The 119,686-nt window shown below is 39.7% G+C and overlaps 6 protein-coding genes and 1 non-coding gene across 8 annotated transcripts; 5 read left to right on the plus strand and 2 right to left on the minus strand.

Annotated features, from left to right (window-relative positions):
• Positions 1-15,240: 15,240 nt before the first annotated feature.
• Positions 15,241-20,226, minus strand: twnk (twinkle mtDNA helicase). Its single transcript, XM_072373808.1, has 7 exons — positions 20,170-20,226; positions 19,416-20,068; positions 17,882-18,584; positions 17,421-17,661; positions 16,335-16,442; positions 16,086-16,227; positions 15,241-15,927 (listed from the first exon to the last, which is right to left on the minus strand). Exons 2-7 carry the CDS (start codon positions 20,049-20,051, stop codon positions 15,577-15,579), a joined length of 2,181 nt encoding a protein of 726 aa, XP_072229909.1. The 5' UTR covers positions 20,052-20,068; positions 20,170-20,226; the 3' UTR covers positions 15,241-15,576.
• Positions 20,227-20,446: 220 nt separating this feature from the next.
• mrpl43 (mitochondrial ribosomal protein L43) lies at positions 20,447-24,000 on the plus strand. Its single transcript, XM_072373247.1, has 3 exons — positions 20,447-20,716; positions 22,574-22,680; positions 23,390-24,000. Exons 1-3 carry the CDS (start codon positions 20,586-20,588, stop codon positions 23,605-23,607), a joined length of 456 nt encoding a protein of 151 aa, XP_072229348.1. The 5' UTR covers positions 20,447-20,585; the 3' UTR covers positions 23,608-24,000.
• Positions 24,001-24,109: 109 nt separating this feature from the next.
• sema4gb (sema domain, immunoglobulin domain (Ig), transmembrane domain (TM) and short cytoplasmic domain, (semaphorin) 4Gb) lies at positions 24,110-68,488 on the minus strand. Of its 2 annotated transcripts, XM_072373233.1 has the most exons (16): positions 68,402-68,488; positions 68,154-68,250; positions 59,905-60,152; positions 46,607-46,755; positions 46,135-46,197; positions 45,692-45,790; positions 45,512-45,605; positions 42,617-42,730; positions 42,181-42,335; positions 39,049-39,224; positions 34,900-35,038; positions 34,578-34,800; positions 34,339-34,454; positions 33,650-33,804; positions 31,060-31,121; positions 24,110-30,495 (listed from the first exon to the last, which is right to left on the minus strand). In XM_072373233.1, exons 3-16 carry the CDS (start codon positions 60,047-60,049, stop codon positions 29,531-29,533), a joined length of 2,655 nt encoding a protein of 884 aa, XP_072229334.1. In that variant the 5' UTR covers positions 60,050-60,152; positions 68,154-68,250; positions 68,402-68,488; the 3' UTR covers positions 24,110-29,530. The 2 variants fall into 2 exon arrangements, with proteins under 2 accessions (XP_072229334.1, XP_072229333.1); XM_072373232.1 differs by lacking the exon at positions 68,154-68,250.
• Positions 68,489-71,438: 2,950 nt separating this feature from the next.
• Positions 71,439-78,719, plus strand: mfsd13a (major facilitator superfamily domain containing 13A). Its single transcript, XM_072373240.1, has 9 exons — positions 71,439-71,574; positions 73,482-73,739; positions 73,894-73,973; positions 74,645-75,094; positions 75,177-75,297; positions 75,531-75,627; positions 76,280-76,451; positions 76,973-77,166; positions 78,060-78,719. Exons 2-9 carry the CDS (start codon positions 73,572-73,574, stop codon positions 78,305-78,307), a joined length of 1,530 nt encoding a protein of 509 aa, XP_072229341.1. The 5' UTR covers positions 71,439-71,574; positions 73,482-73,571; the 3' UTR covers positions 78,308-78,719.
• Positions 78,720-80,444: 1,725 nt separating this feature from the next.
• Positions 80,445-80,559, plus strand: LOC140279086 (U5 spliceosomal RNA). The gene has a single exon (XR_011909284.1). It is a non-coding gene; the product is annotated as a U5 spliceosomal RNA (small nuclear RNA).
• A 3,495-nt stretch (positions 80,560-84,054) lies between these two features.
• arhgap27 (Rho GTPase activating protein 27) lies at positions 84,055-111,500 on the plus strand. The gene is made up of 17 exons (XM_072373231.1): positions 84,055-84,867; positions 97,660-98,133; positions 98,957-99,196; positions 100,674-100,754; positions 100,924-101,046; positions 101,735-101,821; positions 104,381-104,448; positions 104,561-104,648; positions 105,110-105,211; positions 105,435-105,533; positions 106,188-106,293; positions 106,455-106,589; positions 108,063-108,161; positions 108,251-108,328; positions 108,480-108,611; positions 108,745-108,850; positions 110,263-111,500. The coding sequence occupies exons 1-17, from the start codon at positions 84,088-84,090 to the stop codon at positions 110,438-110,440; spliced, it is 2,976 nt and encodes a 991-aa protein (XP_072229332.1). The 5' UTR covers positions 84,055-84,087; the 3' UTR covers positions 110,441-111,500.
• Positions 111,501-112,043: 543 nt separating this feature from the next.
• Positions 112,044-119,477, plus strand: vps25 (vacuolar protein sorting 25 homolog). Its single transcript, XM_072373347.1, has 6 exons — positions 112,044-112,148; positions 113,874-114,019; positions 114,388-114,441; positions 114,521-114,609; positions 117,477-117,552; positions 118,632-119,477. Exons 1-6 carry the CDS (start codon positions 112,102-112,104, stop codon positions 118,742-118,744), a joined length of 525 nt encoding a protein of 174 aa, XP_072229448.1. The 5' UTR covers positions 112,044-112,101; the 3' UTR covers positions 118,745-119,477.
• Positions 119,478-119,686: the final 209 nt, after the last annotated feature.

Genomic DNA, 119,686 nt, shown 5'->3' on the forward strand with positions numbered 1-119,686 from the left:
GTTACTGTTAAATCCTTTCCGTTTTCCTTCATTTTAGTATTCATAGCCTGATTTATACAAAATTTTCTTCATAGAAACACAGCAAAAATGCATTTTTCTGACAGTTTAAACATTTTCATCAATGGGGTAAAACTTGAAACTTGGTAAAATGTATTTTTCTAATCTTCTTTGTTAATAAAATGAGACAAAGTTGCACCTATATTCGTGCACTGCAAAATGACGGCCATATGCAAATCAACCGGTCAGTTTTCACTCCATCTATCTGTTATCTTTTTAAGCCTGTTCATCAAAAGTGGGTCCTCCTTTGTATTATTTTCAGCCTGGCTACACAAGGTTTTCTATTACTTCACCTATAAAAATTGATTTTAAACTAATCAACATACCATTATGTAACAGAAATGCATGTTGTTCCAGAGATTTCTCCCACATAATCCAGTCACTGGTCAATATAGCAGCTGCTTATTTACCAAGGATACAGAAAGATAATGTTCTCAGAGGTTGTTGTGATATTAAGTCATTTTCCATTTGTTTTTGTGAGAAAAAGTGAACATAAATTGGCAACTTGCAACTGACTAACCAGTTAAGACTTAGTAAACATGCAACATAAAACTGAGTATACAGTGTATGATTGTCATATATTAGGTACACCTCACTAAAATTGATGTATTTTAAAAGAAAACTTTAAAGACATTTATAGTGTTTGATATTTGCTGAAACTGATTAAGATGGAAGCTGCTGCAACTTTATGGTCATTTTTACAGATAAAGAAAAGACCGTTCTGCTGAACCGTACAAACTTGATATCATTTTATCATATTGTATTTGTTTTTATCCAGGTGAGCCTTTGGAACTGCAAATCTCAGTTGGTAAATGTTTCAAATTTACAGTTTACCTTCAATGCAAACTTTATTTTGAAGTAGATTTACCAACTTCCGGGATTTTTATATTCGTTAGATACTCTGTGCACCTGAGCTGCACACTCTCCTCTCTCTCTCTCTCACACACACACACACACACGCACACGCACACACACACGCACACACGCACACACACACACAGACAGACACACAGACCTTTCACACTCTCAATAAGGGCTTTTAAAAAAAAAAAAGCAAAATGCATTACTTACCTTAACCATCGAAATAAAATTAAAAAACAGACCCCAACATAAACTTTAGAACCCCAGTTTTAAACCTGATAAAAACATCTCTTCCCAGGAGAACTTCTGTTTTTGTTTCTATGGAGGCACAAATTCCCCTGGTGTTGTGTGCAGTCTGGTTTGAAACCCCAGTGCCTGTGCTCACAATCTGTCCTCAAGTCAGAACAACCAAATCTGTAAGATCTAGAATAGGTCGATTCAAATGCAACAAAACTGAATACATTTATTTGAAAACTGCCCACCACATACAATATCTGCAGGAAAAATGGCAGGGGGATACAACTGACATTATAATAGTATCATGTCATTTTCACAGCTCCTTAGAAATATGATATGAGAACAGTGTCTCATAGAGGCCCCAAAAGATCACAGAACCTATGTTTTTGGGTGGCATGGTGATTCCAGAGACCTACAGTGGTTTGTTTAAAGAATACCTTTAATTCAAACCCTGCACCAAACATACCTAAACGGTTCTTTGCTCTAAATTCTAAATATGTAGAATGAGGTCATACCTGAATAACCTCAACACTCCCAGACAAGCCTCTCTCCTCCAGAGGAATAAAACAAGACTGTATATATAGACCCAGTTCTTTTTTCTGTAATTTCTCTTCTTCTTGGACAGCGTATATGCGGTGACATATATAAGAAAGCTAAAAAAAAATGTTGACATCTCATCAGACATCTACTGGATGTTCCAGAGCCAGCCGCTTCCACCTGTCAGTGGTACGGCACATTTTGCATGCTGCCCATGTTTAATACATATTGTATTGTTATTTGCATGTTTTATTCTGACCCTAATCTTTTTGCATTTTACTTAATGGAATAAAGATGAACCACGGAAAAGTGGAAAGTTTGATAATTGCTGCCCTTGGCATTGCTAAATGCAAATGGAAACATGGCTGCACTGACTGATTATGATTATTTTCAGATTTTGCAGGCCTTCTCTTAAATTGAGTTAATTTGGTACATTAGTATGTTAAAATCCACTAAATACTACTAAATGTGAGATATCTACAGCTGAGGCAAATGAGACTGCTATGCGCTGCCCAAAGTTATCCCAATACTTCCTCTGGTGAAGATTAATGCACATAATTTCATGATAATCTAGTCCTTGAGACTCAATCTGGGCTAAAGTTATGACCTGACCAATCATTGTTAGACATTCCATGGCTTATGGCATAATAACGTAGCTAACAAAGTCAGCACACCTCATTCAAGTGCAAGTACTCACACACTACTATGCGTTTGTGTGTGCTGGTTTGTTTACTTTGTGCATGTGCTGCACATTTCCTGAATTTCTCTTCATTTTCAAACCCCATTTGTCCAAAAACTGGACTCGTTGAGCTTTTTGAAGCTGAAGCTCCAGAAATCAGGAATGGGAAAAAAAGGTCTACCACCATCTGACCACAAGAGAGTCTGAGAAGAGTTGTTACAGTAATTGATAATTGTGCGTGGGCGAAATGCATGCCTGTTCACTCCCAGAATCAAGCCTCTGTGTCTGCTCTTTGCCACTCTAGCGTGAGGAGATAATGTTCCTGCCGGTCTCTGCTCCCAGCTGGGCCGGGATCGACATGGTCAAGATACCTATCTTTGCCCAAATCAGTCAGCCTGTCTGCAATTATGTTGTGTCGGCTGATAATGAGCCCCCTGCATCCACATTAGGCTCATTTTACTCATAAACATACCAGATAGAGATAAGTGGCGAGGAGCAAAGTGGTCAGCTATGCTGCAGCTCATTTCACTGAGACATGGCTCTTAGATTTCTGCTGTTTGTGAGTCAATTTCCTGAATGTGAAAATGCAGTGCTTTCCCTTATGATGCACAGGCATGTGCTGAAGTTTTTCCCAGGTGCCCTATAAGGCATCTAAATGCTTATTTATGTGCCCCATGCATTGTATTTATGTATTCGATTCACAGTCCTGCAGCTGGCTCGTGTTTGTTTTCTTTATGTCTCTGTATTTAAAAGATATGATAAAAATATAAAAGTCAGATTAACAGTGACATCACAAAATCTCCAGCAGCGACTTGGGTACAAAATAACTAATTGCAAAGAACTTTGGTCTTTCAACATCTACAGAGCATAATATCATGAAAAGACTAAGGGAATCTAAGGAGATCCCAGTACATAAAGGCCAAGGCCAGAAACCAGGCCTTGTATGGATGCTCGAGCCTTCAGGCAGCTCTGCAAAAGAAGATTATTCCAGCATGATCGATAAAGCCACATGGGCTTGGGAGTGCTTCGGAAACCCATTATCATTCAACACAGTTCACCACTGCATTTTATTACTCAAGGAGGAAGCTGTGTATCAACTCTGTACAGAAACGCTGAATAGATCTCTGGACTCGCCAGTGTTTCATCTCAGATGGACAGAAAAACAGTAGACTGTGTTCTGTGGTCAGATGAGTCAACGTTTCAGATGCTTTTGGAAAAAATTGATGTTGAGTTCAGCTTGCCAAAGGAAGACCTTCCAGGCTGTAATCAATAAAAGCTGAAGACGAAGCCTTTGGTTGATGCTCCGTCTGTGACAATATGGGGGTGCATCAGTGTCCACTGCACGAGTGACTAATATATTTGTGATGTTGTCATTGATGCAGAGACTTTTATTGCAATTTTGGAGACACACATGCTTCCATCAAGGCAACTTGTTTATTCTACTGGGAAGTCTGTATTTATTTCAGTAGGACAAGGCCAGCCAGACCTCATTCTGCACAACAGACACAGAGCGTGTGTGCTTGACTGGCCTGCTTGTAGTCCACATCTGTCTCTAACTGAAAAAGTATGGCACATTATGAAGAGAAGAATCAACAACAACAACCACGGACTGCTGAAGAGCTAAAATCTTGGATTCAGCAAGAATGTACAGAGATTCCACTGAAAAACTGCAACAAGTGGTATCCACAGTTCCCAGTTTTTTCAGTATGTCGCTCGGCTGGCATTAAACTTAACAGATTTGTTTGTATTTTCTAAACACAAAGGAGGTGGTCAGTTAAGACACTGAATATCATTTCTTTTTTCTTTTTAAATTAAGATTAAATTACATGAACAGATTTAAGTTTTTGCTTTTAGAAAGCTTCCCAACTTTTCTTGAAATGGGGTGTATTTTCAAGGTGAAGACAACTAAAATCTGTTGTTATCTCTTATTGCACTTGGTAATCAGCACAAAGGTGGTAGATCAAGTGCTTGGACACTGGTCTGCGATAAGTGTTTGCAGTAAATATGGTAATCACTTTACCATTTTTTTCTTTCAAATTAGTTGGATAACCTCAGTTTGTCTGACTGCTTCAGCCGTTCTTTAGCTTTCTTTGTGAATTCATTTGGTGAGTACAGTGTTGTTATTGCACACAGATTAATGGTTTAGAGAGTGTAGAAAGAGATTATCAGTTTAACAGCGTTTAAACTGGGTCAGAAGGTCACAAACTCAAGCTGTATTCAGCAACAAGTTTCTCTTCAAATTATTGTATGTTTATCTTGTTAAAATGAAAAGAATCTGTAAAATGCTGAATCTTGCATTCATTTTTGGGAATGAAGGGTATCTTCATATTTGAAAACACAATGTAACATTCGAGCAAACAAACAGAACTGATAAAGAAGAGAAACCTGATAAGCAGGCTGTAAAGTTCTGCACTATAACCCAGTGCTGCTTTTGTGCCACTTCTCTTGTGATTGGAAAGAATCTGACAATACGTGCATTGTTCTCTCTAGGCATACTTGGAGAGCAGAAGGATAATCTATTTGAATTTACCATGTGCAACCCTTTTATAAAGCGAATACAAGCAGAATGCAATGATTTGTAAATCATTTGAACCATATGTTTCACTGAAAGTAGTACAAAGGCAACATAACAAAACTAAATCTTTGCTGCCAGGCTATGTACCTCAGACTTTCAAGGCTGTGGGGAAAATATGCTAATTATTGATTTTATGCCATCAACACGGGAGATTTGCACTGTGATGCATTGATAAGATATCAGCTGTTCAACAGTACTGTGCCTCCTCTTCTGTATGTTTTATGAACAGTTTAGCTCAATGTATGAATCCATTTCTGATTTTTCCTTGCATGGCAGAATTTTAACCTGCATTTGTGGATGCAAAGATGAATTATGATCACTGACTATGATTTTCAGACGTGTTCCTGAGGCTAAGCAGTGACTTCCTCTGCCGAATCATATTTGGACACACCTGTCAACGTTAATTTTCAGCTTTCGTGTACAAATATCTGTGGATTCTTAGAATGTTATAAAGTACTATAGAGGATGAAATTCTCAAATTTTTCAGTATTTTTAAGATGTTTTTTTTATGTTGATGTTCCATGTAGTTAAGAGTTGTAAACCTTCCCCATCTTTGATTCAGGAGGACGCACTCTCTCTAGAACGCTCTTCTTATACTAAACCTTGTGACCCATCTGTTGCCAATTTAGCAAATTTGTTATGAGATGTTCCACAGCAAGCTATTTACAACTCTTCCAGTATTACTGAGTACTACAATAATGTCTAAACTATTTGCATAATCAGTGTATTCTGTTTTGGTTTACATTTTGCCTAAAAAAATCTCATGTCCGACAGTGTAAAAACGCGAGTCTAAAAACTGAACTGAAAAAGAAAGAATGACGACGCAGCGTATGAAAGAGATCAACAATGCCTGCTGAATGGCAGATGGAGTCAAGCTTTAAACTTTATCTGTTTCTCTGGAAGCTGCAGAGTTTATACCTCGGCTGAAAAGAGCATCTGGTTTTGAGGCTTCTGCTAATCAAGGACGAGTTATTATCAATCCTGTTTCCACATATGTTATAATAATGCAGTCATTAACGGCCTACACATGTGTCCTTTCTTGCCTTCACTAATCTCCAGGACGCAGATGTTGCAAATGAGCAATCTGCGCTGCATTTCTGCTGTTTAGAATTAGTCTGAATTGTATAGTCAGACCCTATCGCTTTATATCAATATCATGATTTTTGTCGTGGCTCTGCATGATCACTTTTTGTGGGAATTCTGCTGCTTTTGTCATTGTTAGCTGGAGCAGTGAGGTGCCAAACATGACCTCAGCCATCTAATCTAAGTATGAGTGCACCAGCCAAGGATGGGAGTTGCTTTTATTGAAATGCACACTTCTTTTGATCATCATTATCAATGTCCTTTTGTAATTGAGGCACTTCATTAAAATATACTATATTTATTGCAAACTTTTACTCAATAGATATGAAAATATATTTTGATCTGTATATTCTGCACAAGTTTGAACAATTCTAATAGGCTGTACTCATATGAAACGTGGGCTTGGCCTTATGTGGCTTGATGGAGGATAGTGCACTCACTGATAATCAGCTTAACTAACCATGCTTATGCCGATAATGCTTCAATTAACCGCCGTGTTTTCTAGCATTCAGGCGCTCACGAAGCAGACAGTCAGTGTGTGTACACAGAGAGGGGCCTCCTTTGAAGGTGACCATGCAAACGGCTAATTTGAGAATGAATAGCCATTTTCTTTGGCCTGGCTGTCGAGAATGCCTGGTTGGCTGAGGGTAGAGCTGTCCCCATCTTGCTTTTTTTTCTCGCCTTCAGAGTGAATTAAAAGAACGTCTGGTGTGAGGTGCTGGAGCCCTGCCAGGAGCCCAGCCTGTCTCAAAAGTGTACGACGCTAATTCTGACCACTTGCTTAAGAGGAATGAGGCCCACCACTCAAATGCCACTTTCCTCACCACGGTCTTTTTTCCTATGCCTCTGATTAAGTGCTTATTGTCATCCCACCTGCCCTCTCATTTAACCTCTGAAGTTTTCCAACACATAAAAAAGCTAGAGCTGCTATGTAAGACCCTCTCTAGTCGCCTCAGGGCTCTTGAACAGCTTCCACACCCCTGGTGCCAGAACAGATTAAGCCCCTCAGCTCTCTCTATGGCCAGATTTTTGTGCTATATAAACCCGGGCCATGATGGTGTCTCTCAAAAGCTTTTCCTGTCGTGTTAAAACGACAGGATGTGGGAAGTCGAGCAAACTGAGACGACAGGTGTTTACAGTACAGCTGCGTCACCGGGGTGGACTGTCAGCTAAAGGTCTGTTGCTAATGCGTCATGGCAGTTTAGCATATGAGACATAAGCACATGGCGTCCTCAGTGTGGCTGTAGGGACTGGGGAGGACAAGGAACTGAACTGAACTGGTGTGAGAGAGAGTATAACTCAATGCAAGTGTACTCAAAAGCAAAACATGCTGGTTGAAGTTTGGATCTTTCTGGTGAACCTCTCTCATAACCTGTACATTATGACCAAACATCTACACTTTGGTCTCATCTGTCCAAAGGACATCATTCTAGAAGTGTTGTGAATTGTTCAGATTCTCTTTTTAGAGAGAAGAGGCTTTCTCCTGCAACCCTTCCAAACAAGTCATACTTGTTTCAGTCTTTTTCTAATTGTGCTGTCATGAACTTTAACATTTAACATGCCAATTGAGGCCTGTTGAGTCTGAGATGTAGCTCTTGGATTTTTGTTACAGTTTCTCTGAGCATCACACAGTCTGCAACAATTGCCTCTCATTGCTGATCTCTTTCCTCCTTGGCATTATGGGGTCACACACGCCTGAATGTTTCAGACCAGCAAACTGACAAAACCTCCAGCTTGATAGAGGTGCTCACACCTGCTAATGATTAATTAATCAAGTGCATTTGATTAGCAGCACCTGGCTGACACAATCATTTCAGTGGAAGCAGTAGAAGTGTAAGATAAGGACTAAATCCGTGCATTTTTTTTTAATCATGTCCTGATATGTAAATGATCAGAATTTATAGATGTGTGCTTCTTTTTTTCACATGAATGTAGGTTTACACAGCCAGTAAAATGCCTTTAGGATTATTGGGTTTTATTCCACGGAGATAGACTAAATGATCCACACATTGTTCTTTTTTGCTCCTCCTATTGGATCTTTAGAAAAATAAGATAGATGCAAACAAACATAACGTTTCACTTTCACATAATAAGCTGCAACCTGAGCCTTGTCCTGGTCTGAGAGCACACAGAGGAGGATGTGGTTATTAATACACACAGCAGCAGGCATAATGTGGGTCAAACGTGCTGAGTGCCACGTGAGTGAGGCAGAGCAAACCCCACCACCCTCTTGTCCTGACATTAAGGGGGTGGTAGAGCATCTTGAATCAGCTTTGAGTCTAAAAGGGCCTGAGGTATGTCTCCAGGCGATGTGACTCCCCAGTATGATCAAGCTGCAAAGCCACACAGAAATTAAGCATGCACTTAATGGAGCCATGATGGGAATGATGCTGTCTTTGAGCGTTTTAGAGTTACAGCTAGTATAATTGTTATATCCAATGCAAGGACAGGAATGCAAGGATTGCAGGCTGGATCCCAGTTTGAGTGATAAGGAAAGTTGCTGTCCTTGTTTAAAAGAAATGTTTGTGCTGCTGAACTCCAGTGCCCCTGCATGAACTCGATCTTGTTTTTATTTTAGTCTCAGTCTGCCACTAAGAATATTTTCTGTGTGCTTAAATTTGGGTTTAGAGAACAAAAAACAAGCACTTGAATATTTCTATGACTCTCAAAAGCACGTTTCAATGCAGAAACATGCAGAGAGACTACTTTGGAAACTTCTCAGGTCATTTCCTTGAATGTTATTAAATATAAAATATCAATGCCCACTTACTTTCTTGTTTGATTGAATTGCCCAAAATGATTTGAGTACTAAGAATTTTCATAAATGTGAACCTTTTCCTTTACATTTTTCCAGAAATAAAGATGCTCCGTGTTGTCATTTTTCTGATGTTGTCTCTGATAAATACAGTTGTGTTAACATAGCGTAGGAGCTGAAATTGCTCTGAATTTTGATCCCATCTTCAACTTTGCCTAAAGTCTATTTGTGGCAGCAAAAGCCCCCAGCTGATTGACTGATTGGAGATCCTGAAATTACCTCCAGACTCGGTCAAATAGTTTTAGTGAAGGGCAGCTAATGAAGCAGAGAGCTATGCATGCCATGTATCCATGCGTCCCATCATTAGCCTTCAGCGACTCTTACAATCCCTCAGCTTTATGTTGCTTGTGATCAGTAATAGCCGTTATTATGGCAGCTGATCAGGATGTTTTCATTTGATTTTAGCTGGTAAGAGCGTTCTTTACCAACAGCTGAAACATCTTTTCTCAGCTTATTTCCCTTACATCTTCATGTGTTTTGATGAAGTGGAATTCTTTTGGTCTCTGCACTCTTTGTTTCCGTCGTGATTAAGAGCTGCATTACTCAAGTTGTTTCATCTCTTCCCCTTCTCCAGATGGCAGCTATTTGAATAGTCATGCAAAGCTCTGATCGGTACAAACCAGTCAAAACAAAGGAGAATACGCTATATGTAGTACTTTACTCTGACATACAAAGAGATTTTGGTGGTACATCTTTGGATATCATCTTAAAACATTACTTGGATGAACCTAAGCGAATGAACCATGAATGACTATTAGCTTCTTACTGTTGATAACTGAAAAAATTCAGTGAAACTTTGTACAAGCCTGGATGCATTTAACTCATTTGTTCCATGTTTTTGCGTGTTTTTGCCTCTTGAGGAGTTGGCAGGCGACAGAGCCGCCATCGTCTCAGTGCGGTAATGCCTGAAAACACAAAGAGCCCCATTCAGAGACTTCTGAAGCCATATCCAACACCCACTCAGGCAAGAGGACACCCAGACCCATCCAGCACACAGCCTGGAGTCATTATAGAAAGCAGTGTGTACTTACGCCGCAATAAAACATTCACAGAAAAACACTGAATATTAAAGGAAGGTTCAGAAAGGAAGAATAGACCAAAAAAATCTGAGAATCATCACAAAGTGCGGGATCTCGCTCCTGTTTCCCACAGCTTAGAACATTATTTTTTAAGTTTCAGCTATCCAAGGAGTTCAGGGTTTCACATACCATGTGTCAGCTGAGTCTGGTGCCAGGGGCTTCCCTGGACCAGTCTGTCAAAGATGGAGCCAGTAAAGAAATCAAAGGCAGACAGAGAGGCCCCAACGCCTGTGAAGTCCACACTGAGTAAGAAACACCGCTGCAATATTAAAGGGGATACACAAAACTTTTTTCGTTTGAGCCAAACAAAACAGAGATGCTTATTATCAAGGATTCAAGGAGTTTTATTTGTCATTTCAGCACAAAAAAATTTTACCTGATCCCGGAGCAGCCCAAATGTACAAAAGTATAGAATAAAATAGAACTAGAAAACTAAGTATACATACAAATAAAAGACAATTACACAAGATAAAGAATGCAAATTTAACAAGTATATGATCAAAGATAAATATAAAAATAAAAACAGGAGTTTTTTAAAACTGCCTGAGCACCACCATAATTCAGTGCAGCCCCTCTCTGGGCACTTATCCCAAATATTGTTTACTGTAAACTAAGCTTCAGACAAAATACAAGAAAACTGCTTCTTTCGTGTCAGAGCATACTTGTCTTTTTGCACCACAGAGAGAAATTACTGATACATGGACTAATGTCTCATCGTGTTGGAGCTGCGACAGAGCTGCGAGAGAGCGGCGAGAGAGCTGCGAGAGAGCAGCGCGAGAGCTGCTTCAGACCTGCGACAGAGCAGCAGCACGCCCGGCTAGCGGTAGCGGGAGACCAAGCGTCTGTATAATTCTCCTCCAATCGCGTTGCCCCATTTCCATTTTTGGTCCATCTTTGGTGATAGCCAATCACGATGGCACTTCTCCATAATTCAGCCCAACAGCCAATCACGTTGCCTTGTTTCCATTTTTGCTGATAGCCAATCACGATGGCACTTCTCCATAATTCAGCCCAACAGCCAATCGCGTTGCTCCATTTCCATTTTTGTTGATAGCCAATCACGATGGCACTTCTCCATAATTCAGCCCAACAGCCAATCGCGTTGCTCCATTTCCATTTTTGCTGATAGCCAATCACGATGGCACTTCTCCATAATTCTGCCCGCAGGACTTCAGGTGACTTTAACTACAGAAGGTAAATATATCGTTTTTTCTACGTGGCGATTTTTTTGTCAAACATGCTAATGCTATTGTACTGCTCTATATTGTACTGCTAATCAGTACGACATATTAACTTCTGTTGTCACAAAAGTCTTAAATATGCATTTCTGCTACTAGTATTAGCTGATAACAAGCTAGGGTATGAATGAAATCTATGTAGTATTCACTTCTGTTGTAATATATGTGTAATATGTAGGCTACTGCTATTAGTTAATAATTAGCTGTGTGTTTGTGTGATTGTATGCAAGTAAGAACTTATGTGTGTGCATGAATATATATATTTTAATAAGTTAAAAATAGTGCACATTGGTCATATTTCTGTGATGTACAAATATTAGCTGTTTGGTATAGATATTCTTTCTCTGTTAATGGCAGATGGCTTCCAAACAAAAAAAAAAAAACACAGGGCCATGGGAGAGGAGGAGTGGATATCCCGCCTGCGAAAATTTGCTGCCTCGGGTGTTTGGCCCTCTGAGGCAGGAAACAGACCAGCACCTCGGCAGAAAAAGTGGCATGATCTGTATCTGAAAGGTAAACCTGCACAGAGTGATATGTGTATCATATTAAATGTAAAGCTGTGACATATTTAAAGGGAACACCTTCGTATTTGCTGTCAAACATTAATACAGATTGAGAAATGCCCAATGCAGATGAGGGGACAAATGTCACTGTTTGGAGGTGCACAGAGCTGTACCTGTGGTTTCCATGCAAAGAAGGTATCAGAAGGCTCTCATACATTTATGACGTGCTGGTGGCAGAGCAGCCAGGGCCCTCACCTGCAGATTCACCACCACCAAAGGACGTCTCCTTAGCTCCTTGTGACTTTGGTATCAGTAAGTAATGAGGATTTACTTATGCTGATATTTATATTAATATTATTAATATACTCAACTGTATAAAATGTACAAAGCCCCAGTTAAGGTTATGTTTTTCTTTTTGTCAGTTTACAAAGCCACGGTTTGGTGGCTGTCATGGTGCCATGCTGAAGCCAAACTTAAGTTTGGCTGGGAAGCATTCATCTAAGGTAATGTAAAGAGAATGATACATAGGTTGACTTTGATTTTAAAAAATGTACATTGTTATTGTTTTCATGTAGCAGTAACTATAGTGGCACTTTCATGCATTTCATTCATTTCATGTTGAAATGATCTGGTTTTATTGACTGCTATACCCATAATGATAGATAGATTAATTCACTATCATCTATGGTTATCCTATATTGTGAACTGTGCCTTTATTCCCTCAGACGTCTGATTTATCCAACCGCATCACAAGCCCCACCAAAAGAAAAGTATCACCACCTGGCTGCAGTCCCAAGAAGTTTCTGCAGATCGTTTCTCCTCTGTCTCTTCCTCCATCTCCATCTCCTGTACTTTTAAACCCCAGTCCATTCATTGAGCCAGTTGTGTTTGTCATCCCAAATGGAAACAAACAGATTGTGCCATCTGATTCCCTGCCCTCACCTCCACTAACCCGGAGAGCTTACGCCCGCACGGTGGAAAAAAACAAATGCTGTCAGTGTCACCTGCCGTGCATAAAAGAAAATGGTAGTATTATGGGAAGATATACTGTCCCATTTATTTTTTTCTATTTTTAATTGTTTAATTTATTCCTGTTTTTATTACTTCAGGTTTAATTTCACACATGTTTCTGAGTGTTTGTGTGTGTGAAATTAGTAATAAATTTGTTACATTTCAGTGAGTGTCTTCAGTTTTTTCTGCAAACATGCAAACTCATTCAGAGAAGAAGATTACATTGTTGCAGCACTTAATTCAGAAATTTAAAAATGACCATAAAAGTACATTTGATAACACTTGCTAAACGTTTGTGTCATCTTCCAATGGTGGAATCGAACCGGTGACCTTTGGATTAAGAGCCTCCTATACTATTCCACAGCAAAGTGTCATGTTCGCGTAGATTTCTCAAATGAATACACCAGAATGTGTGCTTTTACTTGAAATGGACAGCAGAAACACAAATAACTACAAGTTCATTCCATTTTTTCCCCTCATATTCTCAAAAACTCCTCTTTTCCTTCATTTTTCCCCTTCCCCCTTCTTCCCCCTTTTCCCCCTTCTTCCCCCCCTCATACAGACTATTGTTCCCCAGCTTTAGCGGAGTCGGTAGAGCATGAGACTCTTAATCTCAGGGTCGTGGGTTCGAGCCCCACGTTTGGCGCTTACTTTAGCTATCCGGCACTCCACTTTATGGCGTCTGTCTCTATAAGTGTGTGCATGTGTGTCAACAGGTGCCAACATGACAATAAATCTGATCTTAATAGCCTCAGATTATGAGGAACTCTGAATCCAGACATTTGATTAAATCTATTTTACAAGAGTGTGATCTCAGTATCACACCAGTTTAGCCCTCTTGAATTGGTTACAGATTCCTATTATAACCAAATTTAGAAAATGATGAGATGATAAGGTTTTACTTAACATGATGTGAGTTTGGGAAGTTTTTACCTCAAAAGGTCCTTAACTTTCCGAAGGCACCCAGAACTGTTGGGTGAGACTGCTAGCTGATCCAGAGTCAAGTTTAAGGTCAAAGAGTCATTGAACGCTGTTGTACAGGCACCTGATCTTTGAAATGATACTCCGTTTTACTCCTGTCAGATCAGGTTTTCCTTCTCCCTTTTCAGCTAGTCTAATTTTTCTAATTTCTATGATATAGAAAGAGGTGAGCAAGCGAGACCTTTACATTCTGCTCCTCAGACATCCTCGAGGCTCAGCTATAGCACATTAACAATCTGAACTCTCAGAAGTGATTTACACTCCCAAATAGCAGAAAAATGTCAGCCTAATCTGAGTCAGTTTAGGTAGTTATGGTTCAGCCATGGCAATGGCCATGAGTATGTGGGCCAGATGTGGCCCAAGGATTACGAGACAGGCTTAACTTGGGTTATGCACAGCGTTAAATGGCCAACATGTGGGCAAAACTTGTGATTTGTGGCCTAGTTTAAGTGGTCACACTCACCACAAGTCAGCAGTCACTCAAGGCCAAATGTGAACAAACAAAACTGCAGATGTGGGCCATATTTGGGCCAAACAGTATTTGCTTTCAGGGCTGTAGGTAATGAAGATGTCAGTCTTTGAAAGCTGTGAGGACATGAGTGGAATTAAAAAAACAGTTATGTATATATATTCCAGCCCTGTTTGACATGTCATGCTTCACAATTCTGGTGTGATGAGTTCTACACTGTCCTAATCAGATTTTCAAAGTCTTGTGCTCTCATACTTTATAGAGTGTAATTTCCAGAGTGATATAGATTTATTCAGCATGGATGCCAAGATCACAAATCATTAAAGAACCTGCTGTAAAACATGCAGGTACTTTGTCTCTATATCATTTATATTTAGGCTTGCCCTGACTGTGATGAAGTATGACACCATCAATACATCCTGCAGCAGCGCACCAAACGCAGCCTGTCTCACCTCTGAAAGGTGCTGATTCTATCTGTAACCCCACACCAGAGCAGCCAAGGCAGCAAGGCAAGGGCGACTGATTTTACCCATGAAATATTCATGCGAAGATGTTTTGAAACACTTTGCATTTATTAACAGTCACTCACTTTAAATAATGGATTGCTTAATGTGTCACAGGAGATGGCTCATTTGCACAACGAAAGGAAGGTCCTGGGGAAGGTGTGCTTAAACCTATACATCATCTTATGCCTTATATAATGTGTAATTTGATCTAACTTAACAATAATGCAGTAAGTCACAGCAGGAGGGTAAAAGGATGCAAACACACTGATGTTCCTGCAAATTCTCACTGAAAGATTAATGACATGCTGTCACTCAAGGGGAAGGCATTGCATTCTGTTTTACAGAGCAGTGCAGGAATGACCGTTTCCTTACTGATGCGTGCAGTTGTGCTCTGTCATGCTTGTAGTTATTCTGGGACAGATTCTGTCTGCAATGTAACAATCACTCCTCGAATCATCCACATGTTAGAAGCTGTGAATGCTATTTGTTAATAAGAGTAGGGGCATGTTTTGTGTAAGTTTATTATTTTCTGTAGAATGTTGTCTGTTAGCCTACACTGCCCCCTGTTGGCCACAGATGAAAACATAATCAAAACCTGCACAAGAGGCCTTTTATTAAGAAAAACATAGATCATATAAGAAAGCATGATATTACAAAAAAGTCAGCAGGGAACACTTTGTGGTAATATGCAAACACAGCAGCTGTTGGTGTCACAGTATTGTTAGAAACTGAAGAACAGCACACATTCAGAAGTATTTGCATACAAAAGCTTTAAACAGTGTAGAAGTTTAGCATGTAACCAACATAAGTTCACCTTCTGGTTTCACATTTCATACTTGTCTTGGTTTGTATTTATATTTCTATACTCAGCTTATTTGACACAAACGTTCGAATGTGGTAATGTTTAGACAGACCTCTGATCTACAGAGAAAATGGTCAGTCATTTTACTTTTGGACCGCTTCACTTCCATTCGCTGGACTCTTTCCAGTTCGTGCTGCCTTTGTTGTTTTTGTCACTTTCGCGACCTTCTCTTTTCTACCGTCTTCCTTATTCTTCGGCACAGCATTTCCCAGAATTTGCTCCTCCTCATTTTCTGACTTAGAAGGGACCTTCCTCAGCTTGTGTTTGCCCTTGATGGGAGCTGAAAACGTGAGTGAGGACTTGATAAATTCCAGAGGGAAAATGCCGACATCTCCATCAAAGCGGTTCTTGGTGATCTGCAGGGATCTGCGGCCCGGACACGTCACCAGCTTCTTCTCCTGCAGGATGAGCACATTGTCGGCCTCTTGGCTGGCCTGGGAGGGGTTAAAGGTCAAGATGTGTGTTAGATACACCAGACACTGTACAGTTCAGAATCAATTAAATAATTCTAACAAAGGTGAGACGTTGAGACTTCTTTAATTGCTCTAGTTTGACTAAAATGTGCAGCAAAAGTTATGGGTTCCCAACATACTTTAGCAGAGCCAAAGATGGATGCTGTTTGCAGTTCTCGGTCATCCTCCTCTTTCCTCGGGTGAATGATCAGAGTGACGTGGCAGCTACTGTTGGTGGCAAACTTCCTGAAAACCCCAATTATGTAGTCCTGCACTGCAAATCTGGATTAGAGGAAAAAATACAATTATTTCCACGTGACACTTCAAAAACATAAATAACTTTGTTATAAGTCTAATCTTTTGTCATAACTGTCTCTCTCTTTACTTACTTGTCTACTGAGAGGTTTTCTTGTCCCATCATGAACTGCAGGTTATCAATGATGACATGGTTGATATCGTAGAGGTAGACAGCATGCTGCATAGTGTCCAGCACTGTCCTGGAGACAAGGTTGCAGAAGGGTCAGGAGGTCTGATTCACACTTGGATGTTCTAGATATGGGCGTTATATTGACATTTTCATGAATATTTTTTTTTTTTTCGAACAGGGTATGAAATGAAACACTACCATTAATACTGATATAATCTAACGCTATCTGTGTCTCCTATAAAGCCGTGTTTGTGCATTTCTCCAGCAGTGCCACCCCACTTCACTGTTCTCTCTCCATTTATCAGCAACAAGCTGAGCTGCACTTGCTTAAAACTTCTTCCTCATTGTTGCCTACTTAAATCAACCATCCTCATATGCAGGGACATCCTGGACAAAGCATGACTAAATTCCATAAGGACGTGTAGCCAGATCAGCTCCAGCAGTGAGCGCTAAAGCGCTAAAGCAGCCCAGCAACGCTGCAGCTCTCTGTAAAGTGACATTTAGTCTTTTTTACGTTACATACTCCTGACTGATCAAATCAAGGCTTCATGAAAAGATGATTTTAGCTGAAGTGTGTAAAATCAGAGTCCGCTGGTTAACGTATGGTCGTACTTCAATATGCAGTCGTACATTTTCAAACAGGAAAGACCAGTTAAATTCATTTCTTTACGTTCTGCACTGTCCTGTAGGAACTGAAATGCACCTATTTGTATTTAATACGGGCTATTTATTCTACAGTCGTCGTTTAAAAATCCATCCATCTATCCATCTTCGTCTGCGTTTCAACTGTTTAAAAATCCTGCTTTTCATTTCCATGTCATTGCATGCTATGCAGCTGAATATGTTCAAACTGGAAAAGGCTGTTATTCTTATTGTGTATATTTTCATTTGTTGAGCTGGAGAGGAAACCCTGGAAAGGTTTTATTTATGTTAAAGTCTTTAAACTTTAATCTAAAGTGCTTGTGACATCATATGTGTGACACAGAGTTAAAACTAAACATTTAGGCAAGTTTGTTTATCATAAATCTGCAATAGCGATCAAACTCACTTGATGTTCTGCTGCCCGTGGAAAGTCATGAAGTACAGTGGCAGCTCTTCAAACTTGTCTGCCCAGAAGTCGTACTGCTCCAGGTTCTCCTCCAGCCTCTGCATTGCAAACTGCGTCAGCATGATCTTAGCCAGACGCACATTGTTGATCTCAAAGCTGCCCCACAACGTGTTGACGCCCTGCATGCAAAGGTCCAGGGCCAACTCACTGATGAAGGTGGTCTTTCCACTTCCAGTGGGACCTGGAGGAGAAGCATAATAACATGATGATAGAACAGATGTTTCCACTCATAGTCAAACTCTGGTACATGCTCCAGCTTTCTTGGCTAACGTTTTTCTTTGAGATAGTTTGATTTGATTGAAACTTTGACAACAAGTCAGGTAGCGCATCTCCTCTTTAGCCCAGACGACAGTGGTTTTCAAAAGTGTTTGTGATTGGATGACTGCATGACTAATTGGTACCTGTGAAAACTGTGAGCTCCCCCTTTCGATGCCCCTTCAAGATCTTGGTGAGCTCTGGAAACCTCTTCCATTTAACTCCAGCCACCTGGTCTGTGTTGACCAGCTCGCCATAAACATCTTCTCTGAGCTGCTTGAAGGAAACAATGGACTTGTGAGCCGCTGGGATGGAGGCTTTGATGATGCGACCTAAATTCTTGCCTTGGGCCAGCGCTTGGACGGGAGACGGCTGGTACTCCCCAGGTCGCACCAGCGCGCACCTCCTCAGACCTAGTTTTCGCGAAAAGATCTTTGACGCTTCCCAGGAGCGAATGTCTCCTCCCAGCCACAACGTCACCCGCTTGAACTGTTCCAGGTAAGGCAGCAGGACCGGAGGAAGACAACTGACCCCACGAGGAAGAGCCACGCTGGGTAGTCCTGTGGCCTGGCTCACGGCCAAAGCGTCCAACTCGTGACCAGTCAGCACCACCTCCGAGTCCATGCGGCTTACAAGAGGGAGGCCAAACAAGTTGTAATAGGAGGTACACTTAGGGACTGTTGCTTCATTATAAGCGACTGTGTCGTTGTCTGTCCTTTGGGCGGAGAGGAGCTTGATCCCTTTTAAGGAGCAGTCAGGTCCACCAAACCAGGGGAAAACCAGACTCTTGGTAGGCCTGAAGAGCCTCACACCAAATTTCTTGAGAGTTGCATTAGAGATCTTTGTGACCTGAAACAAAAGTTAAATTAAATTATTATCATCTTTAGAGGTGAATACTGGAGTAATGTTATAAACTTTTGCTGTTGTTTTATTTTCATAAACATTCTGTAGTAAAGGAACCACAGGGCGAAGTAACCCCTTTGTAATTGTTAAAGATCCTCACTGTGATCATTACTGCATACGAGCCCTGCACTCATACTAAATTCCAAGGAAATGCTTTGATTAACTTTTAATTTCAGCAGATGGATGATGCCCTAATCAGGCAATCAAGCCGACCGTTCAGGGCAGATTGTGCCGGCTGCAGGGGGCGCTGGTCCTGCTTCTGTTTCATAGAAAAAATGTTAACAAGTATGTGGAAGCAAAGTAGCAAATAGAAATGAATGTGTTCTATGCCGGGACCACCGATGCGGTCACATGTCGATGTCAGTGAATTTAAGTTCCTGCTGTGCAGTTTAGACCAAACGTCCATGTTGAGTCTTCCAAGTAGTTAAAAGGCCTTCCAAAGAATAAATGATAACTCCAGAAAATGCTTAGCTTGGCTTCACCCGAATAGAAATATCCACGAGACCCTTGTTGAGCTGTAAACGCGGTTTTCCTTTTATTCTTGGCTATTTGGATTGATAAGCTGCCGGTGTGATGTGATACCAGTGGTTTTCTAGGGTTGTACATTGGACATGTAACATCTTTATCTCCAAAAATTCTACCAAAATTGACAGACATTCTCTGAATTGTGACTCTCACATGATAGACGGGAGTCATGTCCAACAATGAGCTCATGGAGACATCCACTATCTGACTGCAGTCCTGATATATGCCAAACACAACACAACATCATGTTACCTGGAACATGGTTTTAATCAGCTGAACTTCATCCTCATGGAGATCCGTAAAGGGAAGAGAGCTGGACCAGATCTCCTGCACCTCCCTCAGGTCCCTCTCCATCTGCTCCTGCTCCTCCACACTCTCCGGATACCCCAGCAGCACATGAGGGCTGAGGAAGTCCTGCCCGTCCTTCTGCATCACCTCCAGGCAGTCCTGAAGGTCCTCCCAGCTCCCCTCCACCAGCGTTTCTTTACACAGAAACTGTCCTGTGGTTTTGTCGATGAACAAAGAAAAGCTGTCCTTCTTTGGGGATGAATCGATGAAGATGCTCGGGATGTGGAGGCAGCTGTAGCCATCATGGAAGGGAATTTCTTTGGAGCGTAGATACTGTTTGATGTCAGTCACTGTGATGGGACTCAAAGGGAACTCTATAGTAGACTGGGTGTCCTTTTTGTAATCCCTCACACCCTTATATGACAGGAAGAAGTCTGCACCCTGATGTCTTGGAACACATGGAGCCCCAAGGGGCCTGTGGAGGAGCCCCTGAGTGAGGAGTCTCAAACAGGAGGACGAAAAGTGCCTTTGGTGGAGAGACCTCAGGGCTGCCACCTGCAACAAACAGGTGGTGCCCTTCAGTAGCAGGCTTCGCCACATTGGCTATCCTCCTGAACCTGAAAAACAGGACAAATTCACAAGCAGAACTCTTGTGAGAATTTTTTTATTTCAAACGGACAGTTGGTGCAGGAAAATACACGAGAAGGCGCATCTTTACCTTCAGTCCGGTCTGACCTAGTTTTCTCACACGCTCCAATGGAACCCGGGCTTCAGGGTGCACTTTGAAAATAAGTCCGTGTGAAACATAGTTCAAACGACAACTAACTGTACATTAGTACATGTAACAAGTATACATACGTATTTACAAATCTTTAATTTCTTAAGTTAGATACTAATATTGTATTTACAATTAAATAATTTTAGGATAGCAATTTTATATATATATACATATTTCAATTTGAAATATAGTTTCAATGTTTCACCCCGGAGCCTGTTGGCGACGGACTGCACTGTATGCATGTCCGTCAAGTCGTCCTCTATTAACTTAGTAGTCATTTAAGGGATTTAGTGTAAAATAGGGCGGTTAACGGTCGCCCGTAGTTGTTAGTTAAACCGTTAGCTGCCGGTTGAACGATGACGTCCAGAGGGACACCGAGCCGCTTCCTGAAAAGCGTCCTTCAGAACGGCGTAGGCCGATACGTCTGTCAGCTGAAACGAGTCTCCATCATCTTCTCCAAGAAAGAACAGGGCTCGTTGGGAGTCAGGTAATAGGTGGTGTGGTTCTGTCAGTCATGTAGTCGTCAGGGCCTTTATTTTTTTAGATTAAATGCCAATATTTGAAATGAAGTTCTTATAAGCAGTGTTTTGCAGAAGTCTTCACCCATCTCTCATTTCTTTATGTTTTTTGCTTCCAAGCAGTCAGACTTTCTTGTGATATTTTAAAGTGGTCTTGAGCAATAGCTCTCCGGGCTTTCTGAGGATCTTTCAGAGTTGTTTTTTTATTATTATTCTTTCATTTTCAGCCCAGACATTGTACCTCATCATTTTCAAATGTTTAAAGACAAAATTCCTTTAAATTTCTTTAATTGTATCCATCCAATAGTATTTCTGCACCAGCAAGGTGATTCCCAAAGAGCTAATAGCTGAAAACGTGGCATATCTCAGCATGGTGTGCAGTGTGTCCTTAGATAATTGAGGACGCTGGACAAATGGAGGACAAAAGAAGAAGTGTCAGGCTTTAAAAAAACTATCCTCAGAAGAGGAGCCGTATCTAAAAGTAATAAGACCTGACACAGGACCTGAGAGATGCATCGGGACCTTCAGCTGATCCATCTACTGTTGGCCCAAGCCTCATCAGAAATGGTCTCCATGGAAGGGTGGCTGTCAAGAAGCCATTCTTAAGGAAGGGAAACAGGGAGAAAAGGCTGAGCTATGCCAAATGACACAAGAAGTGGACTGAACGGAACAAAAGTTTCTGTTTTATTCCTTATCTTAAAATTAACTCTGCCACCCCCCCTCTGCACTGGCGAGCCACCCCTCGTTGTGCAGGCGCAGATCGTTCGTCCTTGTACGTCTGTGTTCATGTGGAGTTTTGTTTCTTCAGACGCTGGTGACGTAAGAACCTACCTTTAGGTCACTCGAGCTTAGCTGTGAGCTGTGGCCTAACTGAACATGGGCAGTTCAGGCACAGAAAACAGCTCAGCCAACATCTCATCAGCCATCACCAGCTCATGTCAAATGATCAGTAACTGTTTCCCTTCTGATTCAGTTGTTAAATCTCATCCAGAGCACCCTAATTAGGCAGATTTAGCCATCCTATTTTTGCTGCCTCGCCTGGTTCCAGACTTTAGAATCAGTTCACTACATGAAGCACAAATAGTGTAAGTGTAACGAGCTTATGACTCTCATATTGAGCCATTTGCTTCCTCAGCAAGCTGCTTTACAATTCCATCTTTACACTAAGATTAGTGTGCTTAAAGTGATTATTTACGTTTTTAAAACAAAGTTGCATCCTCTAAAACCATCTGATCAAATGATTTGCCAGTAGTAGCGTGTTTTTCCTCAGTGCACTGAAACCTGCAACATATGCACACAACTGCAGTTGCATCCAGTAACTACCTCCCAGGAACACGCCTGTAACAACTACACCTCTTTAAACTTTGCATCTGTCTTTGAACCTGCTCTGTTCGGTCCTCTGGTTTAGTCCTGCTGAGGTCCCAGAAGAGGGCCATGCAGCCAAGTTCAAACCATTATATTGTTTTGCTGCTATCGCAGATAGTTCTATTTGTCTTTTTAATAAAAGTCGTCCAGAGCAAACCGTTAACTACATTTAGTCAGATAATGTAAGAATCAGTTTTATGGTTGGCTTTATAAATGTTCCCTTTTCGGCTGCCTTTGGAAGTCAAGCCTATAAGTTGCTTTTGGACACCTTAAACACCATTTTAGTTGATTTCACATCCTGCTGAGTTTCAATTGTAGAAAAGCTCGAATCAGTTCATGCTTTTGCCTCTGAATTGTGTAGTGAGCTTATTTACTGCAACCAGTTATATTTCTTAAAGAAAAGAGAGGGGAGAAAAATTTGACACCCATTGACACCTAACTTTTGTCTTCTTCTTTTGCAGGGATTTTATTGAGGAGGGAGTTGTGGATTATGCCAAAAAGAACCCTGGAACGGTGGTGTATGTTTCTCCTCAGCCCTGCAGGGTTCCTAAAATCGTCGCAGAATACCGTGAGTACCGACAGCCCTGTGTTTTCAATGAGCTGATTAGATGCGTTTGAGTTTCCTGTAAATAACCTGTAAGTTACCTGCTGATAGAGATGATTTAAGAGCTGAGTTTTTAAGTTGTTGTTGTTGTTGGAAATCTGTTCAAAACCAAAGAAAATATTAATCATCATCTTATAGTTTCACTTGTTTAAGTGGATAAATATTTTTGTCTGATTACCTTTTGAACACATTAATTGCGAGTGTACGAGTTGTAATTTTCATATAAAACCAAATTAGATGTAATTAAAAAGACATTTATAGAAGCACATTAACTTCTTTTCATAACTGTAAAATACCTCTTCTTAATACTTGAAAATAAAGTTGATCTATTGAATGATTCTGGTAGACTTTAAACTTTTGTTTTATCATTTGCATATATTGTAGCATGCAATTAGAGTAATGGCTTTATAGCTGTAGATTGGATAAAGGGTTATTATCAGTCTTTTTTGTGAAATATGTTGGTAATTAAACTAGTTTTTTAAATGAGTTTGTAAGAAACAGCAGAGGTGAACCACAGTAATGTGCTGCTCTTAAGATACTGTAGGGGGCAGTATGACGCTATTTTTATGAGACCAAAAGGAACCAAGTCTCACATGTTGGTCAGTCACATGTTCATGCTTGTCCTCTTCAAACTCTCTGTCACCGAGTGATTTTCTTTTTCCCCTTTTTGCAGTAAACGGCAATGTGAGGGAGGAATTCATCACAAGCAAAACGTCACAGCAGATTTCTGAGATTCTGACCAAGCTGACCAACCAGTCGGGCCTGGACATCATGCGCATCCGCAAGCCCTTCCACACAGACAGCCCCAGCATCCAGGGCCAGTGGCACCCGTTCACCAATCGCCCCCCGTCTATCGGCCCCATCAGACCACAGAAACAAAATGCAGAATAAGGACTAAGCCGAATTAAAGCCAGAATGTTTGGATGTTTCCAGAAAATGATCGATGAGGCTTTGTTCTCATTTCTTTTGCCCAAGTCTGTTGTGTAAATCTAGGTCTGGTGATTGCTGCAGTTTCTCTGTTACTAGCGGCTTAATCTGAGCATTTTTGGCCTTGTCCTTCTGTTTGCTGGCAGCAGAAAAGCCACATGCTGAAACATGCACGCAGCAATGAATATCACATTTGAATAGACCTTAAATGAATCCACCGGAGGTTCGTCAGCTCTCTGGCTAAGAGGCAGAGAGTTGTTTTAACCTTTAAGGTTATTTGAAGAGTTATGTGTTATAAGTTTAACACACTGCAGCAGATGCATTTTTTTAATGAAATAAAAAGAAAACTTGTGCAAATCCTTGTTTGTTAGTGTTTAGTTTTGTGTTCAGATGTGTCTCAGCAGCCTTTATCCCTGAGTTTGACCCGATTTAACTGCAGATAAAATACTTGAGACACTAAAAAATCTCAGATATTCACCTTTTTTTATTTGCATGGCACACGGAATGTACATGTTTCACAGTTCAATACTGATAAGGTTCGAGGGTGTCCTTGCTGCACATGCTTTAAGTGATCCAGAGCATAAATGAACATGACAGACTGTTGTGCGATGGCTCGAGGGACAATGATTTTTAACATCATTGTGAGTTGTCCTCTGTATGGGCTGCCAGAGGAGCAGAAAACCTGCACTGTTCCAGCAGGTGATTTGTTCAAATTCAAACAGGCAGATTCTGGCAAAACAACTGCTGCTTTCTCTGCAGTTCTCACTCTGAATTCATCATTTCTGACTGCAAAAGGCAAGCAGTGTTGTCCTCAGTGTTGTTCTCAACAAAAATACAGAAAATAAAGATGGAGGGAAGATTATGGGTGTCTGAGGACTGATTGATGGTCTGTTGGCAACGTGTTGTTAGGCTATCTGTTAAAATTTATGTAGAATAGAGGGGTGACATGACTGCACAAGATGGTGACAAAAGACATAAGCTGAGCACTGGGTGTAGATAGAACTGTTACACAGCAAACAAGTCAAATCAAACCTCATCCAGGAGGGATGGTGTAAATGCTTTAAAAACGTCCAGAACAGCTGAAGAACAGGCAAAAAACAGGTGAAAATCTATTCTTTCATTCCCACCTCCTCCATTTTAATTTATCTGTGGCACCAATTAAAGAGATGACATCCACTGTGCTCTCATCACACCAGCTTTCCCCAAGGGGAGCTAGCACAGCTTGACCCATGCAAGGACGTTAAAGGCTCTAAATAAAGGTGTGGTTGCTTAGTTACTGCCTTGAATGATGCTCTGAAAATGGTAATTTTACCCCCACTTCCTCCCCGAGCTTACGTTATACCCCTGCCCCATCACAGTTATGTATATATGTAAATGACTGGAATTGTGTGAGATCTATTCCCTGTGGAGGACAGAAAGAAAGCAAGAAAAGCAAGAAAACAATCAGGCATTAAGGTATCTTGAGAACAGGATTCAGTTTGAACATGTCTGACATGTTATATCACCCCCACCCCTTTTTGTTTAATTTTCACAAATGCAAGTTTAATGAGCTGAAATAAGACGTGAGGCTCAAAATAAATAAAAAAATCAGTCAAAATAAAAACGCTGAAGTGGTTTAACTCTTACTAAAAGCAAAGGTGTCAGTTTAGTCTGAGAGGAAATACAGATAAGCTACAGCAAAGTTAGTCACCAGCCAGTTAAAAAGTTTCACAATTAACAAAGGGGATACTACAAGACCTTTAACATACAGTGCTGTATTACATGGGGAAGAAAAATGAAGATTGTGCTTCAAACAAGTTTCTTTGGCCAACAAATAAAGGAGCAATGTGCATCTGAATAAAATACACACACAGAGCAGGAAGAAAATCTGGTTACTGAAGCAAAAAGAACAAACGCTTCATTGTGGGTTTGTTTAGTCCATACTATTTTACCTGAAGTCCAAGTACGCTACAGTGTCTTATGTAAATAGTCTTTGAGAGCAGCAGATTCAAAAGAAGCTTCCAGTATGTTCAGGAACGTGCATGACTTGATTATAAGGGAGGTTGATTACAGGAAACTGTATGCAACATATGGTTAAATACAGCATCACGTCAAACTCAACTGAAAACTTTTTACAATATTTGCCACAAAAAGCAAACCAACAACTTTTGACACAACTATGATTTAAATAAAATGGTCCCACAAATTGCACCTACAGTATAAATATATAGCATCAATGTACAAATATAAAAAATACCATTTGCTTTGTCCACAGCTTAGGAAGAAAAACTCACCTCTCTAATCCCTGCTTTTTGCAAAATCACAAGTCAGAGTGCTCCTTAAAAAATGTCTGTAATTGATAAGCAGCCATTTACAAACGTGACAGGGTCCTGAAGTGTGTGTGAATGTGAATGGAGGGACAGGACAGGTTGAATGGACAAGGCAAGCTCAGCTTCAGGAAAATCCTGACAACCTTCTATTTATTTGTACCAAAGTATTCTTTCAGGCAGCTGAGGGATGTAGCATGCATACACTTTGGGCTATAAAAAGAGCAACAATAGTGGAAGTCTAAAATTCCAAGAAAAGTCTCACATAGAGATGCTAGGAGGGTTGCCAGAAGGTCAAATGAATGTTGTTTTTGCTGATACTTGGGCTTTAATTAAATCCTAACAAATGAAGCAAACAGCCAACTGCTTCTACAAGATGTTAATGACCCTAAATGGACTTTAGAAATGCGCTGTATGCTACCTCAAGAGGAGCAGTCTGAGGGTTTTGGCATGATCGTCAGTCGCCTGACCTAATCGTCATTGAAAATCTGGACAGACCTCAAGAACAGCACATGAAAGATGCCCTAGAGTCTTACAGAACAACAGGCTTTTTTTGTGGGAGTCAAAATCCCATAAAGAGGAACTATCAGCTTCATGCCCTTCACGTCCTTTATTATGATATCACCGTAAAAGTTGGAGACAAAAAAGTGATCTTGCTTAAAATATTAAAGACATCAAGTAATTATGAGCAACTGAAATTTTGACCGCTGATGCCCAAACTTTTGCATGTCACTGCAAAAATATTTTTCAAATTTGTAGTAAGTAATGTAATGATGTAGTAATGATGGGCAGAGCAGACTTCAGGCAAAGAGTTGTCACTTTGACAATTAATTAGGGTGCTTGAAAAGCTTCTTACAAAAAACCTGCAAGTGCATCAAACTGCATCATCCTCCTCTTCCTGAGTGGTTAACCAGAACACACGGGTCAAATGTCTTGTGGCCGCTTCTGCCAGCAGAGGCAACAGAGGGCCACACAAACAGACAAGAAGCCCCTGAACTCTCTTCATAGAGGTGATCCAAACACTGCCGTTACTGTCAGCGAAGACCTGACAGATGCACGCCGCAAGTCACCAGAGAGGGCTGCGGATGTGCTACAAGAGCTGAGTCAACGCTTTTCTGGGAAGACGGATGCTCTTTCACCACTGACTGTGACACATTCACAAACTACTCAAAGATTAATTTCAGTCACTTCCCTGTGAGTTATACATGTGCTGTTTAATCATAGCGCTGCTCACCTTGCCAGGGAAATACTGTGAGCTCTGCAGTTCTGTTGTTTTGGCATTGCACTGATGTCAGGTAAACACTGAGGATACTTTCATGGGTTGCAGTGTGTGAAGGTCTCCTCCACTCTGATGTGGCAACTTGCCACCAGCAGCTTTTACACAGCAGGCAACGAACCTGTCTTGTTTTCAAAACCGAATAAAACTATTCCTTTTGTGTTTGGACAAAGTAGCATGAAATGATGGGATCAATGTTTTAAGAGAAAATAAAATTCTAGATATGCAACAAACAGTTATCCCAAAACAGGCCTTCAGTCAGACAAAATAGGATCAGTGTATAAACAGCAAATGAAAGCATGTTCTTTACAGCGTTTTTGGTGTGACTTGTGGTCTTCCGGAGCTCGAAAGCCTGTCTCCGGTCTTTCGATGTGAGCATCCACTGACTGCTCCTTCAATAGACCGCACACGTTCTCTTTCATACAGTTTTATCTCTTTTCTCACACAAATGCTAAAAACAGAAAGACTGTGAGGAAAAACAAGCCTGCTGCAGGTGTTTCCATTGGCATTGGTACAACACATTGCTACAACAGCTGCAACAGTGATGCAATTATTGCTATTTACATCAGGGAAATGGAAAAAAAGGTCATTTAAATAAAAGTACTGAGATGCAGCGCTCATGCACTTTATCAAAAATGGATTCCTAAAGTGATACTCCAACCAAAATCTGTATTTTGGTTATCACAATGATCGTGACTGGATGCTTAAAAGAGATCAGCAGAGGAAGCCACAAGCAAAACTATCAACAGACTGCAGATTCTGAAATGTTTTTTGACAATCATGTATTATTACTGAAGAAAAAGTGGTTCAAAGCGTGACTCAAAAACAATTCCTGCAGCGCAGTCCTTTTGTGTTTGACCTTAATCTTCAGTTCACATCATGGATTATTTTGATAACATCACACTTAACCTAACACACCATTCCAAATACTTACTCCATACATACTCCATACATCCATTTACAATTCCTCCAAAACCTTATTTATCTCTCAGTTTGGGCTGAGAACTGTCTTATATCCAGGATACTCTACAATTATCTCCAACTAAGTGCCTTTTACTGAATGTTTACAGTAATCAACTGTAAAACATTTTATTTTCCAACCTGAAAGATGAATATTCAAGCTTTATCTCCCCTAATAAAAAAAAAAATCTTGATTCTGTGCTGTATTAAGTTAATAATGATGGGATATTTCTGCTTCTCCTCATTCTCTCCATATTGTCTTCATCTGGAGTCTACAGGGCATCTCATCCATCTCAGAAACACCTACATCCAGACTCTGGAGGATCCTGAGCCTATTTCCTGTCTTCATGCAGTGCTTTGCTGCTCGTAGACCAGACTGAGGACACTGGGTGGATCTCAACAATGAGTAAAAGGATTTTAACATTTAAAATTTTAAAATGATCATATTTATTTCTGATGATCAAACAAATTATTTAAAAAAGGGTTTGGAACAACTGTTTTTGGAGCAGAACATCAGGATTTGAGATGAATTCCAACATTTTTTTCCTTTTAAATCCACCACTTGAACTGGGAGAGTTTCCCTTTGCAAAGGCAACACTTTTATGAAAATACTTGATTTCTAATCTAATTTCAAGGTTGTTTAAAACAATACTGTTATAAGTAATTCAGTTATTTGTTAGTTTGTTAGTGCATTTAGAGAAGAATTAATGCAGCTCTATTCAAGCATGACTTGTCTAACTTGTTGTTTTGGACTTTGGAACAGATTTTTAATCTGTAGTATCCATCAGTTTTCAAAACTTCTCAAATCAAGCCAGTCAAAAACTGCTGCTGTCACCATTAGCCCATTAGAAGTGTTGATTATCTACTTCTGTCCAGTCCACAAATGTACCAATGAGGGACAAATGGAAACATCCTCAATTTTCATTTCTAATTTTACATGGTTTTAAATTTCTTTACATCTTCACAGTTGCAAAAAATGCTTGATGACCTCTTGATCTGATTACATTTTCTACTCATGCTCTATTTTGCACCTTTTTGCCCCATCTGACCACCATCTTTCATCAAACGTCCGGAGAGTCTACACTCAGGTAGCATCATGAGGCCCCCAAGTGTTATCTTTTAGCGCAGCAAATTTTCACAGCTCCACCTTTAGGATTGCAGTCTCTGGTTAGTGTTGTCCATCATTAAAGTTAAATCATGGGCCACTTATCAGATCAAGTTAGCACATGACCTGCAGAAACTTAGAAACTGGGTAAAATTACAGCAGCAATTCCGTTCTTCCCACAACTATGGGTCACTGTTGGCTTACAAATAAATAACTGTGACAAAGCCTGAGAAGGTTGTCCTAGATGGAGCTCTCATCAGGTTGCACGTCTAGCTGTGTGTGTTTCCTCTTCTCCAGAATCCTGTTGAGCTCCTCTGTGAAAGAGTGGTAGAGTGGTGACATGCCCTCAGGGTCAGCCTGCGTCAGCAGCATGTAGCTGTTCCCGTTCATCTTCCTCAGCACACTGGGAAGAGTGGCTGACAGACCGTTGGCGTAGTCCATGTTTGGAAGCGGAGGCGGCATGGGAAGAGGAGGAGCCAGTGGAGGTGTTTTGGCGGGAGACATCTGTCCCTCTCCTGGAACTATCTGAAGGAAGCCACCAATGTCCCCGAAGGTTGGAACCGAGATAGACTGACGACACTGGCGCCCGTTGCAGTGGCTGGAGATGGTTTTAAGTTCGAAATGGGAGCTTCTTTTTCTCTCAGAACCCCCCAGAACCTGTAGACCTTGCTGGGAGAACTTCCGGCCGTGAGCAGCCCGTCTGGTGCAGAAACTCACATAAAGCAGCACCACAGTCAACACCAAGCAAAGCCCTCCGAGAACCGCCACCAACGAGATGTACACTGCTTCCATGTGTCTGTAGGTCTGGAACTCTGCTCCTGGAGGTAGCGGGGCGGGAGGTGAAGGCAAAGGCTGCTCTGTTGGGCTGCTGCTGGAGAAAACAGTCGGGCTGGAGACCGTAGTGGGGTTAGTTGTTGCTGTGGGTTCCACGGGGAAGTATGGATCAGTGTGCACCCTAACAGTGTAAAGATAAACCAAGATGGAGACAGAGTTCTCCACAGCAAAGCAGCGATACGAGCCGCTCTGTTGGGTGCGAGCTCCGATTATGAGAAGGCCATCTGTGCCGATGCGGTAACCCGAATTGAGACCGTATCCCTGGAGCTCCTTGCCGTTGAGAGTCCAGCGTGGGCTTGCTAGGTTTGAGCGTAGTTCGCATTGGAGTAACACATCATCCCCCGACATAACAGAGCGTCTCCGATGTACCACTGAGAAATAACACAAGAGGACAAGAGACATGAGAGGGAGCTTAAAAGGAGAGTGAGATGAGGAAACTGTTGGAATGTGAACAGATGGAGAATGTGAGAGCATGACAAAGATGCAGCAGGACAGAGAGATGAATATCCAACAAGATGTCAGGTCACCAAGGTTACAATTTAAAAGTACGCCTTCACAGCCTATGATGCTGCAGCATCACTTTCTATCACATCTCATAAGCCTCTTTAAATGTTGCGAGTCCTGCAGTGCAGCAGCAGGACCGCCTGACCTCCAGCAAGAGAGGAGCTGATTAAAATGTGTACACTGGGACATGGGGGATGGGTAAGGAACATACACTTAATGAAATCCCTTAATAGATGCCAAATGGCAGAGTTTTCAGGCAGAGAAAGAAATGCACAAGTTAAACTTTTTTAACCCTTTAATCTGAATGTGAGTCTTGAATACTCATCAAAAGGAGAGGTGAGATGTGAAAGTATGAAACTTTAGGAAATAAGGCAGATAATGTTCCGTAATGGATTCACAATAAGTGCATGTGTGTGCGCTGTAACACATACCGTTTCCTGAATTCTCCTTACATCCCCTGATTCCTCTCATGATGTCCTGGGTTAGGTTTGCCCTGAAATAATGATTTTTGAAAAATTTGCATTAAACCTTTACATCATGAAAGCCTTGATGAGATTAAAAATCTCTTCTTGAGGATGTCCTTGTGAAGATGAGCAGCAATAACAGTGAGTTATTGAACAATTATTTCATTTTAACTTAACCAAATTTTGCAACGTTGGAGCTTCCTGGCAGAGGGAAGAGGCACACTTGTATACTTTTCGACCCAGTTCACTGGAGTGGTGGTGAGTGAAATTCTTCCATCAACATATCTGTTCTCCAACTTTAGAGAACAGACTTTTTCCTCTCCTTTTCAAAAAAGTTAGTAATCAGTAAGGGAATCAGAGTGGGTATTGTAAACTATTGTTCCATCAATACTTAATTCTTCGTGGTGCATTTTTCTGAATGTGTGATGCTACTTCCATGGTGATAAAACAAATCCACCGATGTGTCTGCTGCAGTAATGGAGATTAAGATGTCTGCTGCTCACTCATGCAGAGTGAATGAAGAGAGACACAAACAGTCCCCACTGAGGGAGTGAGCCAAACTATGCCGGCCTGCGTGTACAGTATGTGTGTGTTTGCTTTGGAGCGTTTACAGTGTGTCATTCTTCCTCTGTGTGCTACCCATATCACCACCGAATCGTCTGACTCTCCAAACAGACTGGCCTCACTTCAAGATTCATTGTTCCACAACATCTATGTTCATTTAACTAGACTGTTGCTTTATGTTGTTTTGAATAATTTTAATTTCATTTGAATTAATTTCTTTCTTTTATATTCTTTTATATATTTTTAATGCTTCTTCCACTCCCCAGCAACTCAACAGAATTAGCTCAAACTCTGCCAGCTCTGATACACTGAAATTTTACTTTACATATTAAACATAATACAAATATAAAAAGAATTTAGGCCCTTGTGTGTACTTCCTCGCCAAATTAATGTATTTCTTATCTTTCAATGAACCATTTATATCTATTTATAAATCATTTATATCTGTTCTTCTTCATGGGTGAATCATCACATCACCCATAAATTGCTGTTGTGCATTTATCTTATGTACAGCCCTTTGGTCGTCTCTGGTTGTTTAAAAAGTGATTTATGCACAAAATTAATTAGTTTTGATTTGAAAAAGGACTCTTAGAAGACGATTACTGTTCAAAGGGTGACAAAGAAGAAGAAAGTGGAATAAGAGGAATAAGTAGTTGTTGATACTGGTCTACGAGATGTTTGAGGGAACACATCTGAAATGAGGGCTCATGTTTATAACATATTGGAGGAATAGGCAGCAGGGCATGAATAGACCTCATGAAATAGTTGAAAACATGAAATTTCCAGAAGAAACAGTTGATTATTTTCTACCTGACAAGTAACTCAAGGCTACCAGTTCAGGTACAATTTGTAGCTATGTAGTGGTTGAGAGATGGTTGCTATATCCAACTTGGCCACTAGATGTCAGTAGTTTTTACACACTGTTGAATAAAAAAAACCTAAACGCTGCACCGTTGAGTTTTAAGTAGTTCCTCATTACACATTTACTTCACGTCACTACACACGTGAAGATTCAGGCGATAATCATCTGATCATACCCTGTTAAAGATGAAAATCAGTCTATTTACATTGGATTTATTCTAAATTCAGAACACTGACCTGATCTGTTGTATTTTCATCTTGCGATATTACTACTTTTGCACAGGTAATAGATCTGAGAGCTTCCTCCATCACAGCAAGTAGGAAAACCATTTAAATAAAGACAGGTTTGCTTTTAATATTTTTTAGGAAGTCTCCTTGAACTAACTAACTAACTAATTAACTAACTTTAAATGAATATTTTATGATCTTTATACTGTATAATCATCAGGTTCACTATATTTTTTGCAAACTTACACTGATAATAAGTTTCATGTAAACTGTTGAAAGAGCTTTAGTACTACAGAGAGAAGAACATCACAGATTTTGCCTCTTCAGTTAACTTGCCGAGTCTCACTGAGTATGAATCATAGCCACATGCGTTCTTCTTGGGGAACAATTTAAAATTCAAACTTTCCCGTTCTAGCAGGAGCTCCTGCTGTGCTGAACAGCACTCATGAGAAAAATCCAGGTCAGCTACATTGTCTTAGACCCGCTTTCACAGAAATTGTGTTGGAGGGTATAAATAATTAACTACGTTCTGAGATTGCTGTTGGGCCAAAGTGATGAAATAAACGACAACCAAAAAGGTAATGTAAGGCATGTTCTGTGTAAAAACTGTCAATCTCTGTTTACAGGTTCGTTACATCTTATATTCTTACCCCAAATTTGTTTGTTTTTTTTCTTTGGCTTTTGGAGGAAAACAGAAAAGCAGTTTAAGGGAGGAGATAAAGTGAAGTAAAGAGGTGGAACTGTAGAGGAAGTGTATGGACATATAAGGAAATATCTATGCCAAGGCCATATTACTAAATGTCTCCCAAGAGAAAATCTCTGTGACCCCCTTTTTCTGAATTCATTATGTTTTTTTGCAAAACACAGTGTATCTGTCTGTACATTTGTCACCTTGTTCTCTCACCTCTGAGTACGTGATGATATTTCGACACACACTCTCCCATCCCAGCCACAGAAGGGATCTCTGGCAAATAGGCAGTCATAACAGGAAGTGTACCTCTGACAGGTTGACATCGGTACCTGCACAAGGCCAGAGTGGGAGCCAACATAGATACTCCTCTGTAACACAAAATTAAATAATCAGTATATTTCTATGGTAATTACATATTAAACTTGTTAAGTATTGTAATGTCCAGCAATCTAAGCAGTGTGTTTCCTAATCAACCATCATTTATTGATGCATTTGGGCAAAGAGGAGGAACACTACAAGTTTTTTCATTGAAACATTCTTTAAATCTTCCTGTGTATTGACTTAGATAGTAACAGGTGATTTTTCTTGTATTTGGTGTAGTCTAATCACGTTAAACAGCTAAATGTATCATTTGCTAAGTGTGTTTGGGATTAAAGGGGACTTATTATTGGGGAAAAAACAACTTTTCTGTGCTTCAGAGCATATATTTGTGATAATGTCACAAATAAACTCAGATAATGTCGGTTGGAGTGGAAATCAACTTGGTGTTTGTGCTTAAAAATGTAAGTTAAATCTGATAAAAAAGAATGAACATTTCTGACTTTGTGCAAATACACGGTTTGTCATGAAACTACACCCAGTTTTATGCATCTGCTGCCTGGACAGGACACATTGATAAATACCTGAACTGAAGATATGACCATGCTCTCAATTGGCTGCGGTTTGTCAAACATCTGCAGCTCCTCTATGATATGCATTTCTCCATCTATGTCCACAGCTCTGTGCAGCCATCCGTCATCTGCAAGAAAAGAGAAACACTGTCACGTTAAGCTAATATGTGGAACATGATAAACAGTTACATATTAGCATGTCATGCTATTGTTTTGTTAATTTCATGTGATTTTTTTGGACTAAAGCTCACCTGTTCCCAAAAACAAAACAGTGTAAATATTTCCATCCAGTGCTGGCTCCTTGTGCACTGCTATCTTGACATAATTGACACTCCGCTTGAACATGAGTGGGCGCATGCCCTTTGGGTGCACCTGGTTAGCCATAAGTGGGTGCCTTCTGGCAAATGTGAGGACATTGTCTGGGAGGTCTCGAGATGAGTTGATGCCCTGGGACCTGTGCAAATCTGTTATACACTGTAGACAAACACCACAACAGTGTTTGGTTACACGAAGGAAAAAGCAGAATACCAAAATAAATCTTCTATGGACTGAAGATTAAGAAAGGAAACTTACAGATCCAGGTCTTGGCTCTGGAACTTTCCCTGTGTATTCCCTCCACTTTGAATCCTGCACCTCCATGTACGGTCCCTCAAAAACCCTGTGTACATCTGAGAAGGAATACTGGCAGATAGCAGATGCTTTAATATTCTTCCTGAAAGATAATCCAAAACCACAAAGACATGTCCAGAGGACACACTAAGGATTAATTGTTCAGAGCTGAAAAAACGTCTGAGGAGTAACTGCCACCCAGATCCAATTTCAGACACATCACAGATCATCTCTGACAAGTGAAAGGGTAACAAGACTACTGAGGAGTCATCTTTGTTCTCTGAAAGTTGTCATAAAGGTAGTTTTGTTTACATTTCACATCTTCCTGTCCAATTCTTATCAATTTGTGTTTGAAAGGGAGGTGGGAGTGATGTCACTGACAGGTGTATAATTTCCCCCCTTTATCTCTAGTACTCCGATCTTCTACATCAGAGGAAAGTACATGTTTGCAGCACCAGATTCCCAGAACTAAATATTAACTCCCTGTGAGTCATAGTGGAAATGCCTCATCTGTGACTGTTATAGAGCACCTGTGAAAAGAAAGAGTAGGAGTTGATAGCCACAAACCAGGTGACCCTTAGTCCTACACCCTAAAGGTGAGATTAGTAATTGGGTGAAAAATGTCTGCCTCACATTCTTAAATCCATTGTGCGCCCACTTCAGTCTTCAAAAGCATTCAGATGAGAAAAATGAGAATGGAGTGAAACCAGAGTCACAGTCTTGTATGCTTGAGTCTAACACATATTGATGACCACTACTCACACAGGTGTAAGAGAGAAAGAAAGAACGTGATTGACAGGACAGACTGATTAAATATCACCAAAAAGAAGCGTGGTTGTATTAAAAAAAGGGAAAAGGCTGGAAAGAAATAGACAGCATTAATGCTGTGTTGAAATGCTATCCTCTCCATCAGAATCTAAACACCCCTGGGACAGTTTTATGCAGCATGACTCTGCATATCAGCATAAACACACTCCCACATCACTGCCAGATTTTCCACTGGCAGTTTCCATCTGGTTCTCTTTGGAGGAGAAGTGTTAATACTGATTTATTGTTTTTCATCATTAGTTAATCAGTTATTCATCATTATATTTTTTTCGATAAATAAAATGATCTCCAGGACACATTTTTCCTCTTTTGCTTTCCAGCTGCCGGTGGAAAAAACACCTTATTCTATTAGAATAGAATTAAGAAAAAAAGCAGTAGATTCCCATCATAAGAACAGTGATAACAGGGGAGCACATCGCTTAAAAATAATCCCTTTTTAGTACTTGAGAGCATATTTCTGGGTTCCTAAAGTCAGTACCAGCTCAGAAAAACTCCAACCCTGAAACTTTTGGGGCAACCTAGATTTAAAAATATGTCATTCGGTAAGCTGTTCAGATCATCTCAAATCATCCTTGAAAGTAAGAAGTCAAAACTCACTTGCTCTCGCTTTTTGCTGTACTTTTAGAAGCAAATTTTCATCTGCTGTCATATACATAATAAAAAAGAGCTATTGATGTTATAGCAGTAAGCTGTTTAGTGTTTTATATTCTAATTTAGAAGTCTAAGCTCTTCTTGGCATTATTACATTTTTCTTTCTCAGTCCGAAATGTCCCTTTTGTCACTGACTGTTCTGCCATTGCAAAAACAAACATTGGTTAGAATTTGCCCACATAAGCAACAGTTCTTAACATAAGCCTTTAAAAACCTAAAGAAAACATAGAGGAATGTACAAACATTAAAGCTCAGGGTTTATCGTGATAATATGCAATGAATCATGATGTAATTTGACGAGAGTATTAACCGGTTGGCTGGTCGTTACGTTCCTATATCTGTGATGCACCATTTTAACAACCCGGACAAGCTCAGCACATGGCTTGCGACAAGGCTCTGCCTAAAAGAGGTGTCAAATATCAACTGTCTGTGACACTTCGAACTTCAGACAAGGGAAATATGAGTATTTGAGAATAAAATTGGTAGACAAATATTTTCTTTGCTAATCTGAGTATGGTTTTCTGTGTGCTGGTGTGAGCTCTCAGGCTTCATACTGCAGAAAGGTACAGCCCGCAGAAAATAGGGAGGGAGAAGAGTTGAGTTGCTCCTAAAACCAGCAGCTATTAAAAGAGCTTTAAATTCATGTTTGAATACTGAGCTGTTGTACTGTCTTTCTGTGGTATTAAAAGATCAGACATTTTATTAAGACCTCAAGCTTGTGAAACATTTTGCTTTTAATGGCTTTCATGTAGCAACTGAAACTGTTTCTAAGCAAGAAACTTTTTGATCATTCTCTGAATAAAAGGGATCACAGATGTTCATGTTGTTATATTCTTCTGTGTGAATGTAATCTAAGTAAAGAACAGGGATCAAACGACATTAGTAACAGACTAATTAAAAGATTTCAGATAAATGTCATGTCATTTTTCCTTCACAGCAAAGCTAAAATACTATTTTTACAAGTTAAATGTGTGTGTGTGTGTGTGTGTGTGTGTGTGTGTGTGTGTGCTTCTCAGGAAAATCTTGATGCAACAACATGCAATACTATTTTAGTTTATAGTGCGCTGACTGTATAAATGATAAGTCTGAGTTTGAGGCTTAAATAGTTTTACCGCATCAAATGTTTCTATCTGGTTCAAAGGTTGGGAATAAAGGTTTTGATGATGAAAATAAAAGTGTGACTCTATAGAATTGAAAGTTCTTCCACGTGAGAGAAGGGGGGGACAGTGTAAAGAGTCATCGTGCCTCTGTTTTATGACAGACTTTTTTAGTTTTAGATGCTGCAGATTCAACTTTAAAACAACTTGATGCAGTTTATCACTGAGACATGGATTCAATTACAGGAGATAAATCTTTGTGAACTCTTTATCAGTAGGGGTCTGCTCAGTCTCTGTGATATATCATCGCATCGATATTTAGTTTTTAGGTAACTATTCATAGGCTTTCCAGAACATGGGTAGAATGAAATGCAAAGGATTATCTCATTTTTACTCTAAATTAACTTTAATTAGTTTAATTTCCAACATACAGTAAATGATAATTAACCAATAAATCCCCCGACATATTACTGACATGCATCACAGATATAGACTGGGTAGAATAATAAGACTATTAATAACAATGTTGGTTCATAGTGCAAAATGTTGCAATTTCACAGTAAAGAACATTATGTTAATTTTCCTCCGTGGGTTTGCACCAATATTGGAACAAACAGCTACAACAAGTGCAGAGAGTCTGCGTCAGCTTCTCAACATGTCAGGCACTAGACAGATATGGTAACTATTACATGTTATTTGGCGCAGGACGCTAGCCAGTCGCCTGCACTAGAGAAAAGAAGCAATTTAGAAATTTGATCAACATTATTCAGTACGGATAATACGGAAGTTTTCCGTAAGTATACGGAAGTAGTAGACAAGTCAGGAATTAACCGTAACTATGTATGAAAACCATGTGATTGATTTACAGCCCTATATAACCGTTAGAATGATGCCTGTCTAGCATTGGATATGTTCTCTTTCAAATGAATGTATGTGATGTATCCAACCCAAGCCCTTGAATAAAGCTCCATTCAAAGCTTCAACTGCGTGTCCTTGTGAAGAGAGAATAAGCTCAAAGAATTATCCTTTTAATTGTTTAATTTCCTTGGAGCAATAATGTTACGAATCAATGTTTTTAAGTCAATGGTTGAGATGTTACTTCATGGTAAAAGTATCAAAATTTGAAGAAGCAACTGTTAACTTACGCTCATCTTAGTGTGTCAGTGGATTAACACTGTCCTACTTCCATTCCATTCATTTTCATCCACAGATAGGCAGTAAAAGTAAATGGTTTGGTCTAAATGTAACACAGGGATAAAAAGTTAAATTTTTTTTACACATTTTCATATTTATGCTGAGAATTTTAATGTTGGCCATTTCATACATTAAGTATTTTCCTTTCTTTAACAGTTTTTAAGGTGAGCTAAGCTAATAGCAACTGTAGTTTCCGTTTTTAGGCGAGTGAACGTCTCCTTATCTAACCCCTGGCATTAAGTTTACTGCCGAGCTATTCTTTCTAGCTGACAAAGAAAAAAAGCTTCATGTCAAGAGGATTAATAAAGAGCATAAATTACATAAATAACACATCGCTTCTTACCATTCTAGACCAAAGACGCCATAGAAAATACTGCTCTGAGCGTCTCTCCCCTGCAGGACAAACACATCACGCAGGATATTGAGGTGAAGCTCATACTCTGGGACTGAACACATCATTCGGGCTTTGAGGAAAGTGGTCCACTTCCTTTGCAAAGTCCTCTGGCCACCCCAGTCAGTCTGCAGACATAGAAGACAATGGATGAATGAATGAAGAGATCAATAACCTGATGGAGTTGAGCAAACTGAACTGTCATACTCATGGACACGTTAGCTTTTATCAGTCTACAGTAAAACAAAGATAGAAATTATACATGTGTTTACAAAAAGACACAACTTCAAACTGTAATATGTACATGATTATGCACATATAAAACCAGTCTGAAATCTAGATGCTTACAAAAGTGGGGGTGAATGTTAGTGTTGAAGCTCAGACTGTGCCGACTTTAGTGCATTTCCTCTAATTACATTTCAGCAGCAGTAGGAGGCGAGGCAGCGAGGCACGTCTTTGTAAAAGACACACTTAGTGCACCTCATTTAGAAAAAAAGAAATAAAGAGATGGAGGCTTTCTTTCTCTTTATTTTTCTGAATCGCTGGGCTTCATCTCTCTTTGTTTATGTCTTTAGGGGCATCTGCCGTTCATCAAAAAGCTCTGCCTTCTTTAACCTCCCACACAAAATGGCAAAGCAGCTTAAATCAACACGGCACACACATAGATATTAAACATAAGGATAAGTCCATCAACACTGTGAAAATAAGCATTTTAAATAGAGTAGATTCTAGGTTATTATTATGTGTACAGCTTAGGGGTTGCACTGGCAAATTACAATTTATGTCAGTCAAAATACAGGAAGAGAATAAGAATCAAGAACTCAAGCATAACAATGCAAAGGTATGTCTGTGGGGAAATCAGTCTTAGTCAAGTTGATGCAGACAGTGCTGCAGTTTGCAGTCGCAGAGCAGAGTAAAGGATAAAACCTCTCTTATTTTGCCAGAGAGCCATGGAACAACAAAATGGCCAATGCTTCAAAATATCAGATGGCAGTGATTTCTGCTTCTGTGTCACGGAAAACTCCCCAATCATGTCATCTTTGTGAAAATAGGCCACGACTGGCAAGGAGCTTGGTGAAGAAGAGGACAAGAGGATAGGCAGCTCAAAATGGCAAGTCCTCAGTGGTTTCAAGCCAGAGGCTACAGCCAGAGCCTTCACTATCTGCAGATCTGCCTGCAACCAGTGCTGTGCCTGGCTGCCACGGGGCTGAGCTGGGGACCAGCTCGACATCTGCATGCGCTGCTGTGGCCTAGTTCAGGCTGAGTGATTACACCCTCGTTCTGACAACTCCACAAGCACTGATGAAGCGACAGGGAGAGGGGAGTCTCCATTTTTAGAAATGACTTCTCTACCAAATGTTGGCAGTTTAAAAAGAGTATGAAAGCTTATGAGCTGGTAACATTTAAGAAATCATGCCACTCCAAAAAACTTGTGTAGTCAGCTTCAAGGAAAAAAAATGTGAATTGGCTTTTTCTAAATATAAGAAAGGGGAGTTGCTGTATTTATTTTCCTTATTTTCAGCCTTTGGAAGATTAACACCAGAAAAGGAGCAACTAAGACATGGATACTGACTCCTTTGAGAGAAAATAAATCTGCATCAGAATCATTTAAACTGAATTCAAAACTATAGTTTTCTACGTGCGCTCTCATATTACAAAGTCAAAAACAGCTGTTGTGTCTGCCTCTGTTGTTGGTGTCATAAAACGGTTTGTTAGGCTTTGTGATTTCAAACTATAATTCATAAGATAGTGGATGTTAAAGGGGTGAACACTGTGTGAAATCATAGTTACATGAACAAAGTTTTGCAGCATTAGAAGTCTAACTCTAAGCACGTTCTGATCAGGCAGTGCATCCATTCAAATCTTAACTCTAAACACTGGGTAATAGACATGAATATGAACTGAAAACAAAAAAAATTTAAATCTGCTGCAGCACAAGGTCAATCAAGTCGATTAAGAACAATACAAAATACTGAGAATGCTGCAAATTCTCCTGAAACTAAAAGACATATTTTAAGAATTCTGTTTTTACAGAAAACAACTAATGAAACGATAAATAGTATTCAACAGGTCATTTGATGGGATATTGATGAGGAGTTGGAAATTCTCAAATTGACAGTGATACAATCGAATCTTTTAACATTAGGCTACATTGAAGGCTGAAAAACTGGCATGCCTACCACTTAAATACAAAGACTGCCAAGAAACTCAAACTTACCTCAAATAGTTTCTGACAGAAAATTGATTTTGCTTCTTTTTTCTTTTTGTTGGATTATGTTCAAGCTAAGAGAAAATCCAACTTTAGATTATTAGGTAGTCTATGTATCTAATATCAGTAGGACACAGGCTCAAATTCTGTATGGTGCTAACAGTCCTGCCCATCTCTTTGGCGCAATAAGAGTGCATTTGTTTTTGTTACAGCATTGAGTGGGTCTGTGCTTGAGCACAAATGTTGGTATGCTGTTGCAAAGCAGCCTCTCTCCAGAAGCTCCAGATGGTCTTTCAGTCACCTTCTGAACTCTGCAACTGTATTTCAATACAGCAGTACCCTGTGACAATTATTACGCCAGCATACATGGCTAAAATAAATGACAATGAAAAGAGACCTCTAGCAATGGATGCTAGGCATGCTGCCTAGACCAGGGATGCTGATTACAAGTGAAATGAGGTGAAAGGGGAAAAAGAGGAGGAGCGGAAGAGAGTGATGTGGTGATAAAAGAAGGGAGAGATTTGGCTATTGGATGTAGAAGTTTGTGGACTTCTTTTTTGCCTGGCAACAGTGGCACAGAAAGAGTCCCCGTCAGTGGGGAAACTGTGATTAGAGACGCCCAGCTGCTACTTCATTCAGCACTGAAATTACTGTACGAGGAGAGTGGCAGCTCATTTCACCCTGCATCACTGACATAAAGCATCAAATAATCCCACCATTTTTGGATGACTGGCAACTTTTCTCCTCTTTTGATTCAACCCTTTCTTTCCATGACCTTGCAAGTGCTGAAAACCTGTTTTTGCTGAATTAACGAGCTGGTAAAATCATTAATACCATTATGGTTATTAGTGTTTTGATTAGTTGCAGTCTCTGACCTTGCAGACTCGGGCAACTCTTGACACCTTGGTCTGGCTTGGGTAGGCAATCTGCTCCTGGCTTCTCTCAGTGAAGAAGAAGTAAATCTTGTCATCATCACCGATGGAGCTGTTGACGCTCTCCTTCAGCAGCACAGAGCCCACGAAATCTGCCTCTGCAAACACACACATCCACATGTCCAAACACGGACCTATTAGCAGCCTAGAAAGTGTCTCCTTGGAAACTGAAGATGGAGCTTTTAAGTATGATTGAATCACCACAACAAAACCAGTTAGAGCTACAGTGCAGAGCATATTTTATGCAATTTTCATTCTCCAAATATGCCTGTTTACTTTAAGTGGAAAAATGGTGTATAAATCAGTGTCAGTCTGCAGCTATTTTGCTCAGTACTCCCTTTACTTAGTGTACTTTTTAAAAATTATTTTTTATATTTACCCAAAAGCCAGCGGGTGGGCGCCTCCTCTGTCCTGAGAGTGGGGAAAGGGAAGTTTCTGCGGACATCTGGTGAACTGCGAAACTCATACTGAGAGGCTGTGAACATCTCACCATCTAATTAACCAATCAAGAAAAAAATGTGTTGGAGGAGGATGGATTGAGACACAAAACAAATTACGACATCAGAATTTAATGGCATGTAAATGAAAGCAGTGGGCATCCTGCAGAGGGAGGAGGCAAACAGTGACATGCCAGTCAGTGTGGCGATAATGTTTATAAGATCCCTGTGTGTTTGAGCTACTCAATGAAGAGATGTCTTAGATTTTACTCTGCTGCACATATTGATTCAGACATAATCAAACATCTTTTAACCTCTTTGATGTAGCTGTTCAGAGACTATTGTTGACTGAACACAGACAAACATGACATCCCCTAAACATCTGATTCTGAAAGTATTAACACTGTCGTTATTTGTCTAGTTATTTGATCTGTTGTATTTATTGTCTTGTCATTTAATTATGCAGAATTATAGAATCTTAAGTAATGATATTTTTCATTAAAAAACAAATGATGTGGAGGATTTTGTTTGTGAACAGGACATTGAGCCATAATAAGAGTCACTTATTCACACAAAAAGACTCAACAATCCCTTTTCTGTGTTGTAATTCTAACAGAATTAAATGTAATGTTATCTTTACTCCCATCCACCGCTGTCTCACACATATTAATAGTTGGCTCATCAAGACAGGGGGTCGAGCTAATTCTAGAGCCGATGCCACAAAATGTAATTAGCTCATTCAGACCTAGGGTCCTAGGGTCCGACCCCTCAGCGTTTTGTGTAAAACTTCAAATAGTCCATTAAAACTTTTTATTTCTCAGTCTCTAAGTAAAACTAAAAACATGAAATAAAAAATATCTGAGAGGATAAACCTTCAGGTATCATCTTAAGTTAGTGTGTGTGAGACATCATGTTTATTAATAGCTTTTCAAAATAATAACAGTTGGAGTGCCTTGAAAAAGATGCGGCGTATATGTCGCTCCAGGCTTGACAGGTAAAATGATGAATATGTAACTCCAGGACATAATGGGTTTAAAGAGCACTAGTAAAAACTTAAAAGACTTCTATCAAACCATGATGAGAGAAGGCCTTGCAACAGAAAGCACAATGTACGATGAAAATTAATGAAATAACTAATAGTTAAAGCTGTGCTTCTGACTTGTTCTAATGTGATTTCTCATCATCATTTACTCTCTGAACCTTTATGTATTGCACTTCGCTGCATTTACATTTAATCAATATGTCAATTCTTCCAGTATTTTCATATTTTTTCTAATTTCAAAAAGCTCTCATTTTGTAGAAGCTAAAAATGTACTTAAAAATTGCTCATCCAATGGCAATCAAGCAATGCATGAATATTTAATAATCCCTAACCTAAATATAAACTTAAGCTAAAAAAATTTAATTGAATTTTGTTTTGTTTTGATCATTTCTGGCAGAAATGTTGTTGTTTTTTATTTCAAGTGGCCAGGGAGCGTGCATCAACTGCATGCAAAAAAAGACGTATCGCTTGATTTTTATTAGATTTACAGAGAGGGACCCAAACGAGGTTGGCATTCATCAACGTTAAAGAACTGAGACCTCAAAAATCATAATAAGGAACTAGGAAAGTTCAGCTAAAAGTTCATGTAAATAGGAAGACACTAAAGTGCTGATTTAATTTAATTTAATTCTGAAAGATATAAAAACATTTTATCGTCATCCACTTTTTTTATCCTGCAGAAATGCATTACAGCATAGATTAAAATGACAGTTTTAAGTGCTGAAATTTTGCCTTTTACTGTACTAAACAGTTTCATGTCGATAAAGTGCAGTTTTAAAATTCATCCATGCATAATAACATGTAGTTTTTATTCAAACATTTGAAAGGATTAAGACTGTTGTAAAATCCTCCAAAATCAGAAACATGACAAGGAGCTGTGTTGGATTTAGTGATATCTGACAGTCAGCTTGCTGATAGCACCAAGTAGCAGAATTAAAATGGCAGACATGTAAAAATGTGAATTTCTTTTTAAAAGCTGTGTTGACCCAGTGGTCAGTTTGTCCGCTCTGGACTTCTCTGGAAACATAGAGATTGACAGGGCAGAATATATATGGTGCTATAGAGGGACAAAATTCAGAATACACAGACTATCTACTTGTAAGTACTGATTTAGTTGGTCAGAAGCTTCTACGGGGAACTGAGAAGCTGGTGGTGGGAAATGAGAGGGTGACCAGTTATCTGACCATGTGGTAATTCATGTGTATAACCCAACATTCCACCAAATTTGGAGCTCACTCATTTCCAAACAATTAGGTTAAGCAAGCGGGAATTATCTTGTGTTTTTCAAGGGCTTCCAAATCAAAGCATAAAATAAATTTGACATGAGTTTTCTCCTCCTTCAATAATGCAAGAACGCAAAGCTTCACTGAAGCTTATTCAGGTCTCCAGTCATTTAAGTTAGTTGAATAAAGCTGTAATTATCATGCTTATATGTAAAGTAAGTTCAGTTTCCCTTGCCCTTCTGGACACGCTGTGATCTAGATGATTAATCTTCACAGACACGAAGCACGATGACGTTGGCATTTATTCAAACCACTGGTTCGACTAATTATAACCTTAAAGTGCCGCCAGCACAACTCTATAGTCCTGTTTGATACCATGCTCTGAATGTCTTATGTATTAAGCATTTACCCTTTTTAAGGCTTCACTGGTAGATCCTCATGTCAGCGTGATATAACTAATATTGCCCCCTTTAGTCTAAGATTTAGATACTTCTTTTTCCTGTAAAAACTCGCAGTGCTTGGATTCTGTTAATCAAACCGCAGGGTTAATCGAGTAGAACTGGGAGACCTACCTATAAGGAGGCCTGTGTATCCCTTCGCTGGGTCATATGGACACCTGTCTCTGCCCTCCTCAAAACCAGAAGTGAAGCTGAACTTCTCTGCATCCTTATAGGAGATGAGACAGAAATCTTAAATCATTTGCTTTTGATTTGAGCCATAAATACACTGAATTAAACCACACAAGCTCTTACTATATAAGCACAGAGAGGTCTGAAGGCATTTGTTCCACACACATACAGGTGAGTTTCATTATAACGCTGCAGAAAGCGGATGTGGTTGTAACACTCTGTCTGCAGAGAACAGAGAAAAACAGGTTATTTCGGGCTCTAAAACAAACAATGGCTGGAGAGAGCATAGGCCACTTCATGCAGGCGGCTATTTCATGCAAATAATCACTCAATGAGTGTAATTTATTTCAAATGTTCAGTTTGTAGTTTAGTGTCTCTGGGTTTTATCGAGAGTAAATAATAAGGCAACTGAAAGGCTTGATCTCTTGTGGCTGTCATGTGCAATCTGTGCTTTACGAAGCACAATTGTTTCATTTTGTTCTCTTAAATAATAACTTATAGACAAATAAATGAAAACTTCTCTGTAAATAAAACAACAGGAGGAGAATAAGGCTGCAGCCTTGTACCTGATTGTTTCTGCCTTTGTTCAGACACTGCTTCTTCTGTTCAGGGGAAGCATCCCAATCAATCTGCAAACAATGGGGGTTAATAGCATGACTCAGTTAGCTCAATAAATAAAGAGAGAAAAATAGATAAATTCACTCTATAAATAGACAGCAAAGGGAGAGATAAATAGAGGAAAATAACCAAGTGTATGTCATAAACAGGAAAAGAGAAGGGCAGCACACTTAATTTTCTGGCTGCGTCACTAAATTCTGACTCTCTTTGGTAATCCTTGAATAAACGCCTGGTGCATTTAATCCGATATCCGTAAAAACTGGAGGAACACAATGGACTTTGCCCAATCTGCTTAAGGCTATTATTAGTTTCTCCTCTTTCAACACTTCCCTCAAAACTTAAGAAATCTGTTTGCTGTTTCTTTCTAAATAGTGGCAATCGCATGCCGATCTATGGCTCAAAGGGTCTTGGCACACTCACTGTGAGGTTTGCAGGTGTGGCGATGTTGGAGGTGTTGAGAGCATATAAAGCTCCTCTGCCTCCCACATACAGCAGCCCGGCCTCCTCTTCAAGTAGTAGGGTACTGTAGTTCTGGGAAGAGCCACGGAAACCAATGCTGCCCAACATACCTGTGAATATAAGACACAAGGCATGACAACAAGTTTTCTGCTTCTACAGTCCAAAACCATATGGGAGAAGACTTATAGAAAGGATACCATTCACCAATTGTTACAACTAACATATTAAAAAATACTTCTGAACAGATGCTTCAGGCAACAGGGTTGTTTCTACACTGGTGTTTAAATTCCTGGTGCTTCCACAAGTGGACCGTTCTTGCGCCTGATGAGCACCTTGCATGGCAGCTCCATCGCTACAGCTGTGAGTGTGTGTATGTGTGAATGGGGGGATGAGAAACGCACTGCAAAGTGCTTTTTGGCAGGCAAAAAGGAATTAGCAGTACAGACCATTTGAACACATAACACCTTGAAACTAGGGATCACACTGGGTGCCAAAGAACTGAATGCTGAGGTTAAAGGCTCAGCAACATTGGACAAAAGACGACTGGAAAACGTTAGTTGGTATTTTTTTCATTATAGAAAACCAGAGCAAACCCAGAATGCATTATTAGCGGTGTAATAGGGTGCTACATCAGGTGTTATCTTGCCTTGAACATTGACGGTTACTTACAATTACTAGAGGCAGTTCTCCCTCCTTGTTGTGTACACATCACACCAACTGTGGCTGATTTTACTTACTATGCCTAATCCACTGTATTATATTGGGTCTTTTTAGCTCCGGCTTCAGAGGGAGAACCAGCATGTGTGACAGGGATCAGGGCCAAGACATAAGTGCAGTAATTAGTTTAACATAGAAAAGCAACACAGAAGCCCTACTTTAAAAAAAAAGAAGAAAGCAAGCAAGAAAGAAAGAGTAAATGGTGGAGTTCTAACATGATTTTCACTTGTTTACAAAGACAGTGGTTGTCATACCACTATTCCTATGGGTGGTTGCAAATGCAATCAAAGAAAAATAGAACAAAATTCCCATTTCAGAGTCCCCATTCCTTCCCAGTCTCCTTTACCCTCAGAGAGATCTGTTTGGTTCATCACAGACTGATTTCTTGACCATGACGATGACTTCATTGGACTTAAATGGCCTCAAAAATCATTGGACCTTAATGGTTAAATAATAAAAAATTCATTATGAAGGTGTTTCCTACAAAGCTGCCATAATTGTGAGATACTATCATGTCAATGTGAATCTAGATCTCTGAGGAATGCTTCCAGCACTGAATTCATGTCAAGAAAAATTAGAGTATTCTTCAGGGCAAAACAAGGTCACACAAGGAAGTGTAAAGGCTTAAATAATAATGGGAACAATGAATTCTATCTGTATTAAGAACAGGAAGACAAAATATTCAGGCCTCAGTTTGATGGGTTTCGATTTCAAACTTATTTTGAAGACAATCATTCCAGTTATACACTTAACTGATACAACATTCTTCTCAGCATGAATGTGTTTATAAAGCACATATGTATATGATAATTTATTTAGCTGAATGAAAACCCAAAAGGTTTAAATTGCTCTTAGAAATAAGAAATGATACCACAGTTCAGATATTGTTTTTTACCCCTGCAGTTTTCACCACCCCGTGGTGATGGGGGGGCAGGGTGTCGCTGAAGTGACTGCTGGGAGAACCAGTGGAGAGACAGAATAAGGGGATGGGGGCACAGGGGAAGCAAACTTTGAGGGCATTCAGCAGGAATCGTGGCCCAGTACTGCCAAATCACATCAGTAGAACTGCCACAGCCTCATGACTGCTGTGCTTGTAGATGTGTGTGAATGAGGATGAAGGATGAAATTCATACAGTAAGTGGGGAAAATAAGGGTTACTGCACAGTATTTATAGTGTGATTTAATAAAGCTAAATATCTGGGTTTTTTTTGTTTTTGGCTTTCTTTAATTGATAAGATTATCCATCCATTGCAAAATAATTGGCCTGGTGCACTAAACTAAATATTTGAACGCTCCCCTAGTGTAGCACCTCAGAAATGGGGGCACGTTGTACTGCTGCTGTGAGACGGAGTAGAAAGGAGGGCATTGTTTTTTTACTCTGGGTACAGAAAATCTCCCTCAGTGCAGAAGTAGGTTTACAGAGCTTTGATTTGCACTCAGTTAGTGATTAATGTCTGACTAACTCATTCTGACATTCTGAAGAACAAAACCCCACATGCAGAAAGAACAGCTGTCATCAGAGAACAAGAGGTAAGTGGAGGTATCAATGGTGTCACACTGAGGAAAATGAGTCAGCAGAGTGCAGATGGGCATAATAAGCAACACAAGATTTGTCTGCCTCCTCCCCCTATTCGTTTTCTGTCGTGAACTGATAGAAGCATGTTCCAGCTCTTGGGAATAAGACAACCTATATAAGCCAATCGATTCCTTGTGGTGTGAGGGCCTGCACACCACAGTTTGTTGTACTTCTGATGGAGGAAGGAGGGCCCAGTACAGCTGAGAGGGTCACAGAATGGCAATGTAACTGCTGGAAGTAGATAATTGCCGCAATGCAAGCTAAAGTATTGTTTTATATGCTACAGTTTATACAGTTCAGATACTGAATTGGATCCAGGGCAGCAGTGGGAGGCTGGTAGTACCACTTCAACAACAAATAGGAGTCACACAAACCGCTGATACCCCACATAATTTTTACTATGGGTCATTGTGAATTCAGGGCAGGACCCAAAAATAAAAAAAAATAACTTTACGTAGAGCAAAATGTGAAACAAAAACAACAAAGCAAACACAGGTTTAAGAAAAGAACACAGCCAGGCTTTCCTTTTAAGTGGCTCAACAAAACTAAAACTTAAACTAGAACCTGTTTTCAAACAGTGATCATGTCTTATCAGCACATAAAAAGTTTTCATTATGCCACTGCTGTTCCCCTTTGATAATACACACAGAATGGTGTCTCAGTGCTGCATCAGGGTGTGCTTACTTGCAGCAACCCAGTAACTCATTTTGTTAGAGTGCTGTGTTCCATGATGTCAGATCTCCCTTACACCCAGAGACTATTTTGTCTTTCTTTTGATGCCTCCTTCGCACAAAATATGCAGATTACCTGTGACTTCGTTCATAAAGAGCTGTGTGCTTGAGTGGAGATTTGACACAGTTAACAGCATGTCCATAAATGTTTGACGGCACTTTACCTGCCATTATTTGGTGCTCGTTGTTATAGTTTACAATGAACCTCAAAAGTTTCCCTTTAAATCGGGAACTATCAAAACAAAACTAAGAGTCTAAAAAAGTACTGTGTGTTACTGAGTGACACCAAGGAGTGCTCGCTGGCTCTGTCCAGACAGAGAAATCTATAGTAATGATGAGTGAATAATCCACATATCACAATGCAGTTCCATCAGTGACCTGTCAAATAAGTAAATCATCATCCCAACTCTCTTAAACACACATAATCTTAAAGGCTTTTACTCACATCTACTATCTCAACTACGGCATGACTCATGTTTTTCCTGCTTTAATTAACAATAGCTGTGATGATAATGGACGTGACAGCAACTCTCCCAGCATGTTTGATCTTGCATGATGCGAAAGAATGAAAACTGTTTTGGGTTTCCACAGCATCACATGGAAGGAGCTTTCATCCCCACATGACTGTCAGCTTGTCTAACTATCACATGGCCATGCTGGGTGATGATTGTAGCTTAACTCCACACTCCAGAAGCCCAAAGATTGAGTCAGACTGCAGTCTTTCTGGCCTCTCACTCTACTTGCTGTCTGGCTTTTCTTACTAATGGCAGTCAGACAACCACAGGGTACCTCTCAGCGATCAATAATTGGGTTATTGTCATACTGGGCCCTGCATAACAGGGGGTGAACACCATGACAGAGCCCAGTATGCACATTTAGCTCTGTCTGTTAATACTTCAATAATTACCTTGACTAGTACAGTAATAACATACTGACCATGTGAGCTGTGAAAATAAGTTGTATCAAGCTGAAATGAACCTTGAAAATATCCAGATTACACAGGTTTTAAGTCACAGAACAACATCATTGTAATATTATCAATTTTGTGAAGTTAATTTTCTGAGAGCATTGCCATTTGCTTCCCACTAAAGGCTTCTTTAACTTTCCACAGAGAGGACTGTGTGACGTCATTTATTATTTCTCAGTGAGTCAGCCTCAGATTTAAAGGAGCTATGAGAAGCTTCTCCAACACAGTCAAAGGTCAGGACACGCTAGCAGGGGATTCGTCTGAAGTGTGGGTGGGGGAGGTCTTACGAGAAATGGGGCTGACAAGACAACAGACAAAAAGGTCGGTCCACTTCACAGGTATGTACACAATAGAAATGCTTAAGACATGTACTGTATATGAGGAGAGTGTGACAAGGAAAAATAATGCAGAAACATGCATACACATGTTATAATGCATAAACTAAACAACTGCATATTATCTGAGATCATGTGTGAAGTGAGTTGTGTCACCCATGGCAAAATAAAGAGTTTGCTACATATGCATCACTCATGAGTGAGCAAAAGCCTTGGTTTCTATCTTATAAAAATAGTGGTTGCATGACATAACAAGCAAAGCACTGACGAGGACTGCAGTGGCACAACATGACCCTGGCCTCAAGGCAGCTGAAGTAAGGTGACCTTGATGTCAGATCTGGCATGACCGTTTGTATTTTAATGTCTCTCGATTTTTAATGGAAAGACCCACATGTATGAAAAAGAACACTGATTTTCTGTTTAGTGGGTTGCAATTAGAGCTGTAAAAGTCTTCTTTTGACCTGAAAATACAAAACTTTTACAGAAAATAAAACAGAAAAGCACAAATACACAGACATGTGAAGCTTCAGAACATGACACACAAACGCTTTCTGATCTGACAACACTAGGACAAGACAACATTTCCGGATTATGAAAAATATTCTTCTGATTTTACAACCCAAAAAATTATTTGGTGTTTGGAAACATCACATATTGTTTATATCTGATGTTTTTTTTTTGCTACCATGAAAATATAGATTAGTGTGGCTCTAAAGATAGATGCAGGCAGCTCAAATAAAAACAGAAAGTTGAAACTCTTCTTTCATCAGCATGAAATGGGTATAAATATATCAAATTAACAAGAGACCCACACAGACATTGACCTACTGTTCCCTGAAGCAAACAATTTGTGTCCACAGCACACACTCATACACACAAACGCACTGTACCTTGCGCTTTGCTGCAGAATCAATGGGGAAAGTCAACAGAGTGCTGAGGTGTGCCAGAAGCCTTTTGGCCTACCGGCTGGTTTCTCTTTACTGTTGTCATCACGTATACATGTGCTCGTGTGTCTGTTAGCGCAGGCTGGTTTGTGTGAATGTGAGAGGTACATTGTTCAGTGAAGGGAAGATGTAAAGCCCACTGCCCCTCTTAAACACCTGCCAGGTTCTTTTCACACATACTTCACACTTCTTTCAACCATCTCCTGACAAAGAGTGAAGAAAGTTCTGTCACTGACTCTGAACATCTGAGGAGTGTGTGCTGCGTGTTTGCCAAAATGACTGTGTATCCACGCTGAGCCGTCACAGGTGGCGCAGACAGAATGTGCACACTCACACTCAGACATACTTGTAATCCCCCAAGTGGGGTCCTGGTTGATAGTAAATCCACTCCGTGGTTTGTGTGTGTGCCACCCTCATCAGAGTGTGTGACTTCCTGTGTGACTCACTGATCACTGGACTCACAGTGGTGAGCATGTGACTTGCACACGCACATGCAAACACCCACGTGCTTCAAGAAAGATTTGGGGACAAACGCTGTAAGGAAAGCCTGACTTGATTTCTGTGGACATCAGAACTGTCAGTTGTTGTCAAATCTATCCATATTAAGTAATGACGTCTTCGTTTCTTTACCGGGCTCAAGAGTAAGTAAACGTAACTGTGTGTTATGTAAGCAAATACATGGAACTGTCCTTGTATAAGAAAACAGGCAGAGACGAAAAACGTGAAGTGCGGCGGTGCGTCATCTGCTGAGTCCATTATTTTCAGTCACCACAATCAAACACAGACGCTGAGCTCAAAATAAATTCTGTTTTATCAGTTTGTTCACGGGTCCGCCTAGTTACACTAAAAGCAGTCAGCAAGTCCAGTTACTGTGGTTACCTGCAGTACAATGCAGTAGAGTGCACATGAAGCAGAGTAAAATAAGCCAGATAATCTAACTAAACCGTGATTTTGTTTTAATTCTTCATTCAGCCAAATATTCGTTACTAAGAGTGGGAGTTGCGTTTTTAATAGCCAATCTGTCCACGTCATTTTCAGTGAGTACAGAAGGTGGATTGACCTTTTTAAAAGTTGCTTGTCTCTCTTACTTGTTCCTGTCTCTATTTCTCATTACAGTAGCTGATTATGTTGGAAGATTATGCAGTAAGCCTTCTAAAATGCAACACATATCAGATTAGTCAATGGCGTTAAACTCCAAAAGTACCACTGCCTGTACATAAAAGATGGACACGGCAAGAGGGGACGTACAAGGAATGAATCTGAACACAAAAAACTTGAACAAACCTTTATAGAACTTTATGTTCTTCAAGGATCTACAATCAACAGATTGATTGGTGACAGGTGAGGGTGTCAGAATTAGGCGTACAAGGAGCATCCAACGAGGGTTTAGTCTTTCCATGCAATGATGGGTTGTGGCTCACCACTTTGTGCAGAATTCTACCAGAGAATCACTGATCAGCTCAACTTTGATCTTTCAACATCTACAGTGTATAATATAGTGAAATGATTCAAAGAGTCTGAGGAGTTCTCAGTGCATAAAGACCAAGGCTGGGAACCACTGTTGGATGCTCGAGACCTCCCAATCCGACAAAGATCTTTGACGTGTCAAAAATGAAAAACACTATCCAGGCTGTTATCAGCGAGAGGTGCAAACGTTAGCATCTGTGATAGTATGGTGATGCATCAGTGTCCATGGCATGAACATATATGGGAAGGTACCACTGATGTAAAGGCAAATATTTGAGTTTTGGACAGACATATGCTGCCATCAGTGTGATGTCTTATTTCATGGGTAGTTGGTGGATCTTCAAGACAGTGCCAGACCTCACTCTGCATGACTTCCAACAGGGTCGCTTCATAGACACAGAGTGTGTGCTGGGCTTGCCTGACTGCAGTCCAGATCTGTCTGTTATTGAAAAGGAGAATCAGACAACAACACCAACAGACTGTTGAGTAGCTGAAATCTTGTATTCGTCAGGAATGGACATGGATTTCTCTGAAAAACCTAAACATTTAGTATTCTCAGATTCCAAAAGATTCAAAAGTGGATTCAAAAGGGTTGTCGAACACAATAGTCATGTTTCCATCCAAAAGTGATTTGAATCACTGGGAAATGCACATTAAAAGAAATTCGAATCATGTGTATTTCAATCAAAAGTACAGACTTTGGTGAAACTATGAAACTAAAGTTTTCTAACTCGTGCGAGTTTTCCGCAGGTTGGCATGACAACCAGCCTGTAAACGTTTTACAGGCTTCCTGACCTGGAGTGTATCACCATGGAGACAGGACTTGACCCTTTATTAAGAGTCGGGCAAGTATTGGAGCTGTCAGCCCAGTTAGGGTAACACTGACCCTAACGCCACAACTTCTTCCTCTGTCCACACAAACCTTCCATTGTCCGCCACGTTTGTTGTCTTGTGAGTGACCCGCAAACACTGGAAGCAGTTGGGGTGAAAGTGCGCTACGTCAGACTTCATGCGAACACAGCTGTTTCAGCCAAAACCCGGCGCTAGCGAGCGTATTGTCATTTGTGCGAATCAGGGGATTTTAATTCGAATTATGGCGTTTCCATCATAATTTTCCGATGCGATACTTCTCGATGCGCATCTAAACAGGCTGATGGAAACACACCTAATGGTAAACACATTTGTACTGCAGCTCTTTTTTTAATGCGTTGCTGACATTATATTCTAGATTTGTTTCTTGTCCTCAAAAAAAGTGATGAGCAAAAATTCTGAAGAAATAAATGCGAGAAAAAACAGCTTCCTTTTAAACAACAGCGTCCTTGTTCGCTGGAAAGTCCACATTACTCACTGTCAGCAGATTTCTTTAGGATTAGATGGTAATTAGAAAGAAGATCAAAGAGAACCATACACAGATTTGTGATTCATCCAGATTTTTTTAAAACCAGATGAAGGGTGTGAACTGTGAAGTGAAAGAAGATCTCTTTGTATTGCTGTCCCACTACTTTCTGCCACAGATGGTATTTTCTTTTCATTCAGGTCAAATTACCCTGAAGTCTATTGAGACTGTCAGTGCTACCATCAGTATAAGGATAGTTTTTCTATACAAATCAAGAGCTCTAGTACAAATTAAACATAATTAACCATCATTGTTAATAATCATTGTTCAATTGCTTATTGTTGGAATTATTGGCAATAATCCCACTGTTGGCATGGATGGACACAAATAGGGCTCTATGAATTATGAAATTTGTGTGAATGAACGCTTTAGAGATTAATATTTGTATGAGTACAAATGTCGGCCACTTTCAGAGAGGCCACTTAGTGAATATCAATTCAATGTTTACCACGCTGTTAATGATGACACAAACACATCAGGTTTTTTTAGAGCTTGTGTCAAAGCCAAGACTTTCACAGTACTTTGTTCAGCCAGGGGACTGCAGAAGGAGATGAAAGACAGTCAAGACTTTCATCTCAGAAAAGAAAGCCAAACACAACTCCTTTATACAATATGCAGATAGGCCTGGTGTTTTTCCACGTTTTGCTAGATGTTCTCAGTGAATCATCAATAAGATCCTTCCAAACTCATACATTTACACAATCAGAGGGGAACGAAATCAAAGCATCACTGAAGTCTCTGTGGATCTCAGAGTTCAAAGTATGCGTTTCCACACAGAGAATAGCAAAATGGTGACAACACTAAGTGTTAAAATGGTGTTACATCGTCACAAACTTTCGCACCCTAGACCAAGTTCATGTGTTATCTGTGTTATATGTATTTAATACACAGAAAATGCAGCTGTTAAGGCTTTTTGTAAAGTCAAAAGACTTCCTGTGAAAATAAAAAAAAAAACATCAGCAGTATTTTTCCACAATATATAGGAAAACAAAAACTTCTCATGCACCAAATCATCAGATTACTGCCACCACAATAATAACAGGGCTAACCACACAGAAACTTACAACCAAGACCGCTTTTGCCTTCTAGTTTGTCATACATAGCAACAACAGACAGCTTACAGTGTATCAATATTTCACGACTGCATTACTTCAGGTCTGGTGGCAAAAGCAGGGGAAGCCAAAGCAAGCACCCCATAGGAAAATGGGTTCAGAACACGGCCAATGGTTAAACTGACCTCCAGTAGAAGACAGAAAATCCATTTTCTCTGAAACATGCAAATAAAATACGTAGTTGTCAAATTTTCTGAGAAGAGCTGTAACTGGAATCCTGTTTAGCAGCATAACCGTAACATATAGGGAGTACTTTGCCATCTTTAGTTGATCCAAAAATGGGCCAGTGGTATTTGCTCCTTGTCACATATTTTCTGCTGCTTGACATCAGGGAATATCTGAAAATTAGTGCCCTAAATTTAATGAATCTTACTAACCTATCCAATGAAGGCAAATAGTGCTAGCCAGTGCGAAGCAGAGGCAAGTAGGTCATGCCTTAACCTTCCTAGAAATAAATAAAAATTGATCTGCAGCACACAATGCGAATATGATGCATATAATAAAGGACATTTAAGTTAATACAATCAATGATAACTGGAAAAAAATAGGTATACTCATTTTGCTCACAAATACCCAGGACTACACCACTTGTCAAGGGGTCTGTACCCCAAAGCAAGTGTAACATTGTTGTTTTTATCAGTGTGCTCTTGCCTTCACTCCACCCATCTCCCTACTCTCCTTCTCCTATCACTTTTATCCAAAGCAACTTACACTCATATCCTAAATAGGAGGTAGTGCCTTCCATGCAAAGGGGTAGGGTTTCAAACCCAGGTCACCCACATGAAAGGAAGCAATCTTACCACTACACCTTCACTAAGTTGGCAAAGAAATGACCTGTTACAAACGTGGATCAACAGATACAGGGGATTTCAGGGCAACACAGTTGCTGCAGCCAGTGTGAATGCATAAGCTAACAGGCATATAAATATTACTTCCATATTACTCTGCCATCATTGAGGAAACAGATCATACTGACAGCGATAAATTCATGTGCTGATTAGATGTGTTCTTTGTATTCCAAAGGTACTTATCTCTGGTACAAATGCTCATTAGGCATAGCCAGGGGGTTTACCTACCAGGGCAGGTTAGGTGTGCATAAGTTTGTATGATGATGCACACAGATGAGAGGTAAACCACCACTGTAACCTTAAACAGCCATGGTTAAACCTAGAGATGCTCTAAAATAACTTTGTCAACATTTCAGGGGCCTGTACATGTTTTTTTAGTTTTCTTTGGTTGGTTTGTTTGTGTTTTTACTGAAGACGGATCCCTGCTGCAGCTCAAAATAAGGTTGATCAGAGTAATGGAATTGTACCAAAGCAATGGCTTTAATTACATAAAAATGCTTCAAAGGGCTAAAGGGAACTGATGAATCGCTGGTGAGTTTGCCACAAAAAATATCCCCTTATGATTATATTCTTAAAAGAAACTACATTTCAAACACTGCTTTTTGCATAGAAAGTCAATTCCACAAAAATTGCATTTAATAGTGTATTAGGTCTTGGTGCTTAAGTCTTATGTGACTTTATTATATGTCTGAGCTTCCACGGATACAGCATGTTCTTGTCCTCCCACATATACAGGCCATCCGTAAAGCATAAGGTAAATTAACGAGTGCCCCCTCATCCCAGCTCAGAAACACAAGTCCTCCCACAGAGTCTGCCATCAATATAGACACCCACATATCATCATTATGAGAGGAAACCTGCCTTAGTATCTTCCCTCCTGGCGTTTTCTTAGCAGGGAGGATGCACATGTGAGCAGATTTTTCTAAATACACGCCCAAACAGAATCACACATTTACTGCACAGTCAGATGGCATTCTGTGAGTCTGATGAAGTGCATGCTGACACATGTGCTCATCCTGCACTCTCACATGTCTCCCCTAATGATCAAAAAGTAGGTCAAGGACAACTTTCTACAAGGGTGACCCTACAGGGTCTACAAGGGTGAAGTAAAGTGAGAGAGGTGCAAATGAACAGCCAGAAATATGATAGTTGGGAGGATGCCATTGCATTGCACCAGATTACTCTGTAAACAATAGAGCAAGCCGTGTTCACTCCATCTATCCTCTAATAATACTCATCCCGAGAGGACTGACGTGAAGGAGAGTGGAGATGGGTGGAGTGGAGGTAAGAGCACAGCTATTCAGCTTGCCTGCACCGAAGTTCTCATGTCGCTGCAGCTGCATCAGTAGCCTCTGCCGCAGTGATGGGACGTGGGGAGAGAGGAGCAGGAAGGTGAAGTGATGGTAAGTGAGTGGAGTAAGGGAGAGGTGCTGATGATGTCTGTAAATACCCACGCTTTACCAAAATACACTTAATCAGCAGTTTTTTATGCACTAACTCTAATCAGGTCTGCAGAGCTCAGGTCCTCTTTTTATGGAGGCCTCTTGTCTATTGTTTCATTAGAAGTGTTTGCTGAGCCGTGTGATCTAGGACAGGGCATGAGAGAGGCGATTAATAACTCCGAGTATGAAGTAGCTCTTCAGGGCCAACTTCAAAAACTGTGCCACTTATTTAACAAGGAGGGGAGGAGGCAGTAGCCCGTAGCAGCAACAAATAAGGACGGTGACGTCCATGTGTTTGAATGGAAGGTTCTAAAGCTGGGTTTTATTTTGGATCACCCTAGACTAAAAACCTCCACTTTTTATTTTAACTTCAACACACATTGTCACTGCTACTTTTTTCTTTGTCTTCTTTCTATTTGGATGATTATCATATTCCTATGCTTTGCGAGAAGCCCATTGTTGTCTTGTTGTGGGTTTGTCTGAAAAGAAGAAAGCCAGGACTGCCACATTTGTGTTTGAGGCAGCATTTTCTATGGGACATACACATACTACGCCACTTAAAACTAATTTATGAATCATTTAAAAATAAAAAACGCACCTAACTCAAGGGATGAACCAAAGTTGTGTCAACACATAACAGACAACTTAGCAAAGCACCAAATTTAAATCGTATCTTTAGACTCTTTCTTACAAACAACCTGTCAAATTAAAATAGATAAATGAAAAAAAAACCATAATTTCATCCTATTTTCTGTAGCTGCATAATAACTAATAGTTCCTAAAGTGATTCCTAGAGCTATTAGCTAAAAACTTGGCACATCTCAGCATGGTGTGCAGTGTGTCCTTAAAGTGATGTCCTTAAGAAATGGGGAAAATACCTGACACAGGACCTGAGAGACGCATCTGGACCTTCAGCTGATCCATGGAAGGGTGGCTGTCAAGAAGCCATTCTTAAGGAAGGGAAACAGGGAGAAAAGGCTGAGCTATGCCAAATGACACAAGAAGTGGACTGAAAATCAGTGGCAACAGGTCTTATGGAGGGATGAATCCTCCCCAGAGCCCGGACCTCAACATTATTGAAGCAGTGTGGGATCATCTGACAGAGAACGGGACAAAAGGCAGCCGACATCCAAAGAAGAGCTTTGGGATGTCCTTCAAGAAGCCTGGAGAACTATTCCTGAAGACTACTTAAAGAAATGATAGAAAGATTGTCTCGGGCTGTGTTGGAGAATAAAGGAGCTCAGACCAGATACTGACATTCGAGCTTAATAGAATTTAACAAACTCTGTTTTTACCTTGTATACTGTATTTCCACATCTGTTTCCCATTTTCCTGGCAATATAAAAAGAAACTGGTGGGTGGCTCAAGACTTTTGCACAACGCTGTATCTATGGGCCTGTATGTACAGTCAGCAGTGACGTGAGATATCTGCCTAATGCAAGTCCTATTGAAAGAAAAACTTCTGTATTGCAAGTGTATTCAGATAAGATTAAGCAGGCTTTTTGTCCTACTTCCATTCTCTATGCGTTGCAGCTACTGCTGAGGGTAATCTTGCTGACCATGTTGAAAATCATTAGACCAAACTGTAATAACGCAACATTCGCATGTACTTCCCTCTTTTAGATCCCACAGTTCCTGTGCCTCCTCCCCTTGCATTTAACCTATCACGAAACCTTCATAAGATGTGCCTCATAATTTAAACTTTCAAACACAAGTCAACTCACCTTTGGAGAAGACAGTAGTCCTGGGCATGACATCCAAGTCCAGGGATGGACTGAAGGGAAAGGCCCACAGCTGTGACATCTTGCTGAGGAGCATCAGGAGTGGTAACATAACCAGGAGGGACTGAAACGATCTCTGGTCTCCCATCTGATCTGCCTCACTGGTACTCACAAAAAATAAAGTGTGTATCTTCAGGCCAAGCAGCAAGTAGATGTTCACTCTTTGATTATCCTCCAGCTGGGAACACAGTCTGTGGAAAGAAAGAAAGAAAGAAAGAAAGAAAGAAAGAAAGAAAGAAAGAAAGAAAGAAAGAAAGAAAGAAAGAAAGAAAGAAAGAAAGAAAGAAAGAAAGAAAGAAAGAAAGAAAGAAAGAAAGAAAGAAAGAAAGAAAGAAAGAAAGAAAGAAAGAAAGAAAGAAAGAAAGAAAGAAAGAAAAAAAAAAAATACAGAGTATAATTAAAACGGATATCATCCAGCATACCAAATCGGTTGCTGTTGTATGGAGGTGGAACTGGAGTTCAGTCATTTAAGAACAGAATTAACATTTGCCAAACAAATACTCCACTGCCTGAGGGTACATACTGGTTATATTCAAGCTCCCAGATTCTTTTGATAAGAAAAAGTATTATCAGCAACTCAAAATACCAAGCGTATAGATGCAGTGCATTAAAAAGTGTATATTTCTCTTGAAAAGTAGAAAAATTGAAGTAGAAAATATAGCTTGAAATAGTAGTTAAGTTGAGTGATTTTACTGACAGGTACAGACATATAGCCAACATGCAGACACTAATTATGCCCTAAGATTTAAAAAAACACATCAACAATGAACTCCAGTGAAGAGATGTCACGCACAAACTTTTTATACCAAAGTGACGGCATGAACAGAAAATTACCCGCTGACATGCTTCGTCGCTCTCTGATTACAAACAATTAACCACAGAGAACGACTGAGGTGAGTTACATAGAAGACCGTTTATATGAACTTTGGAGTTAAATAACGCACCCCTGTGGTGTGATATTGCAACATAAAACTTCACATCTTAATTAGTTGTGTGCACAGTGGAGCAGCATGATGGATAATCTAGAGATTAGGCCCTGAGCCATCAGCACTATCTCCGCCTGGCTGCCTTTTCTCTGGCTCTGTCACTGATCAAAGGGTCAACACTCTGAATCTTGCTCCGCCGCACAGTGACACTGGTGAATTTCCTGCTCGGTCCCTACCACTTCTGCTGCAAATCTCTCACAGCACGAAGCAGAATGAGCTGGGTGACCTCTTCGTTAGCAGCTTTGTTACTAAGACCTGAAACTAATTGGCGAAATGACAAGTGAGCGTTGATGTAATGAAAGAGTTCAGGTGCAGGGATACCCTTATTATGGGTTTAGCCAAGCCTACAGAGTGGTGACAAATTAAAGGAAAACCCAAAATGAAGTGCCGATGTGGGATTTGGGCAGCTTCTCTACACCTTGGCCTTGATTCTGCAAGTTTTTGGAACTCTACTGAGGGTCATAACTTGGTGTATTAACGATGGTAAAATTCAGACATGCAGGTCAAAAACCTCCCATTCAATTTGGGTTTGGTGTACTGACTGTGAAGGTGATTCACACCATTTTAACACTCATTAAACCATTCATTGACACTTTGTGCCCTGTTGGTGGGGGCACTGTCATCCTGAAATTTCACTCCCACCCAGGCAGAAATACTTCGGTGTGAAATAAAGGTGATCACTCAGAATCACTTGTATCAACTGGTAATGAACTATGAACTAAATAGAACCAAAATATGTCAGTAAAGTGGTACAACAAGCCAAGCCCTCACAGTAGGGGATCTGATGCTTAATTTGTCACCCATCTGCTTCCACTCAATGTGAAAGAGGTTCAATTGAGCTTAGGGTGACAACTCATACAGATGGAGAAAAGAACTGTCAGGAAACTTTGATATAAAGGCATTTTATTAATCTACATCCACAGATCAATACATTTGAATGGTGGAACCAGAAATGTGTTCATGAACACAAAAGAAAACAAGTCTATTTTTGTTGATTGTTTGGCATTTGAGTTTCAGTTTAAATGATGCTGCTTAATATTTCTGAATAATTGTGGTACATTTTCTGGCATCGCTTTGCTGGTGATGCTCTTGAACTGCTTCTACACTTTTGATAAAATGTACCTCCATGACAGAGAAGTACAGTGTACAATCTTACAGTCATCCTAATAATTATTGTCCCCCTGGAACTGCAAATCTTAGTGCCTTCACCGTGGTCTGTTTGCAGAACCTTTGACAGCAAGGACAGGCTCTAGTTTCAACCACTCCCTGATTGCTTTGCGTTCAAGCTTCTTACATTTTCATGGCCCCAACAACAGATTACAGTTAGCTCTGAAGGTTTTTCGGTTAGTTTTAGATGAAGCCTTACTGCTGGCCAGTTTAAAACGCTCAATTTTTTGTCTCTCTTTGTGCTCATTAAGACCTTCTCCTCAAATCTTGTTTTCTTTCACTGGGAAACACATTTCACTCTAAAATGTCACGATTTACGTTCTGTTTCATGTCTTGTCTCGTCATTTCCTGTTTTATTTTGAATCGTCTGATTTCAAAATGTCTGATTTGTCTGATTTGTCTGATTGTCTTCCCTGATTCCCAAGTGTTTCCTCCTATTCCCCTTGGCTCCTCGCGTGTTCAAATAGTCAGTGTTTCCCTTGTCTTGTGCCAGTATGTTGTCTCTTTCCATGAGCCTCATGACTAGCCTCTTGATCCGTAGTTTTCATAGATTTCGCAGCCATAGATTCCTCGAGCCTGCAGTGAGCCATCCTAATGCAGAGTTATCTTGTTTGTAATTTATTCCTAGCCATAGTTTATTTATCACAGTAAGTTTCACAGCCTTGTTTAGTTCCTCCGTTTTTTGAGTGTTTTCTGTTGTAACCTTTCATAGTCATCCCCGTTTGCGGCGCTTTTGCGTTCGTTTAAGGTTAATGTTCATAGTTCCTCCGCTAGTGGAGCCATTTTGTGTTTTGGTTCTTGAAAGACCTTTGTGCCGCCGTTAAAGGTGGGCTTCAAGTTAATTGTTTAAGTTTCATAGCGCCTCTGTTTTTTAAGAGGGTCTTTTGTTTAAATCCACCTCAATAGGAGAACGTGAGTTTATTTGGTCATCATTCATAGCTTTTCTGTTTCTCTCCTGAGTTTGAGAGATTTGTTTTGATCATTTTTCATAGCAGCAATCTCCCCAGCCATAATTACTGAGGAGAGCGCTTTAGGATTTTCACAGCCTGATCTTTTGCTCTGTGAGGAGATCCTGCCTTGCCTTGCTGTGCTTTGTTTATTTAATAAACATCCTTTGCATCTGAACCGACTCTGCATCTGTGTCCTGAGGCCGTGACATAAAATCACAGCAATATTCTTATTTCAGACTGTACTTCTCCCAAATACAGGTCCATGGGGCATTTGCTCATGCCAACCAAAACATACTATGATAATTAATATAGAAAAATACCTCTAGTGGTTATTAGAGCATCTACATGTGAACTCTAAAAAAAGTCTTCTTGTAAAAAGAATGTATTTTAATCCTAACCATGATCATTTTGTCTCCACAGCTGAGCAAGTTTGATTAGATTTGAATAACATCACACCGTAACCATGTGATGTTATTTCCTAAACCCAACCAGACAAACTTTTGTTATAGTTTATTGTGTTTACATGAAACCAAGGCAACCAGCAAAACAGCATCCATGAGGGTATAAGGTCACACTGTAAAAACAAAGTATTCTAGCCCAAACCATGCTTATCTTTAAACCCTAACCTAATAGTTTTTGTATCTAACACTAAACAAGTAATGATATTGTCTACTAACCAAGAAGTAACAAGTGTTGTAGGGTAGTTGTGTTATTACCAGAACATGAATTAGAATTAATAACAAAACAAACAAAGCTAAAAACCCATTATCGTGTGTTATTCAATCATCTTGAACAGGTGTATTATTCAAAGTGTTGTGCCACCTGACACTTTGAGGGGCGGTACCTTACAGGATGATGTCATGGGTTGTGTTTAAGGGTACGAACCAATTACCAATACCATCGTTTTGGTTGGAGAACATGTTGTCTAGTTTAGTTATTCCTTTGGTATATTCAGTGCTTCCAGGGCAAGAGGCAGCAAAGCCGCTCCTGCAACATCACGGTACCTTCGTAATGTTTTGTAAGGTGTTCTTTTCCCAAAGGGCTGAGTTGCATTTCCTAAAAAAAAAAAAACGACTGATGCACTACATTCCCAGAGAGGCTCTCTTTAGCTTTAACATCCCAGAAAAACAGTAGCTTTGACGAGTTGTACAAGTTTTTGCAAACATTAGGCTTTCCTTTCCATGCCTTTTTGTATTAGTGTTCTCCAACTTGATCTTTATTCATAGAGGCCTATTTAATTTGATTTGGTACGCAGAGCATGTTTTTTTCCACAATCCACACAACTTATTTAATCGTGTTAATCTTTCAAGTCACAAAACAAAGCAATAAATCAGAGAAATTAGAAATTATTGTTTCATAGTATTTACATTCTAAAGCACAAGTAAACATGACCACACACCAGCAAAACCCTGTGGAAGCTGCTGCGTCAATTTAAGTTTACATTCAGCAGATGGAGTGTGTATGATTGTCTGTGTGACAGTAATTTAAACTAAGCACTATGTTTTCATAGTTCTCACACCTGCATGTTGACATTGGCTGGTGTCTACACATCCTCCACCCCAAGACTGCAGCTAAAAAACAGGTCATTTAGACGCATAAGACATAACCGAGAGGGATTATTTAGTTATAAATCTATTTTCATCAGTATCACTGTTCATTTTGAGAAAGATTGCGCTGAATATGCCTCATATACAGTTTTACATGATGGTGGAACTTCTTAACAATGTTATAAATTGTAAAAACAGGGATTTCAAGATCTTTGAAGACTGTGTTGTTGCCTTTAGTCATTATTATTAGGGTCTGTTTTTTGTTTTTCTTGTTTCTTTAGTCAATCTGGACTTTGTTTTGGGGTTTGTGGGTTTCAGATGTTCAGTATTCTAGTTTTTGTCTTATGGTTACCATGTTTTTTGGAATTGCTTGAGTTTCGTTTTATTTTTACTTGTATCTCATGCACTCTTTTGAGGCCACTTTGCTTTCTGCCTTCTTTAACACCTGGTGCCTGCTGTCTATCATCACCTGTTATTCATTTTTCATTACCTCCCTCAGTATTCCACCTGGTTTCCATTCTTCTTTCCAAGATATCCTGAACCTGTGCTGTGCCACCTCTGCTTGTTTTTTTTATTTATACTTTTAGATTTTAACACTGCAATGTTTCAGTTTGTTCCCCCTTCAGTGAGTTTATTAAAGTTTCTTTGTTTTACATCTCTAAAAAAACCTTCTAACTGTCTACACGAGGGTCCTCCACCACTACAGAGTGTAGGATTCTGCTTTTTTTAATAACCTTTCTCCTAATCCCAGAAAAACTCTCTTCTCTTCAGTGTTGAACAATGACACATAATTAGCTTTTTTGTCATAATTTTATTAATTTGGGCTCACATTAGCATCTGCATAAATATAAACATTTATTTTAATCTCACTTGTTTTAGATTCTATTGGAGGATGTAATTATCAAGAGTGACCATAACTGTTTACTTTTTTTCAATATAATTTCCTTATATTGAAGTTTTTCTGTTCTTGTATAATTATGTAGCCCCAAGCAGATCTGAAGGATGGACATCTGAGGTCTGACAAACTCCCTTTTTTCTAACACCTTACTCCAAATCTCTTTGTATTTTCTAAACTCTTGGTCCTCACACCCAACCAGCACTGCCAACATTTCCTATCAGCCTTCACATAGCTCCCTCTAGAGCCAAGACAACTTTCTAATATATGCATTCAGCTCCCCAGGATCTGTAAACAAAGTTTGACTCTGTTACATAATTAAAGTTTGTTTCAGAACAGTTTCCTTTAAACATAACACATGCAGAGAAAGCAAGAGCGCAACATGACTCTTGTTTGATGACAGTTCTAAAGTTGTGAGCAACTCCAGAAAAAAATGGTCTGAAAAAAATTGGCAAAATAGTGGGCGGCAGATGAATGATGGTGGGGAGCCTCTTCTCGTGGTTTTGTCATCTGCTCCTCTCATGCAACACACAACAAACAGCAGTTTCCCAACACAACTGCACGAGTGCTGCGTGTGCTGTAGGCAGTGGTGTTGACAACACTGTTCTGCCACTCTTATGAAAGCATGACAACTCCAGAGGGGAAAGGAAAGGTAAACACATCTGCCCTGGCAGTGGCACGAACAAAACCACATGCATAATGTGAGACAAAGAATCGAACAAAACACTTTTTACTCAATTTTTCCTGACTATTGATCCACACAGCCAACAAATCTTCTGGGACATTTTGACCTCATTTCAGTAATGGTGTCTTTTTATGTTCATCAGACATTCTGAAATACATTCACTGCAGAATTTATGAAAGATTTGCAAAGACTGGTTAAACTATTTTCCAATAAGCACATCTGACTTGCAAATCAGCTGACATTTCCGCAGATAGATCAATAAGAAAGGTGAGCTTTCCTTGCATTCCTTCTCACCTAATGCCACTTAAAATGCCAAACACGCTGGCACGTGATGATTGTTGTGTTTCAATGGGTTACGTGCAACATGCTTGAATATGTCTGTACTTTTTAAATCCCATATTGGCGTAGAGCTGAAGCACAAACATGATTACTTTCACAATGAGAGTGTGGGTTCACCCGGTGGGCTACCTTCACTATAACGTGATTATGAATAGAAATAATATGCCTCAGTTAATGTTGAAAATATGGACAAGCTATGGAAGAGCTGTTTTCTGCAAGGGTCATGCACACATGCACACAACGGCTTCTCAGGGCTCATTTGGCTAAATAGAGTTAAAAAAAGCTTTTTCTCTGCCTGCTGTTTGCACTACTTTTTACATTATGCTTAAAAAGAGATATTTTCAATACTTGGCTATAAAGCACTTCTCAGAACCATTCATAGTTCAAAGCTGCAAGCATTTTGTTGAAATAACACTCATTATGATTTGCACACCAGATAAATAATCAAAGAGGGTTGATTTACGGCTCGTTACGGTACTAATGTTCACTCTGGTACTATAGTCGTTTTAATGAATAAAAAGATGATGAATTCCCGACCTTACGTGATCTAATTTACTTACACCTCTTAACACCTTCTTCGTTAAGAGCACAACACAATCTAATATGTTTATTTTTTCTTCTCATAAAACGATTTTTCTATAGACCCATTGAAAACCCTGTGGTCCTCTTTACACATATCTCGTGTGTTCATTTGAATAAGAGAGATGCTGTGCTTCACACATTGGCAGTAGAGCTTTATTAATGTTTAGCAAATTAATGACTTGTTCTGACTTTAGTGTGTTTATTTTTTGGGTTTGCCACGTTCTGGATTTTAGAATAATTCGTTAATTCTTACATTTTTAAATGACATTTTACATTTTTAAATGATTGCTCATTAGAACCATTTATCAAAATGATATTAACATTTTTTCAATTACTACACATGTATCACTAAGTTTCTCTGATGCCTGTCTGTACAGTTTATTGATAAACCCATTAACGAGTTATCAACAGCAGTAATGGAATAAAAAATTACATTTAATCATAAGAATTCTTTGCATTCAGAAGAGTTTTTCTTCAACTTTACACTTCCACTCCACCATACTTTGCAGAGAAATATAACAAATTTACCTTAAACATAGAGGCAAAATCATTCAAGTAATCAAGATCACATGCCACACAGATGATCAAATCATAAAGTATGCCGATACTGTGAAAATAATTGCATAAATGAGTGAAAATGAGCTCCAATCTTACAGTAAATCTGAAATTCTGTTATAGATTATACATGTTAATGCGTGTGCTATGCATACCTTTACAACTATAAATGCATTTAGTTAAGAAAATGAAGTCATTGTTGTTTGTCTTTGATGACAGTTTAGCCTACTTACAGTATAATATGAATTTATTCAATATCTAATTGCAGGGACATATCTGTGTGGGATTTAGAGTATCTGAGTGCTTCTCCTACCAAAGATAACAGGAAGCTACAGACTTATTAATTGGTTATAAACTATAGCCTAATTATTATTTGTACTGTTTTTTTTAATCAGTTTTCACTCAGTGACTTCCGGACAGCCAACACACACACGGCAACATGACTCATATTAATGTTTGTGTCTAAGTTTCATTAATTTGGCTTACTAACTGAATAGCGAAGTCTTCTTTGTAATCAGTCCGCGTGCGCTTTAAACGTGAGGACATCTACCTCATGTGCACCTGTCCGACCCGAGCTGCAGCACTGAGAGGGGAAAACAGCACCGCACACAGTTCAGTCACCTTCACCTGAGCTTATATTTATGCCTAAAGAGCAGAAAAAGTGGGAGAACCTGACGACGAGGCTCAAAGACGCGGCGTGGCGGGTTACATGAGAAGCACATACGCAGACTCACCTGCTTTTGTGTCTTTGTTGCTTTCTTCCAAAATTATCTGCCGTCCTCTCCGCGACGAAACCCTGAACTGCTCTGCTGCTGCTGCAGTTACCCAATGCTCAAACACCAAGTCCCCCACCCCCTCCCTCTGAAACACACATACTCTTCCACTTTTGCACACACACGGTTTTACAGCTCGTTTTCCAATATTTTCTCCATACATTGTTGTGCTGCTTTTCATACATTTACGTTGTGATTTGCACTTATTTCATCATTTCCATGATGGTATAACCTATTATAACCATAACCTTTACACACAATACAGTATAAAAGTCTTAATATCTTTTTTTATTGCCAGGGAAACAGGAAATATGTGCAGCAATTAATTGAAACGTGCAAACATAACTGGAAGCCCAGTATTTAAGTAAAATAATGTTTGTATGATAATAAGTTTGAAAATCAGTATTTGGTATTTAACACCTTTATTCTTCAACACAGTCTGAACCCTCTGAGACAAGCTTTCTGTCATTTCTTTAAGCAGTCTTCAGGAATAGTTCTCCAGGCTTCTTGAAGGACATCCCAAAGCTCTTCTTTGGATGTCGGCTGCCTTTTGTTCCGTTCTCTGTCAGATGATCCCACACTGCTTCAATAATGTTGAGGTCCGGGCTCTGGGGAGGATTCATCCCTCCATAAGACCTGTTGCCACAGATTTTCAGTCCACTTCTTGTGTCATTTGGCATAGCTCAGCCTTTTCTCCCTGTTTCCCTTCCTTAAGAATGGCTTCTTGACAGCCACCCTTCCATGGAGCCCATTTCTGATGAGGCTTGGGCCAACAGTAGATGGATCAGCTGAAGGTCCAGATGCATCTCTCAGGTCCTGTGTCAGGTCTTTGCTGGGTTTCTGGAGGATATTTAATGACACACTGCACACCATGCTGAGACATAACAAGCTTTCAGTGAGTACATCTATGGGAATCACCTGGTTGGTACAAGAATACTATTTTATCTTTCAAATGATCTTATCGTTGTCATTCTTAAGATGCTGCTAAAGAAATGGGAGCTTCTGTGTCTTTGTGACAGGCTGCTAGTTCCAAAGTTCCAAAAGATACTAAATAGGTTATTTGCTAAGTTGTCTGTTATGTGACGTAACACTGGATCATACCTTGAGTTAGTTGGGGTTTTTTGTGCTTGAATGATTCACAGGTCAGTGTTCAGTGTCATAACAAACACGCGCAAAACAAAAAAACTTAACATGCTACGAAAACAGTCACGGTACAAGGAAGGAAATGAGTGAAAAGGCAGCCAGTGTCCGGAGAAAAACTGTGAGTGAAAGCCTCGAGAATTACTGCTCAAGACCACTTTAAAAGATTACAAGAAAATCTGTCTGCTTGTCTGGTGGCTCAAGACTTCTGCACAGTGCTCTGTGTCCCTGTGATATATTGGGGCTGATAAGGATATTTCCCAGGAATAAGATCATCTTTTGGATCTTCTGCCTGGACACCTGTCACACACAATCTCTTTAAGGCTTTGGGTGGAACAGATGTTTAAAACTAGCCTACTATATATATATTGAATACGGTATTAAATCACCAAAAAATACAATTATCTTCTTCATTTCAATGCTTGTTCATATCTTTTTATCAGTAACAATGACTCTTTTTTTGCCTCGACACATCACTGTTTCTCATGTTAAACCCAGTTTCTGAATGACAAGCTTAAGTGATGTCTGATCATTTAGTGACCCCTGCTGGAAAAACCAAATGAAAAACTCAAAAACTGCAGGTTTTCTGTCTCACAGTCTCTGCTTAGTGCCAGTGGAGAAGATTTCAGATCATGTCTCCTGTAGTTTGAATGAGTTTATCTGATACATTTGTCATTAATAACCTTTGAAAATGTTCTCCTTTCTTGCTTTTAATTCCTTAATCCAACATATCACACTTTCCTTTGCACAAGAAATCCTACTTGAGATTATATGTTATCCATGCAAAACATTCTGAGACCCTTAGATACCTTTTAACACTTCTCTCCCTCCTTCTTTCTTTCTTTCTCACGTCAGACAATCCAATGTTTTTTCGTTTTGGATACCTCAAATTTTTCTTGGAACCTCCTTAGGACAGACACAAATACTTTGAAGTTGATTTAGGGTGCAAAAAGAACATTTAAATTCGTCAGAAAAGTCTTATGAATTAGTGTTTTATTCCTACATATCTGTACATCCCTTTACATACATTGTATATCAGATCAGATACAGTATTTATCTATTCATTCTTTTGTACAGCCTATTTATTGTGTTCAGGGATAAATTGGCTTTAAAAATGGGGCTGGAGACTGCCCCAGCAGCCACCATACAATAGGCTGGTTACACCCTGGACATGTTGCCAGTCCATCACAAGAATACCATGTTATTATTTAAAGTATCTGTTACTTTCATAAATTAATGGGTTTTATTTGTATATGGTGGTCAATCTCTACAGCATGTCAATATGAGACAAGAAGAATGGATAGATTTGCCTGTTTATTGGAGAAAACCACAGCTTTTAAAAAACGGATTAATTCAGCATTCTCGATCATTTACTTAACGGTGCACAGCATTTCTGCTTCTAGTAGAGAAGTTGCCTGTTCTGTAATCAAAGACAATAAAACATGCTTAAAGATAAGTCCAGTTCAGTGACACAGTTAAACAAAATTAATTCAAATCCAGATGGTTTCTATTCATATAATGTCGATTCATAAAAGGTTGTCTTTCTAATGAAATCAATGGATCGTATTGAATCTGTTTTTTGGATTCAGACCTCTATCTTGGCATAAACAAAGTGACAGTGGAGAAGAAACCTCCAGCAGAAGCAGTCTCAGGAAGGACAGCCTTTTGCCTTTACTTTTAATAACTGAAAGCTCTGAGAGAGAAGTGCTCTGTTGGTGCAAAGGAACCGAGAGTTCTTTCAAATCTGATGTATATCCATGTGAAGCTGTAGTTCCTCCATTTGACCGTGAGTGGCGCTGCATCTCTTATCTGTTTGTATTTAATGCTAGAAACCCTTTCACAAATCTACTCCAGTCGTCACCGGTGTGAGTAACCCAGTGTGGTTGTTATGACGTGGTCTGTCTGGGACTGAGACACAGCCGCCGAGACAACATTTTAGCTTCCCGGCGGTCCAAACGCGGTCTGTTCTTCAGGATAACTGCTGTTTTTGGCTGGTACGCAACACGTATTTGTTCCTCTGTCTGGAAACTTGAGGCTAGTGGTCAATTAGTTTATCTCCAGATAAGATTACGTTAACCAGTTAGCTAATGCTAGCATTTAGTATGGCAAGCTAGCGCTATCCATTAGCACTTACGACAAAACCAATAATCGATAGTCGTGTAAGATAACTTATCGATCAATGAGCTAACTTCACAACATGTGTGGAGCTAGTTTTCGCGAATGATAGTTGAGTATGGGGAAATGAAGTCAGCCGACAAGCTTGTTAGTGAACTAAGTAGCTCGTTTTGTTAATAAGTTAATTATAATTTATTTTCTCGCTTTCCAGGAAGCCATGTTTGTTCTCTGTCTCATTCTCCCACACTAAAAACCAAAAGTTCAGACAGAGGGATGATTAATAATGTTGTTCCTCTCTCTAGTTTTGGTTTCATAGCCTCAGTTTGTTTCACATGACTTCGTATTAATGCTCAGGTTTGCAGCTTGAAAGTTTGCAGCTGAGGATGTGCTTGTGTTGTCTTTCTGTAACAGTGGTCTCTTTTTTTCCTTACCCACACCTTTAGTCATATTTCTAACTCCAGCTTTAAGAGTTTATCATCACATTCGTAATAGTCCCGTATGCCACTAGTGATGCACGACGTAATAAATGTTTGTTTTACTGTTCTGACATCATGATTTTCTTAGTTTTGGCCTTCAGAGTAAACCTAGCAGGTACATCTTTGTGTCCCATCCAAGGAACAACTCCACAGGTGGAAACTGCTCTAAGTGTTGTGCCTGAGAGGACTTGAATTGAATGTTTGTAGACGGTGTCTCGCCTTGTTGCCTGACATCAAGGGGAAACTGATTTGGCAGGTGTTAGAGATGTGATATGGCACCGCCAGCTGAGCATCGAGCTTGGATCTGATAGGAAAAGCTTTTTGCTACAGTCCAAGGAGGTTCGCTTTGCCAAGCCTGTTATCTCGCTGTGATCAAGATGTGAAGCAGCAATTTTGCAGCTGTGCCTGACACTACACTGTGGTTAACTCTGACGAAACGTTTCACATCTCCCTTCGCTACAGTTGTTCTGAGCTGTTATAGGTTCTCACCACTGAGGATGTGTTTATAGATCATAGCACGTGTGAGCTTGTGGTAGTCGGGTAATGAAAGAATGTGAGGTAAGAAGATTTGGTGAACACCTCTCCCAAGTGAGAATACGCTTGGGATTTTCAAAAAGGGAAGTGAAACAACATCGGTGATAAACGAAACTGACAACCATTTGCATTCACAGTGGCGAACAATGTATCCCCAGTTTGACTGAGGGGGGGGGGGACAAACTGTAATTCACAGTGTGGCTTCTGGCTAGTCTTTGTCTTTGAAAGCAGATACTTAGGTTTATGTGGTGTTTCATACTGTGTCACTTTTTACTGCCAAAGTTCAGTGTTAAATGTGACACCTAAGTGTCGTAAGGCAGCAGAAATACGTGGTCCGGAAAAACAGTCGTGGGACTTTTCTTTTGTACATTCAGTGTGGAGTACGGGGAGTTTTCATTGTGACTGTTGGCGTGGTCATGAAAATGGTTAAGTGAAATGATAGTGTTTTACAGACGACTCAGCAGGATGTGGGTCAGTGGGAGGAGAAAGCAACAGTGGCCCACAGACTAAATAATTTTAATGAGCACTTGCTGTACCATTGCTTTGAAAGCAGCACTCCTTCGGCCTGCTTCAACTCCGTGATGAGACCGACGTGGGAAGATTAATGCTGTTGTGGCTTCCTTGTGCTGAGATCTAACCACTTGGAATATACATGAACTTCTCTTGAATCTCAAAAATATCAGACTGTCTTTGATGTTAAACAGTAGAGGAATACATTATCTTTTGACCTCTCACAGAGTTTACACTCTTGCTCTGTGATGTTTTTTCTTTTGCAGGCTATAATGCGGCGGTGACCCGAGAGAGGCCGAGAGATGATTGCAGCTTGGCGCAGAGAAAGGACGGAGCAGAGAGATTGAGAGAGAAGAATGGGCAGGAGTGTCTGGAGCTGCTGGCAAGGTGTCTTCTCCACTGCCGTGTTGTACGGCTCGTTGGCCCTGTTTACCTCCATCCTCCACAATGTATTCCTGCTTTATTATGTGGAGACTTTTGTGTCTGTCTACAAGATTGATAAAATCTCCTTCTGGGTGGGAGAGGTGAGCAAAGATTCTTTAACTGTGTTAATTAAACATTTACGAACGTGTTTAGGTATGCTAAGTCTTTATGTTCACAACATGTTACCAATGCGCCATTATCATGACTTATTTACTGATTTCTGTCTTTTAATCTCGCTTCTCTGCTGCTCCACAGGCGGTTTTCCTTATATGGAACAGTCTGAACGACCCTCTCTTCGGTTGGCTGAGCGACCGCTCCTTCCTCAGCTCCCCTCAGTAAGTGTCTGCATCTGCCCTTCATCTTAATTTTGGCTCAGAGGAAACACTGTTAGATAATCTTTTTAATGCATACACATAAAAAAGACAAGTTGTTCTTTTTGCATGTATTTGGACGTGACTTCACTACATAAAAACAAACATAAGAGGTCATTTATATAGTTCTGGGTGGATAATCTCTAATTATAGAAGAACACTTTCAGAAAATAAACTTCTCTTTAGTTTTTCAAACTCGGGTGCAGTTTCCTCCAGTACATTTCTTTTGCATATGTACTTTATGTGGAGCTTTCCAGTCCGTCTGCAGGTTTCTACCCACTGTTCCAGCATCTGACTTTGCATGCGCACCTATAAACATAATAAACTCTTTCATCAGCTGCAGTAATGTCAGCGAGATCAGTTAATGGTGTTATCGGTGTAAAGTGGCTCTGTGTCAGATGGTGATCACATTAGAAATAAGAAAATGAATATATTTGTTTTGTATTAGTGCGTCACATCTACGCTGTTTGACTCGATTGGCATTTACATTTTGTTCTGCATTGTTTGTTTTTGGTGATTCTGAGCGGGCAGGAATGTTGTTTCTGTTTGCCATCAAACATCAGTCTGTTTGCAGGGAGGAATTTGATGGATTACCACTGAACGTTTCTGACACGTGCTTTTGTTTTTCCACGCAGGTCAGGCTCTCTGGTCACAGCTCCAGAGGTGGTGCTGAAGCGCCTGAAGGCTCTCTCCACAAATGGCCCTCTCTTCGCTCTGTCATTCCTGGCGTTCTGGGTGGCTTGGGCCAGGCCAGGCCTGCAGTTCCTGCTGTGCTTGTGTCTGTATGACGGCTTTCTCACCATGGTGGACCTTCATCACAGCGCCCTGCTGGCTGACCTCGCCGTGTCCGCCGCTGATCGCACGCGCCTCAACTTTTACTGCTCTGTGTTCAGCGCTTTGGGCTCCTTTTCTGTTTTTCTGTCTTACTCTTTCTGGGACAAGGAGGATTTCTACTTCTTTCGCCTCTTCTGCGTCGTTCTGGCAGCTTTTTCCATCCTCGGCTTTTTCTTTGTGTCTCGGTTGCTGCAGCGCCGTTTTCAAAAGGAAATTCGTCCAAAACAAGATGAAGCGTCGGCACTAAAAGAGTAAGAATTTCAAAAGACAGCTTTTTTTTTTCCAAGACCATTTTTCTTTGTTACTACTCTCACTTTCTTTGTGCTGTCCCAGGCTGAGTGTTGGCCATGCTCCACTCACCCAGCCCGAGAAACCTGTCACTATTGGACAGTATCTCAAGCAGCTCACCAAACATAGGAACTTCATGTGGTTCGTGTCCATGAACCTTATTCAGGTAAGCTGATAAAAAGGCTGGATGATGGCAAACATTCATTTTATCACAGCCGTCAGTTGTCAACATATACTTTTACATATTCTAATAGATTAATTGTAATATACTCATTCTAGTTGGTCAAAACTCTACAGTCTGTACAACACAAAGCACTCATTCTCAGTCTTTCCATTTAAAAAAAGCACATTTTCCTCTTATTTTAATGTAATCTGTAACATTTTCTGTTTCCACTGCAGGTGTTTCACTGCCACTTCAACAGCAACTTCTTCCCTCTCTTCCTGGAACACCTCTTGTCTGACAGTATCTCTGCTTATACAGGTTCAGTCTTGCTTGGTAAGAGCCCGTTAAGGTGGTAAATAACAAATTTATTCTTGGCACTTCTTCTCATCATATGCTCCGTACAAAGTCATAAGTGCTGAAACACTTTTATGTGTTGTAAAGTGTAATAAAAGCATAAATCTACCACATGATGTGGCATTTTAAAATGAAAACACAGGCTTTATACAATAACACGCATCAAACTCACCTGAAACAATGCTGGATTCTGACTTTTTGCAAACACAGCTTTGTTTACGTTTTTCATCTCAGCGGCCTTCCTGTTTCCTTTGTTAAATGGAACTTAACATAGGGTTCGGTTGAATTGTCTCTCTCGGTTAGGAAGGTTCCCAGTTAAGTGAAATGACCCAGAAGTATCTCATGATTACTTTTAATTCTAAGGAAAGGAGCTTTGGTGACTGTCAGTGCTGCTGGTTTTTGACCTCAGTTTTGTGTCATCACCCTAATTTACTGTAATGCTGACAGATTTTTACTATTTTACCCTGGGCAGCAGATGTAATCATGGCCAAAATAAAATAGATTCCCATCTTTACACCTACTTGCACTCTCTCTGGCAACCCAATCCTCTTTTCTCAAACTGATTATTTTTCTGTCATTTTATTGTTTGCTCGTTTGTTTTTGATGCAGCTCTGCTTCTGCTCCCACACAGGGATCTCTTACATTGCCCCCCACCTGAACAACTTGTATTTCCTGACACTGTGCCAGCGTTATGGGGTATACCAGGTTATCCGCTGGCTGTTTGTACTCAAACTGGGACTTAGTGTGGTTATGCTGCTTGCAGGGGCTGACCACATTTATCTGCTGTGCATCTTCATCGCTAGGTATGGCCATCAGCACTCACATCAGGAATCGGATGTGTGATTGTTTGAGCTTTTGTTTGCTTTTTTTGTTTCAGATTTATCATTTTCAAAGCTGAACATGCAAACACAGAACAGCATATCAGTGGAATCGCACTCAACGTAACAAGCACAGGGACATTTAATGTTAACTTGTGTCCTTTCATGGAGAAACTACCTTGCACTAATTTGTGCTTCTTTCACTGAAAATGGGACAAAGTAAAGTGATTTATTATCAGTAGCCACATAGGTCACAGCGAAGGTTGTAAACCGTGTGAAGGCTTTTGGTTCTTTCTATCAGATCTTCAGGCTGTTGTGATACAACAGCACATGGAGCACAAGTAATAAAGCTGTTACTTAAATATACACATTGTAGCATGTACAGACACACCCAGACAACCCAGCGCATTCTATTCTGTACATAAACCGCCCTTAGTGGCTGCTGTTCACAAAAAGGTATTATGATCTATAAAACAGCTGACTGTCACCCTCTTTTTGTTTTTTAGTAACCGGGTGTTCACAGAGGGCACCTGCAAGCTGCTGAAACTGGTCGTTTCTGATCTGATCGACGAGGACTTTGTGGTAAACAGACGTCAGCAGGCCACCTCTGCTCTCCTCTTCGGGATGGTCGCCTTGTTGACCAAACCTGGCCAGACTTTTGCCCCTCTCATCGGCACCTGGCTGCTCTGTGTGTACACAGGTACAGACACTAATTCTAAGCCTTGATCTTCAGAAGCTGCAGAATACATTCTTTCCAAGGCAGCTGTAGCTTGCTGTCATCCTGTAAAAGACGGAGTTGGTCAAGCACATTGTTAGAGTTCCAGTCTGATCTCTAATCAGTGGGTACGTGTGTGAACGTATTACCTGTTGAACAACTTGATGTTTTGTGTTCCTGAACCATTTTTAGAAAAAGATCAAATGGGTGTGACTTGTACAAGCTGAACTGGACAAATGACCCGCCAACAAAAGAAGATGAACGTAAAGAATAATGTTCCATGATTTAACAGTCCAGCTTCACAATTCAGAACTTAATAATTCTCTTATATATAAGTCTAAGATTTCTTTTTTTTTTTTTTAAATGCTGTAGGAAAAAAAGCCAAACTGTTCCCACTTGGGACGATCAGGCTGTTTCTCTCTAGACTCCAAAATGACCCCAGAGGCCAGCGATGAACTAATTTCATTTCAATGATGGGAATAGTTCAGTGTTTTTTCAACATACTGTACATATTTCCTTTTTTGCCAACACTTACGAGCAAGCATCATATTTATCTCACTGATATGAGCGTGGATTTTGTGTCCTCACCTAACTCCAGATGAGAAAGATGCAAATGCAGACGTCTTCCTGGAAGTAAACAACTGTGTATCTCACTTTATGCCAATTATTTACTGCAACCTATACTTTTTCTGTGTCTCTTCTAAGTAGGTGAGCTTTTAATCCAGAATTACAGAGTATTCTAATGATGAAGCAAATCAAAGATGTGCACTCATGTCATAGTCTCCATTTTTACTCTACAAAAGCCTAAAGTTTGTGTTTTGTTTGCATTGAGACAGCAGTGCCTTTTTTTTTTCTCATCTTGGAATTTTCTTCCCAAGGTTACGATATTTTTGAGAGGGAGCCCGTGAAGGACTCTGTTTTGGCGCCTGACATCACCTCTAACTCAGGAACTCCGCCTCTACGCCTGGGCTGCTTCTACATGTTGGTGTTAGTGCCTATCACCTGTGCCCTGCTCCAGCTGGCCGCCTGGTCTCGCTTCACACTTCACGGCCGAAAGCTTCAGGGAATCAAGACCCTGAGGCAGGGGTCCCAGCATGGCCACTTTATCGATGTCAAGGCCATATGAATTGAAGAGAGCTGCAGAAAGCTGCACACAGACACTTTTGAATCATCCGTTTTAATAATGGTCTCTCTTTACTCTGCAGCATCTGTGCATGAATATGAACCGTGGGAAAAGGCACAGTGGGCTGACAAATCCCTCTTGGAAGGACATGAAACAGCATTTTTTAAAATTAAATTTGCCTTATTTTTATATTAAAATCCTGATTATATTTATATTTAAAACAGTGACCAAAAGCTAACATAAAACCAATCAATCCTTAGTATGCATCTGGACCGACCAAGGTAACAGCATTTCATGGTGCGGGCCGAATATGGAGAATCCAATTTAAAACTGTAGTAAAGTGTTATTGTGGTGTAGAGAACAGTTTGAATGTTCTTGCTGCTACGAAGCAGTAACATGACCTTACAAAGAAAAAGAGTGCTGGTTTACAACAGAACTTTGTGGTGTCTGTTATTGATGAGACTGAAGAAAATGTTCCACAGTTGTGTTCAGAGGGTGATTGATACTGCATAAAACCTGCACTTCAGAGCTGATCATGACATTGTTGATGATTACAGAACGACCTGCCATTTTGATGTTAACTGTGTTTTGAAATGTGTCCAGTGTTTGATATGCTTTTGCACAAAACTGCCATTTGTCCATCGTATACCTAACATTCCGGTTTTTGACACACTTTGCTATAATAATGAAAAATGAGAATAGGAAATGATAACCTATGTCAAATTTTCTGAATATTTCAAAAGAATGTGAGACATTGCCACAAATAGACTTTGTCTATGTTGAGTTTCAATAAAACTTTTCTGTACTGTGACACTTGATCAAAATGTAGAGTAACTCTTCTTCGCAAGAGATCATTAGGAAACAGCTTGTCGAAGTTGGGAATTACTGTTTTCTGACAATGAACCTGAGCTGTGGATTTGCCAGGCCGTCTACTTGTGCAATTTATGATGGCAGTATTAGTGCTGGAATGTGGAGGTATTCTTCACAACCACACTGCAGGCCTGTCATGAGGCAATAATCTCTAAACTTTAGACTAAAGTAAGGAGAGATGCCTGAAAGTGTTCCTTCATTTGGTGAGATAAAAAACTGACTGGTTTAGTTGCAGTTCCAGCTTTGTAAGACATCCAACAGTGTTTAACAGAACTGTAATAAATGAAGTGAAAATAACTGAATGCTCAATATGGTTAATATTTAAAGATATGTTAAAAGTTATTGCCAAAAGCTCAAAAAGCAAATGTGTAACAACAAGCCAAACTGCATTATTAAAAGAACACCTTTTCCAGGCAAGGCCTCTTTGGTTTAAGGTAAAGAAGCAAGTTAATTTGTAACTGCAGCTGCTTAAAGATTCCACTTTTTCCTGATTAGATTAATTTAACTTGAATTATTTCGTAAAATATTTAAATTTGGGTCGTGCAAAAATTATTTAAATTGATTCAAAGGTAATAGAAAAGATTATGATACCAAATTTATCGAAAAACGCACGTGGAGAGAAAACTCAGATTATAGTTTAGGTGACGGTCGTTTTACTGCTCAAAGTTGACTTGAAATTCTGTGAAACGCGTTTAGTTGAGTTCTGGTTGCCTTTTACCACTAAATGTCAAAACTAAAGCGGTTCGTGGGTGTTTTTATAACATTAAAACTTAACTTTAGGATAACTACCACACCATTCTTTGTACTGAAAACTTTCCATACAAACACAGGAGCAAGTGAAGTCTACAGCGCATGCGTTTTGTTTTTGTTGTTTTTTTCTTTTTCTCTAACCTTTAATATTGTACGTTTATTACACTATATTCCATGTTTAACTTCACCGTTTAGCCTGTCAACAAGTCTTAAAGCTTTTTAACTGATTTTTCATGGTTAAAAAGCTTGCAAAACGCACTAGTAACGCTGTGTTATCGGGATAACGACGAACCATTACCCATCATGCATCGCGTTTGATATTTGAAAGTTTAATTGAAGCAAACAATGTTTGTTTTCAAATATTTTATGAATAGCTTAACTATGTGTGATGTGATTTGATGACAAAAGTTCTCTATTGACGATGTCTATTTATTAATGTCGTTGTTGCTACATTGTGGCACCATGACTGTAGAGTGTATTACGGCAAATGGCTTTTCATGACTATCTTACAGTCGTCAGAACACTCATGTTTCTCTTCAGATCGTATAAATCTTTCGCCTTTTACTAAAGATTTCCGTGGAGAGGAACAATATGAGTTTTAACTAATTTTTTGATGCCCTGCGTCATGCGGGGCTTCCTTCCTTGTTCAAAAATCAAATCTTACTAACTTATTCTGACTGACAAGCTACGTGGCACAATAATCAAGAGAGCAAATTTGTGTAGCGCGAATTTATTCTAAATCTATCCTCTGAAAACAAAACTCGTTACGCCGATACGTCACTAAATGATATTCACCAGAAAATGTAGGTTTACATCCATCCATGTTAGCTCTATACATACAGTGACAGAGTCTATTGATAATTTACGGACCTAATCAAGAAGCGTCACGAGAAATCTCGATACCAAAGTCAATTAAAGCCATTTACATGACCACACTTCATTCCTAAGAGTCTCATTTTATGGGACGTTTCTGATACTTTATCAGCGTATTTCTATTGATTTACTCTTTGAAAATAAATACGTTGCATTTGACGTGAACTTCCAGCAGAGGGCGCCGCCATTCACCAACATACTGACGTAGAGTTCCCACGGCAGCATTGAAATCAATACAAAATACCGAGAAAACAGATGTGAATGGTTTTTTAAATTGATGTTGATTCTTAGATGTTACTGTACCTTTACAATGTTATCAATTTTATGTTCTTCAGTTGTAAATGTTCTCTAGGGACTTGCTATGCCATTATGATGTGCCTAAAGTAAACACATATTGTGTATTTCCCTGCTATAAAGACAACAGTAAGTTAACTTAGCCTCTTTCATTGTATTCTACATAGTTTACTCTGTTATTATGTCAGAATGAGTTACCAGCATGCAAATCTATCCCAGTCAGCGAGTTGCCGTAAAAACAAGGTAAAGAATATTCTGGGAGGTATGGTTTTAGTTAGACTTCCCATTTCTTGTGGCTTCAGAGCAGTAATGTGTCACTGTTTGCCTCTTTCGGTAAAGACACAGGCGCACAGAACAGGAAATAAGAGCGAGACAGTCGAGCAGAAGAAAATACATGTGAGCAGCAGGCTGAGCTCTCTGGCTGCAACTGGCTGCAACTCTGCTTCAGCGGCTGCTAGACAGACATCTAATGACGGGGGGAACGTTAGGAAACAAAATCAGGCAAGTAGAGGATTTATCATCCCACATTCAAGCCTTGGGGAGTGAAACTCCTGGATGAGTTTCATAACTTCTTAGTCTGTGGAATTTTTTTTTTTTACTTTTATTTTTTCATCGTGATATTACAAATAATTTGAGCTACGCCCAGTTTAACCTCTCCTTTGTAATATGATGCAAAAATTCTAGACTGGACATGATTACAAGAAAGGAATTTAACTTGAAAATGAACCAGAGTTCTCAGGAAAGTTATGTTACCCAACTTTTAATGTACACAATCTATATTGTTTTGCCCTTTTCTACCACAGTTACTCTGCACATGAATTAGTTTGTCACTAATGTAACTCTTTTACACCTTTTGTGTGCCATAGGAGGATACAAAACACCTGAAATGTTCAGAGTGCTTGATGAACAAAAGGTAAACTGAGATTGCTGGATGACGTTGAACTGAGGTTGGTGCAGTCTTCCTGTCTTGTGGCAAAGCAATTTTCAGTCTGCTGTTTGGTGTCTTAGTTCATTTAGCTTTAAGCAGTTTTGCAGCAACTGACGAGCAACTTCCTGTCTGGTTCTGAGCCTTTTGTTCGTACTTCTTAGCCTGTCATGTAAATCCGCATCCTTTCATAATGCCAAACACCAGCCTTGGATGGATTAGTGGAAAGGCCCATGAGGTGCAGGGACCCCTGTACCAGAGCTTCAGTTTCAATTGACTGTTAACAGGCAAAATACAGAAAACCTACAGTAGGTCTAAAATAACAACAAAGAGAACGAAAACAACCACAAAAAGGCATTAAAAAGATGCTAAAAAAATATCAACTTTATTTCCAGAAGAGTTGGTTAGTTTTCTTGAATGCAACGGGAAAAATTTGATCTGTCATTTGTTCATTTGTTTGACTTTTTATTTAACAGATACAAAAGCAAACTTTACTGTACTTAGAAAATATAAAGAAATCTAGGATTTGATGCCCACGGCACATTTTTACTGTCGTATTCCTCGTCTTTTCTTTTTAATGACACTTTTTGATCATTTGGAAACTGAAATTGTAGATGTTCTTGCTGAATACAAGATTTCAGCTGCTCGGCATTCCTTTGTTGTCTTGTCTTGTTCTCCTCCTCATGATGTTCTGTACATTTTCAGTTTCATTTGTCGAGCCGAGCACACACTCCCTTTCTATTCAGCTGTTGGAGGTCGTGCAGTGCGAGTGCTGACATTGTCCTGCTGGAATAACCCCAGCTCTCCCTGTGAAAGATGTTGGCCTTTACGCACTGAGATGTCCCCTTTTCACAATATTATGCTCTGTCGACGTTGGGAGAAAAAAATACAAGATTCTTCGCAATTAATTCACTCGTTAATGGTCACTTGATGGAGTTCTGCACAAAGTGAGAAGTTTTTGATGGCAAGCAAAGCAAAAGGCAAGCAAAAAACGTCTATTTTGCCAGGCATTCAAAGTAGAGACATTAGTGCGATGCCCCCGAGATGATTCTCTGAGGATTAAACCTCATTCTCCTATACCACAATCAAATGTTTATGTACCTGAAATATACAGAAAACCTTCAAGATCCGCTGACATATGCATCCTACACATACATCCTATCTTTCCGCTACTTGATGTGGAAAATAGAGTTTCAATACACAATAAGTGAGAAACCAGAAAAGTCTTGACGCCCCCCTACATGGGTGGTGAAGGAAAAGAATAATGATCTGTGGAAACAAAAGGGGACATTCCCAGAAGGCTTGTGGCTCATTCAGAAAGTCTCACCTAGAACAAACAACAACTTGTTACGGATGTCAATAAAGTCCCACTCACATCCTGCTGAGAACATCGTGGTGGGAACTAAATGCAAATGTCTTATGGACGTCCTGGAGATGTCCCGATATCCCTGGGAAAGCCTTTGCTCATCTTTTGAACAGCCCTGACACCCTCACCGGTCAACGATTACTCTGCTGACTGTGTGACATTTCAGAACCATCTGGATGTGCGTTCGGTCAACTTTTCCGCCTTCGTTTTGCTCCCAGCTTCTTTTTTCTTTGTTCATCTGTGCTGTCTGCTTCAAAATCTAGAATTGTTTGAAATAAGTTGGTCAGTGAAGACACTGGAAGATAATTTCTCTTGTACTTGTGTAGGTAAAAAAAAGAAACCTCAAAATAAATGAATAAATTAAAGATTGGAGATATTTAGCATTTTATAAAACCTACCAGTTCCTCTGAAAATGGAGGCTCGTACAACAAATTGACATAAACTACCAAAAATGTATAAATTTCAGTCTACTGTGTGGGTGGGGGGCACTTTGCATGTTGTACCCAGCGGTCTGTTATCCCCTCATCTTTCCAGGTAAGTTAGCTTTAAGGTGCAAACAGGTTACTCATTTCTGTAAGTGTGTGACACTGAACTGTGAGCCTCTGACTGGCATTTCTATCGAGCGCTTTTTGAAAGCCACACTGACAACATGTTTCCTCTATTTTCAGGTCCAAAATGTTAACTCTGAGTTCACATTAACAAAGCATGGAGCTTGTCTCAGTGAAGTATGAATTCGAGTATAAAGGAAAGGACGGTCGCCATGTGTCCATTAAGCCTAATGAGAGTTACATTCTAGTGTCCAAGACTAATGAGCACTGGTGGCATGTTCGCAAAGACCAGCACACCAGACCTTTTTATTTGCCTGCACAGTACGTAAAGGAGCTCTCAGCATCTCCTGGTCCTAATAAGTTGGACTCAGTTGAGTGTCAGACTAAAAGTAAACCAGTGGAAATGCCTCAGAAAACACCACATTACACGACAGCTGTGATTCGTGAATCAGCTCGGAATGCCTCAAAAGACAGATACCGCTTCTCCACGTTTGGTTTCTGTGACGACATGCCAGACGTGAAGCCACCTGAGCCCCTGAAAGATGTACCGACCACCAGCAGCTTTGCACAAACCGTGAACAATCCGGAGACGCACACCTCAACAGGAACCTTTTCAATGGCCTCAGCAGCTCTGAATACTGAGGGCCTGCAAGTGTATGCAAAACCTCAACCTGCTCCAAAGGCAAGGAATCAACAGCAGAGGCCAAAAAGCTCACAGCAAGATGACACAGCGGAGCAGCCACAGACTTTTGTGGATGATAAGGACGAGGAGTTCCCTCCACCTCCTTCTCCCATGTGTGACATGATTCCAGAGATTAACATCACTGAATTTGACACTTTTCCTGATGTGCCTGGTTTTGTTGCTCACCTGGACGAATCAGCATCGCTGCAGAGTTTAAACCAAACTGCAGAAGCAGCTTCCTCTACAGACGAGCAGGTAATTTTCCAAGGCAACATTACTTTGAATTATCTGTTGATTATCATTATTTTAGTCTTCAACATGAATTCACTCAAGAACGAGATCAACGTTTGTCATTTTATAACCACAAGGGGGCGCAATTCTAACATGTATTAGAGGTAGGCTGCTGCTTCAACAATGTGTCCATGCCTGAGGAGGTTCCCCTGCAGCACAGAATTATTCATCTGGACGCCAGACACATTTGGGCCTAATCTTTATTATTTAATAATATTTCATGGTCCTCATGGCTCAGTTACAGCACTGAGGTGTTATGTATGTCCAGATGTGCCCCACAGGTCGTGAATTGGGTTTAAATTGGGTTATTGCACGTGTTGTGTCGACCAGATGTTGCCTATATGTTATAAACTGGCTTTGAAATGGGTTAAAACAAGTGTTCTGAGGGCAAGGCGTGGCCTGTGAACCCATAGACAAGAGCAGATTTGGGCCTCGTTTGGTGGAAGACTTTAGGCAGCCACACTTACCCTCATTCACCGCTGTTATGCAAGGTCAAATGTGGGCCAAAGAAAACCAAAATGTGGGCCATGCTTGGGTCAAACATTCTGTTTGGGCAGTCCTAAAGTGAATTCTTATCCTTGTTCAACAAAAATACAGCACTCCTGCATGACGTGATCTAAAAGATTGAAACATTTAAAGTACACAAGCTAGTTAACAAGTCCTGTATTTAATTAAATGGATATAACACGTGCAGTGAGGTTATTCATTGGATTGTAGCAAATAAGCACAAATAAGCTTAGATGTAATTCTCTTACAGGGGTTACATACCAGTATTTTCCAAAAATATAACCACGAAATTATTAGAAAATAAGACTTAAGACAGATAACATGCTATGTGACAATTATATATGATTAGAAATAATCAGTTGATGTCATTTCAGAGGGGGAAATCTCTTTGATATATAGATAGGTTGCAAATAGACATTAACATTTAGTCCTTTAAGCAGATACTTTTAACCAAAGAAACTTGCAAGTGAGGACTAACATTAAAGTTTCAGTGTAGAAAGAATCCCTGGCCTGTCCATTAAGGGCTCCTTAAATCCATTTCAATCTATTTAAATGACAGAGTACAAGTGGAGAAGGTACAGAACTGGAAGGTAATTCCAGGCAAGGTGTCTTTGGCTGTTAGAAGGAGGTGAATCTTCAAGAGATTCCTGAGACAAGAAAGGCACGCCTCAGCCCTCACAGCACTTTAAAGGTTGTTTCAACGTCATGGAAATTCATAATAAGTACACTTTGGATGGAGACTGCCTTGCATAGCCGTACTGAATGGAGTTCCTGAGAGGAACAGTAGGTTGAGAAGGAGCATAAACCTGCAAGACCCCACAGGGTCTCATCCGGGCAGCCAGCGGAGTTCAGTGAGTAAAGGATTGAAGTGTTCCTTATGGTTGATTAAAGACCAGATGCACCGCTATGTTCTGGACCATTTGTAGAGGTTTCATGCTGGGAAACCTGTTTGGAAAGCTTACAGTAATCAGGGGGGGAGATAGTTATTGTTTGTTCCAAGAGTTGAGTGGCAAACCGAGTCAGATACGGCCTGATTTTTTTAATGTGGTAAAGTGCAAAGTGACATGATTGAGAGACGGATGCAGTATGATCAGAGGACAGCTGATCATCAGTCATGACGCCCAGGTTTCTTCCAATTTTTTATTTGGGGAATAGTTGAAGAGGAAGTTTTTAAGTTGACATCATGTTGGCTAAAATGATTGGCTGGGATGACCAATGCTTGTACAGAGGTTGAGCTGAAGTTGATATTCCTTCATCTCTGGGGAAATGTCAGAGACAAAAGCAGAAATTTGTGCTGAAAAGCCCTGAGGTCATCTGGGATCAATGACAAATACAACTGGTTATCATCTGCATAGCCATGTGAGCAAGTGACTGGACCAAAGGAGCTTTTGTATATTGCAGAAAAGACCCCAGAACTGAGCCTTGAGGCAACCCGATGGAAAAACAATGGGGCATTTGACCTTGCCATGACACGTTGAAATAATACCCAGTGAGGTATGATTCAAACCAGGGGTGTGCCATGCTTGAGAATACAAAAAGTAGAATATCATAATTTATTGTTTCAAAAGCTGCAGATGTCTATATGCTGCTGTCTATATGGTGATTGATTTAGATGATTTTACAGAGTCCGGCACAGCTAATTCACTGAAATGTTTTGTTATCCAAAGCCTTGTGAATTTAGAGAAGTGGAAAGAATACACAATGCCATCAAAAACTCAGTTTCATCATTCAAAACTGATGCAAGTTCACTACAATTACGCATCAGCAAGATGGCCAATGAAAGGGCAGATATGCCATTCAACTCAGAATAAAAGAGATGAAAAATGCTTCATTTGTGCATAAGAAGAAAAAAAGTTTGGCAACATTAGTTTGTGAGAGGGTTGCATGATGTCCAGAGGAGTGGATGCATCAGTAAAATATCAGTATCAATAAAAAATAAGCTTAAAGGGGAATGAAAAAAGCTTATTTTTCATCATTCATATTTGAAATCAACAATACTGAATCGTATAACAGGAAGACTCATTTAAGGGGAAAGGGAAGCATTACTGAATAAATATAGCCAACAAGTAACAAAAGTAAAAAAATGAATGTGAAAAAAGCTTCAACTAAAGGTGTTACACATGTTTTCACTAAAATGTATAATCATTACCAGATAAGTGCCACATCCAACAACTTTAGTATGGCTGGTAGCACAGATGTTGAACTTTTCTGTGTACTATATCTTTATCATAAAGACCAAAAGAAGCTGTTATGGAGAAAGGGAGAATATCTGTTCTATTATTTAATTATTTTCTGAACAACCAGCAACACTTACTTCTCTAAGATATGTTGCTGTTCTTATGAAATAGCAATTGCTTAATATTTGAAGCTTTGTACGAAACAGATAATTTTTGTATCATGTTTGATAAGTGAAACACTGGAATTGAAAGAGCGTGTATTTACTTTTTGTGCATGACTTTTAACACAACCATATAGGCTACAGTCTGTGGTCATTGAGGCTTACCTAAAAGTCCCTGCCTCAAGCTGCCTTGAGGACAGTTGTATGAGATCATTGCTTTCCAAGTCCACAACTTCACACATTTCTATTAAGACAAGAATAGTTTTGTCTCACACTGTATGCAGACTTTGATGTGTAAAGATAGAATAGTTTCCTTTAAGTTAAGTACTCTCTGTACATTTGTACTTGTTAGTGAGTTGGAGCATTTGATCTGATTAGATTTAAGACCGAACCACTTGCTGGTTCTGACACTTTTTGCAGCGAAGGTCTCTGCCGAGGTCAGTGTATCTGTGCCAGCTCATCAACATATGAATACCCCGGTCGTCCCCTTTTGTGCTCCCCCTCAGTGGGAAAAAAGAGGTGTTCGTTGAATGCTCCAGTAAGAGCAGCTGATTCCAGGTCTCAGTTTTTGCCAGCCAAAGTTTCCCTGGGTCCCGAATCGCCAGCATCGGGTGTGTATAGATCACATTTTGATTGAACTTAATATTTGTTGCGTGCTCGATCGTTTTTGGCAAACGTTTCCAATGAGTTTGAGGTTTTCAACGTGCGCTTCGCATTGGAACAGCGGGAGGGGTTATTATCAACTCCGCGGCTTGTAAATACACAGCGTACTGTAGATAAAACTTCAAAACAGGTTACAAACAGGTTGTGTGAGCTGGGTGGCCTCTCCTGAGGAAAGGAAGGAGTTAAATCCAAGAGCTGTCAGCCACTCCCAAACCTCCAGCTGCTACTGTACCTGGTTTCCCCAGCACCAGTAACGATCCTGGGAATTACGATTACCCGTGCCGCGGGGAAGCGATGAACCATTTACCAATACAAACCCCACTTACTTTTTCTCTGTTTTGGATGTAGCGTGGTGAATATAAACGCCAGAAACTTTTCTTTCAGGTAAGTTTCGCGACAGTCGCCCGTCTTTTTGCACCTGTTGCAAGAATACGTGACGTCAGACAGTTGGTGAGGGAGAAAGTGATCAAGTTTAAGCTCAGTTTCAACCAAATGTGGTTCGCATTTCAATCTTGTAATGGCTGAAGTTTCTCCTAGTTTACTCAGTGATTTTGTGCGCATCATTACACTGTAATTATCAGCATTTTTTTCATTGGAAGCACTGAAAACACGCAGAATTCATGCGTTTTAAACTAAAATGGTTTTAATCTGTGTGGTTCTTTTCTCCACTGTGGAAACATGAATGAACCCTCTCACTTGTAACTTGGACCATTTATGTGCCAGGACCCCTCAAGTGCATTAATTCTCACCCCACAATGGAGGGCCATCTCCATGGTGACCTGAGGGGGTCTGGCCTGACTCCCAGCAAGCAAGGCTTTTGAGCTGTTGGTGCCAGCTCTCCCATGCAGTTGTCGTGTGTGTGCACATGTAATCTGCAGGACTTGAAATTTTCTCAGATGTAGGTCGCTTAATATGGAGGGTGTGTATGCTGCTATGCTGTCTGAAATTAAGTGTGACAAGTGGATACAAGTGCACTTTTGGATTGGGAATCGGACGTTTCAGGTTGCAGAAGGCAAGACAGGAAGTTGTTTATGGTTAGTCAGTTATTCATTTTATTGTTATGCATATGTAGAGCTTTCACATTACGTTGGAGTCTTTATTGAAGCTGACAAGTCATTGAAAATGGTCCTTTTAAACCCATGAGGTTATTGAACATCCATCAAATGGTTCTTTATCTCTTAAAGTTTAGATAATTACCAATATGGGGTCCAATGTACAATTGATTTTTGGAAAATGACAGCAAGCATGTATGTGGTGCTCCTCAAAGCGCCACATAACCCTGATCATTTTATAATCTGGGAATACAAACCTAGATTGAGCCCAATTTTCCCAACAGGAAGTATGGGAACTATGGTTTCTTATTGAGTACATCAGCTAGAGCCAAGTGAAACGTCCTGTTTAGTGAAACAGACAAAATCAAATGCCAAAAAACTGCTCCAACTGGTAGTGTGAGTATGAAGTCAGACTTCACCGTACAGAACACACAATGTCCATCAAATGTCTAAGAACAGGTGCACATTGCTTCCTGGTAAAGGAGAGCCTGTAAATTTTCACCACCCTTTTGTCATAATGAATTAAATCACTTGCAAGACAGTCAGTATGTCTCAGCTCAATGGTTTCAATCAGCCTGTGCCGCACATAGGTTTGATCATACTTCATTTGGCTCATGTTATGTGAAAACAGAGAGTTAGGCAGGCCTACTGTAGCTCCAGGTCTCATCTTTCATGTACAGTGTGGCTATTACATATAAGTCACAGTCCATATTTCACTGCCATTCTGGTAGTGATTCTTGTCTCCACACTGCTGTAATTTCTCTTTAGTCCACTCTAAAGCACAAACAAAATACATTGTTTAGTTCTGTAAGAAACTCACCTTATGATCAGAATTTTCTTTAATCAATTATACATATTTAAAAATGATATTCCATCCAAACAAACCATTCAAAGCTCAGATATAAACCAAGGGGGCCATAAGGTTTTATCACTATAGTGCCAGTGTGACATCTCTTTTTTGAAGACACATCCATACATGTTGTAGATTGACATCAGGAATTGTTCAACTTGTGTGCCAGCCCAGTTTCACAAGAAAATGTGATATAGGTACATTTAACCACATGTCCCAAACATATTAATGTCACAGTCTGTGGTTGAAAATTGTGAGATGGCAATGTATCACTGGGCTGTTTTTGTTTTTTTAAATAGGGCAGCGTTAACGTTCTGTGACCGAAACATCGAGTATTGGAAGTATTAAAACACGCCTCCTCCTTATAAAGTGACATGCAACAGTCTGTCACATGTATACTCTGAGATGTGACAAGACATCCCAGGTAAATTATGCCATTACGCTGAGAATGTGGCTGTAAAACTTTATGACATAATGAGAACTTGGGGAGACGTAGAATGTAAAAAATGTAAGCTGTCTCTATATAGATGAATGGAAATTAGGAAAAATGTAGTCACCGGCCAGTTTTTCGAGCCTGATTTGTGAAACTGCAACATTTTGTGCTGTGGACCAATAAAGCTAACATACAATCGGCCATGATTTGAGATTGTGTGTACGGTTATACGTGTGTGTTTACAAAGAGTCTTGGACAAATCATGCAATGAGGACATTCATGTCACGCTGACCCATCCGAACTCTGGCAAACTCATGGACATGAAAAGTTTAGCACACTGGCTGAGTTGAGAATGTTTTGATCTCTAAATAAGCAAATTAGCTGATTGCTTGGCTTCAGCTGCTCACCCCATCCTCTAGTCAAGCTCTCTTGACCAAAGCCTTGTTAGCCTGGTCAAAAAATCTACCATTATCTGCTAACATCTGGCTTTTGAGTGCAATGAGAAAGTGTTAAATTAGCATTTAGTTCTGCATCAAATATTTCATGATAGTGCTACACTCAGGGCTACACGAATGGGCATAGCTCACTTTTTCTCTACAGAAACAGACATGTATCAGCACTAAAGTCTCACACGGAGGCTCAAACAAGACCACAACAACTTGAGGACTGAAAGAGATGAGATCGGTCAGTTTTACTTGCCAACATGACAGCTCACTCTCATAATAAGCTATCTCAGAAAGTGATTTTTATCAGAAACGGTGGTCTATTATAACCTGCAGGATACAGTGTAATGCCATACCTTCACATTGCCGTACTGTACTGTAGTAGTAGTACAGGAGGTAGTGATAGTTGCCAGACCAGTTTTGTTATTTCAGTACCAATGGTGGCTTAATATTACAATCAAGTTTTCACTTTAACGTGTTCAAAATGCTGTGATCAATTTGTGTCTAAAGCTAGTAGTTTGTTAGCTTGTCTTTATTTTATCCAAAACTTAAAACACTTACTGTAGACTCCATTGCAATGATAAGTGCCACAAAAAAATCTAAAGGAGAGATAGGAGTCTCAGAAACAAGTTTATGAATTATAGGAATATTGGCGATTAGATTGAAAATCCTTCTTCACACTCAAAACAGTCAAAAAATGTCTGCCTTTTTCTTGAATCTCGTTTAGCCTTGATGGTAGATACCATTACAAAGTGATCTAAAAATAATGTAAAAATACTCTTTTTACACGCTTTAACTCATCTTTGTCGTCATGTGTAGGATTAGGCTTGTGCTCAAGAATGTCATTACTATTTGTAAAATGTTCTTTTAAAGCTGTAATAATATGCTTGATTACAGTGATTCACTTGTTCAGTACATCATACTGTGAATACAAGGTATATTTTTTTACTATAATTAGCAGGTTCCTGGAAGCAAAAACCTCAGCTGATGTTTTGAATGTGCACACAAACTTTTTCCAGTCTGTTTGCACACTGTGACTCAACACCTAAATGTCTAAAAATATCAACATTTTAAGGTGGGATCTTTGCAAAAGAGTTACAAAAGAGAGCATTGCAACAACTGGTACTGAAATGTCTCCCCTCCCACACAGAAATCTGCCACTAACAGGCAATATCAGGAGGTTTTGCTTATCGGTATGGGGAACTAGCCTGGAGAGCAGAGATAAGAACATGATAAGCTGATGGAGTCCACGTTGGACATATTTGGAGTCATCCTGGATTCCACACCATGATGAGTGTGATGTAAGAGTGAGAGGAGCCAGTTTGATTCAATAGCTCAACTGTGTGCTTTGTGGCGTGATTTGGGCCCCAATTTGGTACTCCATTGTTTGATTGGATGAGTGCTAATGCGGTTAAGCAATCAAGCAAATTGCTGCTTCATGCATTGCTGAGGTCAGAGAGTTGACTGCCTATGCGCTGCAGTATTTTTTTTTACCTTGATTTATGCTAAAAAAACATTTGTAGATAGTAGTAATTACCAATACTGTTTGTATATTTCAATAAATAGTTTTCATAACAGACTGAAATCAGGCACAGTGTAAACTTTTCAAGGTTTTTCTGAGAAGCATTGTAGCTCCGTCTTGATAAATTTTCTTGGAAGGACAGGTTTGCTGCATTGACAAATTAAATATAACTTACAAAGCAAGCATAGATGGTAGCTATATATATGTGTGCCTAAAACCTGATTTGTGAGTAACCCTAACCCAGAAACCTCTGAAACCATCCACAAACTGCAGGTTGTTTTACAAGGAAGTGCTGACTGAACAATTGAACCAAACAAAAACTAGACTTCCTGTTTTAAGCAGTCAGACTCGTGGAATCTGCAATTGTAGCCTGTCAAAAGCAGCTCTCTCCCTTTTATAGTAGAAAATGATTGCTTCCCTTTTTTCTTATTATTGGTTGAGTGGCCTGTCAGAGGAGGTCTAAATACTACACACTACACTGGAACTGCTGCTTTCTTATTCTTTTATTTTCTTCTTTTAAGTGTTGATTTCATTAAAAGCTTTGTTTTCATTACTGCCATTTCCTTTTTTTTTTATCACATGGGTACACTCTCAGGAAGTAGGTTGAAATGACCTGCATAGCTCAGCTACTTTGCTCTATTTTACCCTTTTCCTTGTATAGTTTTCACTGTCTCTTACTCTGCTTTTGGCTCATGCAGACAGTTACCCTCTACCCTCCTATCCTGCGTACCGGAATTCATGCTTAGGCACACACAAGCACAGACGTTGACACACATACACAGACGTCTCACCGAGTCCTCACACAGTGCCTTCCTGCTGCTATTGTAACAGAGCTCACGGTTCTCCTTTCTATCTGGGCTGCAACTGTCACAGCTGCTGAGGGGAGGATGCGTGCGTGACGGGGAGTTCATGAATGTGCACTCATTTCCACCCCATCACAAGTTGGCTGAATGTGCTGGAATGGTTGAGTCGCACGTTTCGGTGTTCATTTGAGCGTTTGGATTAATGGATCCTCTATACAGAAGGACATAAACATGGTGGACATGTACTCCAGGGTTTGGTCAGGTCACCAGGCCAAGCGGGGCTTGACTCTGCCAGTGGCGGCTCCGGTAGGTGATCACTCTGACATTGCCAAAGTAGCTTTGATAAGGTCATTTTGAAACTTAAATTTTCTGTTGTTAGCATTCATTTTCTGTTCAAATGCTTTGACATCTGCATTGCTTCCTGTTTCTCAGAAACATACCTCCACTGCACTTGTTTTCTTTTCCTGTCCATGGTGAAGTGACGTAAACAGTGAATTGACAGCGACTGCTGTTTGAATGTTGTTTTTGTTCTTTAGCAGTTCTAATCTGGATGTTAAAAACCACTATAAAACCTCTGTAAAATTGATATTTGTCTGGAAAATTGATAACCATAATGTTCAAGTGCTGCATTATGAGTTTGAAAGAACTGGTTGCTGCTGGCAGCGAATATTTCTGTTATTGAGACTACAAATTAATGTTGCATAATAGTAACCACATAATGTCATACACTGTGGCTGGTACAAGATACAAGAGTGTAATATGAAAAAAAGTGTTCACCTTTTCTGTACTCTGCAAAAATAGGGCAAATGAGCCACAGTGGAAGAAGTACCCAAATAATCAGTCTAATTAAAAAAAACTGCAATCATAACTAAAAACACTGAATAATAATCACCAAAATGCACTTAGAGTAGTGAAAGGAAAAGTTTTTGTATGATTTTGTTTTGGACTATTTATTTGTGTGGAAAAATAAATAATTTACAATAAGTAAAAGGGGTCAAAAGTCATCTAGTCTAAAGGTCATTTTCGTATTTGATTGAAAGTAGTAGCTATGACTATCAGGTGAATGTGAAGAACATATTTCAGTGCATTAGGCAAGAAAAAAAAACTGAAATTGTACTGAAGTGCTTGAGCTGACATATGTTTACTACACTTGCGCAGGGCTGACACACTGCAAGCAACAGTAGCATCAGTGGTCACAATGTGTATTAGATTCAAATTGATGTATCTACTTTTGTGTTTGTACAGTATTCAACCTTCTCAGCATGTGGCTGGACTTTAGTAATCAGTTCCAAAGGATGGGGGCATTCCAGCGTAGATATTTCAGAAATCAATGAAACAGCTCTTTCATTTCCCCTGTCTGCCTCTGTGTAGTCGCCAGTGTGTTGTTTGAAATCAATCTGTTTCCGGGTCAGTTGTCTGGTTGTCCCCATCGATTGCCTCATGATTATATTTAGATCAATAATGGAGAAAAGACGAAAATGTGATGAGACTGAACAGCTGGAGAAAAATAAAGGCAGAAATGCTTCTCTTGCTTTGCTATTCCACACATTGTATTCGTGTTAGTTGGAGTTTGTCAGCTTGTTTGAAGTGGAGTTAGACAGATTCATAACTTCACAATAAGTAACAGCACAATCTAAATCAGAGTAGAAGTGCTCATATTGAAAATGACTAATCATAAAAATTTTATTAGCCTGTTACTTCCAAAATCGAGAGAGTTTGAAGCTTATTGTAGAGTTTACCTGGCAAAACTGCCGCCCAATAAAAACAACATCTAAATTTGAAATTGATTCCTTAAAAACCCCATTTTTACAACTCTATGTGTAAAAAAAGTTTGAATTCATGGCACACAGATTTTGCCAACATCAGTCATCCACGCTTGACATGACAAGTTGACCTTTAGACTGTCACTACCCAGTGTGAGTTGCTGCCTGATGTGAGTACGCACTGAGGGGTAATTCAGCTCTATAAAACTAAGCTTCTGGTTAGCTATTAGTATGTACAGCTTTGTACGACTTCTAGTCACCCCTAAGCCAAAACCTAACCTTCTTGACAGCAACGACTAAGATGCAGATAAAGAAATTAAGGTTTACAGTGTATGTGATGGCTAAAGGCATCGGTTCATCCAGAAGAAATGAGCATCCTGCAGAAGTTTGCTTGTTTCCTCTTGTTTATTAAGAGAGGAACGGCTCACGGGGGCTAAAATACCAATTGAACTATTGTTCATAGATCCGAGTGCGCACAAAGCTTTGGCTATTTAGTATGTCGTCGATCCACCCAAAATAGTGACGAGCGTGATCCCAGATTTCTCACATTTATAGCCTAACTTCAGGAAATTTGGTTTAGATATACAGTTTACGATCAATTTCGGGGTGCAGATCCATGACGTTAATGTACATCAGCAGCTGAAGGAGCATCTAGGTTTTTTTAATATGTACATGCCAGGTTAGGAATGCATGGCGCATGTACTTGTCGTATCTGAGCATGCTCATCTCACATCGGGCAGTGACACAGATTGGCTAATAATTGGCTTATAAAAGGCCAAAGCATCAGTGGTTATTGGGCAAAACCCAGTTTTGCTTAATGCCCCTTTAGTGGTAAAATAATACAAATACATCTTATAAAAAAATATGGCAGGAACTCCAACATTGACAAAAACATTGAAAATTTACTTCAACTCAAGTTGAGCTTATCTTATTTGTGAAAATTAAACACAAGCTTTAAAGGTTACATGTGAGAGCAGCACCAATTTTCTCCCCCTGTTGGCACGACAATGCTCTAGATGCAGAAACCAAAACTGTGTTGTTGTTTTTTTTACTTTGGCCTGTTTTAACACCTCTTTACCAACTTTAATGAAAATTGGGTCAGTGTCTTTTGTATAATCTTGCTAACAGACAGACAAACATTTGTGGAGATAAATATTTAACCACAGAGTGAAGCTTTTCATTCTTTTATGAAAAACTCAAGGAAGTACCGTACAAATTCTTACTGCTTCAGTTATATACTAACTTTTGGCTTTGCATGTTGGCTTCTGTAACGTGTTTCCCCTTTTAGTGCAGCGTGTTTATTACAGCAATGACCAGATGCAACGCATGCACACAGAGGTCTTAGTAAATATAGACCAAGACGCTAGCTGTAAGACAGGACATAGTTAAAGTTTAGTCATAAACAGATAGCAGTCACTTCTTTTATTTGAGCCACCATGATGGTGAAAGAAAAGCTGTGCAAGGCGATAAAATCCAGGACTTTTACGAAGAGGATTAAGCGCATCAGTGGAGCACAGGTGAGAAAACATCACTTTTGTCTTGGCAGGAGTTTCATTCAGATTTCTGACACTTCTGACAGTTGTTTTTACATTGCAGTTTCGCCAGTGCTGAGGACAGAGCTGGCCTTTTGATTATGCTCAGTGTCACTTTCACTGGCTTTCTTTAAACAAATTAGTTGTGATGACTGGGTGTATTTTGCATGCCATGGTCCTGCCGTGCAGCAAATAAAGCCTGGAGGCGCTCTGTTTATGTATAGCTTCTTTTTGTTGAGTGAAAACTGAGAATGGAGTTTTTAAGCAATGGCACACTGAAGAGTTTCTACTCATGACACGATATGTAGCTTGTTTTGCATTAGGACATAGAGTCCAAAGTTAGTGCATGACAGTAGCGCTGAAGTTTGACCCAGTTTTCAGTCTTTTGCTGTTGGCCTGTGGTCAGATGTTGATCTATGTATGAAGGTTTTTTTTCCAATTCAGCACTGTATTATTATTATTTTCACTTTTACAAAAGAGACTTTACATAGACATGAACTTTGGACATCGTTTAATATATTTAAAAAGGTTGTGGGTGAGAAGGTATTGATCATTGGTGTGAGGAGAATGCTTCAGTGCTATTTTTATGTTTTTATTTTCCGCGGTAGACAACTTCCTGTGCTCTGTTAGATGCAGAAAGCTGATCTAGGAAGAGGAATAGTAAGAGCAGAGGGCTGAATAATTGTGTTTACAGCTGCACAAAAGTGACAACAGTGTAGTTTGGAACTTTATTTTACTTCTAAATTCACCAGGAGAATAAAACACTCACTGTTACACCAACGTTATTTCTTGTGCAGTTAAAGCTTCTGGGTTTCATCAGCTTTTTTCTTTATTTTTTGCTTTCCCACAGGTGCAGAATGAGAGTCTCCGGACCGCAGTGTATGTCAACGTAGCACAGCTTCGCCAAAGCATCTCAGAGTCTCCCCCCTCCGCTGCTTCGCCCTGCTCTCCTTCTTACCTTGACTCAGATGAATGGGAGGTGCATGTTGACCAGGAGAGTGGACAGGAATATTACTACCACCCCACCACGGGGCGCACCACCTGGGACAACCCCTTTTTAAACTCCCCTTCAGATCCCGAGCAGCTCCCTGCAGAGGAGCCCTGCTCCTTCACACCTCCTCAGTCTCCTGTCCTTTCTCTGTCCACGTCCTCCCCCCCTGGGTGGACCTCAGACTGGGAACAGCTAGTGGATGAGACCAGTGGTCGCCCCTACTTCTACAACCCAATGTCTGGGGAGACGTCCTGGGAACCTCCAGAGCAGCAGAGCCCCTATCCCCCTCTGATGGAGCCTATGAGTGTGCACAGGTTTCATGAGGATGGGCCGGTAAGGACAGCCTGGCTGCTCTACTTAGCCTTTCTCTGTCTCCTGTTTTAGCTTCACCCAGGGGAAAGCTGTAAATACAGTCTGCTTTTAATGGAATTAAATCTCCTGCACCTACATAGCAGACACGACTCATTTCATTAGCAAAGCTCACAGCTCCAGTGCAGAAGTCCCCAGCAGTAGTCCCCATTAGTGTCCCTTACTTTAGAAGAACAGAGACATCTGTCCTCATTTTGAATTAACTGGAAACGTGTGATGATATTTGTTTTTGAGTATCTTGAGGTCTCCAGGAAAATCAGGGAATAGCAGGACATTTTTCATGCCAAATTGATATAATTTAGATAATCTGTTGTTTTTATCACAGCACAAGCAGCGAGTGACCCCATTTTTACCCTGAGATGACTTCATCTGTGCTGGAGAAAAAGCAATAATGGGCCAAGAAAGATTTTAAGTTTTGAGGTCATGGAAATGTTGCGACTTTTTTGTGAAAGTCATAGAAAAGTCATTGAGCTCTATATCAGGATGACAGTGGAAAGTATTTCACCTCACCCTGTTATTCGGAATATCGCAACATTTCAACACATACAGTGAAACTGGGAGTGTCCAGCATTAGTCAGCATTCAGCCTGTTCATTTCACTTGTTATGGTGGTTTTATGTTCAGGTCAATTTGTTCTGTTTCTTATTATATATTCTTGATATTTTTTTTGATGGGGGGGGGGGGGGGGGGGGGGGGGGGGGGCAAATACTGCTGACTGTGACAAAGACTGGTTTGTGGGAATGTGAATACAGGTTCTACACATTTACACATTTAATCTACATGCCTAGCCTCCACTGCCTGAGGAGGACTATCCCTCAGGGGATTATCCAGCTGCAAACCAGGCAGAGACCCACGAGGAGCACTTTGCAACTGGACCTCCCACTCTCCCAAAAGAGTACAACCTCAGCCATATGAGCCGGACCATCATTCCCCGGGCCACCCTGGACCGCAGTACCCCACCTGGTTGGAACCTCACTGTTGAACCCAGCGGGACGTGGGTGTTCACCAGCGAAAACTCTCCAGATCAGGTACAAGCACTGCACAAACATCCTAAACACAAGTTCACTTAAATGAACCTGCTAAACATTTGAGTGCGTGTTGGAAAACAGGAATTGTTGTGTCTTGGGCTTCAGGAACAGTGAAATGTTTGACATCAGAGGTTTCAAACTCAGACAGTGACATTAAGAGACATTAGTCAGAATGATTGAAGAGAGTATTTTGTTTGATGCATGCCGATGCCTTTTCGAAGTTAAGTAATGTTCAACAATTAGATTTAAACACAAATATCAATGATAAGGATAGTAAAAATAGTAATGAAATAATAATAATAATGCTCATTTTGAATTGAATGCGAGCAACAAAAGTTCAACAGAAGACTGAAATAGTTAATATAGATATAAAGTCAAAATTTAGAACATCAGGTAGTTTCAGCCCCTAAATAAAGATGGAAAAAATGGGGGTACACCATTAAGATGAATGAATTTGAATTGAATTGTTCCCAACAAACACCAGACGTCATTTGGTTGGTTTTTGGGCTAAATCTGGTCGGTCCGTCATAGTCGTGATGTAGTCCAGAAATCAACGACCTGAAAATGACGGCTTTTCACCTTTCACTTTTCATCCAAAGGTAGACGTTGTTTGGACACATACCATGACATCTTTTCAATGTCTTTTCAACTAATTTTTGCTGGGTGGGTTGTTTAAGAATGTTTCTCAGTGTAACATTGTAAAGATTTTGGCGATTTCATCATCTATGGTACAGAATATTATCTAAAAAAAATGTGTTGACAGTGGACAACCACTGAAAACCAGTGTTTCATTGCTGTGCTTTTTGGCCCTCAGAGGGTCCTGCATTAAGAACAGACATGACTCTGTTGTGTGTGGAAGTCAACTCTGAAACTGTGGACCCTGCCTCCTCTTGGGTAAAGACAGGAGAGACCATCCAGCTTATTATCTGCATGAGTCAGTGCAGATACATGGCACGAGTGACATTCACATCTGTGAAGGCACAATCACTGCTGACAAATACCGACAAGCTGTGGAGCAACACATACTGCCACCCAGATTATGTCTTATACATAGAAAGATTTTTTATTATTTAAGTAAGACGATGCCTAATCACATTCTGCATGTAATACAGCACCTAGATTCTGGTACTAAGCTTGCCTGCTGCAGTTTAGGCTTGGCATCTGCTGAAAACAATTAGCTACTTATGAGATTTAAAAAAGTCTCCTTAGTTTGGAAAACTTTTACAGAGATCAAGTGTTCAATTCAAATTCAAATTGAGTGTATTTATAACATTTTATGTATAATCCATTTTACTAGTCGCAACTGGAATTGGGGTTTGAATCCTTGTCATTCATTATATTCTATTTATTGATTACATTTTACTCAGTGTCAAGGCTTTTTCTTTCAAGTGCGTTTTGCAGTTAAAATACTTAACATAAATAGAAACATTATGGACAATAACACAGTTCCAACAAAGACATTTCTGTTGTGCAACAGTGGATCAAGTCTGTGGATGATCGGGGGCAGACCTATTACTACCTGAGAGACGGCTCCAGGTCTCAGTGGAACCTGCCTGAGGTAAAGATCCTTCACTGCTTCACAAACTTAAGCAGTTGGCAACTTTTAAGTTTTCTTGCTGGATCGGTGGTTTTCAGACACCAGTTCCAATTTCTAAAAAAATCCAGTTCGAGGGTAGAAACACTTTCCACTTTGTGCATGATGTGTAATTGTTGTCTTGACTGTCTAGACCCCTGCAGCTCAAAGCCAGTTCAGGATGGAGAATGGTGTCGAGACAGATAATGTGTCAGTCATCAAAAACTGGAGACACACCATGGGGCCTGCTCAATTCAGCCCTGCCCAAGATGATGGGGTATGTACACATAAAAAACCCACACTAACAGACACTCAGACCTGCATGTACACATCCAGGGTGTGTCAGCCTGTTTAAATATAAAGCTGTAGTCAAGCAGTAGGCAAGTAGTGAAGGTAAGTCTGTGTTTATCAGCCAACACTGAGAGGTTTTAACCCTTATTTAGCAAGGCAAATCAACTGCATTGCTGTCTGACTGGCAGAAACAGCCTGAGGACAGAGATGGAGAAGGAGGGACATTTGTGTAAACACCTGTGAGTTCCTGGTTACAAATAAGGCCCTGTGCTTTTCCTCCCTACGCAACTCAGTATTAGCAGAGGTTGAACATCTAGCTTAAGGACACAGCACGGCGACCTTTGGTCTTTAGAGGACTTCTTTTAGTTGGATCAAAAAGGGTTGAACCATAGCAAATATTAGCCATGTGGACACTCCCTCATTTCTATTTGCCAATACGTTCTTGTTAAGATGCTTCAGAAGCAAATCACAGAAAATAGGAATCTTTTTATAAATATTTACAGGACTATTTCACTACAAGACAAAATGTGGAACAATTAAACACTTAATACAAGACATGCAATATAAAGTGAATAAATGGGGAACATTACGTACAATCAGTGCATAAACCTCAAAAGTGTTAAATGGAATGAGACTTATTCATCTTGAAATGTCCTTTTGCTATTTTCTTTCAGAGGTTTGTTCCAACTCACAGAAGAAACACATCAGACTACAGCAGTGACAGCTCCAGCACAGGAAACTCTCCAGAGACGCAGCACAACGTAAGTGAAACGTGTGTCCTTCCAGTCCAGTTGATGATAATTAATACTTAAAATGATGCTTTCCATTAAGCACAGTGACCTGCTTTGGTGTTTGAACGGTGTTCTGTGTCTCTCTCTAAAGGCCATTGGGTTTAGACCATGGAGAAACCCTTATTATCTGACCTCGAAGTGGCTGCGCTATAACGTGGGTTGTTAGTTTGAGCATTCACCTGCGCTTGATCCATAGATAGCTGCGCCTATCTATGATAGGTGAAAGGTGTGATCTTTCATCACTTAAGATTTGTTTCACATTTTTTTAATCACTATCCTTCATATGTGGCGTGATGCATTTCTCCCGCTGCAATAAGCAAACCATCTGTTGTGTTGTTGTTGAGTAGATGCCCATCTCTGCAGCCTCACTGACCCGAGGACGGTTCTGATCTTTGAATGAACTGGCAGTTTCCATCATAATGTCACTCAAGACATGCCAGCTAGGCTCCTAAAAATATTAAACATGCATATTAGAGGGCAAATCTGTTGATAATGCAATTTTTTCTAGCTGCAAACAAAACATCTAGCAACTGAAAGAACCAATGAGCTCTACTGTTGTTCCAAAACTTCTAAAGATGCATGGATTAGCCTTACTCCTGGACTGACATGTGCCTTTATTGGCATGATACAGCAGTTTGATTAATTCCACATGCATCATCGAATTTGTAGTAAATGGAGTGGTGTTTGCTGTAAATAACAGTGGGCTGTGTCCATTTTTAAAGGGAAAAATATATACACATTAGCATGCCAACATATAGGGATCAATATTTCTGTTCCTCTGAATATCTCAGCGAGTTAAAGTGGAGCTGCTTTCCAAAGAGACATAAAGTTACAGATGACACAAAGCAAATGTCTTGGCACTCTTGATGAACAATCCACTCCTGAAATGTCACAGTTTCTAAATCATTATTGTAGCCTGCAAGGTATGTTTCAGTTCTTCTTTTGGTCATTTTCTATCTTTTTTTTTGCAAAAGGTCTCTGGTTCCATTAGTCCCTTGAACCATGTTTTGTTTTAAAATCCACAAACTTTCACTGATGTACAGATCTGAATATTGAGAGGGCCATGGCAAAAAGTTGTTCCAAAATGTAGTATGTTGCTTTAAACCTTAATATAACAGCAGACTACTACATGCTGTGTGAGGATATAGCGAGCACACAGTCTCTCTCCTTGTATTTTGTGCTTGTAAGCCTGCCATAACATCCACACGCATGTGCACACTCACACTCACACCTGTGTCTCTTTGAGTGAGCAAGGTTCTAGCTTTTCCCCCCACTGAAAAACAGACCTTCTTTCATTACAAAGATTCTCACACAGAGCGCTTTTTTAAACTTTGGGTTTCAAATAGCACATAAATGCAGCTTTACGTTTCACTTTCAATTTGGCTGGGATTATTTTGGTTCACTTCCTGCTGTTCACAGTAGTTCTCCAAATGTGTTTATTACCCTTTTAAGCTTGTGCAGGCTGGGTGAGGTTTGCTGTTAGACTTCGGTGTTTAATTTAAATACGTTCTTTCAACTTATTGTGACATGTGACCGACAGGCTGCAATACATGCCCATATTATGATCAATCCACTCGGATATTTAACAATAGGAGAGGTGTTGTTTTCATGATATTTTGCCCCCTTTTTTCTTCAAACTTGCTTGTACTCACTGTAGACACAAAGTTCTATTTCAGCTTCATTAGTCCACATGACCTGTTTACAAAATACATCAGTCCTGCTTACATGTTCTTAGTTGCTGCAAACTTCCTATGATGAATTTTGTGGTGAGGACGCAGGGAGGCTTCCTCATAGGTGATACTTGTGCAGACGTGGCTGCACAGTAGAGCAGTGCACCAAAACACACATTTTTTGCATTCAGATGGGAGATTTATTGTTCCAGACCTCAACGTTACTTTCACTGTTCCTGTTAACCGCCATTTCTTAGTTACTCTGAACAGAGGAAATAGCTAACTGAAAATACTTTCCTATCTTCTTATGGCCTCTTGCTTTGTGGGCATCAGTTAGTTTAACTTCCAGAGAGCTTGATAGCTGTTTAGAGGAGCCAGTTGCTGTTGATTGTTGGGACAAGACTTTGTGGAGTCAGTAAATTTGCGCCAACTCAAAGATTTTTAACAAGTCGTACTTATGACAATCAAATAAAGGCCTGAAACACTGATGAAAGTTCGGAAATATTAAATGTTTTTGGGTGCTAAAGCTTTTGCAGATATGTTCTGCATGTGCTCGACTACTTGCTATAGCTCAGGCAGCGAATCAAGCTCATTACTGAGGCCATCACAATGTTGAACTATATTCCTTTCGTGGAATTTGTCAACAGAAATACAAATTGAAATATCACGAGCCCATTCGCTTATGCTTAAACAGAACCAGCTGTAACTACTGTATTTTTAGAGCTATTTAAGAGGCTATCAACATTGTGATCAGAGCCTTGTGTCCCTCATAACATTACATGATCTGCCTTCTCACATAGGACTAATAGTTTGATGACGTCCACAAAGAATTGAAATATTATTTCCGTTATGAATGTAGGTGCAGAATTTGGAGAAAGCTGGAATCCTCAACAAAACAAAAGTATGTGAGAATAGAAAAAAAGTGAGGTGAGCAAGATATTCGTATCTTTTTGTTACCAGTGTGACACCATGTGGCATTATCCCCAAACCTCTCCCTTTTTTTTCCTGTATCAGTCATGGTTGTTTTACCCATTTTTAGGAAAAACTGGACTCAGACATGGACGGTTCTTCACGGAGGAATGCTAACATTCCACAAAGACCCAAAGTCTGCAGCAACAGGTGCCGCGGTACGTCCTACACTTCATATCAATGATAGGACTCACATTTTTCTATGTGATGACTGACAAGAGAGGACAGTGCTCCCTCTGCGTTACTAAAAAGCTCTGATACCTGCATGCTGAAGTCCTGCTGTTTTAGCATTCTGTGCATCATGACAGGGTTAAGAGAGAGTGTGAAGTTAAATGCAGAATCAATCTCTAATCTTTTTGTAAAACGTATTTGAATAGTTAGAGTTTTTGTTTATACAAACCACGCCTTTGTGTCATGTTTCATATCTACTTTGAAAAATGAAACACAGAACTGCAGCGTGACGCCAACTGCTGTGTCACCTCTGTGAGGCGTGACTGTGCAGACAAGCCCTCAGGCCACGAGCTGGCAGGGACAGCCACATCTTTTGTTTAATGCTGCTAGCCTCTTGGAATGTGGTGCAGTCAGTTTCGTAAACAGCTGGATATTTTTTCCCACACAGAACAAGACCAATCAGATTGTTCCAGAGTTCACTGTGGACCTTAGAGGAGCGACGATTGGCTGGGCCTCAAAGGACAAATCGAGCAAGAAGAATGTTTTAGAGGTGTGTTCGTTTGTTGACATGGAGCACAATATAAAGTGTGCCTTTTAAAGTATGCTTTTATTGCTTCACGAATGTACAACTGAAACATCATTTCAGTTTGATAAACTCTGGTGATGAATGAGTAAAAGGACTTCAGCAGTGCTTTTTGACATATTTATTTCCCTCCAGATCCAAAGAAAGACTCATTATTTGTCCTGTTCAATCTCAATTTTCTCTCCTTCAGTTAAAAGGAAAGAACGGCGTGGAGTTTCTGATACAGTATGATACAGAAAGCATCATCACTGACTGGCACAAAGTCTTAGTGGACACCATACGACAACTTGTAAGTCCTTGCATTGCCCAGCACAGATGTTATGGGATCGTTTTGAATTAGAATTATTGAATTATTATTATTATTGAAAAGTCTGATGTTGCACTAATGTCTATGAATGAATATAAAGGTACAGTCAGTAAATACTTAGCTTTGTATGAAGCCTGGAATCAATGGGTCACAGCTTTGACCAATGTGGCCAAAGATAAAGAAAATCAACCACCTCACACCACCATATCCCACTAATTATCTTAGTGGGATAATTGTTCCCCATTAGCCAGTTTCAAGAATACATCAATGTCACAATTTACAGTATCTGAAATTTAACATTCTGCACTTGAGATGAAAATATTTTCATATATAATTCTCTGGTGGCTGTGAAAAAAACTTGAAACACCTGCTTCAGAGCCAGTGCATGGTTTGTCCCTTCTGGGCTACAGTAGTAACATGCCAATGCAACATGATGGCAGGGCGAGGAGGGTGGACCACAACATGTACAGATAAAAATGGTTTGAAAAGACAACAATTCTTATGTTCACATAATTTTTCATTAATTCGGTCATTTCAAATGCTGAATTTCACTCAAAGTCCATTTTTTTCAAAACGTGTAAATATTGTGCGACATCTTTGTTTGATTCACTCGTTTTGTTGGTCTTTGTTCATCAGGAGTACCAGGACCACCATTCTGAGGAGGAAGACAGAGATTTGTATGAAAAGATCGGCAACCCAGAGCGAGATGACAAACTTGGAGGTGGCGTCGAAAAGCGAAAATGTAACCTGAGAAAAGACTTGATTTTCCTTCTCTGCTTAAACAAACTGTGTCTGATTTAAATGTGCCGTGAATGATGGAATCACAATGACCCAGTTTGAGACATCAGCCCCACTGAGAGCTATATTACAATTATCTTAAATGTCTGTCGTCGCTCTATTTAGCCACCAAACCAAGTGTCACACACTCATCCAGCTCTGCAGGAGAAACTGACCAAAAGAAGGTTCGAACCAAGCTGATGAAGTTGCTCCTTAAGCGCCCCACACTGCAGTCAGTCAAAGAAAAAGGCTACATCAGAGGTAAGTTCAAAGAAGGGCCTGGATAAAAGTAGTTCTTCCCAGACATCGGCTGATAGTGAAAAGTGTAAGTGAAAACAAAACAAAAAAAGGAATAGTACCTCATGCCTACCAGACAATAAATTCTAATGTTTCTGTTTATGCAGAAGCTTAGCTCTGGTTTTAACTGACCCAAAAGAGTCAAGTTTATTCATAAAGCACATTTAAAACAGCAGCTGTTGTCCAAATTGCTGTACATTGAGACAGAATCTAAAAAATTTTTTTATAAAATACAAGCGCTTTTAATGAACTGCATTTTAAGGAAATGCTTTAAATACACGAGAAATATCATTAACATTTAAGGTGGTTGAGATAATAAACCCATAAATAAACCCATCAGTCATAAGATTACGACCACTAACAGACCAAAAGTGAAAAACATTGATCATTTCGTTGCAATGGGTCAAAGCATCTCCACAACTGCAGTCCTTGTTGGATGTTCCTGGTCAACAGTGGTTAGGTCCTACCAATAGTGCTCCAAGAAATTAAAGCTGGTGATCTAGTCACAGGGACATGGGTGGCCAAAGTGGGGATAAGTGCTAGCCCATGTTCCATCCAGCCAGATTGAGTAAAAGAAGAGCTTCTGTAGTTCAGATTGCTGACAAGGTTAATGCTGGACACACAGTGCGCTGACCTTTGTGCTCCTCTGAAAATGCCTACAATGGACACATTAGCATCAGAACTGGAACAATGATGACTTACATTTTCTTTTGCATCATGTGGATGCATGTCTTTTCTGCGGAAGATGTGTCAACTGTATGCTCTGTGGGTGGGAGACAAACCAGTAGGGTCAGTGTGGTGCTTTGGGCAATATTCTGCTGGGAAATCTGGAATTCATGTGAATGTTGCTTTGACATCTACCAACTAACTAAACATAGTTGCCAAACAAGTACACACCTTCAATGAAATGGTATTCCAATTAAATGATATTCCCTGAGATCTCTTTAATACACCCTGTTACACTGCAAAAATAGTTCAAGAAAGGTTAGACAAAAATGACAACGAGTTTTAGCTATTGACTTGACTCCAGATTCTTCAATATCAGTCCAAACAAGCTGTTGTGTGATGTCTGCAACAAACATGTCTGATTTATGGAGGCCACACCTCACAACTTATTATCTGCTTCTGACAGCAAGTGGAGTCCATGCCATAGTGGTTCAGGGCTGTTTTAGTGGCAAAAATCTGACCTACTTAGTAGCAGGTGGCTGATGAGAGTATATGTCTAATATACTGTGGAATACAGGGGAAAAAAACAACTTGTGTTCAAAGAGAAGAAAATGTGATGAGTCGGAATTAGATTTCAGGAAGTGTTAAGGTGTTTGCATATTTCTCATCTCATCATGTTGGTATTCATCCTGTTATCTTATAATACATGTTAAATATCTTGAATAGTCATGTGATACCACTGCTAATAATGATGATCTCACTTTCCTGCAGATAATGTGTTTGGTTGTCATCTTCACACGCTATGTACACAAGAAAAGACCACAGTTCCCAGTTTTGTGGAGAAATGTATTCAAGCAGTGGAGAGGAGAGGTAAGCTACTTTGTTTTAATCACAGCTAAATTTTATCAAAGTGTCCAACATGGTAGCTGACCCACATGTGTCGATGTGTTGATTTACAGGTTTAGACATTGATGGACTGTACAGAGTCAGTGGGAACCTTGCTGTCATACAGAAACTACGCTTCAAGGCCGATCATGGTAAAGTCAATAAGTTTTCAAAAAACCTACGAGATCAACAGCGAAATTACAGGGAATTTACACACTGAAAGCAGTCTTGAGCAGCTTAGTTTAGACAACAGCGCCCCCTGGTGTGTGTTAATGTTGTGTGCGTCTGTTGTGTTTAAAACAGAGGAATTGGACCTCGAGGACGGTCAGTGGGAAGACGTTCATGTCATCACCGGAGCGTTGAAGTTATTTTTCCGAGAGCTTCCTGAGCCGCTTTTCCCTTTCAGCCACTTTAATAAGTTCATCTCAGCCATCAGTGAGCAGATTTTTGACTCCATAAATCTAACATCTATACACAAACATTGTTTATTATCACTGATAATGCATTTAGTGAGCACTGTTGCCTTTTCGTGATTTAATGATCATGGATTTTCATCCTGTTTATCTAGGAATCCCTGATTACAACTCAAAGCTGTCTTGCATTTATGAATTGGTCCGAACCCTTCCTCCTCCAAACCACGACACCATGGAGTTACTTTTTGGTCATCTACACAGGTTTGTTTAATCTTTACTTCCCTCTTTTATTACCCTATTTGTATTTATCTTTAGAATAAGATCCTGTAACCAGAGAGGTTAGATCATGACAGACAAAATGACAAATTCAGATGGGTTTCCTGTATAATATAATGTGTTCAACAGTCCATTAATTGTTATTTTCTTCCTGCCAGTGGCATCTTTAAGCTAAGCACTGAGCTGAATAGCTCTTTATTTTTTTTCAGTTGGTTTTCCTCTGCTGAGATTCAGCAATGTGTCTCACAGCTGGTTCAACTTGCTTTAATAAGTTAGTTCCTTTAGGCATCTTCTCATTTATCTGATTTCTCCTCCATCCTCCTGCTGGTGACCTGGAAATCATTCCCAGCCAAAGATTTGAAGGATGTCATAATTCCTAAAATGTACACGGAGGAGGGAAGAGACTTTCCAGAGGAGATATAATGGAGGCCACAGTCTGTCCTTTGCAGAAGTTTGTTTGGCATTCGGGACAGCAGAAGGGGGCGTGGCTTATTAATCCTACACTGTAAATTGAATAAAAAGTAAATGTCTGCCTTATCAGAAACGGGTTTAATGCTCATCTGACAGAAAAATTCAACAAAACAGTAGACTGCAAGAAAACAGTGCTTAGATGATGAAGCTGTGTCACATATCATATTTAATAGGCGTATTAGGTGTATACAATTTGGGAATTCAGGGAATTTCTCTCCTTTCTTCTTTGGTGTGTTGATATAGCATCTCCATCTGATACACATGCAGGGCCACAGTTCCACCTTAGAAGATCTTGTCCAAAGGCCGTTTTCTTTCACAATGCCCGTTTCATTTGATATTTGTACAGGCTGTGGGTTTTGAAACAACAATATCCCTGTCATGCAACACACAGAGATACACAACTTAATGAAACATGAAACAACACTTTGCAAAGCACAGATACCCAGAGAAAATGCAGTAACAAAAGAGAAAACACCACATTTCATAAAACACAATAAAACAAATGAATAAATGTATTGTCCTTTTGGGAAATGTTATGTCATCTGTTCTGCTGTTGTATTTTGTAAAATGTTGTGTATTTTGATTTGTCTAATGCTTTTGAGCTTTATGTATATCGGTCATTGGATGAAAACGTCAGTATCCTGGCTTGTGAAATCCCCCTTCGTGGTCAGAACCAAACCGTGCTTTGGATGAAGTCGAGCGCATAGTCAGCAGTATTAGAAATGTCCAATAATTGTCACAGTGCTCTATTTTGAAGAGACCCTTATCGTGGCAGTAGGGAATCGCTGATGACAAAAATCAGAAGTTTTCAATCCCAGATACAGCTTTACATGCGCTTGGCTTCATCCAGAGCACAGTTTGTTTCTGACCGTGAATAGAGATGCTGCATAATTACATAATACAGCACTATTTCATTTCTCTAACAGGCTCATCAAGTTTGGGGAGGACAATCGCATGACCGTACAGAACGTGGCAATTGTGTTTGGCCCAACGCTGCTTCGGCCAGAGATGGAGTCGGCGAACATCACCATGCACATGGTGTTTCAGAACCAGATAGTGGAGTTTATCCTGAATGAATATGAGCGCATCTTCCACTCCAGCTAAGACAGCCACAAGCCTCCAGTGCGGACCTGGATAAACATTTGAATGTGCTTGAATTATTTAAAGTGCTACATTTACTTCTGAAGGCACATCAGCAGCTTCAGTGCAACATTTAAAATTAAACTCATCTTGTAAGAATAAGTAAAAGTGGCCTTCAAGTTTAACCCGACTTGATAAGGGATCTTCCAGTTGTCTTTGCTGAGAACATTTGAAGCATGTTTAACCACTGTTTTGTCTGGGTTTTCACTGTAGGAGGCTGACACTGTTAATATTTTCTTTTGCAGTATTGTAGGATTGGATGTGGAGCCAAACCACTGATGTGGGTTGGTCTTGTGTGTTTTTACTGAGCTGAGCGTGTTTCTTCGGTGAAAGGACTGTATCATATTGCTTTTACTCCTTAAGACACTAGGTGTCTAAATCTCACAAGCCATTTTCTCCTGTTTTAATTCTTCTATTTGTTTATATTTCCTTTTTATTTCAGTTCCTCTAAATCCCTGTGTCATAAGAGGTCAAACCTGAATGAATGCATTAACGCTGTTTTAAAGAAATAATCAGTGATTGCTTCTAACTTTATTTCAAAGCATGTATAGACTTATTTGTTGTTTTGGATTTGAAATGACAACATATCATGTACTGCAGTAATTGAGATTATATTATAATGTTGTATTTTTTTTCTTTTCAGCCTCCCTTTTATCCATGATTTTTGTTGTAATATAGAAATGTATAAAATAAGAATATTAATACCTTACTTTAGATTAGGTAACGATATGGCAGAGTACTTGTGAAGTCTGTAGATTATTTTTTGTTGAATTCTAAAGCACATTTTTCAGTCATGCTGTACTTGAAGAGACTATAATAACACAGTAGAATTATAAACTGGTCATTCTCTTTCTTATTTCTTGTGACAGTTTGTAAAATCAAGTAAAATCAATCTGACAATGAACCTGAAAAGTGGATGTTACAAGAAATGTATGACCTGTAAATAGTAATAGATGGCATATTTATGCTGAAAGTTGGTAAAAATGCACAATTTCTTCCTTAATAAAATAACTTTGATAAAAAATGTTTTATTATTTTGTATCTAAAATTAAATGTACACATAAAAGATTAAAGAAGCATGTAAGACTGATAGTGACACTTTTTAGTAGGCGTCCTACAGACACAAAATGTTCTTATGAAGTATTTCTTCGTTTCAAAATAAAATAATTATAGAAAATGCTTTAGTATTATCAGAAAGAAGAACAAAATATGTTAAAGATAAATCAGTCAATACTCTGTGTGAACAAGAAGAGAGGACTTTTACATGTGTATTTTTATTATTGTTTAATTATTTGTTGTGTTTTATTCTATAAGCAGTCTGGAAATATTCAATTTTTTTACATATCTAAATCTAAATAGTGGAAAAAGAAAATACATTTTAAGTTTATTTTTCGTAAAAAAATTAGTGTCTCTAAGAACACAATGCTAGTAGATAGCACACTTTAGCTTCCACTACTGGTAAATTTGACATAAAACTTTTACATTTGATGATTGTGATTTCTTCTGATGAAAATATGTATTGACGCGATATTCTCTGCATTTCACCGTCCGTGTAGTTAGTCGGAACTATTAGAGTGGTGGGACGCTTCCGGAAGCTCTCATCCGTGAACACCGCATCAACTGCAATGAGTTTTGAGTGGCCCTGGCAATATAATTTCCCACCGTTTTTTACGTGAGTCAGATATTTATGAAGCAGGTCTTTAAATGAACGTTGAAGAACGTTTGTTAACATCCACTTTTATGCGTTACTGAATTGTGGTGCGCTGATTTGCGAGTTAGCGTCATGTTAGCAAGCTAGTTGGCTAGTTGACGACACAGATTGCTAGGGAAGTGGATTTAAACTAACAGTGTTTCTAAAGTTTAAGAATGAGCTTTTGGCTTGTTTCAACGGATCATTAAGGTTTGATGTCATGAAGATACATTCAACAATGAAATATTAATAAGATATTGTTAGAGTTTTGACATAAAACTGTTTAGCTGTGCGTTGTTTTGATAGGATTTGGTACCAGCTAACGGTAACGCCTCTCAAACGATGTTCTCATTTCAACGCTGGCATTTACACATATACAGCGCTTCTTTTTCTTGTTGATGATTTAGGTTAGCAAGTTTTGGTGTTACACTTGCTGGACTATAACGCCATAGCGCTGAAGTCTTATTAAACAAATGAAACGTTGAAAGAACAAGTAAATACTATTTAGAAGGGACATCTAACAACTGTCTGTAGGTAGATTTGTATACCCTGGAAATCACAAGAATGTGCGCCACAGATTGAAGACTGTTAATAAGCGTTTTCTAAGAAATGTGAATTTCTCAGTAGTAATGCTTGCTATGAGTCTGTGCTAATGTGTGATAAGTGTATGTTGATGCCTAAATGCAGGGTTCCTTTTTGATGAAAACTGGGTGAATCCTTTTGAAATTTCTGCATTTCTTCATAGATACAACTCCGGATATCCTTAAATGTTCACACGAGTTATAATAGATGATAAAGAGAACACAATTAAACTCATGAGGCATTTAATTGCAAAATTATTCAAAATTACATATGTAGTGTGTGGTCCTTTTGAAGGTATAAGTCTTATTTATGCATTAGCATTTTGGAACTATCGAGCATGACATTCATGTAACGAACAGGACTTCAACAGAAGACCATGGCCTTCAACTTCTGTATTAACCGACTTCACACCAGACAAAATGAATAATACACCCAGCCTTTGTGCATGGTTGATAGATTTAAACTCATACTGTTGGGACAATACTGAAAGCACACTGATGTATATTATATCTGACATTTCCATTTCAACCATTTGATCACATAAACATTAGCTGTCAAAGGAACCCAAATGAGAAAGTGTTAGATCACTTTGTCTCATGGTAAAGCTTAATCCAGTGAACAAAACTCTTTTAAAAAGTCATGTTGTTTGTCTTGGACAGATTTGCCATCATCATCTGATGCAAGGTAAGATGATATAGGGATACTGAACATAAATGTGGACAGTTTAGAGAAAATATCAGAGGATTTTTGTGTCACTGTGGCAGCTTTTGGTATATATTAAGAAGACCAAAATGAGAGAAATGTCAGCTAATTTGGTCAAATTCTCTCCTAGTTAGACTTAACATGGTCAGAATTAGTTTTTATTTAACAAAAATTAATCAAAATCACTGATTGTGTAAAGTAAATGTGTAAAAAGATCAATATTACATCAATTAAGATTGTACAAATTATGCTCTTAACAACACATAACAAAATTTTAAAAATCACTGGATACATGAACACTTAAGGGAAGCTTCCCTGCTTGAATGTTTGTCACAGTTCACTTAATTCACAGGCAGTTTGAACTGTTCTTGCAGTGCCGTGAGTATGTTTAACAGTTTTCTTTTGCTGTCTTCTTACGGACAGGCTACAGCCTAATGTTGACACAAGGCAGAAGCAGCTGGCGGCCTGGTGTTCCCTGGCTCTGTCCTACTGCCGGCATCACAAGCTCTACACCCTGGACGTCATGGAGGCGCAGGAAAGTCCTGTGTTCAATAACAAGAAGATAGAACGTATCCTGAAAGTCCAGCTGTGAGGCAGTCAGAGCCAGAATTTGACCACACGTTGTTGCTTGAAAAACAGCTATTTGTTATCATGTTGTGGCAAAATTGTTACATGTAGATTGCCGCAGAATAGTTTATCGGCTCCCTTCTTTATTGGAATATGAAATTCCGGCCACAGGATATTAATGTTGACATAGATTATTGGAACTGTATGCTTTTCAAGCATTTTAGGACAGTGTCAACTCTGTTTCTTCCTTTCATATCACTGCAGTAGCCTGCTTAGATTGAATTCAAGTCATCTTCTTTTGAGGTTTACTTTTATTTAAGCCTGATGTACAAAAACATACATATTCAGTTTGCCCTTAACACAGTTCCAGGAAAACTGTCGATGGAAGCAATTCAGGTTGTGTTTGAGGAACTGAGGAAAAAAGGTAAAACTAATTCTGTCCTCGTGTTTTTGCAGTGTTGAGCTTAGCAATGACAAACATCTTTTTTAATGTCTGACTTTAGGGAACCTCGAATGGTTGGACAAAAGCAAGTCTCGGTGTTTAGTAATGTGGAGACGACCGGAGGAATGGGGCAAGTTGATACACCAGTGGGTGAGTCACAGACTACCTTGTTGCTCGTTTGAGGGATAGATCAAGACTGAGAAGAAAGCAGAAAGTGTTATTTATAGCCCCATCAATTTAATGTGTTATTATTCATTATTACACTATTAAAATGTAGAAACCTCTAAGATAAACACAGCACAAAACCACAAGGATCGACACTATATTGGCTAGCCCCCTCCATGGTTTTACCGCCATTAAATTAGCTGGGTTACAGGCAGTTTTCTGCTCTAACCTGGTTTCTTAAACGTCATACAAACATGAGACCAGACTTATGTAATTGAGTTTTTTCCCTGAGCTAGATTTCTCCCAGAGGAGGTAGCCAGTTTTTAATAGACTTCTTGAAGACAGCAAAAGTATCGCTGTGGCATCAGAAAGACAGCATTATAGGAGACATCCTTCGAACTCTTACGTCCCGTACTCTGGCAAAATCTAATTCAAACTCAGTCTATAACAGGAACACACACTAAGTACCCTTTATCATTTTAAAGTTCAGATTCCACTCTAAACATTTAATTATCTGTGAAATTCAAAGACATTTGCACTGTAAGGAAGTGCTGTTTGTTGTGCAACTACTAGTGACCAATTTGATAAGTAAGATCAGTGATATGGTGGAATTCTGCTTAGTCACCTGCTTGATGTAATCGCTGATTGTTCATGGTCATATTCTGATTTCTCGGGGCGGTCAGAGGCCTTTTTAGGATTTAGAAATATAGCTTCAGCTTTAACTCAATGTTTTGAATATCATAAAGGTGGTTTACTTCATTGCCACGGTAACTTGGCAGGTTAGAATAAATTTCACTGCCTTCCAAACAATCTGTGACTTGAGAAACCTTTTTCCAGTTTCTCTTAAGAATTAGAGACCATCTAAATCCTTTGGTTTTAAGTCACATGCTTTTAAGGAGATATGAGATATGTTATGTCAGAGGACAGATCAGCTTATCTAAAAAAGTAATTTGATTAAACCACTAAAGATTATGCTTTTTTTTATCTAATAGGATTTAAAAGCAGCATGAAGACTGTAAAAAATATTTTAAGTACATTTACCAGGATTTCAACTGAAAGAATGAGGTTAATGTGGTGTTATATGTCATAAGAATACACCTGCAACATGCTGATTTCATGAAAAACACAACAATGTTGAAAGTTGGACCCAATGGGTGGGCAGTGATACTGATAAACATGTTAAAATACTCATTCAGCCACCGTGCTCATCTTATTTCTAGCTTCCTTTCTGTGGCTGCAGCCTCTTAGGCTGGATTATATTTGTAAATCGATTATATTTATCAAGGATTATAGTTCATTCTTCTTTTGGGAAATTTCCAGCTTCAGGTCTGTGTTTGTGACTAAAAAAAACAGGCTTTTTTTTACGTAAACACGCTTTGGTTGGGTGAGCCGGAAAGCATAAAGATATGTGTGTCAGTGTGCATATAAACAATTTTTGTTTTTGTAAACTAAAATCCACCTTCTATCACCCCAGGTCATAGAACTGTATGTGTACATATAAATATATACATATTTAAGCATGAAAATTTCCAGAATCTGTTGCGATAGAAAAATAATCGGTTTGTATAACCTATACTGTCAGATGACAACTTATGTGTTTAAATCAAATGAAGACAGTTGGAGCATGTAGGGAGTCCGAGGAACTGGGGTGCATCTGTAAAGGCTGCGGTTGCACGTCACAGCCTCTGTAGGTGCACAGAAACCCACACGGGCTGCAGCTCAAAACAAACGCACATTAAAGCAAAGCAAAGCATGAGCCTGCACATTTTTGTACAGCTTGTACTGCACACACGTTGCTGTTGCTGTTTTTCTTCTGTGAATCGAGGCGTGACTCTCAAACGTCATTGTGTGTTGGAATGTTTTTAAAGGGTTTGCTGAAGATAGAAGTGTGAATAAGTGTTGTCTGTGTGTTGAAGACAGGAGGCCTCGTCTTTGGCTATTTTTTAAACAATTAATTGAACTTAGTATTCCCCAAATAGGTAATTATTCTGCAGCATAAATAATCAATAATAGTTATTAGTCATTAAGGTCATAAATGGTTATTGCTGCTGGCAGGAAGGATCTCCGGTATCTTTCTTTGTTGCAGCTAAGCTGAAGAAGCCTCTGACTGAACACTCCAAATTGTTTGATCACTGTGTTGTGTGGTGGCTGTGCAGCGCTGTCTGTTAAGTGTTTGCAATAGAGAAGTCCCCATCACACAGCCAGCCTTCTTTATTAGTTTATTCAATTGAATGTATTCACTGGCTGCTGCTCCATTAGATGACTACAAAGCAGATTACTCTCTCCACCACAGGCTTGTAGATGATATAGATATACAACATCATGGTGCATCATGTCCCTTCTTGTAGTCAGCCGCTGTGTTGCATTTCCAGTTCAGTCTGTTGTCCAGATAAATCTCCAGGTGTCTGTAGTCCTCCATCACCAGCGTCTCTTCAGCCAGGAAAGAAATAGTTGTTAGGGCAGCTGGTCTGTAGTTGTTGACGGCAGATGGAGCTTCTTCTGACTCAGGCTAAGGTTGAAAAGTTGCGATTTACTTCCACAGGATTTAAATCAAGTGGGAATGGAGTGGGGGGCTACAAATCAGCTGGGGAAGTCGCATTTTAGTGAATCATGCATGGGATTTATTGAACATGGCATCATTTTTGCTTTAAAGTTCACAACTATGAAAATAAAACTTCACTCATCTTAATGTAACACTCTGGCTTTCACCTTCCAGAACAAAAGAAGTAAGATAAAAAACATTTCCTCAAATTTGAGTTGTTAGGAGTATAACTTGTTGTTCTTAGCCATCACAAAAAAAACACTTCGATGCATTTTCTAAGTGACCTTTATTTTATTTTTTGACATTATAGGTTTCCAAAAACGGCATGGTCAACTCTGTTTTTACACTTTACGAGCTGTCCAATGGCGATGACACAGAAGGTGAAGGTAGGGAATCATTTAAGGCTTTTTTTCTTTGCTTTTGTTGTTTTAAATGCTGCCACAAATCTTGTTGGTTTTAATATAGTTGATATAAAATGTGTAGAAACATGTAGATCCTTTTTTTTATACATTATTGCATTTTTGCAGGTTGTAACCAGTTTTATGTGTTTATTTGGTATGTTTTACTCCATGTGATCTTTTACTATGAATTTAAAGAGATATTTCTTTTGTTTATTTGATTTCTTTCTTTTTTTTTAAAGTGAGGTTCTTGTGAAGCACGCGTGAGTTGCAGATAAGAATTAGTGGGTTCTTATCTGCAATAGACACCGGTCAGAGTGCTCTCAGTTTGGAGAATCAGGGTGAATTTCTGACAAGGGTGCCACAGAAAAGCAAATTTTCACTTTCTAAAACACCTCCAATCTAAAATTGTTCATAGTATTTAGGCAAATAATGCTATACATATATTTAAAGATTTTTTTACACCACAACATGTTTGCATCAGACATTTGTTTATATTATCATATTTTCTCGTCCCAAAATGCCCCTGTTGCTCTGGATATTTGTGCCATTCCAGGCTTGTCACTCATTTCTAGTCTCCACCAGCAGAAAGTTGAGTCACAGCTGATCAGCAGCCACCATGCATGCAATGACGCTAAACTAAATGGTCGTTCTTCTGTTGAAAAGAGCCGTCTGATGCTGAAGTGACAGTCACAGCACCTCCTGAAATATCTCTTTTGCACGTGACGCACCATGTAAACTGCTGCTAAGATGACTGTAAATGTGACTGTAATGACCTGCTATTGGTCCCTCAAATGCTGAAAAAAAAAAGAACCTGTAAAAATGCCCTGTGCTGTTTGGTCCAATCTGTGGCCTTTTGGAGGGTCCTCGTAAGCCTTGCCTTTTCAGAAATGCTGCAACCCAAATCATAAGTTATTGTGGAGTTTACATCTGCTCATTTCTCTGTAAACAAACTATTAGAACCGGCTGGTCCTCATGTATGCCAGACCTTGACATGTTTTTGCTTATCTGTATGTAAATACAAAAATATCGTTATTGTACTTTATTCCTGTAATCTCTTCCTGCAGAGTTCCATGGTTTAGAAGAGTGGATGCTGCTGCGCTCATTACAGGCTTTACAGACCGAGGGCAAAGCAGAGATCATCACCATGGATGACGGAAAAGGTGTCAAATTCTTCTGAAACGGTGCTGGAATCACACTCGCTCTGTCTGGGAGCCCTCATACTGTACCTTACCGGCAAATTTTAGGATGTAGCCATATAAGGCTACACCATGTGCACCTCGATGCCCAGCCCTGTGGATGCTGGTTGTGTAATAGTGTTTGTTGCCTTTTGGTTCAAAGCCACCTTTTTCTGGAAGAGAACCGTTATCATTTCTGTGTTTGGGGGGAAAAAAGAACATCTGAGGTGAAAGTTTTTAGTTGTCACAGGCGACATTTGTTGCCATTTAAACATGCAATGAGTATCAGGGGACTAAATACCATCATGTCTGAATACTTTAGGGGAAAGTTTTCCCCACAGGCTGTAACTTAACTCCTTTATTATTGTAAATGCAACTAGTTTTATTTCCACTTTTCTCTGTTAACAAGTTTATTGTGTAGAGTTAGCGACGGACCTTCGCTTGGCTGTTGTTCCTCTGTTCCAGCCACACATCCCAAAGAACTCCCACAACACGACACCAGAGGGACTTTGTATTCTCAGAATAAATGCTTCCAGAAGAGGAACACCACAGAGACTTGATCCAACCTGGTTCGACTCAGCTGAGTGTAATATTATAGGGGACTTCATGTGCAGATCGCTGTCATCCTTTTATTGTGCTGTAGCTAATGTGACGCACCTGTTATCTCTCTCTCTCTGTCTATATTCAACCTCCTTTTTCATATCTATTAGGAAAATAAATTAGAGATTTGTTAAATTTGTTTGCTTTTCATTTGTGATGTCTCAAAAATCTTTGAATTGTTTTAGATGTTGTGTGAAAGCGTGAGTGGCAACAGCACAGCTCTGTTTGTGTACGTGTAGAGTGGAACCACAGAGCTGGAGCTGTTATGATCTCCGGCTGCAGCTGTGCTGAACGGCACTGGACGGTCCGCTGTTTTCCAGCCTGGGGATGATACAGCTCCGGGG

The sequence above is a fragment of the Leuresthes tenuis genome, unplaced genomic scaffold (assembly GCF_036924035.1).
Source record: "Leuresthes tenuis unplaced genomic scaffold, fLeuTen1.0.hap1 SCAF_20, whole genome shotgun sequence".
NCBI lineage: Eukaryota > Metazoa > Chordata > Actinopteri > Atheriniformes > Atherinopsidae > Leuresthes > Leuresthes tenuis.

What these genes read in the sequence shown, in the direction of transcription:
- mrpl43 (XM_072373247.1), top strand. Translation starts at nt 20,586, where the DNA reads ATGACGTCCAGAGGGACACCGAGCCGCTTCCTGAAAAGCGTCCTTCAG. An exon ending in CAGGGCTCGTTGGGAGTCAG is followed by an intron (nt 20,717 to 22,573) that starts GTAATAGGTGGT and finishes CTTCTTTTGCAG; the next exon opens with GGATTTTATTGAGGAGGGAG. An exon ending in TAAAATCGTCGCAGAATACC is followed by an intron (nt 22,681 to 23,389) that starts GTGAGTACCGAC and finishes CCCTTTTTGCAG; the next exon opens with TAAACGGCAATGTGAGGGAG.
- vps25 (XM_072373347.1), top strand. Translation starts at nt 112,102, where the DNA reads ATGAGTTTTGAGTGGCCCTGGCAATATAATTTCCCACCGTTTTTTAC. An exon ending in AATTTCCCACCGTTTTTTAC is followed by an intron (nt 112,149 to 113,873) that starts GTGAGTCAGATA and finishes TCTTACGGACAG; the next exon opens with GCTACAGCCTAATGTTGACA. An exon ending in CGATGACACAGAAGGTGAAG is followed by an intron (nt 117,553 to 118,631) that starts GTAGGGAATCAT and finishes CTCTTCCTGCAG; the next exon opens with AGTTCCATGGTTTAGAAGAG.
- mfsd13a (XM_072373240.1), top strand. Translation starts at nt 73,572, where the DNA reads ATGGGCAGGAGTGTCTGGAGCTGCTGGCAAGGTGTCTTCTCCACTGCC. An exon ending in TCTCCTTCTGGGTGGGAGAG is followed by an intron (nt 73,740 to 73,893) that starts GTGAGCAAAGAT and finishes GCTGCTCCACAG; the next exon opens with GCGGTTTTCCTTATATGGAA. An exon ending in GAAGCGTCGGCACTAAAAGA is followed by an intron (nt 75,095 to 75,176) that starts GTAAGAATTTCA and finishes GTGCTGTCCCAG; the next exon opens with GCTGAGTGTTGGCCATGCTC.
- twnk (XM_072373808.1), bottom strand. Translation starts at nt 20,051, where the DNA reads ATGTGGCGAAGCCTGCTACTGAAGGGCACCACCTGTTTGTTGCAGGTG. An exon ending in TGATTAAAACCATGTTCCAG is followed by an intron (nt 18,585 to 19,415) that starts GTAACATGATGT and finishes CTTTTGTTTCAG; the next exon opens with GTCACAAAGATCTCTAATGC. An exon ending in GGAGCTCACAGTTTTCACAG is followed by an intron (nt 17,662 to 17,881) that starts GTACCAATTAGT and finishes CTTCTCCTCCAG; the next exon opens with GTCCCACTGGAAGTGGAAAG.
- sema4gb (XM_072373232.1), bottom strand. Translation starts at nt 60,049, where the DNA reads ATGGGAGACCAGAGATCGTTTCAGTCCCTCCTGGTTATGTTACCACTC. An exon ending in TGGTCATATCTTCAGTTCAG is followed by an intron (nt 33,805 to 34,338) that starts GTATTTATCAAT and finishes TTTGTGTTACAG; the next exon opens with AGGAGTATCTATGTTGGCTC. An exon ending in TAAGGAGAATTCAGGAAACG is followed by an intron (nt 30,496 to 31,059) that starts GTATGTGTTACA and finishes GTTATTTCTCAG; the next exon opens with TGGTACATCGGAGACGCTCT.
- arhgap27 (XM_072373231.1), top strand. Translation starts at nt 84,088, where the DNA reads ATGGAGCTTGTCTCAGTGAAGTATGAATTCGAGTATAAAGGAAAGGAC. An exon ending in GCGAAAACTCTCCAGATCAG is followed by an intron (nt 99,197 to 100,673) that starts GTACAAGCACTG and finishes GTTGTGCAACAG; the next exon opens with TGGATCAAGTCTGTGGATGA. An exon ending in TAAGTTCATCTCAGCCATCA is followed by an intron (nt 108,612 to 108,744) that starts GTGAGCAGATTT and finishes CTGTTTATCTAG; the next exon opens with GAATCCCTGATTACAACTCA.